The 116,438-nt window shown below is 52.8% G+C and overlaps 4 protein-coding genes across 7 annotated transcripts; 1 reads left to right on the top strand and 3 right to left on the bottom strand.

Annotated features, from left to right (window-relative positions):
• Positions 1 to 250: 250 nt before the first annotated feature.
• On the top strand, positions 251 to 8,719 carry C10H19orf44 (chromosome 10 C19orf44 homolog). 4 transcript variants are annotated; one of them, XR_004031997.1, is made up of 4 exons: positions 251 to 480; positions 1,854 to 2,020; positions 4,466 to 4,693; positions 7,451 to 8,719. XR_004031997.1 is itself a non-coding variant. In XM_030820520.1 (4 exons), exons 1-3 carry the CDS (start codon positions 393 to 395, stop codon positions 4,652 to 4,654), a joined length of 327 nt encoding a protein of 108 aa, XP_030676380.1. In that variant the 5' UTR covers positions 251 to 392; the 3' UTR covers positions 4,655 to 4,693; positions 7,451 to 8,719. The 4 variants fall into 4 exon arrangements, 3 of the variants coding, with proteins under 3 accessions (XP_030676380.1, XP_030676382.1, XP_030676381.1); XM_030820520.1 differs by having other exon boundaries at positions 4,583 to 4,693; XM_030820522.1 differs by having other exon boundaries at positions 251 to 644; positions 4,583 to 4,693.
• Positions 5,245 to 29,170, bottom strand: CHERP (calcium homeostasis endoplasmic reticulum protein). Its single transcript, XM_003275790.3, has 17 exons — positions 28,994 to 29,170; positions 28,510 to 28,683; positions 22,741 to 22,925; positions 20,327 to 20,464; positions 19,911 to 20,062; positions 18,092 to 18,203; positions 17,909 to 17,998; positions 16,959 to 17,211; positions 15,419 to 15,594; positions 12,590 to 13,025; positions 10,394 to 10,632; positions 8,873 to 9,006; positions 8,179 to 8,265; positions 7,724 to 7,867; positions 7,506 to 7,622; positions 6,983 to 7,077; positions 5,245 to 6,715 (listed from the first exon to the last, which is right to left on the bottom strand). The coding sequence occupies exons 1-17, from the start codon at positions 29,016 to 29,018 to the stop codon at positions 6,522 to 6,524; spliced, it is 2,751 nt and encodes a 916-aa protein (XP_003275838.1). The 5' UTR covers positions 29,019 to 29,170; the 3' UTR covers positions 5,245 to 6,521.
• An 8,261-nt stretch (positions 29,171 to 37,431) lies between these two features.
• Positions 37,432 to 59,103, bottom strand: SLC35E1 (solute carrier family 35 member E1). The gene is made up of 6 exons (XM_030820519.1): positions 58,671 to 59,103; positions 58,238 to 58,308; positions 54,748 to 54,885; positions 53,241 to 53,366; positions 41,714 to 41,959; positions 37,432 to 40,483 (listed from the first exon to the last, which is right to left on the bottom strand). Exons 1-6 carry the CDS (start codon positions 59,089 to 59,091, stop codon positions 40,253 to 40,255), a joined length of 1,233 nt encoding a protein of 410 aa, XP_030676379.1. The 5' UTR covers positions 59,092 to 59,103; the 3' UTR covers positions 37,432 to 40,252.
• A 2,519-nt stretch (positions 59,104 to 61,622) lies between these two features.
• Positions 61,623 to 115,862, bottom strand: MED26 (mediator complex subunit 26). The gene is made up of 3 exons (XM_003275793.4): positions 115,528 to 115,862; positions 65,035 to 65,109; positions 61,623 to 64,383 (listed from the first exon to the last, which is right to left on the bottom strand). The coding sequence occupies exons 1-3, from the start codon at positions 115,597 to 115,599 to the stop codon at positions 62,728 to 62,730; spliced, it is 1,803 nt and encodes a 600-aa protein (XP_003275841.2). The 5' UTR covers positions 115,600 to 115,862; the 3' UTR covers positions 61,623 to 62,727.
• Positions 115,863 to 116,438: the final 576 nt, after the last annotated feature.

Raw genomic sequence — 116,438 nt, 5'->3', positions numbered from 1 at the left:
GGCTGAGGCAGGAGGATTGCTTGAGCCCAAGAGTTCAAGACCAGCCTGGGCAACATAGGGAGACGCTGTCTCTACAAAAAATTTTAAAAATTAGCCAGGCGTGGTGGCGCACCTGTAGTCCCAGCTACTTAGGAGACAGATGGGAGGATTACATGAGCCCAGGAAGCTGTAGTGTGAGCTGTGATCATGCTGCTGCACTCCAGACTGGGCAATAGAGCAAGACCCTGTCTCAAACCCCCCCCCCAAAAAAATGCAAGAGTGGCGATCACCTTCAGAAAGAGGAAAGAACAAGGTCATGTAGTTTATTCCAGGGTCGTATCTGTGGACCCGAAAGTCATTTCTCTGTGTCCTGCCTGCTTACCCCTCTCTTCGTCCCTGAGATAGTGGCCGGCATGGCAGCCATGGGGCCTGCCCTGGGAGGCGCCTACGTGGACCCGACACCCATCGCCAATCGTGTTATCAGCGCGGATGCAATAGAAGGTAACAGCCCGGCTCGGGATCCTTCCTGTCACATTTTTCAGGACTCATTTCACTTGCAGATTCACACCCACTCTGGAGGTGTGGCCCCCCTTGCATGCTGCTTCCAGGGGTCCATTGGACGGGGATTACTGCAGCCACGGGCACCTGCCATGAGGAGAGAAAAGGTGTGGATGCCCTTGAACCTTCTGTCTCTTGCAAAGGGACAGCAATGTTACACAAAACAAGAAGGTGAAGAGTGATGCTTATGTGCCCTGCACCCCAACAAGGCCACTTTTTTTGTTTGTTTGTTTTGAGACAGAGTCTCGCTCTGTTCCCAGGCTGGAGTGCAGTGGCGTGATCTCCACTCACTGTGACCTCTGCCTCCTGGGTTCAAGCGATTCTCCTGCCTCAGCCTCCCGAGTAGCTGGGATTACAGGCATGTGCCACCATGCCCGGCTAATTTTTGTATTTTTAGTAGAGACAGGGTTTCTCCATGTTGGCCAGGCTGGTCTCGAACTCCTGACTTCAAATGATCTGCCCACCTCGGTCTCCCAAAGTTCTGGGATCACAGGCATGAGCCACCCTGCCTGGCACAAGGCCACTTTTGTTTTGTATGTTCCCCTTGGTGGCATTACATCAATAAGCCATAGTTTATTTCCCCTGAAGACATTTATTTGACTGATCTGAGTTGCACAGCCTGGGTAGACATGCCCCTTGCCTCCTGGGCTGAGTCTCTGTGGCCCTCAGAAAGGCTCCAGTCCAGCCTGAGGCATGAGGAAGGGGCCCCAACAGCCATCTTAGAGAGTTTAGTCTTTGCTGAGTCCAGCGGAGCCACTAAAGGCTTGTGATACGCGTAGGGGTCCATCTGGTACTTACTATTTTTTTCCCTTTTCAATTTTTTAATTTTTTTTTTTTTTTGAGACGGAGTCTTGCTGTGTCACCCAGGCTGGAGTGCAGTGGCGTGATCTTGGCTCACTGCAACGTCTGCCTCCCGGGTTCAAGCAATTCTCCTGCCTCAGCCTCCCAAGTAGCTGGGACTACAGGTGTCTGCCACTACACCTGGCTAATTTTTTTTTGTATTTTTAGTAGAGACGGGGTTTCACTATGTTGGCCAGGCTGGTCTCGAACTCCTGATCTCGTGATCCGCCTGTCTCGGCCTTTTAAAGTGCTAGGATTACAGGCGTGAGCCACTGTTGCTTAAACGCAGGAGTTCGAGGCTGCAGTGCGCTGTGATGGCACCATTGTACTCCAGCCTGGGTGGCAGAATCAGACCCTGTCTCTAGAAAAAAAAAAAAAAAAGATTTCAGAGAGCAGCCTGGCACCTGAGCGGTGGGGGGGGCTGCAGAATTTGTGGGGCCCCAGCAAAGCCACCAAGTAACGCGGAGCTGGGGCAGCCCTGACCGCCTACAGCCCGGCCGTGCTGGCGCTCCATGATGTGCTGAAGCAGCAGCTGAGCCTGACGCAGCAGTTCATCCAGGCCAGCCGGCACCTGCACGCCTCCCTCCTGCGCTCCCTGGACACGGACTCCTTCCACTACCACACCCTGGAGGAAGCCAAAGAGGTGAGCACAGCTCCCCACGGGCAGGGGCAGGGCAGTAGGGGAGCGGCAGCTCCCAGATGCCGGGCCGAGGGGATGTGGGCCGGGGTCCAGGCTCCAGTGCCCAGCCCAGGGCTGCAGGGATGCAGTGGGGCCATCACCTTCTGTCCCTGTGGAGGGAGCCTCATTTCCTGCCACCCTGTGGCAAGAGCTGGTACAGGGTGGGGTGCTGAGCTCCTGCACCTTGTAGCCAGCCCCACCTGGGCTGTGTGACCTACTGTTCGTGGCACTGTTTTCTCCCATGGGAGGGGTCCTGTCCCTTTCCCTGAGCCTCCTGAGACATCCCCGAGATGGGGCCAGAGGCGGCCCAGCTGTTCTCCTCAGCAATCACCCTCACCTCTTTTTTTACCCTCTAAGAATTTTTATCTGATTACCAGCCGGGTGCGGTGGCTCATGCCTGGTACTTTGGGAGGCTGTGATGGGCGGGATCACTTGAGGTCAGGTGTTTGAGACTAGCTTGGCCAACGTGGTGAAGCCCTGTCTCTACTAAAAATACAAAAATTAGCCAGGTGTGGTGACGGGTGCCTGTAGTCCCAGCTACTCAGGAGGCTGAGGCAGGAGAGTCGCTTGAACCTGGGAGGTGGAGGTTGTAGTGAGCCGAGATCGTGCCACTGCACTCCAGCTCGGGTGACAGAGCAAGACTCCGTCTCAAAAAAACTATCTGATTACCAAAAATTACGTGGCTGTTTTTGAAAATCTTGTTACAGAGATGTGTAACCTGCAAGCTCTCCTTAATTTCAGAGGTAACTATTACCAGGTTGATAATAATATACTCGTTCAGACTTTTGTATGAATCATAGTATGCGTATTTCTTTTTCTTTTTTTATTTTTTTGACGGAGTTTTGCTCTTGTTGCCCAGGCTGGAATGCAGTGGTGTGATCTCGGCTCACTGCAACCTTTGCCTCCCGGGATCAAGCGATTCTCCTGCCTCAGCCTCTCAAGTAGCTGGGATTACAGGCGCCTGCCACCATGCCCAGCTAATTTTTGGGATTACAGGTGCGAGCCACCATGCCTGGCCATGTATTTCTATATAGAAATGGCATTATGCTATATGCAGTCCTTTATGGTGATCTATTTATAAACTTTTTTTTTTTTTTTGAGACTGAGTTTCGCTCTTGTTGCCCAGGCTGGAATGCAATGGTGCGATCTCAGCTCACCGCAACCTCCACCTCCCAGGTTCAAGTGATTCTCCTACCTCACCTTCCCGAGTAGCTGGGATTACAGGTGCGCACCACCACACACACCCAGCTAATTTTTCATATTTTTAGTAGAGACGGGGTTTCTCCATTTCGGTCAGGCTGGTCTTGAACTCCCGACCACAGGTGATCCACCCACCTCGGCCTCCCAAAGTGCTGGGATTATAGGCGTGAGCCACCGCCCCCTGCTTTAAACATTTTACATAACAAATTTTTCAATGTTTATTTCTAAAAAGTGATGTTAAAGGCCAGGTGTGGTGGCTCACTCCTGTAATCCCAGCACTTTGGGAAGCTGAGGCAGGGTGGGTCGCTTGAGCCCAGGAGTTCATGACCAGCCTGGGCAACATAGCAAGACTCCATCTCTACAAAAAATACAAAAAAACTAGCCTAGCATAGTGGTGTGTGCCTGTAGTCCCAGCTCTCTGGGAGGCTGAGGTAGGAGGATCACTTGAGCTGGGGAGGTTGAGGCTGTAGTGAGGGACAAAGCGGGACTTTGTCTCAAACAAACAACCATAATAGGATAATACACAAACCAAATTTACTAAGTATCAAGGAATATCCAGTGTTGAGATTTCTGCTTGTCTGATTTAAAGTTGTGTTTTGTTCCGATTTTGTAATCTGGATCCAAAGTCCATACTCCCCGATGTGTCCTTTGAGCCTCTTAATCTAGAGCAGCAACCGGTTCTCAACGCTGAGCGGTTGGGGATCCCCTGGAAGCCCCATGAAAGCGATGCTAGGCCCGCAAGCAGGCGGGACAGGTCTGGGGCTGGGCGTTTCTCCCACATGCCCCGGGACGCTGCTTTGGAACTGTGCCCTCTGAGTCCCCTGCACGCCAGGCCTCGTTTCCTTGTGGTTTATCTGCTGAAGAGGGCAGGTTGTGAGTCCCACGGGTCTGTACAATCTCAACTTTGCTCATTGCACCGCTCTGGGGGCTTTGAACTCGTGCCTCTGTTGGGCGTCCATCAGCCCATCCGATGCAGGCAGAAGCCATCTGACTGTGCCACCTGGCTGCAGCCCACCATAGCTCCCAGCTGTCTGCTCCAGGCGCTTCTCCCTGATCTCAGCCACTCCAAGGGCACTCACAGGCACCCCTCCCTTTCTCTGTCAGGGCTCACCCCTCGCAGGGCTGACCTGGGTGTCCCTCTACCCTCAGTGTTCCCACAGCCCCGTGTGCCAACCTGTCACACACATCCTGTGGTTTTACGCTTGTCAGTCACCCTGACAGGAGCCTGCTGGGGACAGGTGCCGGCTCCACTCCCTCCTCCAGCACCGTCTCAAGAGTGTACTGAGGTGACGATGGTGATGGTGTGGTCTGTCCTCTGCCTGACAGTACATTAGGTGCCACAGACCTGCCCCACTGACCATGGAGGATGCCCTGGAGGAGGTGAACAAGGAGCTGTGAGCACCAGCAGGTGGAGCTTGACGTGACATCTAACAAAAGGTATCCCGTCCTGTGTACTCAATGTGCACACACAGGCACACAAACACAGAGCTCATCAGTGTCCAAGTGTGACGTTCCATGGTGGGGGCAGGTGGTGCTGGGGTGATGGACACACACACACACACACACGTCAGCATCCAGGTGTGACATTCCATGGTGGGCCAGGTGGTGCTGCGGTGAGGGCCCCAGACTCCTCTGAGCCAAATCCCAGCTCAGTGACAGCTCTCCCAGCAGCATGCCCAGCTCCGTGACACCACAGGCCAGTGGAAAGTTTCAGTGGAGCTGTCCCCACTCACAGCAGGACAGGGGCCACCAGCCTCTGCAGAGCAGCTCCACCCAGGCAGGTCCTGGCATCCCGGTGAGCCAGAGGGAGGCAGGGTGGATGGCAGAAGCCCTGCTCGAGGATAAGGATATGGGACCAGGTCAGCATGCTGGGGACGCCATGTGAGCCCCTGGACACAGCCTCTGACCCCAGGCTGCACAGCTCAAACCAGGACACGTGTCTCCTCACTCAGTCCGTGCACACTTCTGACTTACACATGTGCGGGAGAAAGGTCTTTAAAAAAATGCTTTATTTGAAGGCAAAACAATGAAATCCACAAGAAATTACTAACAGCACGTGTTTACGTTTCATCCTGAATCATACATTTTAACAATTCACAGCTACAGGAAATCTAGAACAAAATCAAATATTCATCACGTGGGTTGAAAAGTTGGAAGATTTTGCATCTTATTGAAAAGAATTTTTCAAAAATGTTTCTGTACAAGTGAATGGCATTGCACCAGACTGCCCATGGACACCAGGTATGGCCGATTCCCAACGGTCACCCACCAGCTTCTGGCAGGAGCAGCTCCCCTCCTGGCCTCCCCTCCCTTCGGGGGTGTGAAATGAAATGATGGAGCGGAAGGCGCTGGCTGGGGTCGGGCTCCATGCTCTGGATGGGACTGGGCCGTCGCACACGCCAGCTGGTGCAGGGTTCTTCCAAGTGCGAAACTCAAGCAGGGGACGCGACGGGCACAGACTCCGAGGGAGCGCTCGACCTGAAGTGTCTTAGGCTGGTTTCCTGTTAGAATATTGTTTCCCAGATAACAGCAAATGGCTACATTCCAGAAAAAAAAATATCAACTTAAACAACTAAAATAACTGAACTAAGGGCCACTACGCCTTCGAAGAATTGGGTTTCAGACTCTCACTGGGATTCCTCTCAGGTCAATATTCTTTCTAGAACTAAACCAAGGAGAGTAAAAATGAAAACCCTGCTTCACTTTGCAAGTCAAGTCAAAGTTTTGTGTTTCTGGTTTTCAATCTGTGGGTAGTCATGGCACTGGGCCTCAGCTTTGTCCCTACATAGCCGAGGGGAAGCCGGGTCAGGGCCGGTGGGTGCCAGGAGCTGGAGGAGGGAGCTGGAGGAAGGAGCTGGGGTGCCGGCTCTGGCCCAGGCCAATCCCTTTTGCACATGCTCCTGGAGCCTGAGAGGAGGCTTCAGTCTGACTTAGGGCAGATGCACATCCATCCCTTCATGGGTGAAGAATTTACTCGGGGTAGAGGGTCTTGTGTTTCTTGCTTCACTATAAAGGAAAACGAGCCTGGGGCCCTGGTGGCTGCAGCGCCTCCTGGTGTGGTTTGTGGGTGGCACCCGTGCCCTCCACGCCATGGAGCACGGCGTTCCCACTGGGCATGCGCTGGTCTTCCTTCTCTTCCTGTGGCTCTCCACAAGTGGAGACAGTGTAAGAACTGAGCTGTCACTGCGATCTTCCACTGCCAGTCAGCCAGGAAGGTCCCACAGCTGGCACCGCTGGCCACTGGCGCAGCTCCCTGCATGGGCGCCTACTTACACTCGTCCCTGGCCTTCATGCGGGCGATGAAGGAGTAGCTCTTGTTCCTGCGGTAGTTCTCATAGGGGTCGTCCAGGGCCACGCCCACACCTTTATACTGGTCCCACTTATCCCGGACGTCCCCGCCCTTGATGGGGTCCTGGATCCCTTGCTCCTTTGCACCGAGGCCACCAGAGCCACTCCAGCCTGGAGACAGAGATGCAGTCACAACCACAACAAGACGGAGGCAGATGGGGGTGCACATGGGGGGCTGAATGTCCAGACAGGCAGTGTAGACATGGGAAATGGGTAGAGAGAACCCGCAGGCCGGCCCTGTCTAGAGGGTCTGGGCAGAGTCAGAACCGGCCTGACTCCATCCATCCCACATGCATTGAGGAAGAGAAAGCACTGGTGACTCCCCGGCCCAGCACGTGTGAGGACCCTTCCCGTGCCCTCCCCATTCCCTCGCCTTACCCATCTTCACCAGCATCTGATGGCCTTTGTTCTCTTCTCCGAGCCTTGAGTCAGGGATAGGAGGTGCCGAATTAGAACCCAGACCAGCAGAGGAACTAAAATCGAGACAAATTATTCGTTTAAGAAGTAACTGAGACATTTATTGGAATGACAGTGATGAGGGCCTCACAGCCACAGCTTGCGTGCATGCTGTCGCCAGGTGACATTATATGCAGATTTTGCGTCTCTATCCGTTTATCCTGTCTCAGCTAGATAAGGGGGCTCCAGACGCTGGCCCCCACCCCACGCTCAGCACTGAGGGCAGGACACCTCGAACCCCGATGGTGGTTAGAAAGCAGACCCCAGCTACCGCCTCAGGCTTCGCCAAGTGACTACTGTGGTGAAGGGTGAGGGGTGCCACTGTCCCTGGGCTAATGCTGGCGGCCTCCTAACACAGTCTCCTAACCACCAATGTTTCCACATTCACAGCAAAGCACCGCAGCTTCCCAGCGTTACCAGCGCAGCACTTAAGACAGGATCTTACGGCGGGGTGGGGCTCCTGGATCGTGACCGGCGTCTTCTTCCTGGGGAGTATGACTTGGACCGGGACCGCGACTGGGACCGGGAGCGGCTTCTGGAGGAGCGCGACCTGCTCCGACTTCTGCAGGGAAGGGTGCCCAAGGGTCAGCAGCAGCCAGGCGTCGTGGGGAGGCCACAGGAAGAGGCCTCAGGCACTGCCCTCCTGAGGCAGCCTCTGCCTACCTAGATCTGGAGCGGGAGTAGGAACGGGAGCAGGAGCGCGACCTTGACCTTGAGTACGAGCCTGAAGACTTGGAGGATCTTGAGTTGGAGCGGGAGGAAGAACGCCCTCGACTCTTCGATCTGCTCCGAGACCTCGAGGGTCCGCTGCGGGGAGAGGCCTGATGATCGGGTGCCCCAGTGGGTGGGCGCCCACCCTGGCCCTCAGGTTCCTGGATGACCCCAGATGCAGGGGCTCTGGCTGTGGATGTGGCGCCATAGCCACAGCAATGGTATCAAGTTCCTAAATAGTGTGGCCAAGCCTGCTGCTGTGTGAATTCAGGCCTTGTGGAAAACACCGCCCCATAGGCACAGGCTGTGTGAGGGCGGACGTGATGAGCGTTATCTGGGGTCTGCTCCCACCCATCACAAGCTGTGGGGCCTGGCCGCCCGGCCACTGCAGACGTCTGCGCTTTTACCTGTTCCTCTTCTCCTGGCCTTTCCTCCGCCGGGCCCGCATTTTTGCTCGGAAGAACTCATAGAGGCCGTTCTGCTCCCAGCCTTCACTGTAAGACACGGCATTCCCTGTGTGACCACGTGACACCCACCCACAAGGAACTTGTGAAAAAGTCATCAGGAGTTAATCCACAGGACCTTGGAGAGTACATGGCCCTGTGGCTGTGGACTCCGAGCATGGGCGCAGTAGAGCTTGGTTCAGCATTCCCACAGGGCTGTCCTCCTGTAGCCCAGTGGCTCTAGTGTCCACGCCCTTGCCACCCTGCTGTTCCACTGAGGTGGTGGGGACCCATGGTCTGTGGAACTGGGGAACAGGAACACTGACTCATGGGTGCACAGGCCTGCAGCCCAGCATAGGAAGGAGGGGTGACCACTGGAAAGGGTAAGCTGAGGGCCCTGTGGCAGCCGGCTGCTTGAGACGTGCCGCCATGCCACACCTTCCCTAAGTTCTTCTGATGTGTCTCCATTAAAATGCTCTTCATTGAGGGCCACGTGTGTGCTGTGCCTGTGACACACACTTGTCACTCAGGGGCGGGGGGAGGGCAGTTCCTCCTGAGGGACAGCCACATTTTCTAGCCTGGGCAGAAGGTGTGGTTGCAGAGAGCCGGGAGAGGGGACAGAGGCCTCCTGCCCGCCCCACCAACCTGGGCCCCTTACCTGTTCCTGGGCCTGTCATGGGACGGGGGGCTGTAGAAGGCCTCCACTGCAGCCAGCAGCCTCTCGCTGGGCGGCATGGGGGGCGGGAGGCGGATGTCTTTAGGGTCCAAAGGCTTGTACTCGTGATCTTCCAGCTGCAGCAGAGAACCCAGCTGTCACCTTGCCTGGGCAGAACCCTCTCAGGCCCACCCAGGGTCTGCAGGGAGTGGGGTCAGGGCAGGGCCCAGGTTCAGTGTCAAGGGTACCCTGGGCACCAGAGCTCCTCATGCTTCCCTCTTGGGGAACCCACTCTCTTGCAGGACCTCAGCCACACCAACCATGGTGGGTCACAGCTGCTCTAAGGCTGATGACAATCACAGGGTTCTCTCTTCAGAAAATCACCCACAGGGGACATGGTCTCCAAACTCGGGTGACATGAACACCCCCTGGTTTATTCACAGACATGCAGCGGGCCCCTCACGTCACCCTTTGCTCGCAATGCCTACCCTGGGCCCCTCCCTCAGAACAGCCTCAGCCTCAGCCCCAGCCCCGGAGCCCGCTGGCCTGTCTCCTCCTTCTGCTCTGTCTCTGTCCTCCTGTTGAGGCCCTGCCCTGCCCTGCCTGGCTTGCTGGGGCCCCTGCCCGCAGCTCTCCCTGCTGCCCATGGCTCCATGAAGTCTGCCTGGACTTCAGGTGGATGTGTCTGAGGGGGGATGGGAAGTGGCAGTGGTCAGCATGCCCTTGGAGCCCCCCAGCACCCCCCTTTTTTTTGAGACGGAGTCTCGCTCTCGCCCAGGCTGGAGCGCAGTGGCGTGATCTCGGCTCAGTGCAAGCTCCGTCTCCCAGATTCACGCCATTCTCCTGCCTCAGCCTCCCGAGTAGCTGGGACTACAGGTGCCCATCACCACGCCGGGCTAATTTTTTGTATTTTTTAGTAGAGATGGGGTTTCACCGTGTTAGCCAGGATGGTCTTGATCTCCTGACCTCGTGATCCACCCGCCTCGGCCTCCCAAAGTGCTGGGATTACAGGCGTGAGCCACCGCGCCCGGCCAGACCTGGCCCCTTCTTGCCTCACCTCTTGTCCTATGCTCCGGCCACCCCACAGTGGTATCAGCTGCTGCCAGCCCTGCCCGGCTCCTCCAGGGCCACCCCCCTCCCTCTGTGCTTGGCAGGCACAGCTCACAGGTGCTCCTTCTAAGACATTCCCTCCATCAGCAGCCCTGGGACAAGGTGCTTCTGAGGGCCTGGACCAAAAAGGACGAAGGGAGGACTCGAGCCTCATAGCCCAGCTGGCCCCACATGGCTGAAGCTCCCTGCGGCGGGAGGGATAGGAGGGGCAGAGCAGACATGGCGTCGCTTACGGCCACACCGTGCAACTCCGGTTTGGACACCTCCCACTGACAGATCAGGGTCCCTAGGGAATGGGAGATGAGGAAGGGGAGCCCCGGGAGGCACCCGGTCCCGTGTGTTCACTTTTCACGAGGAGAAACGGGGGCCAGTGTGGTAAGCATGCTCAGCTTGGAGCCCGCCGTGGGGCATTACCTTCACAAGGGGCGCCATCAGCCCAGCAGGGAGATCGAAGTAGGGCACGTTGGGGACCAGGCTGGGGTCATCGTGGTTGATGTGGGGCGGGCCCTGTCGCCGCATGTGTGGGGGCTGCCCGTTGAAGCCGTGGGGGGGAGGGCCGAAGTCGGGGTGCTGGGGTCCAGCCCAGGGCGGGTGCTCGTTGATGCCAGGATGAGGCATGCGGTGGCCAGGGTGGTGGTGAGGAGGCCCCATTTCTGCAAAACAGAGACTTGCCTCAGGACCACAGGCCAGTCAGGATCTCCCAGGTGACAAGTGCTGGAGGGAAGGGGCTCAGTGAAGGGCCAGGAGGCCAACCCCTCCTGGGAGCCTGCCCAACACCTTCTCTCACTGCTTAAGACCAGGCAGCGAAGCACAGAGGAGCCAGGCTCCGAGGGGCCTGTCCCGCATCCATAGGCACAGCCGAGGGAGCTTGAGGCTGAGAGAAGAAAACCACAAAACCCCAAAACTGCAATGTGAGGGCTAAGTTGTGACCCTCCGAATCCATACGCTGAAGTCCCAGCCCCCAGTAGCTCAGGATGGAACTGTATTTGGAGACAGGGCCTTTAAAGACACAAATGAGTTAAAATAAAGCCATGGTGGCCCTAATCCAATGTGACTGTTGCCGTTACAATAAGAGATTAGGACACAGACACGTAGAGAGAAGACGGTCACCTGTGAGCCAAGGAGACAGGCCTCCGAGACACTAACCCGAACCCGCCACACTTCCACCTTGGACCTCCAGCCCCCAGATGCTTAAGACAATACATTCCAGCTGTTGAAGCCGTCCAGGCTGCAAGACTTTTATCATGTCAGCCCAAGCCAAAAAGTAAAAGCAATAAATGTGCCAAGCGGTCTCCAAGATGCATTTATAATCAGAAATGTATTTAAAGAGAGAAGGCCGGGCATGGTGGCTCATGCCTGTAATCTCAGCACTTTGGGAGGCCAAGATGGGTGGATCACTTGAGGCCCAGAGTTTGAGACCAGCCTGGCCAACATGGCGAAACCCCATCTACTAAAAATACAAAAATTAGCTGGGCATAGTGACTGGTGCCTGTAATCCCAGCTACTGAGGAGGCCAAGGTGGGAGAATCACTTGAACCCAAGAGGAGGCTGCAGTGAGCCGAGACTGTGCCACTGCACTCCAGCCTGGGCGACAGTGAGGCTCAGTCTCAAAAAAACAAACAACAACAACAAAAAGCCAAGTGAGGTGGCTCACACCTGTAATCCCAGCACTTTGAGAGGCCGAGGCGGGCGGATCACCTGAGGTCAGGAGTTCGAGACCAGCCTGGGCAACATGGTGAAACCCTGTCTCTACTAAAGATACAAAAAATTAGCCAGGCGTGGTGGCGCACACCTGTAATCCCAGCTACTCGGGAGGCTGAGGCAGGAGAATCACCTGATTCCGGGAGGCGGAGGTTGCAGTGAGCTGAGATTGCGCCATTGCACTCCAGCCTGGGCAACAGGGTGAGACTTTGTCTCAAAAAAAAAAAAAAAGTACTAAAAGATTAGAAATAATAAAATCAATAACAAAGATACTGGGCATGGTGGCTCACATCTGTAGACCCAGCTACTCTAGAGGCTGAGGGGGGATGATTGCTTGAGCCCAGGAGTTTGAGAGTAGCCTGGCCAACATAGCAAGACCCCATCTCTATTTAAAATAAAATAACAAAATTTTTTTAAAAAAGAAAACTAGTTTTTTGGTTTTTTTTTGAGACAGAGTCTGTCGCCCAGGGTGGAGTACAGTGATGTGATCACAGCTTACCACAACCTCAGCCTTCTGAGCAGCTAAGACCATAGGTGCCCAACACCACACCAAGTATTGATTTTTTTAAACGAACTAATACAACGGGAAAACTGATGCAAAAAGCAAGCAGCAGCAGTAAAAAAAAAACGAGGCCCCGCCCTGCCCTCGCCACGCCCACCCACGGCAGGAACCTTTCCCTACTGGATCTGTCTCATCTGCGGCCAACCGGGCCTAATCAGGGCGGCAAAGCTGAGTCTGTGCCCCCACTTCCTGAGAACCCAGGCTGGGCTCCTCGGACGTCCCATGACCCTGTGCCTGTCACTGTGCACTCGGGAGCACGCCAGGACCACAAGCAGCGCCACCAGCCTGCTCGGCAGGCGAGCCATGGGTGCCTCCCCCAGGCCCTACCCAGGCGCCCGTACACTCACCGGCAGGGAAGTCCCCCTGGGGGTAGTCGAAGCGGTGGGGATAGGGCGGCCGCTCGAAGGGGTGCCGTGGCGGGAAGTCGTCCTGCATGAAGCGGGGCGGGAAGCGGTTGAAGTTGTGGGGGTGCGGAGGCTGGTTGAACTGCGGGTGCTGCTGGTGGGGCGGGAAGGGCCCCCGGAAGTGTGGGGGCCGCTGCATGCGGAAGGGCGGCTCGCGCTGGCCCCCGCCCCAGGGCGGCTGCTCGTGTTGGCTGTTCCAGGGGCCCTCGAACTGGTTGTTCCAGGCGGGGTCGGGCTGGTTGTTCCAGGGTGCGTCGCGCTGGCCGTTCCAGCCGGGGTCACCGCGCTGCTCGCCCCACATGCCCTCGTGGCTGTTGTTCCAGGGGGGGCAGTGGGGTGGGCCGCCCTGGTGGTGCGGGTAGGGCGGCTGCTCTGGAGGCTGCAAGGGAAGGGACAGGCGTGAGCCCTGCGCGGTCTGGGCCCCAGCACTTGGCAGCATCACAGCGCTGGCTCAGACCATGGAGGCGCTGCCCTGGCCACATTGGGGCGCCTCCTACGCTGACGCCTACGGGGATGCTGGGCACCTGCTCTCAGCCTCGACCACATGCTGCTGCAAAATGACCAGACCCCCAACCGCTGCACCCGCATCTCAGTCCCGGGGCTGTTTCTCCCACTGGGGCGCGCTGCACCCGCACACAGGCTGCACAGGCCACGAGGTGCTCCCCGCTACCACTGCCAGACAAATGCCAGCTCCCTTGTCCCTCAGGGGCATGGTGCAGAGGCACAGACGGTATCGCTTTTCAGAGCACCCCAGTCACCCACGGGGCAGGGCTCACTCTGACACCCCCTGCCCTGCCTCACTCCCCCTCTCCCCAGAAGCCGTCTGCTGGGCAGATACACTGCGGCACACACATCCTTGTCTTGGGGTCTGCTTCTGGGGACCCTCAAACCAAGCCAGCATCTTCCTGCAGACTGAAGATGGGAGGTTCTTCCCTCACCAGCTTCTGTTCTGGAGACTTAAAGCCAGGAGGGCAAACTCCAGCTTGGGCAGGAGACAGGAGGAGCACAGAGGCCAATGAGAAGGCCGGTGTCTAGGGTCACGGCTGGGTAACTGCGCTGACCCCTACTAAGGGGAGGCTGGCCCAGGCCGCCACATTCTCCAGGCTTCCAAGAGAAGCCGGAGAGCCAGATATTAAATATCAGGAACTACTTGTTTTTCTTTTTCTTAATTTGAGACAGTCTCGCTCTGTTGCCCAGGCTGGAGTACAGTGGCACGATCTTGGCTCACTGCAACTTCCACATCCCGCGTTCAGGTGATTCTCCTGCCTCAGCTTCTCGAGTAGCTGGGATTATAGGTGCCTGGCACCATGCCCGGCTATTTTTTTATCTTTAATAGAGGTGAGGTTTCACCATGTTGGCCAGGCTGGTCTCAAACTCCTGACCTCAAATGATCTGTCCACCTCAGCCTCCCAAACTGCTGGATTACAGGCGTGAGCCACCACGCCCAGCCTTTTCTTTTTTAGAGACAAGGTCTCACTCTGTCACCCAGGCTAGAATGCAGTGGCATGACCATAGCTCAATGAAGCCTGAAGTCCTGGCTGAACCAATCCTCCTGCCTCAGACAGCTGTGTACCTGGGACGACAGGTGTGCACCACCATGCCAGCTTATTTTTACTCTTTGTAGAGATGGAGTCTTGCTTTGTTGCCCAGGCTGGTCCCAAACTCCTGGCCTCAGGCAATCTTCCTGCCTCGAGAAATTACTTCTAGTGTTAAGACCACACATGGCCAAGTCAAGCAGGCCAGGCTGCTGTTTCTCAGTGTGGACTGCAGGATGCACTGCTGGCCTAGCGGGCACCCTCAGTGAGGGGCGTGCCCATTGTCCTGAGCCCAACCCTCGGGTCTGCGAAAAGACTGAGCCTAGAGACACTAAGGGCCTGTTTCCATACCCACAGAACAGGGACAAGAACTGCTCCCCCAGCAGAGGGTACCTGCAAAACAGCCACCACCATCTGGCTCCCGGCCAGCACTCGGAGGTGGCAGCTGTCTTTATGGGGGTGTCCAATCTTTTGTGAGGTTCAAAAGATTTGAACCTAAATCAGCTTTGTGTGCTGAAGCTGGGGGTGGGAGGCTCAAAGCCACAACCACCAAGTCTCAGTCCAGAGCCAGTCTCCTTGCCATTCTTACACCTGTCCCTGCAGACAGGGAGTCACCTGGAAAGGCCACGCTGCAAAGCCAACCAGGCCCCACGGTCAAGGGGGAAAGTCGCGCCCGGGAAGGCCTGGGGCTGTGCCTCAGTGCTCTAAGTGGACCCAGCACGCTCCAGGGCACTTCACAGCCATGCTGTGCCAGATGAAGTGGCCCCTGCCTTGGCCCAGGGGTATGTGACCCATAGCAAAGCTGCATGTGAGGCCTCCCAGGGGCAACAAGCCTGACATTTCTGACATCCCCCTTTCCTTACAAAAGCACCTTCTTCTTTCCAGGATGACAAAACACTGACACTCAACTAGCTGAACCTGTTTAAGGACAGGAAACAGAACACCCTGCCGTGCCTTGTGGCGTTAAACTTCCCTGCACTCGCAGGAAAATGGGGATCTAGACTACAGAGAAGCCCAAATCATCAAAGCTCGGGGAATGGACGTGAAGACCTGTCACTCGACCTGTCCCGGAGCCACAGGAAGACAGGGCTGTCACTAACCCAGCATAAGCTCTGTCACAGAATATCCCTCATTGTTCCCCAGTAAGCCACTCAATGCCCACCAACTGGCATAGGGGAGGCTACCCCATCAGGCCAAGTGTGCCCCATCTGCTTCCACCCCAGGTTCCAATCAATACCTGCTGCTGGCCCCAAGGAGCCACGGGGTGAGGCTGGTCAAACCAAGGGGGCTTGTTCGGTGGGATCTGGTCGTGTGGCCCGGGGCCCCGGGGGCCAGCGGCTGCAGGATCCTGGACCCCTCCTGAGGCTTCGTACTCTGAAGAGCCAGGCATCTGGATGGGAGGCTTGCTGTCATCTAAATCCAAGTGACAGGCAGTTAGAGCAGGCCTGGCAGCAGGAGGCGCTGTCTCCTCTCCACACTACCCCAGAGCAAACCAGGCTACAGCCTTTAGTGCCCAATGGATCGCTTCAGGACCTACTAAAACCATGACTATCACTGGCCTCCAGGAAGGGGACAGGGTGAGGGGAGGTTTCGACCTTGAACATGACACACATCTGTCCTTTTCAAAGCTTTACAAGACACATGCCTCACTCCTGCCTTCTTGGTTTGCTGAAGAATTTCTATCCACACAATTTGATTAGACACCTTTCCTGTATCTAATTAAAAGGTCATTTCTCCACAATCTGTTTTCTATCCTATACAATCCTCATATTCCTGAAACAAATCTTCTTTGATCAGAATGTAATTTTAAAATCCTTTGCTAGGCCGGGCGCAGTGGCTCATGCCTATAATCCCAGCACTTTGGGAGGCCGAGGCTGGCGGATCATGAGGTCAGGAGATTGAGATCATCCTGGCTAACACAGTGGAACCCCGTCGCTACTAAAAATACAAAAAATTAGCTGGGCGTGGTGGCGGGCGCCTGTAGTCCCAGCTACTCGGGAGGCTGAGGTAGGAGAATGGCATGAACCCGGGAGGCGGAGGTTGCAGTGAGCCGAGATCACGGCACTGTAGCCCAACCTGGGCGATAAGAGCGAGACTTCGTCTCAAAAAAAAAACAAAAACCAAAATCCTTTGCTAGATTCTGCTAAGATTTCCTTCAGTATTTCTGTGTCTTTTTCAGAAGGGACACTAGATTGCATTTTCTGAGACAGGGTCTTGTTTTGTTACCCAGGCTGGAGTGCAGTGGTGTAAATATGGCTCAATTTCATGGGCTCAAGTGATCCTCCCACCTCAGTCCCCAAGTAGCTGGGACAACAGGTGAGCACCATTTTTCTATTTTTAGTAGAGACGGGGTTTCACCATGTTGCCCAGGCTAATCTCAAACTCCTGGGCTCAAGCGATCTGCCCGCCTTGGCCTCCCAAAGTGCTGGGATTACAAGCGTAAGCCACCACACCTGGCCAATTATATTTTCAGTCCGTGCATTGTCCTTCCTGCCTGATGTAATAGTTACCCTAGTCTTGGGGAATGATCTGGGTATTCTCTTCTCTGGGAACAGGAAACAGATCTTCTGCTGTTCAGGAATGGGATGGTTGGAGTTTTACTCTAAGGTCACCTGGCTTGTGCTTGTAAATGGATGAAAACCTGGGCCTAGGAGCAGGCCCGGGACAAGGGAACCAGAACTGTGTCGGAGGGTGGCAGACTGCTTTCTGACTACACTCAGTGCCCAGCCTCTGGGGGCTGTTTCCTGGGGGCAGGCTGGGCTGAGGGAGCCCCGTACCAGGCTGGGTGGTGGGTGGGATGGCAGGGGCAGGTGCTGGGGCCGGGGGTGGGGCAGGTGGCGGAGGCGTGGCCTTGACTTCAGCTTCCATCTGCGGCATCTGGAGCTGCTGCTGCTGCTGTTGCTGCTGCTGCTGCTGCTGGGCCAGGCTGGTGACGAACTCCTCATGCTGTGTCTTGAGGGTCTGGATCTGCTGCTGGAAGGCCAGCTGCACCGGCTGGACCACCGAGGAGTACTCATTGATGAGGGTGGCCTGGGAGAGAGAAGAGCACCCGCTGCTTAGTACGCGGCTTTGGGGCTCGCTGCCTGGCGCCAGAGGACAAACGCCTGGAAAGCAGCAGAGCCTGGGGGACCTGGGGCAGGCGGACAGGGAACCGTCACGTGAAACAGCCAACACAGTCTGGGCAACCAGAGTGTGCGTTGGGATTTGGCCACAGATTTGGGGATGAGGATGTTCGTTGCAGCGTGGTTTACGATTCCCTGTTAACAGGAACGAGCAATGACAGCCGTGTCCTGGCCACTGCGTGGCTGCTCAGCGAACATTGCCCACCAGCATTCTGGGACACGCTCATGGGCTCTGCCTCCCACTCGCCATGTGGCTCTCAGCAGGAGGGGCTGCCACAGCCTAAGCCACGTCTGGGCTTCCTCACGCTTCCATCACGCTGGAACATGCCTGACCACCAGAGCAAATGGGCCATGTGCAGTGACTCCGAAAGGCCGCCTGGTTCTAGTGTGCCAGGAAAGTCAGGGAGACACACCTAAGGCCTCGGAAATGTCACCTGGGACTCTCTGGTGAACACCCACTGGCTACTCCTAGCACAGGCAGGGGACATGGGCTCTCTGGCTTCTGGGACCTGCTGGGGTGGCAGCTGCTGTCCTCACATTCCCAAACCCTCCTGGGGCACCCGCCCTAGCTCTAGGGTGAGGTGTGGGTGGACAGGGACACTCACCTGGTACTGACCAAGCCCCAGGGCCGGGCTCTGTAGCTGCTGAATGATGGAGTCATCAAAGTAGCCGTTTTTCTCCCAAAGCTGCAGGAGCTGGGGGTGGGAGGGGAGAGAGGCCGGGTCAGTGGGGAGGGGAAGGCCTGCATGTCCCGGTCTCGCCCAATCCCCGGCCCGGGGCCAACGCACCCGGGCGATCTTCTGCTGCTTGTCTTCCTCCACGGCCAGGAAGCTGGTGCAGTAGATGGGCACCACGACCTTCTGCAGGGCGGCCAGCAGCTCCCGGGCCTGCTTGCGCTGGCTGTGAGGGAGAGACTTTCCGCGCGTCAGGGCCCTGGGGCGGGACCCGGCCACGCGCCCGTTACCATCGCGGCTCCAGCCTCAGCGCCCTCTGCCTTCTCGGGAATCGGGTCCCCAACCCGGTCAGGGAGATGGATGGGCTCCCACGAGACCTGTGCTGGTGCCTGGGCTCGAGGAAGGGACGGATGGAAAAACAGCAAGCAGGGGAAGGAGAGAACGTGCCTGGGGCCGTTCTGAGCAAGGCCTTTTGGTCCAGTCCCCTAGATAGGAAATAACCTTCCCTCCTTCCCTCTTGGGTGGCACTGAGGATGAAGGGACATGGGCCCGCGGGAGCCCCTGCCTGTGTGCGATGGGCGGGATGGGACTGCTGCGGAGTGGGGGTCTTGTCTTTGTCACTCGCTAGGCACAAGGAAACCTCGGCCCAGGCCAGGCCTCTTGGGAGGAGGAGGAAGGGTGCCCAGTCCCTCAGGCACCTAAGATGCTTTAGAAGAGTGACTGGATGCCCAGCAGGGGGAGGCGCTGGGCCCATATCCTCTCAGGGCCGCTGTGCAGTGCTGCACAGGACACTGTGCATACCTGGCCTGGGAGGCCCCTGCAGCTGAGCAGGGAGATGGCTGCCCCCGGGGAGGGATGCGGGACAGGAGGGGAGCAGCTGGAAGCCCCTCAGCCCCCAGCTTGCCGCAGGGAGCTCAGGGGAGCAAGGGCCTGGGCCGGGTGAGCAGCACTTGGCTTCGGACAGAGTGGAGCTAGAGAGGCACGTGGCTGGAGAATGCGGGAAAGTATGCATCCGTGCAAGGTGCCCCTGACTCAGAGGCAGGGAGAAGAGGAGGCACGAGGAGGAGCAGAAGGGCAGAGGTGGTGCCGAGCCGTAGCTCACTTCCCAGCAGGAGAGAAACAGGGACTGAGGTGGGGAGGGAAGAGGGACTCAGGCAGTGCTGCATGTGGTAGATGGGGCAAGATGGGTGCTGGCAGACTGGCCCAGTATAGAGGCACACAAGGCACCCGGCCAGGACTGCTGCCCGCTAGGCTCAGTAGCAATGCCTGTCTCCTCCTCCAAGTGTGGGCCTTTGGCCTGGGGTTCTATTGTTTTGTTCTTTTTCTAATTTTTGTGAGAAGAGCCCCGGTGACCCTGTAGAAGGAAATACCCGCCCAACCTTGGGGAGGGTGGAGACAGCAACAGTGGGAAGGGTGAGGGCTGGGTGGGGATAGAGGGTGGGCAGAGGTGGCTCTGTTGAAGCCTGAGAGACGGGTCAGGGCTGGAGAAGGGGACCCCAAAGGAGGGTCCTGATGGCTGAGCAAAGTCAGGTGACTGTGTGTGTGTGTGTGCGTGCAAATCAGTGACGAGGGCAAGAGAAAGACACAGAAGCCAAGGAGGCTGTGGCCGAGAAGGCAACAAGGAAACGCCAAGAGAGCAAGGGGCACAGGGAACAGTGGCCCCCAGAAGACAGCAATGTGACAGGTGCGGCTGGGGTCTAGGGGAGAGGACAGGGCATGCAGTGAAGGTGCATGGGACACCTAGACCCCGCAGTCCTGCAGACAGAAGCCTGATGGCTCACAGAGACCCCCCGACCCGGGCTCCCTGGACAAGTGCCCCCTAGTCTCAGGACAGGCCAAGCCAAGCTGATTGGAGCAAGCGGCCGCCCAAGGAGGGGTTGAGGAGGAGGAGCGTGAGGAAGTGGCGCTCTGGGCACGGGGCGGTGGCGCTCACCAGTGGTGCAGCACGTCGTTGATCAGGTAGATGAGGTGCAGCCGCAGCTCGAAGTGCGCCCCGTCAGCTGTGATGCGGTTCCGGAGGTGGCCGGCCATCAGCTCACAGTGCGGCGGGGACTTGGCATTGCTGAACATCCAGTTCTTCCCGGCCTGCAACAACCGAGCCGATGATGAGTGAGCAGGGCCGTGGCTCCCCCAGGCACCCACTGCATCCCTGAGAGCGTGTCACCATCAGCCCGGGGAAGGACACACCATAAGGGTGGGGGGCACAGGGTCCCACAGCCTCAGGAGGGTGCTCAAGGTGGGAGGGAAAGGCACCCATCGTAACAGCCCTTAGCCCAGACTGGCTGCGGCAGGCCCTGCCTCAGGGCGGGACTGGGGGAAGCTGGGCTCTGGGAAGCGCCGGCCCCTCACCGAGATGGCGTCCTTGGTGCACGTGTCGATAATGGGCTGCAGCAGGTTGTCAAACTCGTTCATGTCTAGCTGGGTCTCCTCCAGAAGCTTCTGCATCTGCTGCTCCACCGCGTGGGCCACGGCCGCTGTCACTTGCTCCTGCGGGGGGGTCAGTGGGGCCGAGAGCACATGAGGAAGGACCTGCAGCCCGAGCCCTCTGGCCTGGCTCAGCAGGGGCGGGGTGGGGACATGGTGGCGATGCCCGGACTCTGGGCTGCTCTGGCCATCAGCTCCCTTGCTTGTCCCCAGCACAAGGAGATTCTGTCTGTCATGCCTGCCGTGAATCTGTGACAGTCCCTCCCGGAGTGGGCAGGGCACTGACAGCACATACCAGGAGACAACACCTGCCCTCCAGGTAACCAAGGAAAACACTGCAGCCCAGAGGAACAAACAACCTCTGCAAACCAACTCAACAAAAAGCAAAGGCAGGGCACGGTGGCTCATGCCTGTAATCCCAGCATTTTGGGAGGCTGAGGCGGGAGGATCGCTTGAGCAGAGGAGCTCCAGACCACCTGGGCAACGTAGCGAGACCTCATCTCTACAAAAAATAAAATACAAATCAGTTGAGCATGGTAGTGTGTGCCTGTGTTCCCAACTACTTGGAAGGCTGAGGCGGAAGGATCGCTGGAACCCAGGAGTTCAAAGTTACAGTAAGCTGTGACTGTACCACTGCACTCCAGCCTGAGTGACAGAGCAAGACCTTGTCTCTAACAACAACAACAAAACAACAAAAAAGAAAAAAAAAAGAAAAATGAGGGATGGTGTGAACAGGCAGTAGAGGAAGAGGACACACCCATGGCCTCTAGTGAAGCAAGAAGGGGACAATCTCATTCCTCAAGAGGAAACGCAGGTTAAAGTGCGACTGGTAAAAACAGAGCTGCCATGGGGACCAGCGGTCAGTTACGGCTGGTCGAGGCAAGCCTCCCACTCCATGATGAACAGAAGCAAGCTGAGGTTGAGCATTCTGGAACTTTCCTTTTTTTTTTTTGAGATGGAATCTCGCTCTGTTGCCCAGGCTGGAGTGCAATGGCATGATCTCGGCTCACTGCAAACTCTGCTTCCCAGGTTCAAGCAATTTTCCTGCCTCAGTCTCCCAAGTACCTGGGACTACAGACACCTGTCACCGCACCCAATTAATTTTTGTATTTTTTATTAGAGACGGGGTTTCACCATATTGGCCAGGCTGGTCTCAAACTCATGACCCTGTGATCCGCCTGCCTTGGCCTCCCAGAGTGCTGGAATTACAGGCTGAGCCCACTGCTCCCAGCTGGAACTTTCTGAGAGCAATATGACAGTGTGATTTTATGCCCTGAACCTAGTACTAAGCATAGGGCTGGCGTTTTGGAGGTTTGCTATTCTATTCCTCTTGTTTTTCTGGCAATGCACCTGTAGTCTTTTATTTATTTATTTTTTCCTAGACTGAGTCTTGCTCTGTCACCCAGGCTGGAGTGCAGTGGTGTGATCTCGGCTCATGCAACCTTTTCCTCCCGGGTTCAAGCAATTCTCCTGCCTCAGCCTTCCAAGTAGCTGGGATTACAGGCGTGCACCACCACGCCCAGCTAATTTTTGTATTTTTCGTAGAGACAGGGTTTCATCATGTTGGCCATGCTAGCCTCGAGCTCCTGACCTCATGATCCGCCGTCTCAGCCTCCCAAAGTGCTGGGATTACAGGTGTGAGCCACCACGCCCAGTCAATGCACCTGTATTCCATTTGGCAAACGTTATCAAACTGTTGGACCAGGAAGGACAAAAGGGTCCTTCTGGCCAAGTGGATCACCTGAGATCAGGAGTTTGAGACCAGCCTGGCCAACCTGGTGAAACCCCATCTCTACTAAAAATACAAAAATTAGCTGGGTGTGGTGATGCATGCCTGTAATCCCAGCTACTCCAGAGGCTGAGGCAGGAGAATCGTTTGAACTTGGGAGGCGGGGGCTGCAGTGAGCCGAGATCGCGCCACTGCACTCCAACCTGGGTGACAGAACAAGACTCAAAAAAAAAAAAGGGGGGGGGGTCCTTCCCCAACCAACAGCTCCAGGTGACCTAGCTACTGTGTGGTGGGGCCAATGGTAGGCACCAGAGGCTGTCTGGCCACAGCCGTTAGGGAGCTTCAAGGTTCACACATGCCCCAGTCCCACTAGGGGGGTCCACCCCAGGGTGATGGGTACACACATGTCCAGTGGCTTCACTGAGATGAGAAGCAGCCTCCGTGTCTGGCATCAGGGCTGGGGGTGACAGTGGCTGACATGCACCAAGCCCTGGGTGGCAGGGCAGGCCCTGTCCTCACTGACACCTGTTATTCATTCTGATGAGCAGACGCAAAAACAGAGGCACAGGGGAGCTGCTGGTGTCTGGCTGAGGAGGGGGCGGGCCCGTACCTGTCTGAGTGCCAGCAAGTGCTGCTCCTGCTGCTGGAGGTTCCATTGGCTCTGCTGGATGAGCTCGTCCATGGACGGCGCACCCTGGGCCGGCGGGATGGGCGCGGCGGGGGCCAGCGGGGGCTGTGGAAGGGGCGGCATGGCAGCGGCTGGCTCCAGCTCCGGGGTCTGCTGCTTGCAGATGACTGGAGGGAGAGAAGGAGGGGTGCCCCGTGAGAATGCAGATGGGGATCTAGGTGTCCCCTTGGCCACCTCTCAGCCACAGGGGCCTCCCCTTCCCCAGGGACTCACCATCCACGAGGGCCTGTTCACAGCCTCGTGCCCACACAGACCAGCTCCTCCTACTCTCGGGCCCTGCCCTCCCTCTCACAGGATCCCAGCTTCATCCTTCCATGTTCGGGCTGTCCCCTCCTCAGAGAACCTAGGAAGTCCCCTGGCCACTCTCTTGCCAGCACCATCCAGTCCTTGCAGTGTCTTTCCGGTGCAAGCTAAGCTTAAGCCTGCCCACCTCCTCACCCACCTAGGCCCCACCTGATGCAGAACCCAGGCCTCGGCACCTCTCATCCCCCGACCTCCTCAGCCACTCGCTGACCTCTGCCACTTAAGCTACCCATTGACTGTTAAGATGTCACAGCCACCGGGCCTCTGCACATCTGGCCAGAAAGGCACGAAGCCGCACCCCTGAGCACACACTGTGGCCTCCCCTACACTTGCCTTGTCCTTCTACTGACTCTCCTTGCTTCTTCAGCCCTTGGGGACAGAGACCCCTCTGCATTCAGGGGTGCATACGGTTTGAGGCAGCAGTGAGACACCCATTCTGCCGGCAGAAGACTGGGTCAGGGTGGGCGCAGGTCCCAACTCTGGCCAGATGGGGCGGGTGGTGAGGTCTCTGAGGAAGGGACCCTGCTCATAAGGAGGCCCTGGACAAGATGACCCACCTCTCTCTCTGTCTTGGGGTCACCTGGTCTAAATGGAACCATGTACCCCTGGAGCCCTCCAGAGCCCCACTCCAAGGGGACCAGGACAAAGCCAAAGATAAGGGGTGTGGGGTGTTGGGTGGAAGGTGTCGCCCCTCACTGAGCGCTCAAGTCAAGTCTTGGGCCTGACTGTGCCTTCCAGTTTGTGCACCCAAAGACACCCTATAGGATGACCCCTAACTTCTGCACCAAATCCCACCCCTCCTACCGTCCGAGGGACACTGCTTATTGATACTTCTTCTCTCTCTTATTTCTCCAACTCCTCCCTCTTCACCCACCCCTCCCCAGCAGTATCTAAACACATCGGGCTGGGCATGATGGCTCACGCCTATAATCCCAGCACTTTGAGAGGATCCACCTCAGGGTGGATCACCTGAGGTCAGGAGTTCGAGACCAGCCTGGCCAACATGGCCCTGCCTCTACTGAAAATGCAAAAAATCAGTCGGGTGTCGTGACGGGCACCTGTAATCTCAGCTACTTGAGAGGCTGAGGCAGGAGAATTGCTTGAGCCCGCAAGGTGGAGGTTGCAGTGAGCCGAGATGGTGCCACTGCACTCCAGCGTGGGTGACAGAGTGAGACTCTGTCTCAAAAAAAAAAAAAAAAAAAAAAAAAAAAAAAAAAAGTACATAAACACATCAGAATATTCTGGGTTGCAAACCTCTCCCTTCACCCCATGATCCCTCTCTAAACGATTTCTCAGCCAAGACTCACTCCAGATCTTCACCTCCCCTTTATCTCAGCCTGGTGCCTGCATGCCACTCCCTGCGGCCACCCCTTCCCCTAGGCAGCTGAGGCACCCTCACTCAACTCAGCCCCAAGGGCCTGTCGCAGGTGCTTGCCTCCCTTGGCCTCCATGTGTCTGCCCCCTCAGTCCCTTTCTCCCCCTTTACCAACCCCTCTCCCATCGGACCCTCAGATGCCGGGGTGCACAGCCTGTGTTCTGAGCCCTGTCCTCCGCTCTGTGCAACCCCCGGGGAACATGAGCTATCCATTCTTGCGGCTGCGATTGTCAGCTGCACAGTGTGATTCCTAAATCCATCATCTCCATTCTGGATTCCCTGAGCTTTGGCCCTGACCACCAACTGCATGGCCCTCCGAGTTTCCAAGGGGCCTGTGTTTCCTCTCACCCCCTACACTGATATCCCCTCCTGTGCTCCCCGCACCATGGCTGGCACCACCATCTGCCCAGAAACCCAGGCCAGAAGGCGCATGTGCCTCCCACTGATGAGCCACATAGTGTCAAGGCAGCCTCCTAGACATCACTTCAATCAGTCTATGCCTATGTCCCCACTGTCACCACCATGGATCCACTGTCACCTGTGTCACCCCAGAACCGGTCTTCCTGCATCAGGTCCCACCCCTCTACCTCTTTTCGACATGGCAGTCATGGTATTGCCACTTAAGGAGTGGGCTACCCAGGGGTGACAGACAGTTATGGAACCAGAAAGTGAGCATTTCAAAACCTTTCTAGCCACGTGATGGTTCACGGTCCACATTGTTACTGTGCTCTGCAAAAGTTTTGCAAAGCAAAACAGGTTAGAAACTTAAACAAAAACCAAAATGGTTCTTCACCAGAGTTCGCGAAGCTCCATTCTAGAACAGTTGAGGCCCAGGCTTTAAGGAGTGGGGTGCAGAACTGGCTGTACTGTGGCTAACCCAGCTTCAGAACACAGACCAAAACCTTCCACGAGTCTCTCCCACGCTTCCAGGATACACTCCTCACTCCTCCCCAAGCCAGGCCCCCGACTCCTCCCCAAGCCAGGCCCCCAACTCTGCATCCCCACCTCTGGCCACTCCAAGAACCCCTCCTACTCTGGGCTTCAGCCACCCTAAGCTCCAGGTCCCCCATTCCCTCCAAGCGCTCCTTCCTCTGCCTGGAACACTTTTCTCCCCTTGTTTTCACCTGGCCAACCCCAACACATCCTTTAGATCTAGCCAATATATCATCACCCACAGAAAGCACTTCTTTTTTTTTTTTTGAGACGGAGTCTCGCTCTGTCGCCCAGGCTGGAGTGCAGTGGCGCAATCTCGGCTCACTGCAAGCTCCGCCTCCCGGGTTCACGCCATTCTCCTGCCTCAGCCTCTCCGAGTAGCTGGGACTACAGGCGCCCACCACCACGCCCGGCTAATTTTTTTTTTGTATTTTTAGTAGAGACGGGGTTTCATCATGGTCTCGATCTCCTGACCTCGTGATCCGCCCGCCTCGGCCTCCCAAAGTGCTGGGATTACAAGCGTGAGCCACCGTGCCCGGCCAGAAAGCACTTCTTGGCTTCAATCTTCCTGGGCTATAAGCATAAGCACCCTCTCCTTCCCTATAATGGCACCAGCTTCCAAGTGGCCCCCCCCAGAAAGGGAAAGCAGCCCTCAGCTCAGTCACCCAAGTCAAAGTACTGTCTAAGGTGTCTTCCTCCCCTGCTCACTACACCATCAGGTCGTCAATATCCAACTGGTGCCCAAGTTCATGGATTCTACCTTCACCCCACCTGCCCCCCACACTCCCTCCCTCAGGCTCAACCCACTGACTTAATTCAGACCCCACCATCTCTCACCTGAGCAACTGCCCTGTTCGCTCCCCTGCAGGCCTCACTGCTCCCCAAGGCGGGTCCCTCTACCTTGTCCTACACCACCGGCCACACACCCCAAGCCACTCTCTCCCTTGTTTAAAACTCTTGTGGCTTCTCGCTGCCTTTAGAAACGGTTTTAAACTTGGTGTGCTGGGGCTAAGGAAGGATCGCTCTAGAAACACATAAGCACATACAATATTTTGCTTACGATTTCAGGCAGCTGATCTCTCCCTGCCCACCCTGCCCCCGCATCTCGAACCTAAATAGGCATCAGAAAAACCCGTGGATTGAGTGAGAAAACCCAAACTTTTCCCCTGGCAGTTAACACTCCAGATCAAACTCCTCCCTCATACAAGCACATTCTTTTCTTTAATAGATTCTCCACTATGTTGCCCAGGCTGGAGTGCAGTGGCTATGTACAGGCGCAAGGCCACTACTCATCAGCACGGGAGTTTCGACCTGCTCCATTTCTGACCTGGACCAGTTCACCACCCCTTAGACAGTCTAGTGGTCCCCAGCTCCCAGGGGGTCACCATATTGACGTTGAACTTAGTGCAACCACTCAATCGACACAGCGCACTACAGCCCTGAACTCCCAGGCTCAAGCAACCCTCCAGCCTTAGCCTCCTGAGTAGCTGGGGGTACGGTGTGTGCCACTGTGCCTGGCAATACACACATCAACTCTCTCTTTCTCTGTCTCTTGTTCAAAAAACTGCACCTTTGCAATGTTCTACTCTCTCAGCCTTTCAAGTTTTTTTTTTTGTTTTTTGTTAGATGGAGTCTCGCTCTGTCTCCCAGGCTGGAGTGCAGTGGCATGATCTTGGCTCACTGCAACCTCCACCTCCCAGGTTCAAGCGATTCTCCTGCCTCAGCCTCCTGAGTAGCTGGGACTACAGGTGCCCACCACCATGCCTGGCTAATTTTTTTGTATTTTTAGTAGAGATGGGGTTTCACCATGTTGGCCAGGCTGGTCTCGAACTCCTGACCTCAAGTGATCCACTCGACTCAGCCTCCTAAAGTTCTGGGATTACAGGCACAAGCCACTGGGCCTGGCGTCCTTTCAAGCTTTTTTTTGTTTTTTTTTTAGATGGAGTCTCATTCTGTCACCCAGGCTGGAGTGCAATGGCGTGGTCTCGGCTGAACGCAACCTCCACCTCCCAGGTTCAAGCGATTCTTCTGCCTCAGCCTCTCCAGTAGCTGGGACTACAGGCGTGTGCCACCACACCTAATTTTTGTAACTTTAGTAGTGATAGGCTTTCACTATGTTAGCCAGGCTGTTCTCAGACTCCTAACCTCAAGTGATCTGCCTGCCTTGGGCTCCCAAAGTGCTGGGATTACAGTATGAGCCACTGCAACAGGCCTCCTTTCAAGCTGTTTAATCGAACACCAACTGTGTGTTATGTATTAAGGTACAATACATAATACAAGGCGAGCATGTAGTCCCCTGAACTACACGCTCGCCAAGGCCAAACAGACCTTGTTTGGGTCACCTTACCTTAATACATAACACACAGTTGGTGTTCGATTAAACAGGGGACAACCACCTCTCAATGTCCATCTACCTGGCAAACTCCTAGTTATTCATTTAAACAATCTAGAGACGGGGTTGGGTACTGAACGTGACAGATGTGATACCTGCCCTGAGCAGCCGCACCACCTGGTGACTATCCATTATTCAAAGGCCACCTCTGCTTCCTAACCTTAAACTTCTTGAGAGCAGGACTGGAATCCTGTTGCCCCACTGAACAAACACTGATAAACACTTGCCAATAACTAAAACTCAGAGGGATAATTCTTTTTGATTTGTGCTGCAGGCATCTGAAATGCACAAAACCTTGCTAGACCCACAGGGAGACGGCAAAGGGGGCTGGACAGTGCCTGTCCCATGGGCTCCCATCCGGCCTCTATCACTTCCTCCCTAGAAAACACTAAAACAATCACGCTACTCCTATTAAAACAATCCGTCATCAGTCTGCAAAACAACAGCAAGATCCCTGATCCAGAGCCCAGGAGGAGGATCGAAAACCTCGTTGTTCTCCATTACAGTGGCACCCAGCAGCCGCTCTGTGCAGGGCCGTGGGAACAGCGGAAGAGGGATCGTGTGGACCGAGCTGCTCCACTTCCGAGAGTAAAAGACCCGAAAAAAAGGGGTTTGTGGCAGAGCCCGGACTGGAATCCGAGAAAGGAAGCGCTCGATGGGGCGGCCTGAGTGCCGGAGGGGGACTCACGCTGCTGCTGCTCCAGTGCCAGCTTGCACTTGTAGTAACTGTAGAATTCGCCTCCGAAAAGAAACGAGAATTTGGGGTTGTCCTTCTGCTTCTCCATAGTCATCTTCTCAAACTCGGGCCCATTGCGAGCCACGAACTGGGCGAGCTTGTCGATGACATTTCGAAGCTCCTGGTCTGGAGAACGGAGAAAAGGCCATGCGGGGCGTCAACGAGGACCGCCCAAAGCCGGGGGACTCGGCGCCCCAGCCCCTGTCCGCCTTGCCGGGGACCCCAAGGGGGTGGGCCCCGAAGAGGCTGCCCTTGTACGGGTCCCGATAGGGGCCACACGCTCGCCGGGAGTGCGGGGACCCACGGGAGAGGCCGCGGGCGAACCCGCGAGGCCGAGCCCCGCCCCCTCCCAGGCCCGGGGACTCTGGGAGGCGGGGCCGGCCAACAAGAGGTTCCGGGGAGAGAGAAACGGTCTCTCGGCCGGTTTGGGTCTCACCATCGGGGGGCAGCGGCATCTCCATGGCTCCGGCCGCGGGGAACGTCCTCCGGCGCCACACGATCGACCACCAGCGCCGTCTGCAGAAGCCGGCCGGAAGTGGCGCGAGGGAGCCGTTTACGGCGGGCTTCTAGGGCCGCTTCCGCCCGCCACTTACGGCCGTCGCTGGGAAACTCCGGAAGTGAGAGCGGGAGGCAGGCGGGAAGAAGCCGCGCGATGCCTGGCGCGCGGGAGGGGCTAGCGAGGCGCACGCGCAGAAGTTTACTGACACTTGCGCAGTGGGTCTCAGTCGCGCGGCGCCGCGGGAAGGCTGGAACGGCGCAGGTGGCTGGTAGTCGAGACCGGGGGGAGGGGGGCGAGCCCCTTGGTCGGCGTCGCAGCCCGACGGGCTGGCTGGTTGCTACCTCCGGGCGGCAAGGGGCCTGGGGACGTCGTGCCTGGGCCAGGGTCTCTGTTTCCTTTCGCGGGCACAGTGAGGAGACTACGAGGTGAGGTGCGTCCGGGCGGATCCCGGGCTGCGGCGACTGTCACATTCTCCCCGGCCGTACCGGAGGTGGAGCAGAACTGGGGGCGACGAGCTTGACAGGGATTGCAGCTGGACGTATCTAGGTTCAAAACATCCTCCTGCTCGCTTTCTTCCGCTCCACTCTTTGGTCAGGAAGACTTTGGGACGGGGTACCCCCCAACCCATACCCTCAAATTGCTGGCCTAGAGGGCACAGCACCTTTCTAAAAGATGCAGTTGGGTTGCCTCTAAAATAATAAAGCTAACCCTTGCTAATTGTGGGGAAAAGATAGCCAGAAGCAGCAAATTTCTGCTGTGGACGTCCAATATAAACTGATCCTCTTGAGATGGTTAATGCTTAGTTGGCTATACCTGCCCCCCCCCCGCCCCCGCTTTTTTTTCCTTTATCCGTTTTTTTTTTTCTTTTTCTTTTTTCTTGAGACAAGGTCTTGCTCTGTGGCCCACGCTGGAGTGCAGTGTCATGATCATAGCTCACTAGCCCTGAACTCCTGTGCTCAAGTAATCCTCCCGCCTCGGCCTCCCAAAGTTCTAGGATTATAGGCATGAGCTATTTTACCCAGCCTGTTTTTTTCTGTGCAAATAAATGCACATGTATTTTAGATTAGTTTCATTTTTTATTGTTACAGCATTTTTCCACCAGACGCTTATGGATTGACAACTCTACATCAAGTGTTGCTGTAGGCTAGGAATCAACAAACTTTTTGTATAAAAGGGACAGAAAGCAAATATTTTAGACTCTGCAGGTCAGAAGGCAAGATCAAGGATTTTTTTTTTTCTATATGTCCTCTAGTTCATATTTTCTCATGAAGATCGAGGATCTTATTTGTTTGGGTTTTTTTTTTTTTTTTTTTTTTTGAGACACAGTCTTGCTCTCTCTCCCAAGCTGGAGTGCAGTGGTGTGATCTCAGCTCACTGCAACCTCTGCCTCCCGTGCTCAAGCAATTCTTCTGCCTCAGCCTCCAGGGGAGCTGGGACTACAGGTGCGCACCACCACGCCCGGCTAATTTTTGCATTTTTAGTAGAGATGGGGTTTCACCAGGTTGGCCAGGCTGCTCTTGAACTCCTGACCTCACATGATCTGCCTGCCTTGGCCTCCCAAAGTGCTGGGATTACAGGTGTGAGCAACCCTACCCAGCCTTATTTAGGTATTTCTATAACCAGAAAGAAAAGTTCATAAAATTTTTGTTGGTGAAAATCAAAATATGATAACTGAGTAGTTTCTTAAATAACAAGTTGCTACAGTTTGAATGTTTGTTCCTAATCCCCAGTGAAACGGCATTAAGAGGTGGGGCCTTTAAGAGGTGATTGGGTTATGAGGTCCTGCCATTCATGTGTTAATGGATAAATAGGTTATCCTGGGAGTGGGCTTTCAGTGAGCCAAGATCGCACCACTGCACTCCAGCCTGGGCAACAGAGCAGGACTCCGTTCCAAAAAAAAAAAAAGGAAAAGAGACCTGAGCTTGCACACAGCCTGCTAGCCATGTGATGCCCTGTGCTACCTCAAGACTCTGCAGAGTCCTCACCAGCAAGAAGGCCCTCGACTTTGGATATAGCAGCCTCCAGAACTGTAAGAAATAAATTTCTGTTCTTTAAAAATTGCCCAGTCTCAGGTGTTGTTTTATAGCGATGCAAAATGGACTAAGACCCAAGTCTATTCATAAGAGTGGAATTCTTTTGGGGGATAACATTTCACTTAATTGGGGCTCCCAGTTGTATTTCCTGTCGTCTGTTGATGGCACATGTTCACCTTTGAAAAACCTTCCTCGCTCACAAAAACAGGCGGCCAGTTGGATGTGGCTTATAGATACAGTCATGCACAACTCAGATCTCAGCTCTGCTCTCAGGGGACTCAGTCTATGGCGGGAAATAGTCCCAAAGTCAGTAAACAAATATATCATCTCAAAGGTGTTATTAAGGAGAAGAGGATGCTGAGACTATGATACAAGGGAGGGTGGGGCCCAGGCTGATGGGGTTGTCAGGAAAGGCTCTCGAGGTGAGGTCTGCACTATGATCTGAACAAGGGGCCAGCTCTAAACACCCTAAATAGGCAGATAGAACAGTGTGGGATCATACTGTTTAATTTTTTTTTTTTTTTTTTTTTTTTGAGACGGAGTCTCGCTCTGTCGCCCAGGCTGGAGTGCAGTGGTGCAATCTCGGCTCACTGCAAGCTCCGCCTCCCGGGTTCACGCCATTCTCCTGCCTCAGCCTCTCCGAGTAGCTGGGACTACACACGCCCGCCACCACGCCCGGCTAATTTTTTGTATTTTTAGTAGAGACGGGGTTTCACCGTGGTCTCGATCTCCTGACCTCGTGATCCGCCCGCCTCGGCCTCCCAAAGTGCTGGGATTACAAGCGTGAGCCACCGCGCCCGGCCTATTTTAAATTTTTTTATTATTTATTATTATTATTTTTTGAGATGGAGTTTCGCTCTTGTTGCCCAGGCCGGAGTGCAAAGGCACGATCTCGGCTCACCGCAACCTCCACCTCCCGGGTTCAAGCAATTCTCCTGCCTCAGCCTCTCGACTAGCTGGGATTACAGGCATGTGCCACCACACCCAGCTAATTTTTTAGTTTTAGTAGAGACGGGATTTCTCCCTGTTCGTCAGGCTGGCCTCAAACTCCCAACCTCAGGTGGATCCACCCGCCTCAGCCTCCCAAAGTGCTGGGATTATAGGCGTGAGCCACCACGCCCGGCCCTAAATTTTTTTTTTTTTTTTTTGAGACAGCGTCCTGTCTGTTGCCCAGCCTAGAGTGCTGTGGTTCAATCTCCGCTCACTGCACCTTCCGCCTGCCAGGTTCAAGTGATTCTCCTGCCTCAGCCTTCCAAGTAGATGGGATGACAGGCGCCTGCCATCATACCCAGTTAATCTTTGTATTTTTAGTAAAAACGGGGTTTCACCATGTTGGCTAGGCTGGTCTGGAACTCCTGACCTCAACTGATTTGCCTGCCCTGGCTTCCTAAAGTGCAGGGATTACAGGCGTGAGCCACTGTGCCCGGCCCATACTGTTTAAAGAACAGTCAGTAATCCAGAGTGTGGGCACTTTTCATGCCAGGTAAAATCTACATTTTTTTTTTTTTTTTTTTTTTTTTGAGACAGAGTCTTGCTCTGTCACCCAGCTGGCGTGCAGTGGTGTGATCTCTGCTCACTGCAACTTCTGCCTCCTGGGTTCAAGCAATTCTTCTGCCTCAGCCTCCCGAGTAGCTGGGACTACAGGTGCACACCACCACACCCAGCTAATTTTTATATTTTTAGTAGAGACAGGGTTTCACCATGTTGGCCAGGCTGGTCTCAAACTCCTGACCTCAGGTGATCCATCTGCCTCGGCCTCCCAAAGTGCTGGGATTACAGGTGTGAGCCACCGTGCCCGGCTACATCAAGGAGTTTTAACTGGGGATCTCCAATGGAGAGATTTCAGAGAACCATGAACTAACAAGATTGAGAGCAAAATAAATGCCTTTTCAAGGGTTGAAGATACACAGCATTTACAGGATTCTTAACAGGCTCCTCAATCAGAACAGGTTAATGAATCTGTATTGTCATTTTTTTTTTTTTTTAGACAGAGTCTCACTCTGTTGCCCAGGCTGGAGGGCAGTAGCATGATCTCGGCTCACTGCAACCTCCGCCTCCCAAGTTCAAGGGATTCTCCTGCCTCAGCCTCCTGAGTAGCTGGGATTACAGGCATGTGCGTGACACCTAGCTAATTTTTGTATTTTTAGTAGAGACAGGAGTTCACCATGCTGGCCAGGCTGGTCTTGAACTCCTGACCTCGTGATCCACCCGCCTCGGCCTCCCAAAGTGTTGGCATGACAGATGTGAGCTGCTGCGCCCTGGCGGTGTTGTGATTTTTGAGGCTGCATAGGATGCCATGGTGTGGACTCACCACAACTTATTGAAGTGAGACTCTGTAGTCTCCTGGCTTGGTTCCATTTTTAGGCCACTGTTAAGTGTCTTAGTGTATATAGGATTGGGCATGGAGGTTCACACCTGTAATCCCAGCACTTTCGGAGGCCAAGGCGGGCAGATCACTTGAGGCCAGGAGTTCGAGACCAGCCTGGCCAACATGGAGAAACCCTGTTTCTACTAAAAAATAATTAGCCGGGCATGGTGGCACGTGCCTGTAATCCCAGCTACTCGGGAGGCTGAGGCAGGAGACTCGCTTGAGTCTGGAGGTGGAGGTTGTAGTGAGCCGAGATTGCACCACTGTACTCTAGCCTGGGCAACAGAGTGACTCTGTCTCAAAAAAAAAAAGTGTCTTAGTAGATATAAACCTTGTGTTGAGTCAAAGGGTGTGCAAATTCAATACTGATATTGCTCAGCTACCTTCTAGAAAGGTAGTACACCGACAGTCACTACTTTCATACATTTGTTTCAGATAGTTTAAAATGCTGCTGGGCGTGGTGGCTCATGCCTGTAATCCCAGCACTTTGGGAGGCTGAGGCAGGTGGATCACTCAAGTCAGGATTTTGAGACCAGCCTGGCCAACATGGTGAAACCCCGTCTCTACTAAAAATACAAAAATTAGCTGGGCGTGGGGGCAGGTGCCTTTAATTCCAGCTAATCAGGAGGCTGAGGCAGGATAATCACTTGAACCTGGGAGGGGGAGGTTGCAGCAAACCGAGATTGCACCACTGCCCTCTAGCCTGGGCGACAAAGCGAGACTCTGTCTCAAAACAAAAACAGAAACAAAAAAGCCATGTTATCTGAGACTGAAAATATAAGCCTCAGAGGGGCCTCTACCAAGCTCATTTCAAAGGGTCAAATCAGAATCCACTGGTCAGAAGAAAGCAGTAGAAAGCTAGTAGACTGGCTGCTGCAGATACTCTCCAGCAAGTAAAGTGGACACCCCGAGTGAGATGAGCCTTGTGAAGGGACTCACCTAAGAAGCAACGTGGAGGGCCAGGTGCACTGAGGAGGTTCTGTGGCCCACGTCTGCTAGTTGTGATTTCTTGACTCTGGACCCCTTAATCGGAATGGTCTCATTGTGGTCAGGGTCAGATGGTAACTAAAGTTTTGTGGGGTTTTATTGAAGACAGGGTCTCGCTCTGTCACCCAGGCTGGAGTGTGGCAGCGTGATCTCGGCTCACTGCAACCTCTGCCTCCCACGTTCAAGCGATTCTCCGGCCTCAGCCTCCTAAGTAGCTGGGATTACAGGAGTGCGCCATCATGCCTGGCTAGTTTTTGTATTTTTAGTCGAGATGGGCTTTCGCTATGTTGGCCAGGCTGATTTCGCACTCCTGACCTCAGGTGATCCACCCACCTTGGCCTCCCAAAATGTTAGGATTACAGGCGTAAGCCCTGCCGCCTCCCCCCAGTCCCCCATCCCCTGGGTCTTAGCATTTCTAAGTAGCTCCCATGTGCTACTTAGTTACATACCTGTCATTTAGGCTGAGTGCTTTGAAGGTAGGAGGCTTACATATCTGTTTCCTGCTGCTTGACACAGTCAGTGCTTAGTAAATCACTAAACAAAAAGATTATGAATGAAAAGGACATGGGCAATAGTTTCAGCAGAAACTCAAACCCTTTCTGTTTGAAAGAAATCCTTTGCTGGGGATGGTTTAAGTAATGGGGAAAAATGGGTTCTGGAGCCCGATTTAAGCAGCTATGTAATCCCAGATGAGTGACTTGTCCCTGTTGGGCCTCATTTTCACCTGAAAAACAAGGCTAATAAAGCTCACCACTGAGCTGGGCATGTAGCAGGTACACAGTCTCAGCTGTCAATACTCAAAAATGGCTTCAGGCCGGGTGCGGTGACTCACACCTGTAATCCCAGCACTTTGGGAGGCCAAGGCAGGTGGATCACTTGAGCCCAGGAGTTTCAGACCAGCCCGGGCAACATAGAGCCCCATCTCTAAAGATATTTTTCAAATTAGCTGGGTGTGGTAGTGTGCACCCGTCTCAGCTACTTGGGAGGCTGAGGCAGGGGACTGGAGTTTAGGGGTTTGATGCTGCAGTAAGCTATGGTTCTGCCACTGCAGTCCAGCTTGGGCAATAAAGTGAGATCCTATCTCTTAAACCAAAAACATAACAGGCCAGATTGCTTGAGCCCAAAAGTTTGAGACTAGCCTGGGCAACAAGGTGAAACTCCATCTTTACAAAAAATACAAAAATTAGCCAGGTTTGGTGGCACGTGCCTGTATCCCAGCTACTTGGGACGCTGAGGCGGAAGGATCCCTTGAGTCTGGGAGGCTGTCGCTGCTGAGAGCTGGGATTGCACCACTGCACTCCAGCCTGGGTGACAGAATGAGATCCTGTGTCAAAAAACATGAAACATTTCAAAAAAAAAAAAGTTTCATAAGCACAGCTGCCACAATGTTCCTGGACTTCCCGTGTTATTCTGTTCAATAAAGTCACATCATTAATTTAGCTGTGATCCTATTTTCATTGTATCATCTAATCAATTCACAAATCGCACGTCCTTATTTTTGGCTCAGAAGAAAAACAAAGGTTGCAGTAAATCCAGACGTTGACGACCAAGTTGGCTTGCTCTTTCTCTTCCTTCCACATTTTGTTGCTGGGCACACTGAAGACAGGGTCACTCAAAAAGAGACCCTCGCTGACAAATTGGGACCAATTTTGATTCCCTGGAAACCATCATTTATTTTTGGTAAATGCCAGTGAGGAATATACACGTCATTCCTGCAGAAAAGTCTATAGCATTTAAGTCTTGAAAACAGGTGACAATTGAAAAAAAATTGTAAGATTTTCAGGTCTTTTAATAATTTAATGTTCTGTGTCCTTCAGGCTGTGAGACCTTAAGGTATTGGGGTCTGGTAATGTCCCAGCTATAGCATAGGGCCTGTTGGGTGACGTAGGACAAATACACAGCAAAATTCAGAAACTGCAAGTGCTTCGTCACTTGAACGGATCTGGCTTGTCCCCTTTGTGATAGGGGCTTGACTGTTCCTAGAATGAATGACTTAAAATAAGGTGGTTAAAAATTCTGCAGTGAGGGCCGGGCGCGGTGGCTCAAGCCTTTAATCCCAGCACTTTGGGAGGCCTAGGCGGGCGGATCACGAGGTCAGGAGATCGAGACCATCCTGGCTAACACGGTGAAACCCCGCCTCTACTAAAAATACAAAAAATTAGCCGGGCGTGGTGGCGGGCGGCTGTAGTCCCAGCTACTCGGGAGGCTGAGGCAGGAGAATGGCGTGAACCCGGGAGGCGGAGCTTGCAGTGAGCCAAGATCACGCCACTGCACTCCAGCCTGGGAGACAGAGCGAGACTCCATCTCAAAAAAAAAAAAAAAAAAAAAAAAATTCTGCAGTGAGTCTCGCCATGGTGAACAAACATGATTCAGAAATGCCTCCTTCTATAAAATGAAGGAGCTGGGTTGGAGTCAGTGTCACCAGCCAGACCATACTCTGGATGGGTAAAGGAAATTCTCTACCACAGAGCCCAGCAGTGAGGAGACTGAGAGGAAGGCAGGCCTGCAGATGAAAGCATGGGAGTGGGGCATGTGGGGCGGGCACTGTCCAGCTGGGAAAAACCAGCCTTCAAGAGGCCATTGTCAATCAGGCTGGGCCTGGTGGCTCATGCCTGTCATCCTAGCACTTTGGGAGGCCAAGGCGGGTGTTGAGGCCAGGAGTTCGAGACCAGCCTGGCCAACATGGTGAAACTCTGTCTCTACTAAAAACACAAAAAATTAGCCAGGTGTGGTGGTGCATGCCTGTAATGCCAGCTACTAGGGAGGCTGAGGCACGAGAATCACTTGAACCTGGGGGGGGGTGGAGGTTGTAGTGAGCTGAGATTGCGCCACTGCACTCCAGCCTGGGCAACAAAGCAAGACTCTGTCTCGGCGGGGGGCGGGGGATGTGGACCTCCAAGTCTCAGAAATGTGTGTTTGTCTTTTGATCTGCTGATTTGGTGTAACGTGATTGCCTCATTCATTCCAGTGTACGTACTTGCTGTAAATTTATATACAGAATTAAATAGCCCATTTATTAATTTATAAACCATAATAAAACCAGACAGTCATTTCCCCTCACCAGCAGATCTTGCATTGGAAAAGGAAAATAATATACAAATTTCAGCAACTTCAGAGATTTCATGAAGCCTGAATGGAGGTTGAATTCATTTTGGAGTTCAATGATATATTCAAAGAATCAGGTACTATAATCATATAGACAACTCCCGTAATATCTCCGCAGTGCAAAATTATCCCTGTTTCTTGTCATTCACCAGTGAGAAAAATCCAACTGCAGACTTGACTGCCTTCGGTGAAGGCACACGGCAAGTTCTTCTGACAAATAACACCCTTTGGGATTGACTCTTCACGTTTTACACAGCAATTGTCTCAGCTTGGGACCAAAGTATTTACAAAGCAAGTGAACAAGAGACGAAGCAAAAGGGACACTTCTGAGGCCGGTGGTGCGGAAACTCACTGCCAAACAGGGTGGGGGGCTGGTCACCTCTTCAGGAGTGTCCCATGTGTCAGCTGACATAACATCTTAAATACAGAATTCCAATTGAAAGAAAAACAAACAACAACAACAACAAAACACGAGTCAAGCATAAGCGATGTTACTTCCTCTCTGAACAGGGAAACATCTCGCTCGCTGGGAGATAAAAGGTAAACCTCTCATTTCCTGCTCTCTTCCCCTAAGTGCCAGCAAGAAGCTGGGTGTGGTGATGAAGAAAGAAGGCAGCCATCACCTAAGACCCCACAAGCCAAGCCGTGGTCCCCTCCATGAGGGCACGGTCCTTTCATGAAGCCATAAAAGAGACCACAGCTCAGACCTGAGCACTCAGGTTACCTACTGGGGTCCTGTCATATTCCTTACGTTGATTTCTGCCAAGACCCAAATTGATTCCCTTTTTTTTTTTAGACAGAGTCTCACTCTGTCACCAGGGCTGGAGTGCAGTGGTGTGATCTCAGCTCACTGAAACCTCCACCACCTGGGCTCAAGTGATTCTCCTGCCTCAGCCTCCCAAGTAGCTGGGATTACAGGCAGGTGCCACCATGCCTGGCTAATTTTTGTATTTTTAGTAGAGATGGGGTTTCACCATGTTGGCCAGGGTGGTCTCAAACTCTAGTGATCCGCCCACCTCAGCCTCCCAAAGTGCTGAGATTACAGGCGTGAGCCACCACGCCTGGCCCCAAACTGACTCGACCAAAGAATCTGATTTGGCAAACCAAATCTTAGTGCAGTGTTTGCTCCTCGTCCCCTTACCCAGAACATGATTCAGATCCTAACATAAACACAAAAACAGGTCAGGGAACCAAAACACTGTGGTCTTGTCTATTATACAAAATATCGAGATAATGTTCACGATTAATTCTGTTTTCAGCAATTGTGACAATTTTGAAGCTTCTCTCGAAGCTTCAAAACACTTCATTATTTCCTACTAAATACCCAAATGTGTCACACAGGCATCACCAGTGGGAACTTGGTTTTTTTTTTTTTTTTTTTTTGAGATGGAGTCTCGCTCTGTTACCCAGGCTGGAGTGCACAATCTCGGCTCACCACAACTTCTGCCTCCCAGGTTCGAGTGATTCGCCTGCCTCAGCAGCCTGAGTAGCTGGGACTACAGGCGCGCGACACCACGCCTGACTAATTTCTGTATTTTTAGTAGAGGTGGGGTTTCACTATGTTGGCCAGGCTGGTCTCGAACTCCTGACCTCGTGATCCGCCCATCTTGGCCTCCCAAAGTGCTGGGATTACAGGTGTGAGCCACCGTGCCTGGCCGGGGAACTTAGTTTTTAAATGTTTAGAAACAAAAAGATTTTCGATGCATAGGCCAGTCCTAATGCATCCCATAGTGGGGACCAAGGCAAAAACACACATAAACTACAAAATATTCCCTAGAAAAATGCAAGATCCTCCGAAAATCAAGATCTCTCTACCAAACAACCTACCAAGTCATCACAGAAGAGGTGACGACGCCTCTCAAAAGACACGTGCCACAGAAATAGAGCTTAAAATACTGAACACGATTTCTCGAAGATCCTTCTCACCACCCCAAGAGAAGCGCCCTGCTCTGGTGAGGGAAGAGGAGGCAAAGGAGAAGAGAGCAGTTTCCCTTCCATCTGGATCTGGGTGGATGCCAACCCTGACGTGCAGGGCAGAGCACCAGGCTGCAGGAACTGGATGCTAATTGCAATCGCTTTTTGCTTTGGAACATTTTCCAGGAACTTGTGAACTGCTAAGGGGATGACCAGGAAACTGGATCCATCTCTGTGGCTGGGGATGTTTTGAATGGATTCTCGCGGGCTCCCTGTCTGCTCGGTGACCCTGTTGGTCCCATGCATATCTGCGCCAGGGAATTAAAGTAGCCAGTCTGACGTTCTCAAGTACCGCCCTGGACACCCCCACTGCTAGCTCATGGTCTACAGCCACAGTGACCCCAGCTTTTCACACAGGGTCCTGAATGTTATCTGGAATGCAGACACAAGTGCTCTGAGCTACACTGCTTGGGGAATAATTCCACATGGAAAGGTACAACGTGGCCAAGATCTCCGCAGGGACATGGCCCTCAGATGACAGACTCCAGGAAGAAAGAGCATGAGACACCGGTCTCTGTTTAGGTTTGCCCAGAGCTCACAGCTGTCTGCACTGCAGGCAATGCATCCTCCTGAGGCTCACGGGGGGCCAGGAACCCCAGGGCTTCTGAAGGAGAGTTGTGCACCATCCCCTCGGCTGGGTTGTACATTCACTGATTGTCAGAAGTTTCTGATACTGCTGTGGGGGCCAGGGAAGGAGTTACAGAACAGTCTGGTCCTGTCCTCTGGACTCTACACATCATAGCGGTTCAAACTGTACGAGTTTGGGTAGCTCTGCCGGCTGTACTGGAAGTGGTCTGTTAAGATATTGTTGCGGCCGTACTGATAGTCCCCGTGCTGGGGGAAGAGGAGGCCGTTGTGGGGCTTCTCCAGTGGGGTCCGGTGACGTTCCTTGCTGCTCAGGTCCGCTGAGGTGACGGGGAGGAGGTGCTTCCTGGCTTGCTGGTTTGCATCGTACTTGGTCTGTGCCAGAAAGAGAGCAATGAGACAGGACATGCCGGGGCATAAGGAAGAGCTCATAATTCAAAGTCAATCAACTGGCTGGCTTCGGTGGCTCACATCTGTAATCTCAGCACTTTGGGAGCTTGAGGCGGGAGGATCACCTGAGCTCAGGAGTTTGAGACCAGCCTGGGCAACATGGCAAAACCCCGTCTCTACTAAAAATACAAAAAATTAACCAGGAGTGGTGGCGCATGCTGTAGTCCCAGCTACTCAGGAGTTCTGAGGCACAAGAATCGCTTGAATCCAGGAGGCGGAGGTTGCAGTGAGCTGGGATCATACCACTGCACTCCAGCCTGGGAGACAGAGCAAGATGCTGTCTCAAAAAAAAGTCAGTTAACCTCTGGGGCTGGCATAAGTCATAGGGCTTGAGCAAGGAAAGCAGACATGAATGGACCAGACCACAGTGCACGGACAGACTCAGAAGACAAGTTCTTGGCCAGGTGCAGTAGCTTATGCCTGTAATCCAAGTGCTTTGGGAGGCCCAGGCGGGAGCACCACTTGAGGTTAGGAGTTGGAGACCAGACTGGGCAAAATAGAGAGACCCCATATCTACACGTGTTAAGAAACAAATGAAGAGGCCAGGTGTGGTGGCTCACGCCTGTAATCCCAACACTTTGGGAGGCCGAGGCAGGTGGATCACCTGAGGTCAGGAGTTGGAGGCTGGCCTGGCCAACATGGTGAAACCCCATCTCTACTAAAAATACAAAAATTAGCTGGTGTGGTGGTAGGCGCCTATAGTGCCAGCTGCTCAGGAGGCTGAGGCAGGAGAATCGCTTGAACCCGGGAGGCAGAGGTTGCAGTAAGCTGGGATGGAGCGCCACTGCAATCCAGCCTGGGTGACAGAGCGAGACTCCATCTCGAAAAAAAAAAAAAAAAAAAAAAAAAGGAAAGGAAGGCAAGCCCTCCCTGTTGGCCATCCTATGTGCTTACACCGCACTAAACAGAGCCTTTGAGAGGAGGGAGGGAAAACCCCAGCTGAGACACAGCCGGAATGATTTGAGGACCTGAGGTTGCCTATGCAGGAAAAAGGAAGCCAGAGTGGGATGGGGCTGCGCCAAGATCATAAACCAGTCAGTGGCAAAGCTTCGATGTACAGCCCTAGCCTCGAGCGCTCGGGAGGCCTTTCCTTTTCTGACTTCCTGGGTGTTGGGGGGCCGGCTTCCTTCCCTGCCCAGCCTCCCCCACTCTCACCTTGTTATAGAGGAAGACCCCCAGGATGGCGGTCATCATGCCCAGGACGTTGGTGCTGGTGACTGGGTTGCGCAGCATGATCAGGGACACCGTGATGACCATGATTCTCTTGGTGGCATTGGCGACTGAGTAGCTCAAGGGGCTAACGAGGTTGAGGATGCTGAAGGCGATAACATTCTGGGCAAAGTTACAGAAGCCGCTGACAGCCAGGAGCAGGAGCGTCCAGGGCCACTGGTAGACGTAGGTCTGCAGAGACCGGAAGGTAAAGACAGCACTTCAGTGGGCGGCGGTGACCCTGCCTCCCTGTATCCACCTGGCAGGGTTAGGGGAAGGGATGCGGAGGGGCTTGTCTGGAGCGTCATGGTCCACAGGCAGCCAGCCCAGGTGTGTCACCAACAGACACTAGGTGCTTTAGGTCCATGACCTCGGAACCTCACGACACCACACAGCACGGGAATCACCCGCCGTCTCCTGCCAAGGAAACAGGTGAAACCAGGTCCCCAAAGGGCACCAAGCAAGACGTAAGCCAAGGCCTTCCCCGGCAGTGAACAGCCAGGAACTCTGGGTTTGGCAAAGCAGCGGTCTGCTTGTTGGACACAATGCATTCTACAGGGTTGGAGGTCCTGGGAAGGTGGCTCTGAGCCTGCGAAGTATCTGGTAATATGAAAGCCACGGGTCTGAACCTATTGCTGCGAGGATGGAACAGAATCATGGCTTTTGAAGTGCTTTACAACAATCTCAAGCCAAACAAACACAAGAGGTGATGTTACCATCAACAGCTGAGGCCAGGTGCAGTGGCTCACGCCTGTAATCCCAGCACTTTGGGAGGCCGATGCAGCTAGATCACCTGAGGTCAGGAGTTCAAGACCAGCCTGACCAACATGGTAAAACTGTGTCTCTACTAAAAACACAAAATTAGTCAGGTGTGGTGTGGTGGCGCATGCCTGTAATCCCAGCTGAGGCAGGAGAATCTCTTGAACCTGGGAGGTGGAGGTTGCAGTGAGCTGAGATTGCACCATTGCACTCCAGCTTGGACAACAAGAATAAAACTCCGTCTCAAAAAAACAAACAAAAAAACCAGTTTAGGTTGGGCGTGGTGGCTCATGTCTGTAATCCCAGCAATCTGGGAGGCTAAGGAAGAAAAATCATTCGAGGGCAGCCTGGGCAACACAGTGAGACCCTGTCTCTAAAAAAAAAAAAAAAAAAAAAAATAGCCAGGCATGGTGGTGCACACCTGTGGTCCCAGCTACCTGGGAGGCTGAGGTGGGAGGATCGCTTGAGCCCAGGAGTTCAAGGCTGCAGTGAGCTACGATGGCGCCATAGCACTCCAGCCTGGGCAACAGTGTAAGACACTGTTTCAAAAAAACCCCACAAAACTTTACCATCTGACCCTGACCAGAATGAGGCCATTCTGATTAAGGGATCCAGAAATCAAGAAATCACAACTAGCAGACATCAGGGCCATGGAATCCCCCAAAGAGCCTAGGCTGGTCCCAGGACAGGCAGACAGGTGAGAACCAGGTAGGCATCGCCCTGTAGGTCAATTTCCAGGCCACGCTGACCTTGGCCACAGGAGGACAGAGTTGGCTCAGCCCAGGGCGACTGTGATTGGTGGCCCTGCTGGAGCTGCAGGATGTCTACCTGACTCCATCTCCACTGCACTCCAAGAGAGAAGGATCACACGGTCCTCTCAAACGCAAGGAAGACATGCTTAGGCGACCAGCTCAGTGTCAACCAACTCAAGACTTGAACTTCCAAATGCAAATCCATTTACCTGTGCCATACACCCTGCAGCTTCTGCGGGCAACCTCACTGGAGGAATAGCCCCTGTAATATATACGAGCCCACCAGGATGCCTTCATGTTGGGCCAGCCTGTTCTCCCAGGGGTCGCTCCCTAAGGTGATGGGTTAGGACTTCCATGCTATTTTCTTCCTGCTTGCATAGATATCTATCTTCCGGGAAAGGAACCCAACCAATCTGGCTTAAAACAAAAAAAGATACATAATAAAATGGACTGATTTGTTCGCACGGTGCACAATTCCAGGCATTTTTTTTTTTTTTTTTTTTGAGACAGAGTTTTGCTCTGTCGCCCAGGCTGGAGTGCAGTGGTGTGATCTCTGCTCACCACAAGCTCCGCCTCCCAGGTTCACGCCATTCTCCTGCCTCAGCCTCCCAAGTAGCCGGGACTACAGGTGCCCGCCACCGTGCCCGGCTAATTTTTTGTATTTTTAGTAGAGACGGGGTTTCACCATGTAGCCAGGATGGTCTCGATCACCTGACCTGGTGATCCACCCACCTCAGCCTCCCAAAGTGCTGGGATTATAGGCATGAGCCACTGCGCCCGTCCAATTCCAGGCATTTTAACAAATGCATCAATTCATGGAACCAACACGACTATCGGGCATTAGGACACTCCTGGGGGGCTTCTCTTTTGTCCTAACCCCCTCCTCCTAAACCTGGCAACCATCCATATTTTCTGTCATGATCCGTGTGTCCTTCCTTGGGAGACTGTCATGGAAGAGGAATCACATGGCTCGGAACCTTCAGAGACAGGCTGCTTTCACTCAGTGTAGCAACTCTGCCATTCATCCAGGTTGTGAGGAACAAGAGTTGGTACCTTTTCATTGCTGAGTAATGCTCCACTGTGTGTAACATTCCACGTACTGAAGTTTTTTGTTTTGTTTTGTTTTGAGACGGAGTCTCGCTCTGTCACCGAGGCTGCAGTGCAGTGGCGGGATCTCTGCTTACAGCAAGCTCCGCCTCCTGGGTTCGCGTCATTCTCCTCCCTCAGCCTCCAGCGCACGTAGCGGGGACTACAGGCGCCCGCCACCATGCTCAGCTAATTTTTGTATTTTTAGTAGAGACGGGGTTTCATCGTGTTAGCCAGGATGGTGAAGTTTTTTTTTTTTAGAGATGGAGTTTTGCTCTTGTCACCCTGGCTGGAGTGCGATGGTGCGATCTCAGCTCACTGCAACCTCTGCCTCCCGGGTTCAAACGATTCTCCTGCCTCAGCCTCCTGAGTAGCTGGGATTACAGGTGCGAGCCACCATGCCTGGCTAATTTTTGTATTTTTAGTAGAGATGGGGTTTCACCATGTTGGCCAGGCTGGTCTCGAACTCCTGACCTCAGGTAATCCACCCACCTCGGCCTCCCAAAGTGCTGGGACTACAGGTGTGAGCCACCGTGCCCGGCCTATTTTTTCTTGAGACGGAGTCTCACTCTGTCACCCAGGCTGGAGTGCAGTGGCACAATCTCGGCTCACTGCAACCTCTGCCTCCCGGGTTCAAGCAATTCTCCTGCCTCAGCCTCCCGAGTAGCTGGGACTACAGGTGTGCCCCACCACACCTGGCTAATTTTTGTATTTTTAGTAGAGAAGGAGTTTCACTATACTGGGCAGGCTGGTCTCGAATTTCTGACCTCAAGTGATCTGCCTGGCTCGGCCTTCCAAAGTGCTGGGATTGGATTATATGCATGAGCCACTGCCCCTGGCCATCTGTCCATTGTCTTCTGATCTAATTTATCTCTGTTGTTTAACCTGGATAATGTAGACTGATTTATCTTCAAGTTATTAGCTCCTTCCTCTGTTACCTCCATTCCCCTTTTGAGTCCATCCCTTGAGTTTTTTTTTTTTTTTTTTGAGATGGACTCTCGCTCTGTCGTCCAGACTGGAGTACAGTGGCATGATCTTGGCTCACTGCAACCTCCACCTCCCACGTTCAAGCAGTTCTCCTGCCTCAGCCTCCAGAGTAGCTGGGATTACAGGCACGTGCCACCACGCCCAGCTAATTTTTGTATTTTTAGTAGAGACGGGGTTTCTCCATGTTGGTCAGGCTGGTCTTGAACTCCTGACCTTGTGATCCACCTGCCTTGGCCTCCCAAAGTGCTGGGATTACAGGCGTGAGCCACCACGCCCAGCCAATCCCATGAGTTTTTAAGTTACTGTCTTCCATTTAAAAATTTCTGGCCTCCAGCCTGGCCAACATGGTGAAACCCCATCTCTACTAAAAATATAAAAATTAGCCAGGGGTGGTGGCGGGCGCCTGTAATCCCAGTTGCTCGGGAGGCTGAGGTAGGAGAATCACTTGAGCCTGGGAGGCAGAGGTTGCAGTGAGCCGAGATCACGCCATTGCACTCCAGCCTGGGTGACAGAGCAAGACTCTGTCTAAGGTAAAAAAAAAGAAAATTTCTAGCCAAGTTTGGTGGCTCATGCCTATAGTCCCAGCACTTTGGGAGGCCGAGGCGGGTGGATCGCTTAAGCCCAGAAGTTTGAGACCAGACCGGGCAATATGGCAAAACCTTCTTTCTACAAAAAATACACACACACACACACACACACACACACACACACACACACACACACACAGTTAACCAGGTATGCTGGTGTGAACCTGTAGTCCCAGCTACTCAAGAGGCTGAGGTGGGAGTATCAATGAGCCCAGAAAGGTTGAGGCGGCAGTGAGCTGTGATTGCACCACTGCACTCCAGCCTGAGCACAGAATGAGACCCTGTCTCAAAGGAATTTAAAAAATTTCCATTTGGTTCTTCACTCTACCTTCTATCTGTTCACATTTGTTTCCAGAGTCTTTACTTTGCTCCTTGGAGCACGATGGTAATCACTGCTTTAAAGTCTTTGTCTGATAATCCCAACATCCATGTCATTGCACTGTTGGCCCTTGTTGGTTGTCTTTTCCCAACCATCTGGAATTTCCTGGTTCTTCGTAAACTATGTAATTTGGGCTGGCATCCCGGGCATTTAGCATATTATAAAAGTCTGGGTCTTAGTTAAATCCTATGAAGAATGTTGATGTTTTGTTTTAGCAGGCAATTGATGATGCTGGGTTCAGGCTGCAGGCTTGACCAGCCTTCTGTGGGTTGTGGTTCCAATGTCAGTTATGTTTTCAAAGCTTTTCCAGTGGTATTTGGCTCTGTCCTGAGTCTGTGCTGCCCGTGGTCAGTCTGAAAGCTGAGTGGTGGTCTCTCCCACAGTTCTGTTCTCAGTCTTTGGTATGCTGTTTAAGATCTGATCCTCATATGTGTGATGCTCAGGTTCGAGCCTGGGATTCCATGGGCGACTTTATGAGGTCGCTGTCCTCAGCTCCTCCCTCCACACAATCTCTTGAGTACTTTCCAGTTTCCTAGTCCCTCCCTTTCATGGCCCTCCAGTCAGAAAGCTGAGGTTTAATCACCGCACTCCGCTGTTCACTTCCTGTGATTACACCCCCATTTGAGGGTCAAGCAGTGACAATACAGAGAGAGAACAAGCTGCAGAAGGGCTCATCCCATCCTCCGAGGACTATATTTCCTCAAACTGCAGAGGAAGAATCCCCTCTCTCTGGGTTTTAGGTGGCTGTGGAACCTGCTGCTGCTGCTGCCACCAACATAGGATTGTCAGGGGCCTGGGAAGCAAGAGATGAAGGCAAAAAAGAAAATAGAAAAAAACCTAACAGACAGCTGGGCGTGCCGGCTGGCGCCTGTAATCCCAGCACTTTGGGAGGCTGAGGCAGGGAGATGATCTGAGGTCAGGAGTTCGAGACCAGCCTGGCCAACATGGTGAAACCCCGTCTCTACTAAAAACACAAAAATTAGCCGGGAGTGGTGGTGCGCGCCTACAATTCCAGCTACTCAGGAAGCTGAGGTGGGAGAATCGCTTGAACCTGGGAGGCGGAGGTTACAGTAAGCTAAGATCATGCCACTGCACTCCAGTCTGGGTGACAGAGCGAGACTCCATCTCAAAAAAAACCAAACAAACAACAACAAAAAACAACAAAAAAGAGAAAAAGCCTAAGAGGCATCCAGGTGTGGTGGCTCACGCCTGTAATCCTATCTCTTTGGGAGATCGAGGCGGGCAGATCACCTGAGGTCGGGGGTTCAAGACCAGCCTGGCCAACATGGTGAAACCCATCGCTACTAAAAAAAAAAAAAAAAAATACATAAAAATTAGCTGGGCATGATGGAACATGCCTGTAATCCCAGCTATATGGGAGGCTGGGGCAGGACAATCTCTTGAACTCTGGAGGCAGAGGTTGCAGTGAGCTGAGATCACGCCACTGCACTCCAGCCTGGGCAACAGATCAAGACTCCATCTCAAAAAAAAAAAAAAAAGAAAGGAAAAGAAAAAGCAAGCCTAACCGGGGATTTCCTCCATTCTCTCTGAGGGTTAGGAGTCTCCTTTCCCATTCTCTAGACTCCAAGCAGAGAACATCTCTGTTCTCATTCAGTGCCCGCATCTACCTTCTGAGCTGCCTCATGTCCAGGCTGAAGACGCAGAAGGAAGAAGAATGACAAACTCACCGCTGGCTCCAAGACACTCTGAGTTCTGGTCTTTCCCCCGGCCATCTGTCTGTTACCATTCACTTCTCAGTTCTCAAGTAGCTGTTTCGTGCATTCTGTCCAAGTTTTGAAACCAGGCCACCTGCTCCAGAGTCTAGGAATCCCCGCCTGTCTTTTGCCAAGCCACTTGGCAACTGGGCCAGGCGTCTCTGGGAACTGCCCGCTCCAGCCTTTGATTCTTGGTAGACTGGAGAACAGCAGACAACAGCTGACACTCTCCCATCTCATCCTCTTCCCGCCTGTTCTGGAGAACAGGACTGCAACGGTGCTAACTAACCTGCTGTCTGTGTAGTCTATGTGGCAGACACAAGACAAAGAGGGGGAACCCAGACATGTGGGAACCCCATCTTCAGACTGCAACATTAGTGAATACGGTGTGTGCCTAGGGCTGCTATTAAATATACAAAGTCATGCTCATGTTAAAAAACATATGGGCCAAGTGTGGTGGCTCACAGCTGTAATCCCAGCACTTTGAGAGGCCAAGGCGGGAGGATGGCTTAAGGCCAGGAGTTCAAGACCAACCTAGGCAACAGTGGGAGACAGTCTCTACGAAAAAAAAAAACCAAACAAACAAAACACCACCAAACATAACATACATAGCCTCAACTAAAAAAAAAGGTTACTTAAGGTATTACAACAACAACAAAAAAGATAATGACTAGAACAACAATAACAACACAAAATGTCCTAAGTGCAAGAAAAGCAAAGACAAAAGACCACAGCAAAAGCCTACATGTTCCTGTCCATGTGTGGACACACACATACTCTAATGAGCTGCAACACAGAACAGCAGAGGAACTGACAGGAGACCCACTGACACTATTACACAGCTGTACAAGAAATGAGAAAGGCCTTCTATGTCGTTATGAAGAGCTCTCTAGGACGATGAGATGAAATGAACAAGGTGCAGAATAGTTCAGCTCCCCTTCAGTATCCACAGAGGACTGGTTCTGGGGACCCCTGCGGATGCCAAAATCTACAGATGTTCAAGTCCCTTTTATAAAATGGTTTAGTATTTGCATGTAATCCATGCATATCCTCCCATATACTTGAAATCATTGCTAGATTACTTATAATCCCTAATACAATAAAAATGCTATACAAATAATTGTTATACTGTATTATTTTAAAATGTCTTATTCTTTATTGTAGTATTTTGTTTGTTTTTCTACCATACATTTTCAATTCGCAGTTGGTTGAATCCACTAGTGTAAAATCCACAGATATGGAAGGATGACTGTATATTTATATTTACTTTTGAGACAGGGTCTTGCTCTGTCATGCTGGCTGGGGTGCAGTGGCTCAAGCATGGCTCACTGCAGCTTTGACCTTCCCAGGCTCAAGTGATCTTCCCACCTCAGGCTCCCAAGTAGCTGGGACTACAGGCATGTGCTACCATGCCGGGTTAATTTTTGGTTTTGTTTTATGTAGAGATGGGGTTTCGCCATGTTGACCAGGCTGGTCTCAAACTCCTAAGGCTAAAGCAGTCTGCCTGTCTCTGCCTTCCAAAATACTGGGATTACAGGTGTGAGGCACTGTGCCTGACCTATATATTTAAAAAGCTACTTTTTGGGCTGGGCGTGGTCGATCACGCCTATAATTCTAGCACTTTGGGAGGCCGAAGTGGGTGGATCATCTAACGTCAGGAGTTTGAGACTAGCCTGGCCAACATGGTGAAACCCCGTCTCTACTAAAAACACACAAAAAATTAGCTGGGTGCGGTGGTGGGTGTCTGTAGTCTCAGCGACTCGGGAGGATGAGGCAGGAGAACTGCTTGAATCCGGGAGGCGGAGGTTGCAGTGAGCCGAGAACATGCCATTGCATTCTAGCCTAGGAGACAGAGCGAAACTCCATCTCAAAAAATAACACAGAATAACATAAAATAAAATAAAATAAATAAAATAAAAAAAAAATAAAATAACATAAAATAACATAACATAAAATAATAACAAAATAATAACATAAAATAAATAAAATAAAATAAAATAAAAATATAAAAAGCTACTCTTGTGTGTAAGAAGGACAGAGGGTGATTACATATGCAAATTTGCTTATATTTGCAAAAATATGGAACGGGTGAACTAGGAGCCTAAGAAATGTTATCCATGGTTGGGGAGGGGACAGGTTGGAGGGTAGAGGAATCATAGCCAGACTTCTTTTTTTTTATTTTTATGAGACACAGTCTTGCTGTGTCACCCAGGTTGGAGTGTAGTGTCGTGATCTTGGCTCACTGCAACCTCCGTGTACCTAGTACCTAGGATTATAAGCGTATGCCACCACACCAGCTAATTTTTATATTTTTTCTGGAGATGGGGTTTCTCCATGTTGGCCAGGCTGGTTTCGAACTCCTGGCCTCAAAGGATCCACCCACCTCGGTCTCCTAAAGTGCTGGGATTCCAGGTGTGAGCCACCGCACCCAGCCTGCAAAGAAATACTAACCTTCTCTCAGCACTCTAGTTGCAATTGTGCTGTGGGAATGCTCACTCTGAAGCGATTATATGAGTGAGTGTACAGTAGAATAACATCAGTGAATAACTGGGGTAGAATAAGCGACTAAGAAACGAGGAGCGGAACCAAGCATACCAGTAACGAGATCCAAGTACAAAATTCAAAACAGCAAAGATCTGGACTGTTCAACTGAAAGTGACACTAATTGCTAGGAACTCTTTGCTGCTGCCCCAAGTGTGTACTTCCTAATTTTTTCACAGTAAAGGCCTACCAACAATGACGACCCAGCAGCAAAAAGCACCCACGGCACCTGGATTGTGTCTCTAAACACTGCTCCCCACTAACGGCACCTGGAGTCCTGAAGGAGGGGCTGACTGCAGCTCTGGGATGGGAAGTACACAAGGTGAAGGCAGGCATCCCGCTGGGCGAAACGCTGACCCACAGTGCTATAAGGGCAGGGAGCCAATCAGAAGGGCTCCAATGGCTAAGACAGGACAATTGTTTTTTCTTTTTCTTCTTTTTTTTTAAGATGGAGTCTCGCTCTGTCGCCCAGGCTGGAGTGCAGTGGTGCGATCTCGGCTCACCGCAACCTCTGCCTCCCAGGTTCAAGCGATTCTCCTGCCTCGGCCTCCTGAGTAGCTGGGATTACAGGCGTGCGCCACCATGCCTGGCAAATTTTTGTATATTCTGTAGAGATGGGGTTTCACCATGTTGGCCAGGCTGGTCTTGAACTTCTGACCTCAAGTGATCTGCCCACCTCGGCCTCCCAAAGTGCTGGGATTACAGGCTCGAGTAATCCCACTGCGCCTGGCCAAGACAGGACAATTTGACTAGGAAAACGAATAATTCATGCAACTGACAAACACATAAAAGTTCACAATGATGCTGGAGAAAAAAAGAGAACCCCTTCCCTACCCCCAAACAAACCCTCAACTCTGGTCAACATTTGGAGTAAGCTCCAACTCTCTATCCTGAAAATTAGTCATCAAAAGGAACAGTTAAGCATTAAACTGCCTTTCTCGTACCATACTTCAAGGTAACAAACTAGTCCTGGAAGATGCAAAGTTCTTCATAGAAGAATTACAGCTTATCAATGTGAAAGGAAAGTTAGAAAAGTGAGCCATGGTTTACTGATTGGGAAAAGAGAGGTAATATCCACTACTTCAGCAGGTGGAGCCAAGGATTAAAGATAAGAAATGTCACAAATCCAGCTAGGCCACATTAAGACCTCAATAAATATTTACTTTTCCTTTCTAACTCGAGTCTGGAAGAATTGCACTGGCCTCCTCCTCACTGCAGGCACTTGCATTCATTTATAACACATTCTCCGAAGGCAGACCCTGCAGGTGGCAGAAAGATTCGATGTGGAGTAAATGGAAATAGAGACCAGGGAGGAACTGAGCTGCACACAGTTTTCTTTTTTTTTTTTTTGAGACGGAGCTTCACTCTTGTTGCCCAGGCTGGAGTGCAGTGGTGCGATCTCAGCTCACTGCAACCTCTGCCTCCCGGGTTCAAGCGATTCTCCCACCTCAGCCTCCCAAGTGGCTGGGATTACAGGCATGCACCACCACGCCTGGCTGATTTTGTATTTTTAGTAGAGACAGGGTTTCACCATATTGGTCAGGCTGGTCTCGAACTCCTGACCTCAAATGATTCACCTACCTTGGCCTCCCAAAGTGCTGGGATTATAGGCGTGAGCCACTGCACCCAGGCAGCGCACGTTTTTCTTTTTTTTTTTTTTTGAGACGGAGTCTCGCTCTGTCACCCAAGCTGGAGTGCAGTGGCACCATCTCGGCTCACTGCAACCGCCACATCCTGGGTTCAAGCGATTCTTCTGCCTCAGCCTCCCGAGTAGCTGGGACTACAGGTACGAGCCACCATGCCTGGCTAATTTTTATATTTTTGGGAGAGACGGGGTGTCACCATATTGGCCAGGCTGGTCTCAAACTCCTGACCTCGTGATCTGCCTGCCTTGGCCTCCCAAAGTGCTGGGATTATAGGCATGAGCCACTGTGCCCAGCCTTTTTTTTTTTTTTTTTTTTTTTTTTTTGGTCAGCGCATAGTTTTCAAAGTTCCAGGGCTGGCAAGGCACAGTGGCTCACATCTGTAATCCCAGCACTTTGGGAGGCCAAGGCAGATCTTTTAAGGCCAGGAGTTCAGGACCAGCCTGGGCAACATAGTGAGACCCTGTCTCTCCAAAAAACAGTAAAAAAACAAAACAAAACAAAAAAACAAAAAAAATTAGCCAGCCATGGTGGTACTCGCCTGCAGTCCCAGCTACTCGGGAGGCTGTGGGAGGATCGCTTGAGCCCCGGATTGAGGTCAAGGCTGCAGTGAGCCATGATTGTGCCACTGCACTCCAGCCCTGGCAACAGAGTGAGGTTCTGTCTCTAAAAAATAAACATTTAAAATAAAAAATGAGTAAAAATAAAAAGTCAATGTGCGATCTGGACTCTGCTGTCAGGACGTGAAGAGTCACCTTCTTTTCCTTGACGCTACTGGCGCACACACAGCAGCTATCAGCACCTGGGATCAAGCACACCAGAGAAGGAAAGGCACAGGAAACCCACTTCCTTGATGGCGTGCACCGTCACCGTGAGTCATTATGGAGGGCTGACTGCTGAAAGGGCTGGCTGTCAGGTGCCCAAAAAACACCCCAATGTTAACATGCAGCTACAGCTCCTCAACAAAGCACCTATTCTGGAACTAGCCAAGAAAACGACGTGTTCTTGGTGCTGTCCAACTCACCAAGTCGCTGCTGACCAGGAAAGCCGAGAGGTCCACCAGAACCCAGGTGGGGATCATAAAGAAGACGGCATGGCAGCCCAGGATGTTGAGCAGCCGGAGATGGTGGATCCGTGAATCTCGCAAGACCTGGAAAGGGAAAGCCTCTTTAGAGGGTGATTAAAACTGTATGTGGCAAAAAGGGCTCTAGTGACTCAGGCCCCAAACACAGTGACTGGACATTAACCCCGACATCTGAGCTTGAACACCAAACCTGCAAGTGCATTTGTGAGGACATACACAGCACAGGCCTGAAACAAGCACCATGCTCCACGCATAAACGACTGAGAAAAGAAAACAAAAATAAAACAGTAACACTCAGTGCTGGTGAGGATGAAGTGAAGTAGGCACTCTGAAATTCCACTGGTTTGAGGCTAAATTGGTATAACCTTTCTAAAATACGACCAGACAAACTATATTAAGAGTGATAAACGTTTCATACCCTCTAACCTGAGAACTGTAAGCCTATCATAATGAAATAACTGAGACAGGAAAACATCACACACATGATTGTTTCTACATTACAATGAAAAGTTGGAAATAACTGGTATTTCCAATAGAGAAACTGCATTAACCGTGGTACCTGAAAAGTGTGTGATTACCACAGGAGTTAAGAGCAATAATTTTTTTTTTTTTGAGACGGGGTCTCACTCTATTCCTATTGCCTAGGCTGGTCTCAAATTCCTAGCCTCAAGTGATCCTCCTGCCTTGGCCTCCCAAAGTGCTGGGATTATAGATGTGAGCCACTGCACCAAGCTTCAACAAGTTTTAAAATCTTGTTTTAAATTGAAGTTTTTAGCTAGGCCTGGTGGCTAATGCCTGTAATCCCAGTGCTTTGCGAGGCTGAGGTGTGAGGATCACTTGAGCCTCGAAGACTGAGACTGCAGTAAGCTATGATCGTGCCACTGCACTCCAGCCTGGGCGACAGTGAGCCTTGGTCCCAATAAAAGAGCTTTTCTTTATTTTTTTCTTATTGAGCACATTAACTTTATAATAGAAAAACTTTTTTTTTTTTTTTTTTGAGATGGAGACTCACTCTTGCCCAGGTTGGAGTGCAGTGGTGCAATCTCAGCTCACTGCAACCCCCGCTTCCTGGGTTCAAGCAATTCTTGTGCCTCAGTGACTGGAGTAGCTGGGACTACAGATGCGTGCCTGGCTAACTTTTGTGTTTTTAGTAGAGATGGGGTTTTGCCATATTGGTCAGGCTGGTGTTGAACTCCTGGCCTCAAGTGAACCGCCCGCCTTGGCCTCCCAAAGTGCTGCGATTATAGGCATGAGCCACTGTGCCCGGCCAGAAAAACAAACAATTTAAAAAGCAAAATGACAAACAGAAAATCAGCAGAATGGCAATCAAGATTTTTCTGCTCCAATAGCAAAGACATTTCTACTCTGCCTGTTTTCCCAATGCCACCAGCTTGCTGCCCACACACCCCTGAAACCCCATGCATGTCTGCTCATGGTGACCAAATACCTTTTTGGAGAAAATGTTCTGAAGCGAGAAGCACAGCGTGGCAGCGAGGGCGCTGACGAGTCCCCACATGTCAAAAGACAACTCGGTGACGGTGGCCAGCAGGACACCGCTGATGATGGGGATGAGTGACAAGTATACCTGCAGGAAGAGGTCATCAAGAAGGGCTCAGAGGCCAGACTAGAGCTGGGCCGCATGCCACAGATGCCCAGGGAAGAGCCCCTCTCCTCCTCAGCAAAGGGATACAACCTAACACTTTGAAAATGGTGTTTGCTGTGCCAGTGATGCTCCGGGGGGTGGCTGGGGGCAGGTGGTTATCAGAGCGCCAGGGGCAGGGCTTATTTGTGGGTAGCCCCATCCCCATACTATCACCCCCATTAAGAGCCTCTGCTCAGGGCCACAGCCCAGGGCTGGTCCTAACTCCACAGATCTACTCAGCTGCCACTGATGCACCAGGGTTTGAAGCTCTGATCCTCTATAAGGCTCCCCTGTTCCCTCTTTTTTAAAAATAGTTTTTTTGAGACCAAGTCTCGCTCTGTTGCCCAGGCTGGAGTGTAGTGGCACAATCGTGGCTCACTGTAACCTCCGCTTCCCGGGTTCAAGCGATTCTCCTGCCTCAGACTCTCCAGTAGCTGGGATTACAGGCATGTGCCACCATGCCCAGCCAATTTTTTTTTGTACTTTTAGTAGAGACAGGATTTCGCCATGTTAGCCAGGCTAGTCTTGAACTCCTGACCCATGTCATCCATCCACCTCGGCCTCCCAAAGTACTGGGATTACAGGTGTGAGCCACCGCGCCCAGCCCCCATTCCCCCTTACTTCAGGCTCTTCCAGTATGGTTACTCCTGGCTGGGACACTCCACTGATGCCTTCTCCTGCCAGTGACCTCCTGCCTTCACAAGGAGAGCTTTCTCCAAACCACCTCCACCTGGGGAGGCTCCTGTGCTGTGTTCCCAGGGCCACTGCCTGGGCTTCCCCAGCAGAGAGCTCTCCACTCACTCTTTTTTGAGATGGAGTCTCACTCTGTCACCAGGATGGAATGCAGTGGCATGATCTTGGCTCACTGCAACCTCTGCCTCCCAGGTTCAACCGATTCTCCTGCCTCAGCTTTCCGAGTAGCTTGGGACTACAGGTGCCTACCACCACGCCCAACTAATTTTTGTATTTTTAGTAGAGATGGGGTTTTGCCATGTTGGCCAGGATGGTCTCGATCTCTTGACCTCGTGATCTGCCCACCTTGGCCTCCCAAAGTGCTGGGATTACAGGCACGGGCCACCGTGCCCGGCCTCTCCACCCACTCTGTCTGTTACATCATCCAGTCCCGTTAGTGTACAACCTTAGAGCAGGTCCTTGTTTGCTGCTTTATCCTGGTGCCTAGCACACAGAGGCACTCAATAGCCACTAGCTGAATGAACGAGTACCAAACATAGTGACAGAGAGCCTTCTAGAAGGTCTGGCATGCGGGGCTAAACAACTCCCAACTTCCAGGATCCACCAGGATCCATTCCCGCATGTCCAGCTCTTCTGACTCTCGGCTCAATCCTGTCCTACAAAGAACAGTCTTCACTTTGGGAGGCTGAGGAGGGCAGATCACTTGAAGTCAGGAGTTCGAGATCAGCCTGGCCAACATGGTGAAACCCTGTCTCTACTGAAAATACAAAAATTAGCCAGGAGTGATGGAACGTGCCTGCAATCCCGGCTACTCAGGAGGCTGAGGCAAGAGTCGCTTGAACCCAGGAGGCGGAGCTTGCAGTAAGCTGAGATTGCACCAGGGCACTCCAACCTGGGCAACAGAGTGAGACTCTGTCTCAGAAAAACAAACAAACAAACACTCTTAAGGACAGGTAGAGAGGTGGAGATTTTAGGAGGGAGTGGTCATGCCACAGGGAGGGCAGACTGAGGGCTATGGACCTGAATTCCAGCTTCCCCAATACCGGGCTGTGGCCCTCAGGCACATGATTCTCCCCTCTCAGTACATCTCAGGAAAACCTGAGATCAGGAATGATGACTACCGGCCTTATCTGCCTTGCAGGGCAGGTTCCTAGAAGTTATGATGTCATTATAATTAGTCTGGCTGCCTAACCGGGCCAATTCCCAGTCTTTCCTCACTGTGTGAAGTTCCGGCTCCTTGCCCAAGCTGGATACAATGTCCTGTACAACAGGGAAACCTGATAAACACGATGATATCTGGTGATGCAGCTAAACACCTCCGGGACAACTCTGACTTCCCAGGAGCCAAGTCACAGCCTGACATCACCCTGGGGGAGCAGGGCTACAGAGCACACACAGGTCTTGCTGGGACAAAGACAGGCGGGAATAAAAAATAATCAGCCATAGGTGGCCCAATTTCTATAAGCCGATCCAGGGCACTGCCTCTCTGAGTTACATAAAATACAACATGCCAGAAACCAACCACTTGGAAAAGAGGCACGGTGTCCAGCATCAGCATGAAATGGATTCCAGCTGGGACAACAGGCGCCCAACTTCCACTTAAGGATACGGGATAAAGCTGTCTCTGGCTAAAGCCATGGCTATTCTTGCCCCAAACCAGGAAATACCCTGGCTTGGCATCTTGAACAGAATTTGGACTGTGCCCAAAGCATCCTCCTTATGCAGCCCTGAGTCCGGTGTGCCACTTTTGCTTCCGTTCCCAGACCATCACAACTTCTGGCTGTTTTAATTTCTAAGACTTTGCTGGATTTTGCCAAGATCGAACTCCTTTGATCGCGTCTGGCTTCTGATCCCAGAGGTCCCCTGACAGATCTCTCTTGTAAAGAAGTGAAAACCTAGCCAAGTGCAGTGGCTGACGCCTGTAATCTCAACACTTTGGGAGGCTGACGCAGACGGATCACTTGAGGTCAGGAGTTTGAGACCAGCCTGGCAACATGGTGAAACCCTGTCTCTATTAAAAATACAAAAAAATTAGCCAGGTGTGGTGGTGCACGTCTGTAGTCCCAGCTACTCGAGAGGCTGAGGCAGGAGAATTGCTTGAACCTGGGAGGCGGAGGTTGCAGCGAGCTGAGATTGTCACTGGACTCCAGGCTGGGCAACAGAGTAAAACTCCGTCTCAAAAATAATAATAATAATAAAAAAAAGTGAAAACCTATCCAACAGCGTTCGGATCCATCCATCCCTAGTCCCACTGGAAAGGCCACACATGGGGTGTATGGCCAAGATGTGACCAACCCATCACCTACCAGCAAACCCAGGTAGGGAATCACAACGGGGAGGAAAATTGGATCTGAAAGGGACAACAGTGTTCCTAAGACCACACAGCAGAGATCACAGAGGGACACATACTCCACACACCATTGCTCACAGGGTGATTCTAGAACTCGAGTAGTAAAAGGCCACTGGAGACCTCTACACTGACTTCCCTATTTGACAGGAAGCCAGGCAGCCTGCAGACCAGGATCCTGACCACGTCACCAGTTGGCAACAGGGAGGAACCCCCTGGAGCTCCCATCTGCCCAGAGTCCCTGCCCGGGGTTACCTTGGTGCTCTGCTTCTCCTTCATAATGATCCGGGACAGGAGGACCACCCAGATGGGCATGGTGGCCTTGACTGCAAAGAGAGGGAAGGGCACTCAGGGGGCTGCCTGAGTTCCAGGGCCCAACCTGTTCCACCTCCACGGCAGGATGGGAGGGCTTGGCAGGCCCTCACACCTCTTCACCCCTTCTCTTTCGGTAGGGCTTCCTCCTACCACGGCTGTTGTGGTCTGTCCTGCTTACCTCTCAGCTCTCTTCTCAGCCCCTCTTCTCCCTGAGAACCCCATGCGTGTCCCTCCCCTACCAAAACCCTTGGCAGCCCCTCTGCTGACTTCTCAGTCCGGCGGGACGCGCCCCGGGCGGCGCACTCCTATCCATGCGCCCAAACCCGAAGCGGCGGGCCCGGCGGCCGCCCCCGAGGCCGGGCGCGGAACCTACCGGTATGTGCATAGGACACGGGCACCTTCCAGATGCTGACGTGCGCTGACACGGACGCGAAGTACTTGCCGAAGGCGAGCGGCAGCACGTAGCGCGGGTAGAAGCGCGGCGGCAGCAGCGGGCCGGACGACGGATGCGGACTGGGTCCGGGGCCCGAGACGGGCGGCGCGGGGGGCACGCGCCAGGCGCGCAGCAGCGGCGGGAGCCCAGCGCAAAGAGCCAGGATGTGGCACAGCGACACGGTCACCGGGAACGGGAAGGCGCTCAGGATCACCTTGTTGACCACGTTGCCGCCCGCGCTCAGCGCGTACCACAGCAGGCACAGCGCCGCCACCCGCGCGCCCTCGCGCGCGCCGCCACTGCTGCTCACTGCGCCCGGGCCCCCCGCGCCAGGGCCCGCGCCCACCGCAGCCGCCGCCATCCTGCCCGAACGGCCGCCCCTTCCAGCCCGTCCGACGGCCCGACGCCGGGCGGGGGCGGGGCTGGGCGGGGGCGGGGCTCCGGTCTACGCCGTTTCCCATTGGTCGCTGCCTCCGCGCGTCATCCCCCCGCGCCGGCCGACGCGCCAGCCACCACGTCTCGAGTGCAGGCCCAGTCCACTGTAGATGCGCTTCCGGCGGAGCCGAGGCCGGAAGCGGAAGAAAGGGACGCAGACCTGGATCCAAGCTGTGCCACCTGAGACGTGGGCCGTCCCAGTGACCGGGAGCCAGAGCTCGAACGGGACGGGCGAGCAGGAGCGCGGTGGGCTTCGCAGCGTCGGCGTCTGTGAGTGGGCCAAACATCAGGGCCTCGACCAGGGATACAAGGACACCCCCTAACTAGATTCCTAATTCCTGATGGCTGGCGGCGGCCGACACCGAAGGTAAAAGACCTTTTGGGGAAAGAAACCAGTTGTGAAAAGCTCTTGGGCTAAACTCACTCTGCAAACTGGAGGCGCACGCTCGTGGCCAAACTCTGGCAGTGGGACTATTCCGGAGCACCAGATCCCTGGAATCATGTTCTGGAAACCACCGCGACGTGCGCAGTTCTCGGGCCTGGCCCTGGTATCACCCCACTGAATCCTAGTAACACGGTGCGGTAGGTATCACTGTCCCCATTTCACAGACCGAAGTCCAGAATGGGGAAGCGACTTGTCTTGGGCTTCCTGGCCACTCTGGGGACCGTGGTCATGGCAGCGTCCTTGGACATCTGTCTCCAAGGCTCTGCAGAAGGGGGAGGTGCCGGGCCTTGACGGCTGATGTCCAAGGACCAGCCGGGGTGGACCAGCCCCAGGAGGCCCCAGTGGAGGAAAACAAGACGAGATTTTCAGTAAGATGATCTTATACTAATTCAAGGACTATAATTTGTTCCCCAAATCGTGTGCCTCCAACTTTTTCGGGGAAAGGGTGTTAAAATTCCGTTACAGTGTTTTTACTTGTCAAATTAGAAGCAGCAACCAGCTGGGTGCAGTGAGTCAAGCTTGGAATCCCAGCACTTTGGGAGGCCAAGGTGGGCGGATTGCTTGAGCTCAGGAGTTGGAGATCATGGCATGGACAACATGGCAAAACCTCATCTTTGCAAAAAATACAAAAATTAGCCAGGCGTGGTGGCGCACGCCTGTGGTCCCCACTACTAGGGAGGCTGAGGTGGGAGGATCGGCATGAGCCCAGGTCAAGGTTCCAGTGAGCTATGATGGCGCCACTGCACTCCAGCCTGGGTGACACAGCGAGACCCCGTCTCAAAGAAAAGTAGAAAGCAGCAACCCAACTTGGCTCCCCAAATATTGAAAGGTATCTTAGCTTATCCTTGCGTTCTCAAAGGCCCTAGGCCCTCCTGGATACACGGACACAGGCATGGTAGTCCCTGCAGGCAGGGGTAGGGGGGAGCTGCAGCCTGTCCCAAACTCTAGAGATGCTGATAGGAGGCCAAGCTCTGCACCCTAATATCCTCCAGCTGTACCTTCTGTGTGTCAGAGTAAAGTCACATCCTTGAGACACCACGTATCAGCAGAGCTGTTAAACACAGGCACAGTGAACTTAGGAAAGTGTAACTATAGGCACCCTACAGCACAGCTGAGTGTCAGATACTTCCACTGACACACTGACATGCTTTCTGTTTTAGTTCTCACAACTCTGGGGTATTTTCACCCCCCAAATTGGGACATGTGCACAGGAGTGAAGAGATGAACTCAGAACCACACAGCTGGTGGGTGGCAGGCCTGAGTTCAACCTCATCCTGCCCTCAAAGCCACTTTGCCCATGGCCTTTTGTTGGGGAGGGGAGTGTGTTCTGCACCAAGCTTTTGCCAGGAATCCCTGCTAGCTCTGAAACTGGCTCTGGACTGACTGTAGTCTTACAGGCTGGAAGGAATCCTTGGCTTGCCCTGTGAGACTGCATGTCTTAAGGTGTAGCTGTTTCTTCACTTGTGAAATTAAGCAGATATGGATAAGATGACCTATTCCAAAGTGAAAAACTAGAAAACCAAAGTCTTAGCCTACAGTTTCAGGGACGAGGGGGAACTAAAAGATGATTACTTTATAGTCAAGGGAGAAAAATTTTTTTGGAGTCAGCACCAACCAGCTAGTAAGGCAGCTGGGGGCCAGGGCCATGGGGTGGGCTTTCAGACACACACACAGCTCTAAGCCTCTGGGTCATACCTTGTAAGAACTAGGTATTTTATTGAGGTGGGGATAGTCACTTGAGACCTGTGCTATGGAGCCTCCTACGGAGGGCTGCTCTCTAGGCCAGGTAAAGTCTGGGTGAGACAAGGTAACATTCCTTAATGTGGCCCTGAATAAAATGTGGAGGTCCTCCCAAATGCAGCAGCAGGCTAACAGGTGGACTTCAAGGCTGTGCCCTGCCCTGTCTCCCTGCATTGCAGCTGTTGGGGTCTGGGTCTTCCTGGCTAATCCACAATCCAGGAAAGGGCTGATTTGGTTGTGAAGGTCCAAATGAGAAAAGATTCTCAGACTGGTTTGTGCAAATGGTTTTTTTTATTTCCACATTTATATCACAAGGTGTCCACTTACTGGACCAAATAGCAAAGTTGCTCCCTTCTGCGTCCTGAGAACACAGAAGTCTAGGTACTGTACATTCACTAAGGCTCCTTGTTTTTGCAAATCGCGTTTATGACAAATAACCATAAGGCAAACAAATCTAAAGGAATGGTTATGAGTGTTTCCAGCGTACAGACAGGTCTTCCCCCTCGCCCCACAGTACAGCGTAAAACCAGTAGCACCCACAGTAACTTTTGTGTTGTTTTGGGGGGACTCTAGAAAGGTGAAGTTTTCTAGATGTGTACAGGAAGGGAAAAAAGGAAAGGGAGGAAGAAAGGAAAGGTTTTTTTGTCTGGTGGTCTGATGGAAGAGGAGTTGTTAAAATAAACATGAGAAAACTTAAATTTTTGCAGCATTTCTTTAAAAACTAGGTTATAACTGAAACCAGATATAAACGGGTGGCTGGCCCATGGAGTGTGGGTCACACTGGCTGGCCAGCTGGCCCTGCCCAATGCTAGTGGCTCACCATAGCTGAGAAGCTTCTGGCACGTGATGGACAACACTGGCCTGACAGTGGCTGAGTAGGGAGCAAACAGGCAGTGGCATGGCCCACTGTCTCAGATACTCAGGGCCAAATTAAAGAACAGAAAATGCAAGAGAGATGAGATGCGTGCTTCTGTTGCTGTGTTAAAGGTAACCTCTCCCACAGGTTTTCTGTGCCTGCCTGCAACTGAGGCCCCAGCTTTCAGGTGCTGGAAAGTGTCCGCACCTCTTCGGGGGTGAGGGACTAACGCTTTTTATAGCTGGTTTGCTATAGAGTTCTGAACTCACTTTGCCGTCCTTCCTTCCACGCGGTCCTTCCTTCGCAATTTTGTTAGTAAACTGGTAGCAGCATTTCACAAAAGGAGTTTTGAGGGAAGAGCGCAGAGAGACCGCGTGACTCCCGCCCCCTCCCTCCCGCCCGGGCTGGACTCCCCGAGTTCCCAGCACAGGAGGCAGCTGGGCCCCGGCCACCTGCCCACCTGCCTGCCTGCCCACCCGGCTTCTGCAAGATGGGAATGCACTTCGTGGCTGACAGGCCGGTCAGTCCAAGCAGACATAAGGCAGAATGTTCAAGCGCCCGTCGTCGCCGTGCGGATCTAGCGATATGCACCGCGTCCAGTCATACCAGTTACCCTGTGTGTCCTGACACCCGTTCACCCCCGGCCACTGGCTGGCCTGGATTCTGTCAAGATCGTCCTGTGTGACCTCCCGGGTCAGACCGGGGAGGTCTGTGGGCGGGCTTTGAGGCACCAGCACGTGCAGCTGCCTGGCCCCTTGCCGGGTGCTCTCCTCCTGCTTCAGGTACTCAGACATGAAGTGGTGAGCCCCCGGGGTCTGCGCGCCCGATGATGAGAGCAGGCTGCTCTGCCGGCTCAGGTAGGACTGGATGATCTCGTTGCGTGACAGCTCCTTCCAGTTCGTCTGTTCGAAGGGGCTCTGGAGGCTGGCCTTGGCCTCCTGCTTGTCCAGCTCTGTCCTGGACTGCTGCTCCATGTGCACAGGGCTGTCTGCCCGCACTGGCTCTTTCTGGGTCAGAGGTTTGATCTGTCTCGTCATGGGGTCAAAGGTGAGCTTCCGCTCTTTTAACCGGACAGGCTTCACGCCCGCCTCGGCCACCTGCCCGTCCAAGTTAACCGTGTAGTCTCGAGGCCGGTACCTCTTCTTCTTTTTACTGTCCGAGCCCCCTGAGGAGGCAGCGTCACTGTCTGCCTTGGAGGAGTCTGGGGAAAAGCCTGCCCGGGACAGGAGGGGCTCGGCTGGGGACAGCCCTGCCTTGCAGCCCGGCCCTGCCAGCCGCTGGTGGCTCTCAGGCTGCTCAAGCCAGCGCACTGGGCTTTCCGCACTGGGCAGCAGCTCGAGCCGCCGCACAGGGGGTGTGGACGGCTGTGCCAGTGGAAGCGGTGACGGCACCTGTGTGGCATCGAGTGCCTGGGGCCGCGGTGAGGGGCTGGGCACGGAGCCCTTGGGTGCATACAAGCTCTGCTGCCGGGCAAAGGAGCCCTCATGCCGTGAGTTCCGAGGACTGAAAGAGCAGCGAGGGGGTCCCTTGGGATGGGGAGGCCCCGGAGTCTCGTCCACCCTGTCCAGCTGCTGCAGCACCGAAGCCTTTGGCTGCAAGCAGGGTCCAGGGGGCTTGCCCAGGCCCGGGGAGCTGGTGTGCGGCCGCACGGCGTTGACGGGGATCTTGCCACTGTGCTTGTCGTTCTCGCCACGCTCCAGGCGGCCGCCCTCTGGGCCTGCATGCCCACTGCCATCCAGGGAGCCGGCGAAGCTCTCTGGACTCCCACTGATCCCATTGGTGGGGAGAGGGGATGAGTTGGGGACCAGGGGGTCGTGGCTAGCTTTGGAGACCTTGGGTGGCGGCCCTGGGTGGCCGAGGTCACGCTGGTCACCCCGGCGCTTGCGGCTGCCCAGCCTGTCCAGCCGCTGCCCGGGCAGCCTCTGGAGGTCATTGCGGCTCTTCAGGTCATGGATGCTCCTGGGCGGGCCAGCCGCCCCCACCTCTGGCCGGCAGTTGTGTGCGCCCCCGTTGGCAGAGCCGGTGGCCCCCGCCAGCCCCCGCAGCGCCGCCTCATGCTGGTGCGCCGGCTCGATGAGCTTCTGCCAGCTCCGCAGCAGCTTCTTGGCCCGCTTGGCGAGCTCCTCGTTCTTGGTTTTCTTGCGGACGTCGTTGATGAGCTTCCCAAGTCGTGTTTCCTACAACCAGAGAGAGATGATGACATACTTTCGGGACAGGGACTTCTCCATGAGCTGAGCCAGAAATGGTGGGAAGTGGCCCTGACAATGAAATGACCCGATTCCCACTGAGCCCTCAACTGCCAGCTTCCCTGACACAAAACTTCTGGGGATTTCCGGTCCTTTGTGACAATATAAATTCTCAAACCTAGTTCCCAGACCTTCAGGGTCCCAAGTGGCTTCTCAGCAGTGCTGTCACCCAGGCTCCTGGTGCCAGGGGCTGTGGACCATCAAGGCCACTGTAAGGACACTGCCAGAGAGGCTTCCTGGGTGAGAGGGTGCCGTGGCCAAGGTGACAGCACAGAGGGTCGGCTTCAAGTGGAGGGTTGGGGATGGTGCCTCTCACTGGAGCCTCCCCCAAGCATACCTCTCCTGATGTCCCCATGTGCCCACGAAGTGTGCTGGGCATGTAGGATGGGATTAACACCACTTGGTCTCTGCAGTGCCCATGGGAGAGCAAGATTGCGAGGCACAAGCTGTGAGGGCACACCGCCTCTCTTGGTCCTCCCAAGCAAAGACACTGACGCTCCCAGAAGCTGGGGAAGGACCTGGTTGGTGCTGTCCCCTGCCCCCTGTTCTGCCCTCCCAAATGCTGGGGTCTGGGATACTCACCTCAAGTGCCTCTTTGGTAATGGGGTATTTCTCCAGGCTGGAGATGACTTCCAGCACCGCCACCATGTTCCGGATCTGTGGAAATAAAGAAAAAGCCATTTGTCAGGTCCCTGTCCTTCTCCCCTGGGAGGCTGGAACACCCTGCCCCAGCCTGCTCCAGTCTCTCCCCAACCCCAGAGCAAGAGGAGCCGGCAGCCCTGAAGCCCCCACTCCATGTAGTCTCCTACCTGCTCCCTGGGCCAACCTGGCACCCAGTGCTCATCCTCACCCACTGTCTGACCTCCTCCAGTGTGTGGTGTGAGGGCTGCCCCAAGCCCTCCAGTGTACATGGTACATACCCACCCACCTGCTGAAACCCAGGATGCCTGTGAAACAAGAGCTGCTCCTCATACTTAAGATGACCTCTACTCTGCCATCTGATGGGAGTGGGAGAGGAGACAGTGAAGAATTCATCGAATAAAATCCACAAAGCTTAAAAGATCAATACATAGGCTGGGCGCGGTGGCTGATGCCTGTAATCCCAGCACTTTGGGAGGCCGACGAGGGCGGATCACAAGGTCAGGAATTTGAGACCAGGCTGGCCAACATAGTGAAACCCCATCTCTACTAAAAATACAAAAATTAGTTGGGTGTGCTGGCATGCGCCTGTAGTTCCAGTTACTTGGGAGGCTGAGGCTGCAGTGAGCTGAGACCACGCCACTGCACTCCAGCCTGGGTGACAGAGCAAGACTCCGTGTAAAAAAACAAACAAACAAACAAAAAGCATAATAAACTTAGTCCATCTGAATCCAAAGACACCATAAAGAGAGCAGAAAGTCACAAAGTAGGAGAAGGCATAGGCCACAGGCCCCAAGGAGCTGTATCTGGAGCACACAGAGAATTGCCTGTGCGGCAAGTACAGCTGACCAGGAGGCCGGGGTAGAGCGACAAGACAGGAACAGGCACAGGCACAGGCACAGGGCAGTGAAATGTCAGTGCTGATGCTCAGCTTCTCAGCTTTATCAATAATCAGGAAAACTCAAACTGAACCCACAAACGGATACATGATACACGTGCCCCACTGACAACACTAGGTACTTCTGGGGATACAGCCGACTTTGGGGACTGCTGGGCTTTGTCTGGCAGAGTGAAACATGAACACATCCCATGACCAAGTAATCCCTCCCTTTTAGGATCTTGCTAGGAGCCACACCTTGTTCTAAGCACTTCCCACACATTACTAACTCCCTTAATTGTTACAACAAGAATTCCTACCGCTCAACCGCCACCTCCAGCAGCTACAGGTTTCTGGTGCGCTGGCTGGTGGGTGGGAGCCCAGGGGAGGAAACCACAGTGAGTAGATTACACAACTCCCCCCCACCCCAACATGATAAAGGAGTTAAGCGGGCACATGATACAAATTAAAACAGCATAAAAGGGCACACAAGGAAATGGGCATCTCTGACCCAGCCACTGTAGCATTTCCTTAAATTTTTTCCCAAAAATCTCCCTTGTATATATAGGCGTATACATCTACACTTATCACATATTTCAAAACCAAACTGATGGTGGTTCTTGCCTTTTCTGACTTAACATCAGCAATGTCCAGCCTCAAACAGAGCCCCTCATTTGGCTCACCATCCCTTCCAGAGTGGGGAAGGCCCGACTTGAATGTTGTGGGACACTTAGGCACTTTCCGTTCGCCATTACAAAATAAGGCTGCAACCGACGGCAGTGACAGACCTGACTCTGGGCTAGTGCACAGACAGCCACGGAGGAGCCGGGGCTCTACATCCATGCAGGGTGGTCACCTCACCCCCGGGGAGGCTGCTCCATTCCATTCCCACCAGGCCACATCCTTGCCAAAACTGCGTAGCATGAGTTTCCATAACATGATTGTAAACTTAGCATCTTACGCAGCACACATTTATCATCTTAGGCTCTAGGGCTCAGAAATCAGGTCTGGGTCTCACTGGGCTGGGATCCTCTCTAGAGGATCCATTTCCTGCTCCTTCAGGTGCAGGTGTTAACAGAGTTCAGCTCTTTTTTTTTCTGAGATGAAGTTTTACTCTTGTCACCCAGGCTGGAGTGCAATGGCGCAATCTCGGCTCACTGCAACCTCCATCTCCCGGGTTCAAGCAATTATCCTGCCTCAGCCTCCCCAGTTGCTGGGATTATAGGCGCCCGCCACCATGCCCAGCTAATTTTTGTATTTTTTTAGTAGGGAAGGGGTTTCACCATGTTGAAGGCTGGTCTTGAAATGACCTCAGGTGATCCGCCCTCCTCGGCCTCCCAAAGTGCTGGGATTACAAGCATGAGCCACTGCACCCGGCCCAGAGTTCAGCTCTTTACACTGCAGGAATGAGGCCCATTTTCTTTCTGGTTGTCATCTGAAGCCATTCCCAGCTTCTGGAGGGCACTGTATCCAGCTCACACCCCCTCCCCTTATGCTCAAAGCCAGCTACAGGCTGAGTCCTCACCCTGCATCTCTCTGACCCAGCCAGGATAGGTGCCATCTCTAAGGACTCCCTGACTAGGCAGGGCCCGCCCAGATGATCTCGGATCACCTCCCCATCTCCAGGCTGTTCCCTAAGTCACATCTGTCATGTACGGGACCATGTGCCCACGCTCCAGGACTAGAATGTGGACGTCCTTGAGGGCTGTTAATTCTGCTGGCCTCATGGATTCTGGCTTTTCTACTCTTCTGCCCCACTTCCAGCGGGAGGCAGCCACTGCCACTCCCTCCCTTCCCCTGTGTTGTCTCCTCTGGGTGTAAAGGTGCAAAGCCACGACAGCAGTCCCCGCAGAACTCCCACAAAGCTGCCCTTCTGCCAAGGGGCCCATTTGCTCCTTGGCAACAACGGCCTTGCAATGTTCTCATTCAGGGCTCCAAATGACCCTGAGAACCCTGCTTCGAGCTGCGTCATGGTGGGGGTGGACGGGTGATATGAGGGGAGATGCAGTCCTGTCAGCACTCCGTGCGCAATGGGCAGGGATCAGTGCAGGGGAAGACTGTGCCATGAGGAGGCCAGTCCTAGACAGACAGCAAGGCCAACCACTCCCTGCCCCAGGCACTCCAGCACCGACTCAGTCCCTGGGCTTGCCACATGGCTTCACCTCCATCCTGCTAACCTCACCCTGGTATATTTGGAGCCCTGGTTCCCCACATACTCCTGAAGCAGCAGTCCTTGCAGAGCAGAACACTGCCCAGGCCCCACTAGCCTGGTGGCACAAAGTGTCCTTATCCTTGGGCAGACACCATCCTGCTGCCAGACAGGAGGGAGGAGACAGAACACCTGGGCAACCCCAGGGTCTGGCACTGAGCTGGTGCCCCAGAAATCACCGCTGAACTAACAGCCAGTCCCAAGAGTCTCCTGGAAGCTGTGTGGGAGCTGGGGACACCAGGCGAAGGTGTGAGGGCCCTGCGACTGGGTATCCTTACCCTTGGCCCCTCCCCTGCCTTATGAGCGATGCTTAAGCGTGTGCAGAGAGGCCTTCAGCCTCTAGGAGCCCCAAGGGAAATGCTACAGCCTTGGCAGTCCCCTTTCTGTCCCCACTGTGTGAGCTGCTCACCTGAGGAGTAGAGGAGCCCGTCTGCTGTACCTGTAAGGTGCTAGAAACCCACAGTCCTATGCCGTAAACAGATGAACTCTGCCAACACCTGAAGGGGCAGAAAACGGCCTCCAGAGAGGAGCGCAGCTCGCTGCTTCCTGGATCCCAGCCTGGTGAGACTGGAGCTGACTTCTGAGCCCTAGAGCCTGAGATGATAAATGTGTGTTGTGTAAGACACAGAGAGAGGGTGAGTGTCCAGTGTGGCCACTCCCTGGAGCCAGCAGAAGGCAGTCAGTGATGTCAGCAGAGATAAAGATGGGGGCAAGGTGAGACTGCCCTGCCCTGCGACCTCTGGGGCCTTGATGTCAAGCAGTCTGAGCACTGTGTGGAGAGCACCACCTGGACATTCCAGACACAGGCCTCCCAGGCCCAGGAGGCAGACACTGAGCAATGCAGCGAGGAATCCCTGCAAAGGGCCTGGTCCCGACTCCAGGCACACTGAGCCAGAAGGCTCCACTGAGCATCTTTATAGAAGGCCACAGTCTGTCCCAAAGAACACTTAGCACCCAATTGGTGCTAGTCCCATAGGAGCAAAATATGAGCTGGCTTCTGACCCTGGTCCTAGGGACACTGCCTTAACAACCAACTCACCCCCACCCAGGAGCGGCAGGTCTCCCACCCTCACGGAGGTGGCCCTCTGTGACTGACAGACACCAGGACTCGTATCTGGCTGACGGGAGGCTCCCGCTCTGACTCCAGGCCTGCTAAGTCCAGCATGAACCCTCAGGGCAGGGAGGCAGGCCACAGGGGGAGGGCAGCACCTAAGGTGGCCTCCCAGGGAGGTCAAAAAAGGATGTGGCAGAACGAGCTGTGTCCACCTGGGCTGGAGACTGACTTCCACGCTGGAAAGCAGAAAAGAGCTGGAGAAGGATGGGCAGGGAGCTAGCCAGACAGCACCAAAGCCCTGCGGCGGGGGAGGGGCCGGGGTAAGGACACTGGGAGGAAAAACAGACCCAAAAGACCCAAGGTGGCTCCTTCACAACCTGTCTTCTATCCCCCTTAGCCACTGTCCCCACAGACCACCTGCCCTTGCCCTGTTTCTGGGATGCCCCTGGCACCTGTCCGTCTATCTGGGGAAGTACACTAGATCCTAATCTCAGCACAGACACAGTTTGACTCCACATGGGGAGCTGCTCCAGGCGATGGCCTCAAAGGATGGCTTTAGGGCAGCTCTTCGGGCTTGCCAGGGCCACGTCTGTGGCCTGATGGCCAATTGCAGCCTCTTGCTGTCAGGAATAGCCTGGCACATCTGAGGCCCCCTCCTCCTTTGGATTCTCCCTTGGGATTTGTTCCCAGTCCAAAAAAACCTCAAAACACCTGCCAAGTGGCTTTCCCAAAGGGGCAGGAATCCCATCAGGAACTGCAGCCTCTCACTTCTCCACTAGGGACCCCTCAATAGATGCAGATGGGTCTGAACTTCCTTAACCATCAACGAAGACAGGTGTTGCCTCCCCTTTCTACCAACACTGACTGCCCCTGCCCACTTAATTTGCTTCAGTTTGGCCTCTTCATTGCTGTGGGAAGTGCCTGTGAAGGGCAAGGGTGTTGGGTGGGGGTCAGGGGTGTCGACAGCAGAACCTCCATGCAGCTACTAGGAGAAGGGCAGGGGTAAATGCAGCAGGGAGCACTCTGGAAGCAGGTGGGACCTCCCTGAGGTGCCTGCTCCAAAGGCAGGCAGGGCAGGAAGTTAGCAGGTGGGACCAGGTGTGACACAGGTATACATGCAGGTCCAGCCCAGCCGCCTGGGACATGAATGTTGATGGAACTGACTCTATTGTCACACCGAACACTTTCAGGTCTTAGAATGGAAATCCATGAGGCATGATCAGGTACACATGGGCCAACAGGAATGTGAATGTTAATCTCGTCCTTCTGGAATCTCAGAGAAACCAAGCGGGGAGGCCTGGTCTCAGGTCATAGGCATCACAGATACCGAGATACATAGATATGAGGAAACGGTTTTCATCCAGGCAGAGGGTGAACCGGGGCCACCAGCACAACCCTCAGCACACAGGTGCCCCACACTTCAGGGATGCCCCAGGAACACACGCATGGGGGCACGGAGGGGACAACTTCTCACCCAAGACCACAGGAGGTCTGGCTGTCCCAGGGCTCTTTTGTGGTCATCCTTCCACATGAGAACTTAGAAAGGCTTCCACGGGCGTGGTGGTGTGCGCCTGTAATCCCAGCTACTCAGGAGGCTAAGGCAGGAGAATCGCTCAAACTTGGGAGGTGGAGGTTGCAACGAGCTGAGATCACGCCACTGCACTCCAGCCTCGGCGACAGAGCAAGACTCCGTCTCAAACAACAACAACAACAACAACAAAAACCCAAACACTGCCCCCCCCCCCAAAAAAAAAAAAAAGGCTTCTGGAAAGGCTGGCACCTTTGTCCCCGGAGAGCCCCATAGCCTGTGCTAAGCCACAATTCTAGCCAGCCTAACTGGTGGCATGTGCTGTCAGCTCACAAGAAATGTGAGGAAGGAGGCGGGGCTGGACACGCACAGAGACAGCCTGAGGGAGGGGCCGGCACCCCTCAGAAGCAGCCTGGGTCAGGCGCCTGGAGCTGTGTGAGACACCTCATTCTCCCACACCCTGGGAGCAGTGGGGAACCCTGTGTGCGACTTCACAGCACACCACGCTCCGTGTGAGCTATTAAAGACCCACCACGCATCCTCGTCTTTCAGTGACACTTTCCTGAAGAAATAATACAATCTGGAATTTGCTACAGAATCATCCCCTAGGGTGAGTGACAGGAGGGGGACGGTGAAACAAAGTCACATGGCTGTAAGCAGCTATCTACTGAAGCAGGATGGTTACCTTTCTCTACTTTTATGCTTGAAATTTGTCACAAATAAAGATGAGAAAATACATCTATTTCCTAGCATTTGTTTGGGAGAGTTCACTGATCTAGAAGGACTGGCAGCCATCTAAAGGGGAAGTGAGCAAAGAGCTGTTTCCAACTCCTCATAGTGGCTTCACTGTCCACCATCTGGCCCCTGAGTGAGGCAGCAAGGGCTGAGGGCTGGGTAGGATGCCACCTCCCTCCACGTGAGCCTGCCTCAAGTCTCAAACCTCCTAACTGATTTGAACTGCACAACACCATCTATCTGGTGAGACCCCAGGAGCCCCTCACCAAGCTCCACTACCCTGGTACTGGGCTGCTGCTTAACAGACCTGGTGCAGAAACAGCAGGCACCCCTGGGGCTGGAGAGGGGAGCTCTGAGTACCCATGCCAGCTGTCCATCCCGGTCCGACTCTCAGGTGTCCTCACGCCTCTCTTCTAAAGGAAACCACAGAGAGCCCGAACCAGGGGCACACGCTAGGTCGACAGTTGCTGCAGGGAGAGGCCAGGACAGCCACCACCACAGACAGGACAGGCCCTCAAATGGCCCAGACCAGGAGGGAGGACTCTGCAAGAAGGGGCGGGGGCTAGGTCACTCTCCCAGAAGGGGAGAAACATAACAATGAGCCAGCAGTAACCCAGGGAAGGGACAGCGGTCACTCCAGGACCTGCCCAGCCCCAGTCAGCACTGCCTCCCTCCCATCTGCAATCCACATCCTATGGCTCTGGGCACAGCTGAGCCACAGGACATGGCCACTCAGAACTTTCTTTCCAGGTTTCCCCCAAAGGCCAGCCAGCAGCACTCCTCTGTGGCCCTGTGAAATCCAGTGACACCTCTGACCCCTCCAGAGTCCAGAACACTGGACTCTTCTGAAAACCTACCTACGACAGGGTGCGTGGAGTCACCTTTCAAACCAAACTCCTGTCAGCAAATATTTTAATTGGGCCACGGCATGTGTCTGAGTTTTTCTTCTGTGAATAGGATCACTGGGTCTGAGTGCAAAGCTGGGGCCTGCTCAGTGGAGTGGACCCGCTACTGGCCAGCCTCTTCCTCGCTTTATTACAGGCGTGTGTAGGTAAAACCCCCAGGCCCTGAGTAATTACTGCTGGGGATTTCCAGCGCTGGTCTGAAACAAGGAACTGAGACTGAGTTTTGAGTCCCAGCAGCCCCTTGGCTTGCCTCTCCATTTTCTCCACATCTGAACTGTTCCCACCCCGCCTGAGATCCCCAGCCTCTTGGGAATACAGCTGTGGTGGCAAACAGGAAACCCTGTGCTGCCCAAGGTCTGACCAACCAATAGACCCAAGGGTGCCGAGCCTGGGCAGGCCCAACCGGGCACAACTCGCACAGGACCATCACTGGTGGGTTGCCCTTGGGCCAAGTTCTTTCACTTCATCCTCACAAGCGCACTCTACAGATAAGGTAACTGAGGGCCAGGAAGATAATGGAGGTCCCGGGTAAACCACACAGCTAGAAGACGGTGAGGCCTGGCCTTCCACTAGCCTGACATGGCTACCAAACACACAGGGCCCATCTGGTGCTTTGAGTAGGTGGGGTGAAGGGTACCAGGTGCCATCAGCCTGTGGTGATGTCGGCACTCTGTAAAGACTCTCCTGACGTGATCCTGCAGTGAAATGCACAGGTTACAAACAGTTCCTTGAACCCACACAGGGCCACCTCCACAGTCTCCGTGCTGTCTATGCCTTGTCCCCAGGATGCCTGAGAGGCAGGACCAGGGTGACCCAGGCATGCACGGGCCACCACAGCAGGGCTTCAGCTGGCACTGGAGCCCACTCCCCACTGGACTGGCCCTGGGAACAGTGCACATGGAGCACAGACTGCAGTTCTGCACTCCCCCACCTCGGGGTCCGGCCAGCCTTCCTGACCACCCTGGACGGTGGGCGGCACTGCCCTGGCAGCCTGTGGGCCCACACCCGTGCCCCACAGCCCACATAACCTGCTCCTTGGGCTCAAAACAGCCCCTGCTGAGGCCTCAGTGGCAAAGCACCTGTAAAAACCGGTTCACTTTAAAAACCAACAATGGGGAAGTTGTTGGGTTTTTTTTTTTTTTTTTTTTAAATGCAGAATGGTCTAGACTAATTTACAAAAACTACTTAGCTCAAAAGACTGTGGAAGTGTTCATCAGCAAGCAAGCTGTCCTTCCAAACCCAAACACGCCACAGATGGCACCCAGAAACAGACAGTCTGCCTTCAATGTGCTAAGCATTCTAATGCCGTCCGCGGCTGAGTCACCTCGCCCACCCCCCAACCCCCAACACAGTCGTGTCTGCTGAGGACACACGGGTGAATCAAACGGGGCTTTGCTGGTAGAGTGTGTGTCTATGATTTGGTTCCCGCCACACCAAATCTTCCTGCTTCTGACAAACTCCACACGTGTTCCCAGGCAGCTAGGAGCCAAACTGCCTCTGGTGCAAGTCAGTACAAGAGGTGGCACCTGTATCCCCACCCCACCTCCACCCCAAGACCCCAGCTCTGCTCTCCCTCTCAGCTCTGGAAAGCGCAGCCCTGAGGGGTGCTGCTGTGCTCACCCTCAAGTGGGTGCCACCCTGAACTCTCCGCTCAGCCTCATGGGGCTGGTGCAGGTCTACCAGGCTCTGCCCAGTGAAGGCACCTTCCTCTGAGGGGACCTCATGGGAGCCTCAAACTCCAGGGGCAAAGCCTCAAGTTCACAGCTTCTCAGAGGAAGAATGACACTGGGAGGAACAATGACGGGAGGGTGCATGTCTCAGCCACAGCCACCAACCTCACCACTTGAAAAGCACTTCCCGCTGGGGCCCTCCTTGTACTCCCAGGAGCATCCGGCCACCTGAGTGGTCTGTCATGTCCATGTGGCCCTCCCTGTCCTGCAGCCACAGCTCCTGTAATGCTTGGGCAAGTACGCAATTGCACGCTACAACTGGGCCCAGGGACGGGAAATGCCACCTGAGCGCAGGCAGCACGTGGAGCCCTGACTGAACCCCATGAGCAACTCAGAAAGAGGAAGCCCAGGGCTTGGGGCAGAAGTAGGAGCTCCATCAGTAGGCATGCCTGACCTCTGCAGCAAGAGAAACTTGCAGATGAAGCCAGGAGGCAGGCAGCGCTGCTCTCCACAGCCACTGCCCCCACAGCGTCCTTCCCTCCCACTTTCTGTTTCAGCAGCTCTTCCCAACCAAACTACCAATCTAGACTCTCCTGACCTCTGCGCTTCAGGTCTGCAGAACTTACAATTCTTTTTTTTTTTTTTTTCTTTTTAGAACTTACAATTCTTACTGCCATTTGGCCCTTTGTGAAGGCACAAGAGCTCTCAAAGCTCATCTGTAAATTGCCTCGTTGCTACGTGGATAGAACTGGGGCAGTGGGAAGCCAAGCAGAGTCCTGGTGATAGCACGCTGGGTAGGGGCTTCTCCCTCCCAGCCTCTCTTTTCTAGGAGCAGCCGGTAAGAATGCCAACTGCAGAAGACTGGAAATGACCCAACATCCTCGGGGGAAATACACACACAGTGCTCGGCCCATATATGTTCCGCCAAAGACAGAGCCCAAATAAGAACGAGCCAGCTTTTCAGGAATCAACAGGGAACAACCTTCAAGAGACTGCCAAGCACAGAGATGCACACGACAGCGCACCCTGTGCCGCCGCCTGGAAGATCCTAGCTGAGGCTGGGCAGACAAGGACCTGATGGTGGAGCCGTGCATAGCTGTGGCAGGGGACTGCACCTGGCCTCCAGCGCTGATGCAAGCAGACCTATCACTGACTGGAGCCCAGTTCCTCCTCTGAGAGCATGAGAAAACCACAAGATGGTGTCTGTAGAGCATGAATGGTGTGCTGGAGACCACGCCCCCAGGGGCCAGGCCACGAGGACCCGCACACTGCATTTTCTGCTGGGCTGCTCTCTGGTCTGTAAGATCCATTCAGGCAGGGCAGTGCCCAGCACGGCGCCTGGAGGCAGCCTCAGAGGCCCATTGAGAGAGGAAGCCGAAGGAGAGCAGCCCCCCGCCTGCCTGTCCAATTGGGCTGCTGTAAGATCCTGAGAACTAGCGACCTTCTAGAATTCCCCAAGACAAGTCATCAAATGCTCTCTGAGCACCGACTGCCCACAGGTGCTCTACCAAACTCCAGGCCCGCTGGATGTTGGGAGGGAGCGTTAGGATCCCTGCGTACTGACCTGGAGAAGTAGACAGAGACAGCCAAGGTCAAGAACAGAAGCAACAGATAAAATGCCACCACTGAGGCTCTCACCCAGGCTGCCAGGAAACCCCAGGGGAGGACTACACTTGGCTCAGGTCCAGGGCCACCCCTTCCCCCACAGCTCCTGGGCTCTGTGTGGAGCTGGAGGGACAGGAGTGGGCACAGGGGCCTTCTCAGTGGGCGTTCCTGCAACAAGGGCCACCATGGAGAGAACCAAGGACACTGTCACCCAAGGAAGAGTCTGGTGACTCTGTGGATCCCATGGTAACCACCATTTAAGGATGGACACTCACGCTATAATCCAGCAATTCCACTCCAGGCAGCACCAACAGAAATGCACTCAGAGCAGCTGTATTCAGAACAGCCCCAACTGAAAACAGCCCACGCGGCCACCAACAGAACACCGAATAAATAAATCACCGTCTGTCCATTCAATGTCGGATGAACAAACTGCTGCTACACATAACCTCAAAGACAAATCTCAAAACAATGTCGAGTCAAAGAGCCAAACACAAAAAAACACATTTTTTTTTTTGTCCTGGATTAAAAGGTCAAAAGCAGGCAAGACTTCTAGATGGTGAGAGCAGTCAGGGTAGTGGCAGGCAGAGAGTGACTAGGAGAGGACGTTGAAGATGGCTTCAGGGGAAAGGCTCTGTTCCTTGACCTCAGTAGACTGGGGTTCTCAGGTGTGTTCATAAATGTTCATTCAGCTGTAAAACTTGGGACTTGTACACTTTTCTAGATGTACATTTTCTAGACTATATTTATAAAGGTTAAAAATAACCTACTGTGTGTGAATTCCATGATCTTAGAGGCCACCTCATCCTACAGAAACAGATGGTGAAGCTGTCAGGGTTGTGGAGGAGAGAGAGGTGTTGGCAAAGCAGCCCCTCGTTCCCCACGGCCCAGACCCTCTGAGAGCCCCACAGAACAAGGTCTGAAAACAGCTTCAACACAAGCCCTGGCCACCTCTACAACACACAGTGATGCATGTGCACTGCACTTCACTGCTCACTGAGAAACATGTCTGCACTCTCCTGCCCTGGATGGGGCTGGGGAGGACAAGGGCACTCTGAAGCTTCCCCAGCAGGAGTACTCAACAGATGAGTGTCCCCAGGAAGAAGCGAGCACTAACGCTACTGGAAAGAGGCAGGCAGGCAGCACCCACTGGGCATGGTTCCAGCACCCTGCAGGGCACTGGGGTCTTGCCACACCATGGTCTCCCCTGAGACCACAGATACGCGCCCCCCCCCCCCCCCACACCAGGTATTAAGCCACTTTCCCATCCAAGAAGCCAGGGTGCCAGCTGGCCACAGATTCATTACTAACCTAACCTGCTACCCCATGCAGCCAGCACACACCTGCCTCCCTGCTCCACTGTGACACAGTACACTTTAGGATGAGGCAAATCTGCACATCTATACAGCGGAAAAGGACAGTGAAGAAATTCCTCTTCTACTCCTAGTTTGCTGAGAGGTTTTATCAGGAATAGACATCCGATTTTGTCACATGCTTTTCCTGCATGTACTGGGATGATTATAAGGCTTTTCATTTCTGGCCTTGTAATATGGTCAATTACACACATTTTCAAACGTTATCTGCCTCCCTTGCTTTAATTTCAACTCCCTTTCTTTGCTACCTTGATTGTGGTGATGGTGTTACTGACGTCCTTACAAGTTAAAATTTATCAAATTGTATACTTCTGATATGCAGTTTATTGTATGTCAATTATACCTCAATAAAGCTATTAATGTCAGGTGCAGCGGCTCACGCCTGTAATCCCAGCACTCTGGGAGGCAGAAGCAGGTGGATCACCTGAGGCCAGGAGTTTGAGATCAGCCTGGGCAACATGGCGAAACCGTGTCTCTACTAAAAATACAAAAAAATTAGCCAGGCGTGGCAGGCACCTGTAATCCCAGCTACTTGGGAGGCTGACGCATGAGAATCACTTGAACCCGGGAGGTGGAGGTTGCAGTGAGCTGAGATTGCACCACTGCACTCCAGCCTGGGCCACAGAGCAAGACTTTCTCAAAATAAAATAAATAAATAAATAAATAAAGCTATTAAAAAAAAAAAAACACCCATGGAGGCAGACAGATGCAACAGGTCCTGAGAAAAGTAGGAGGGATGGCAGGCAGAGAGAAGGACTGCTTCTTTGTTAGAGGGGAACCAAACGCCACCTGGGTTTGTCCTCCCTGGGGATGGAGGGTGGGCCCTTTGGGGAGGCTCCTTCTCTCCTCAGTAGAAGGAGAATGACTCTCACACCTAGGATCTTGGAGGGACTGTAAGGACTGAAAGATACACTTGAGAATGCACACAATGCACTCCCCATCTCAGACTAGACTCCTGCAGGCATCAGTAGGCACCTGCTTTTTCCTTCTGGGACACTCTGTATGCACCCACAAACACTTGTGCACTGCATTGATTAGGCATCCTAATTGTAGCTTTGGAAAAAAGCTGTAGCTGATGCTGGGTCACAGTGTCCTATGAGCTGTGAAATAAAATGCCAAACAGCCACCAAGCCACTTCCCAAGGCTGAACTTACACACACACACCCTTGTATGCCTACCTGTAGGGTTTGGTCATACTTCACTGGAGACCCAGGTGAAGGAACCAACTTCCTACACTCGAGAAAAGGCCAGCGGCTGCAGACATCTGCAAAGTCTTGGGCAAACGACAGTCTGCTCTCCCCAAAACACGGTGCAAGCAATGATGCTGGATCCATCCTGACCTGAAAGCAGCCACGATGCGTCTGACAGAGTCTTTTCCTTCCTAACTCCGCATGGTTTTCTCCTATGGGAATTAAGCTCCTAGAGTGAGAAATCTGTCTGAAATCCTGACTTTCCCGCTAGAGAGCTGATCTAGATCCTTCCTATTCAAGTGTGGCCTAGGGGTCAACAGCACAGGCATCACCAGGGAGCTGCTTCAAAACGCACAATCCCCATCCCCATCCCTCCTGGACCTCCTGCATCAGAAGCTGCATTCCAACAAACCCTCAAGGAGGCCCAGCCCCACAGGGATGATGGGCAGAGGCACCCAAGGCTGTGGGCTCTGCTTGGCACCACGTGCCCAGCTGCAGCCCTGACCCCTACTTCTGTGGCCAGCCAATCAGAGGCTCCCTGGTAACACTCCTGGCACCACCTGCACCCTGCTTTCCAGAGCCCCTCCCAGGTGTGACCCCATCCAATCCCTCTGATGACTGTAAACCCTGAGGGGGTGTGATGTGCCCAAGTTCCATCTGCAGGATGGGACTGCAGAGTCCATACCATGACCCCACAGAGCCCACCAGGCACAGCTGTGGGGCCCTGTCCCATCCCATGCCAATCTCAGAGAAAGCCTCTCCCAACGGTGGTGTGATAGGGTCCAGACAAACCACAACAGGATGAAAGGACAGGAAATATCCAGGCTGGTGGGGGACGTACCGCCACCAACCAGCAATGGCCACTGTCAGGGACAATGGCATCTGGCAGAGGCTGGGGAGCTCCCAGAGGATGTTAGCAAATCAGGCCACACATGTCCCTTCCAAATAGAAGTTCAGCAGCAGCAGGTCTCACCCGCTCGCCTAGGCATGACATGTGGAGCCTGTCACCAACTTCATAACCAGTGTCCCCACCTTCATCCACTTGGCTCCCAGAGCTCCTGGCCAAAACGGCACCCCCTTCTTCTAAACCCCAAAGCCGGTGTTTCTAAGATAATTCCACTTCAGCTCCAATAAGGACCTCAGTAGCTTCTGCGGGCTGGACCGATGACCAGTTATTGCACTGGGGACATTTTCTAAGGGCAGATGATGGCTGTCTTGGTTCCAATCAACTGCCTTACAAACCACTGCCCCGGAATGCAACTGTTCCAAAGGCGGCATCACTCAACCCTCTGTTTTGAAAACACAAGTCAACAAAAATAACAAGTCCCCCCCGCCCCCAACTCACAGCCGAACCTCCCACAGGACTGGCCGAATTCTGCCTTGCTTGGCTGGCGCCGACTCTGTAGGTGGGCCATGCAGGCAACTGATGCCCACCAATCTAGACACCAGCACCTGGTCCCCAGGAGGGCCACCAGCCCACGGCCTGCAAGGAGGAAAGAAGAAATCCTCCTATAGCCCTCAGGGACATCTCATAGACCCAACAACCTGATGCCGAGGTGCCTATCCGAAGTCACTGCATATTTCATGGGCACCCTCTGCCCCAGGCTGTGCAGAGGACAGGGCCAAATCACCATCTCACCATACACTAGGTCTGGAAAGCAAGCCCTTTCCAGCAAGGGAGAGGCAGGGAGGGATGAGGGAGCTCCTCCCCTGGTCATCTGGCTCACAGAGCTCTTCCTCCCACCTGCCCACACATCTGCTCAGACTTTCTTTAGCCCTCACTGCCTGCAACACACCCGCTTTCTCACATGTAGTCCAGCCTCCACCTGCAGGTCTGCTCCTCAGGTGCAGGGACCTTGGTTTTGTTCACTGTTGCCTCCTAAGTGCCCAGAACAGTGCCTGGCAACTAGCAGGGACTTGATACATGCCAAATGATGGGCGGATGAAGTCCCTCACCCACAGTTGCTGGCCACCATGTTTACTCCAGTATCACAAACATCTCAGGGGTCTGCTTCTGTGGCAAGTCAACACCTAGAGAGCAAACACGCTTCGTCCCGTTGTCAGCTGTCACCTGCACTGGCCATCCCAGAGGATCATGAGAACACAGTGACCCTTGGTGGTCCTCACAAAGCTTCATCAAAGTCCAGGTCAAGGGTGCCATCTCTGAGTGGGTCTTGGAGATGCTGCTAGACAGAAGGCCACCTCTCCTGTCCCTCCCAAGCTGTGGTCAATGGTGGCACTGGCTCTGCTACTCTCTCTCAGGCAAACATGTTTACTCAGCAAGGCTCAACGTGTTTTGAGAGAGCCTTCGTTTTCAATGCAGAGGTCCTGGAAGTTACTATGACCACAAAAATTTTCTCCAGTTTACCTTCTCAGCAACCCTAAAGCTATTCCAAATTGTTATATAAGGAGGGAGAAGGGAAGCCACATGAGATTTTTGCAAAGCCACGAATTAAAGCAATGTGGAAATTAAACATAACAATCCACTGTGGTAACTCAGTGACGGGATCATCCATACAGTGGCAGCACAGTGTGGCAAGGCAGGGAGAGTGGAAGCTTGCTGGTAGAAGCCTGTGTTATCTGCTGGCTACAGTGAGGGCACACTCAAGGGCCACCAGGGCTCCTGAGGCCACTTGCCGCCGAGAGCCAAATCAACCACTTCCTTCCTTTCCCACTAAGGGCTAGGCAGCCCCTGGTGGCTCTGAGGAAAGCCTGGCCACACAGCAGTGGCCCCAGTCAAACCCCAAGTGGGGTGGAGCGGATCTCACCAGTACTTCCTGCTGTGGACCTGAACCACACCACACACATCTCACAAGTGGGGAAGGGGCAGCGAAACCAACCTGAGAGGACATGATTTGGCCTGGGCTAAATGCCAGAGGACACCCTGCAGCGAGACTTGTCATGACATGTCCAAGGCAAGGTGGGGTCTGAGCTGGGTTCTAGGAGAGGCACTGAAGTGGCCTGGAGAGGTGGCAGACCACTGGACATTGAGAAGGTTCATTTTTCACCATGGTAAAGATCAAGAGGAGGGAAAAAACAAGAACTTTCTTCATTAGAAAACAGCACCTCTTCAATATTTTAAACCTTTTTTAACTTAAAAAAAAAAATTCTGGTTTCCCCCACCTTTGTCTTCACCACACAAGTGCTGACAGTCAACCACAGCCACAGAAAATGCAACAATGCAATTAAGGGCAGGAACGCATGTTTTTACTACACCCTACGGCAGCATTAAAAAGTGCTGGCTCTGGACCCTACCTGTCACCACACCAAAACGGCTCTGCCCAGGGACCCATCAGCCTGCGTCGGCCTCACCTCTCAGCGCAGTTCCTTGAATTCAGGGCTGCTCCTTCTTCCTGAACTCTGCTCCTGCCGGTGGCCCCTCTACAGTCTCAACTTCCTCCACTTAGGGCTCCTCAGGCCCCAACCCCAGATCCTTCCTCCCTCACTGCAGATTCACACTCCAGGAGCAGTGGCGGCACCCCCCGTGTAGGAAAGCCTGCAGTCCAGGAGTCACCTCCGGTAGGTGCCTCTGCGTTGGACCCCAGTTTCAAAGCCCTGAGATGGCTGACCCCAGCCCTCCTCAAACCCAACTTGTGACACGTGCGCACCCCTTTCCAGCTCTGTTACTGTCTAGACACTCTGACCACATTGGGCCTAATGCTGTGCTGACCGAGCACACCGAGGGAAGCAGGAAGGGACCTGGCAACTTGATTGTGCCCGTGCTCTCGCCCTTGATATCGGAGGTCTCACCCTGCCCCTGTGGTCTTCCTCTCCTCTGAGAGCATCTACTGAGCCACTGCTGTTGTCAGATGTGTGCTGTCTTGAACCCCAGCAGCCTCAGGAGGTGAGATGAACATTGTCATTGCACAAATGGACACCTGGACACTCAGGAAGGGATGACATCCTGTGGTGGCTTCAGGCTGAGAGTGCCCAGCAGACCCAAGAATGGAGACCAGTGCTCAGGTCTGACCTCAGAGGCCAAGCTCTGCACAGAACAAAGTGTGGAGCCAACTCACACCCTTCACTTCCCCAACAGCAATGCTTTCCTGGGTGACTTTCCCATCCTAGTCCAGTGCCAGTAACAATTATATAACTGCATCACAGATACTGCATTCTTTTTTCATTTAACACTTCTTGTTGCTACATAATCTTCAAGATCATGTCTAACAGCTAAATGTTCTATTAATGTATCATAATTCCCTTAACCTTCTCCGATTGCTGGGCAGTTCATTTCTTTCTATTCTCCTACTGCAACCAGTATTGGAATGAACATCTTCAAACATGCTTCCTTCTCTCATTTTTTCCTTAGGAATCAATTCCCAGGTGTTAAACTTTACTCCAAGAGAGTTCAAATACTGTCATGGCAACTGGTACTGCCTCAACTTTTTCTTTTTTGTTTTTCTTGAGACAGGGTCTCGCCCTGTAGCCCAGACTGGAGTGCAGTGGCACCATCGCGGCTCACTGCAGCTTCGACCTCCTGGGCTCAAGTGATTCTCCTGCCTCAGCCTCCCCAAGTGCTAAGATTACACGCAAGCCACTGTGCCCAGCCATGCTTCAACTGTTTTTAGCTCTTGGCTTCCACAGTGCAATGACCCCATCACAAAAGGGAGGGAGAAAGCAGTTAAATCTGCTGTGCCCTGCCAAGGGTCCCAGAAAGTAACCCCACGCTGCATCAGAGCTGTTATCCTGCCTTCCTTATGTTTCCCTTGACTCTGCACAGGTATGGCAGTGTGTCTCCAAACGTGAAGGCCAGTCGGACAAGAGAGAGGATCTGGCACAGACATTTATAAATAATTTCCTAGGACTGGCACTGAAGCCATACTGCCCACAACTGCTGACCACAGCCTCAGACATCGAGTGCACACGTGGGCCACCTCCTCGTGTGGAGAGATGCGGACAACTCGGCTGCATGCTGCCACACCCAGCTCTAACTCAGACAGGCATGTGTCAATGCCATTGTTGCTCTACCTGGAGTAGGTTACATTCCTTCAGGAACATGCTGGGACAGGGTGCGGATGTTCCTGGGATGCTGGGCAGGATGCGGGGTTGAAGTGGAAGAGGCAAGAGCAGATCTAGCTCCTCTTCCACGCTGCTCCCTTCCCCTCTTCACAAAGCAACATGGGTGACAGGACCTGGGGTAAGGTCTTCCAAGACTCCTCCACGTGTCTTGGGCAAAGTGAGGCCCTGGACGGGGTTCCACAGCCTAGCCGCTTCCCATCTGCTGGCTTCCCAGCCTGTGGCCCTTGCACGGCACACTGTGCCACAGCCCCAAAGTTGCAAACAAATGGCCAAGAATGCGGTGGGCCAACTTGCAGCAGTTCATATTCCAACCTCACAAGAAGACCACCACTCCATCACGAAGTCCTATATCTCACAGACCACGCCCACATGGTCAGAGGGTAACAGATGCCAGAGGGTAAAAGTGTCCCCAGGTTCATGAGAAGACCAAGCCTGAGCCCGAGCATGTCTACCAGACAGGGCCAAGATGGTGGCAGAGCCTAGATCCTTCTCTAGGAACTCTGGGTTCTTCTAGGACATGGGTACAGTACAAAAGCTGTAGCCTGAGATGACAATTTCAGCTACCAATCCCATGTCCCTGTGCCCAGCACTGCCAGCTGACAACAATCTCAATTCAGAACAGCCTCAAAAGCAAGTTAAGTTTCCCCCGCTTCACAGGCAGTGCAGGACCCATTCAGGGCCCTCCTGCTACTGTTATATACCAAATCCCAGTATGACACATTCTCCGACATTCCCACTTTCCTAGTTTATTTCAGCAGCACCTCTCAAGGCAAGAAGTTGACTTACCACTGTTGTTTCACATTGCACTTCCTAAACAGGTAACATTTAAGGTTAGACAACAGAAACAACACACCAAGACAATCATGCCTGGGTGAGCATCAGGTTAAGCTTGTTTGCAAAGTTTGCCATCAGAAAATATGAAAGGAGGCACATGCAAACGTGGTCCTGAGTTCACCCTGTCTCTCCTGGTTCCCAGCAGCACACAGAGGTGCGTCTGGCTCTGTGGGCTGCTTGGTGCAGCCTTTGTTTACCTTTTGTTCTCACCACATCAGAGCCGGCCACTTTCTAAGGCTGGTTTTTTGTTTGTTTGTTTTTGAGACAGGGTCTTACTCTGTCACCCGGTATGAAGCGCAGTGGCATGTGATCTCAGCTCACTGCAACCTCCACGTCCCGGGCTCAAGCCATCTTCCCACCTCAGCCTCACAAGCAGCTGGGATTACAGGGGTGCACCACCTCGCCCGGCTAATTTTTTTGTATTTTTAGCAGAGACAGGGTTTCACCATGTTGGCTTTGAACTCCTGACCTCAGGTGATTCGCTCAACTTGCCCTCCCAAAGTGCTGGGATTACAGGCGCAAGCCATTGTGCCCAGCCTCTAAGGCTGTTTTCAAATTACCTCCCTGGCCAGGTGCAGTGGCTCATGCCTGTAATCCCAGCACTTTGGGAGGCCAAGGCAGGTGGATCATCTGAGGTCAGGAGTTCGAGACCAGCCTGACCAACATGGTGAAACCCTGTCTACTAAAAATAAAAAAAAATTAGCCGGGCGAGGTGGTGCACATCTGTAATCCCAGTTACTCAGGAAGCTGATGCAGGAGAATGGGTTGAACCCGCGAGGCGCAGGCTGCAGTGAGCTGAGATCACGCCACTGCACTCCAGCCTGGGCGACAGAGTAAGATTCTATCTCAAAAAAACAAAAACAAAAACAAAAACAAAAAAAATTACCTCCCTAGAGCTTCCAGAGCCCAGGCTCGCCCCACCCCCAGAAGGTCGGAACACAAGACTACCCCTTGACTCAGGTCCCACTTGGGTTCTGGCAAGATGATGGTGATGCCCTGGCCTGCCTCCCAGATGCACCCCATCATTCTCCTTAACCCAGCAGCACTTGCTGGTGGCATGAACTGCCCCACTTGGCATCCAGTACTGTTCCCTCCCAGCAACACAGCAAAAAAATCCACTGCTTTTGCTACAGTTGAGAAGTCGTATCAACAACTGCTGTTCCCCTGCACACTCTCTGACAAGTTCCACCACCAGCACTGACAGTTCCAGTCCTGCCACCCCACAGGTCCACAGACCCCAGGCCACTGAAGACCTCACTTCTGACACTGGCACATCAGGCCTACTGTGCCGTACCCATCATCTGTAATAAGCTTTAGGACAAACTGTGAGGGAGAAAATGTGCTATGATGACATCAAATATAATGAGTTCACTGGCTGCTGAAAACCGAGAGAATGTTGCTGAAAAATTTAACGGCTACAATAAATAAAACAAAAGTAATAAAAAACACAGTACACATACTGCGGAAACAACTGAAATCAAGTACCAAGTCCCACCAGTCAAACTTCTTGAGCTTCCCTGCCCCTCCCCACTTGGGGACACATGTCCTTCACTGGACAGCTCCTGGAGGGCCTCATGTGTCCTGGCGCTGGTGCAGTAGGAAGCCTGGGGGAAGAGACTGCTGTCAGGCAGGGCTCCAGATGCCATCGAATCGTTTTGATTGCCCTTTCCATTTTTTTTCTACTTCACTCTTGTCTTAAGCAATTAATACCTGGACTTGGGTGATATTTCGTGGGTTATACTTTTCCCTAGTACCCATGAAAATAAATGCATAGCTATCAAAATAAAACATGCTCACCTACAAGCCCATAAAGTCCTTTTCCACGGCAGGAAACATGGATCCTCTAACCCATATGCTTTGCTTTATTTATCAGCAGCCCCTTCAAATCACATATAAGCTGCAGACTCTGGCCATCCTAAACAAATGCCACGCCTCTCACAAACACAGAGTAAATGTGATGTGTGATGTCTCCGGACCTGCAGGTAGCAGATGTGCAGGACCCAGGAACAGCTGCAGGGAAGAGTCCATCCAAGCTCCCTTAAATACTAGCTTTTGTTACCCAGAATCCCATATTAAAAGGGGGTGATACTTGGTGGGAGAGGCTAGGGAAGAAGCCCTAAGGCTCTGATGCATTCCGGCCCTCTGACACCTGATCACCCTCACTGCTGCGCCCCCTCCCCCCAGAAGCCCAGGCTCAGCAGATTCCCTCAGGAACCCCAGTTCCAGCCCCTGCCAAACCGCTCCCCTATCCTGCTGGCCTGGGGCTGGAACTGGGGTTCCTCTGTAGCACCCTGCAGCGCAGCTGGGCAAGCCACTTCTCTGTGCACCACAGAACACACCTGTAAAGGGGACTGCGCCACTGAGCCCACAGGTGCTCTGAGGACAGGAGAGAGGCTATGTGCAAAGCATCTGCCCTGGGGCCTGACGTAGAGGTCTCACCACCAAAGGGCACTAACCACTTGCCACAGAAGCCTCAAAAGTTAGACCTAGATGGATGCAAATTCTATCCTCTGCCCCTCTGGTGCCTGAGATGGGGTGAGGACACACTCTCCAAGCACCCACCCATGAGAGGGGGGACAGGTAGTCAGCAGGCAGCCAGCCCAGGCCCAGGCCCACCAGGAGCCCAGGAGCACCTCCCTGGCTGTGGTGCACCCTCCCTAGGTCCCCCCCTCCTCCCCCCAGGCCCTCCTGCCACAGGTCCCTGCAGCAGCCCCCTCCTGCTCCACACAGCCTTGCATGGGCTCTACTTCCACCTCCCCGTGGCACAGCCCTGGAATTGCGCCAGGCTGAGGAAAGGAAAGCAGATACCACCCCCTCTAGTGATGCATCAACACTGATCAATGACTGGCACCCCTGGCCCTGAAGCTGGATCTGGCCTCAAAATCCACTTTAACCTGGAGCTTCACTGATATTTAGGGTGCAGGGGGGCCTGCCCTCTCCTTTTCAGGTATGCCCAGCAATCCCCCCATCCAACTGCACATCTGCTAATACTGCCAGAATTTGACATCCCTGCCTCTCCCCACAGACCCCAGAGGCCCTGTGAGGAAGCCTCAGCCTCACTTTCTAAGCCCCTATCAGCTCCCTGGGTTCTCAGCCTCCTGCCGGTGGCCTCCAAGACTGCCTTGAACTGCACCTCCCCCACTGACCCCAAGCGTAAGATGAGGCCTCTGGGATTCTCCTCCCCAACCTGTTCCTCCCAAAGAGAATCCCACAGGCCCTCCTGCTTGCTGTAGGAGCTCTGCTGAAGATGGACTAGGAAGAGCTGGTTCTTCACAGCCTCAGTGAGGCCGATCAGGCACTATTTTATTTATTAAGAAATTCTTGGCCGGGAGCAGTGGCTGACACCTGTAATCCCAACACTTTGGGAGGCCAGGCGGGTGGATCACTTGAGACCAGGAGTTCAAGGCCCGCCTGGCCAACATGAGTTCAAGGCCAGCCTGGCCAACATGGCAAAACGCTGCCTCTACTAAAAACACAAAAATTAGCCAGCTGTGGTGGCGCACACCTGTAGACACAGCTACTGGGGAGGCTGAGGCACAAAAATTGTTTGAACCCAGGAGGTTGAGGCAGCAGTGAGCTGAGACTGCGCTATTGCACTCCAGCCCTTTTACAAGCAGCTAAGGCACAGAGAGGTCAGCTAATCTACCTGAGGTCACACAGCTGGGTTTGGGGCCCAGGCAGCCTGGTTACAAGCACTGACTTTTTTTTTTTTTTTTTTTTTTTTTGAGACGGAATTTCACTCGTTTCCCAGGCTGGAGTGCAATGACATGAACTCGGCTCACCACAACCTCTGCTTCCCGGATTCAAGCGATTCTCCTGCCTCAGCCTCCCGAGTAGCTGGGATTACAGGCATGCGCCACCATGCCCAGCTAATTTTGTATTTTTAGTAGAGACAGGGTTTTTCCATGTTGGTCAGGCTGGTCTCAAACTCCCAATCTCACGTTATCTGTCCGCCTCGGCCTCCCAAAGTGCCCGGCCTAAGTACTGGCTCTTTTACCACACTCTCAGCTGTCACTCACAGCAACACACAGATAAAGCACGCCTGTGGCCTTGAAGGTGCTCCTAGCCTGGCCAGGCGAGCAGACATGTGATGAGAGAGCTTCAAAGTGTGTTAACAGGCAGGGCTGTGACACTCAGGATGCTCTGGGGTCCCTACAAAGGTGACAGAGGGAGTCTGCAAGGACACCTGGAGAGTAAGCAGGAGTCCTCTGGACAAGCTGGGGAGGCAAGAACCCGGGAGCAGCACAAATAAAGGGCTGGGTACAGAGAAGCACAGCATGGGCAGAGTGCCAGACGAGGTGGGGACACCTCCCGGCAGGCCACCCTGGGCCATCCTCAGCTCAGGGAGTGACAGGGTCAGACTGTCGTTTTAAATAGCTTATTCTGCTATGCAGAAGCAAACACACAGCTGAAGCAGGGAGACAGCTCTGTGGGGGCTGGCCAGCCTCAGGGAGCGACATGGTGAGGGGCAGGAAGGGACGTGGCTGTGGGAAGGAGCGGGGCTGAGAGAGGGAGGACTCAAGGCAGGCCGGGAAGCCCACCACTCGGCTGGTGGGAGAGGAAGGCTGTGTGCCTGCAGGGGTGTCAGGGGATGGAAGGGGGGATACCTGTAGCCAGACACCAGGGAGCCGCCGTCAGCCTGTCCTACTGACGTGCACGTGCTGGTCCATTCATTCCCTATGGAAAGTTCTGAGCACAGACTTCCAGCAGATCACGCTGTACCCATTCTGGGACACCAGTACATCACTGACCATGAGGGAAAAAATGGTGCTGACTGGAAGACACAGCTTCTCCTCAAAGACACAGAAATGCGACTGAAATCGGCGTGTCGTTCCTTCTCCCAGCAACCCTGAGCACTTGGAGGTAGGTCCAGGCGGAAAGTCTTCCTCACACCCTGCACACAGCCTGGAACCATAAGCCATCCCCACTACCCTCTCCCCTCAACCATCATGAATGGGACCCTGAATGCCACATCCCTACCACCTTTCTAAATTTAACTCAGAAACAACCGCTATGGGCAATTCCACTTCTGGGTATGTACCCAAAAGAACCGAAAGCAGGGACGTGGACAGACATTTACACACCCATGTCCACAGCAGCATTATTTGCCATGGCTAAAACAGGTGGATACAACCCAAGTGTCCAGGAACAGATGAATGAATAAGTCAAGTGTGATATATCTAAACAACAGGACAGTATTTCAGCCTCAAAAAGGAAGGGAATCCTGACACATGTAACAACACAGATGAAGACTGAAGACAGTATGCTGAGGGAAAGAAGCCAGTCGCACAAACACTGCACAATTCCACTCATACTCAGCAGTCAAAATCAGAGAGGTGGAAAGTCGAACAGCAGGTGCGCCCAGGGCTCGGGAAGGGGAGGGAGGTGAGTGTTGAATGGGAACAGAGCTCGGTTTTGCAAGATGAAGAGTACTGGAGACAGATGGTGATCATGACCACACAACCATATGAGTGTGTAAGACCACTGAACTGTACAGTTAAAAACGGCTAAGATGGTTAAGTTTTATGGGATGTGTATTTTACAATTAAAAAAAACGAAAACACCGGCGGGATCCTGGCAGAGCCCCTGCTGCCTAAGTTCCTAAGAGGTCCTCCTGCCAGGACCACTCTCCCTCAGGCATCCTTTAGGTGGCTCCTGGGCCCTCTGCTCCTCCTGCACAGGCCACTGAGGCTAACGGGAGTCTCATGTGTAAATAAATGGACAGGGCAGCCAAAGAAGAGAGGGGCTGGGCTTGGAACTGAGACCAGGAAAACCTCCTGAGGCTGTGGAGCAAGTTGTATTTCCAAGATAAGCATGAACATTGCTCCCTTGTGGGACTGTGGGAGGGATCAGATGGCCATGTGGGAGAACTTGCAAGGCACAGAGTCAAGTGTCAGCCAGCTGGAGGTGGGTCTCGATCTGTGCAATGGGAAGCATGGGAACCATCACCTCTAGGGCCACTGTTAAGCCATGAGTGCTCATGAGTGCTTGAGGGCTTTTTTAATAAAAATTCTTCCCTTCTTTTCCTCTTAACTTCCCACACTATGCTGATGTATCAAGGGCCTTTCTGAATGCTAATACCACATCTGCAGGAGCTATGGGAAGATCCTGGGGAATGGACCTCAGCCCCTGAGCCGCAGTCTCCCCATCGGTCAATAGCAGGGCCCCAACACTGCCTATCTCGGTATGTAGGGGACAGATGTAAACAGGTACTCTCCCCAGGCTCAGTCTGGCAGGCCTCTTGGAGCCCACACACCCAACCTCAGCTGTTCAAGTAAAGCAGTGGGGGACTAGGGGAGCTAGGGCATCAGGGAAGGGTCTCTGACTCCGTAAGGCTCCAGGCAGTGGTGAGAGGACCCCGAGGTTGGAATGCACATCCTGTGAGTACAGGCTCTGGGCAGAGCCATGGAAGAGGTACCCATGGAAAGGTGCCTCTGCCTGCAAGGGGCACCCACAGAAGATTCCCCTCCATTATCTGCCACTGTGAAAACTACCACCCAGCACTTTCACTACCTGGCAGATGTAAGCACAAGTAGAGGCTCCCCTGGGTGCACAGGGAGACATTCACATGAATATCTGCAAAACACCATTTCATTAGCAAAACTCTAGAAGCCAGTTTCATGATCATGAAGCGGCTTCTAGCAGGGAATGCTATGCTGCAGTTAAAGGAGTGAGCTAGACCCACGTGTGACCAAGCACAGAAAGCTGGGACACACTGTGGAGGGAGGTGAGCCAGGTGTAGAGTGACTGCTCTGTGTGCCAGAACTGACTGAAAAGCCATATGCACAGTATGGCCCAGTGCTCTGGGCTGTGCCTGCACAGCGCAGGAAAATGGACTCTACACTAGTGACATGGGTCCTCTCCGGAGGGACAGAAGAACTGCAACAGGGACAGGGGTCAAAGGGGGCCTTTAGCTGTAACTCAAACATTTTACTTTTTGAGACACAGTCTGGCTCTGTCGCCCAGGCTGGAGTACAGTGGCGCAATCTCGGCTCACTGCAAGCTCCGCCCCCCGGGTTCATGCCATTCTCCTGCCTCAGCCTTCCGAGTAGCTGGGACTACAGGCGCCCGCCACCACGCCCGGCTAATTTTTTTGTATTTTTTAGTAGAGACGGGGTTTCACTGTGTTAGCCAGGATGGTCTCGATCTCCTGACCTCGTGATCCGCCCGCCTCCGCCTCCCAAAGTGCTGACATTACAGGCATGAGCCACCGCGCCCGGCCGCATTTTACTTTTTTAAAGGAAGATGTATTTATTGCTTGTGTACTGAAAAGTCAGTGAGAAAAAAGGGAAAAGAAACATATTAAGGAGAACGATTAAGCTCAGGAACGCCCTGGAGTGCAGGGCCATGCCTGGATGTGCAGGCTGAGGCTGGGTCCCAGGACGCTTCGAAGACCATGAGCCACCTAGATTCCATTCTGCACGGGGAAGGCTGGTTCTAAGGACTGTACATAAGGATATCAGAGACAACGGGTTGCAGAAGGCCACCTTAGGCCAGGTTTGCTGGGTGACACCTGTTACTGTCATTCTTAATAGCACCTCATTCATCTGAAAAGTGTCCTGGTCTGGATAAGATGCACAGTCAGCCTAGCTGCAGGGGGCAGGGAGTGGCTCACAGCGATTGTGCCACCCCTACCCCTGGGAGCCACAGTCAGTGCCACCGCTATAAAGATACAGCCCCACAGAGTCCTAGAGCTGGACTCGGGTGGAGGGAGGAGCATTTTACAGATGCAGATACTCAGAGAAATTGGATGCTGGCCCAAGGTGACACATGTCCACACAGCTAGGTTGGGGACCACAAAAATATGTGTCTGTCCCAAGCCTCTGTGAGCCTCATCTGTTCATATGGGTGCTGTTACCCCATTTTCCCACCACGGGTAAGAAAATCAGTACCTACCTGCAGTACTCGACGGCACCCACCAGCAGTGCCAATGTGGTGCCGATGGCGGGGTGAACTGGGGATTGGTGGTAGCCCCTCAGTGGGGGGAGGGAGAACTTTTTAAGTTACGGAAATATTCTACACCTCAACTGGAGTAGTTACACAGGTAAATGAATTTGTCAAAAATGCATCAAAATGTACCGTAGAGCTAAATAAAAAGACAAATGTGAAAGCAAGACTGACATAATTGTTTAATGAGGGACTTCCACTGCCAAATGTACACCTGAAATACGCACATTGTACTGTATGTAAATTAGACCTCACTAAAGGCAGTTTTTAAATAGTTGGAGGTAGAATCAGAAAGACAGCTGAGAGGAAAGTCCCTAAGTATGGTTTTTAATGCCTGGAGTTTGAGACACCAGTGTGGGCAGGACACTGATGAGGCCCAAGGGGGTCCTCAGACTGAGATGAGAACTGAAGGCCATGAGTGACCAGGTGAATGAACAATGCCCATGGAAAGGGGAAATGGATAGAACACAGAGACAGTGGCAGCAGCACCTGGGGCCACCATCCACCTGAGGCAGGTAGGGTTGGCCAGGCTGCCCCACTCACTGCACATACACAGTCAGAGAGCAGCAGGAAAGGGGACAGGCACAGGGCGCCCTGCCAGGAGCAGTGTTTCTGCATTGTCTCAGCCAGGCGGCACTAGAGGAAAGGACAGGAGAGGCTCGGGTGAACAGGGTGGGAGACATGGCTTGGTGAAGGCATAGGGGAACAAGGAGGCAGGCGGGAGATGCTGGGCAAGGAGGGGACTGTCAAGCAGACTCCATGGCACCGGGAGGAAGAGGCTTGAGCATTCATCCTGTAAATGGATGACCCTTGGAAATGAACAGCTGAGGCTGCACGGCACCCTGCCAGTCACAAAGTGCTTTTTCAGAGTTGTCTTCCTATCGAACTCCTGGTTACAAAGAGCCGAAGCTCTACATCACTGTGTGCGGATATTCGTGCAAGGCAAATCTGTCATCCAGACAGGCCAGTTTTCCCCTTCCTCCTTCACTCAAAACTCAGGCCTGGCAAGGGATAAAGCATCGGATCACTACCACACCAGACAGCCCGACAGAGCCAACCTGCAGCTCCACCTCGCCCTTAGCAGGTCATCTGGAATCCACATGCCTGGGCCCACGGCAGCAGGTGAGGTCAGGAGACAGGCCCTGTGGCCAGCAGGAGAGGCTGCGGTGACTCTTGAATCTCAGGAGACTGGCCCCATAAATGAGGCCAGCACAGTCAGCACAAAGCAACCTGAAGACACAATGGGGCCGGGTGTGGTGACTCACGCCTGTAATCCCAGCACTTTGGGAGGCTGAGGTGGGCGGATTACCTGAGGTCGGGAGTTCGAGACTAGCCTGGCCAACATAGTGAAACCCCCATCTCTACTAAAAGTACAAAAATAAGCTGGGTGTGGTGGCACATGCCTGTAATCCCAGCTACTCAGGAGGTTGAGGCAGAATTGCTTGAACCCGGGAGGCAGAGGTCGCCGTGAGCCAAGATCATGCCAATGCACTCCAGCCTGGGTGACAGAGCGAGACTCCGTCTCAAAAAAATAAAAATAAAATAAAAATAAAAACAAAACCAAAAGACACAATGAGGGAGGGTTTCCATTTTTTGGAGGGGAGCGGGGGATAAGAAGCAAATGTGGCATTAGGCATGCTGAAACCTAGAGAGATTTTTGACGGCCCAGTGATGAGGTCAGCAACAGTGACTGCCACCACCTGGGAGGGGAGCAGGCTGAGACAGGGCTGCTCCTTTCCCAGAGGAGGGGTGCCTGGCACACACCAAAAAGCAATGTTGGTGTCTGGCATCAGGAGCACCTTTGTAGGTTTGGTGGGAACCCAAACCCATCTGGGATGCACAATGGAACTGCTGCAGACACGAGAATTCATTCAGTCACCCTTTCACAGATAGGCTCTCCCTGTGTTGGTCAGTCTGGTCTCAAACTTCTGGGCTCAAATGATCCTCTTGTCTCAGACTCCCAAAGTGTCGGGATTACAGGTGTGAACCACTGTATCTGGTGTCAGCTGCTATTTATCTCCTGGAAAAATAAGAACGTTGGCCAGGCATGATGGCATACACCTGTAATCCCAGCTAATCAGGCAACTGAGGTGGAAGGATCGCTTGAAGCCAGGAGTTTAAGACCAGCCTGGGCAACATAGTGAGACCCTGTCTCTGATAAATAAAAATAAAAATTTAAAAATTAAAAAGTTAGCCGGGTGTGGTGGCATATACCTGTAGTCCCAGCTACTCAGGATGCTGAAGTGGGAGGATCACTTGAGCCCAGAAATCCGAGGCTACGATGAACTTGAACTCTGGCCATGCCATTGCACTCATGCCTGGGTGACAGAGACTGTCTCCTTTTATTTAAAAAAAAAAAAAGGAGCATGTCCATATTGTCTGCCTTGTGCCTTCTGAAGAGGAACTCAGGGAGCAGACAGAGGGCTCACATTCATGTTGGGGAAGGCAGGCAACAGACAAGACCATAGCCACACTAAAAGCCATGAAGAAAATAAACAGTGTGATTGACGTGAGTCGAAGCCTTCCCTCACAACCACTGGGCCAGACGAGGTGGTCACTTCAGCCCCGGAGCCCTGAGAGAACCCGGGGAGGTGATACATCTGGAGCAAGAAGCAGTGCAAACTTGTCCAACCCATGGCCCTCGGGCCACATGCAGCCCAACACAAATTTGTAAACTTTCTTAAAACATTATGAGATTTTTTTTTTTTTAAGCTGATCGGCTATCGTCAATGTCAGTGTATTTTATGTGCAGCCCAGGACAATTCTTCCAATGTGGCTCAGAGAAGCCAAAAGATTGGACACCCCGATCTAGAGCAAGTTGCATGATGACCCCGCCTCCCCATCAGGGCAGCTGGCTCCTAGTGAGCCAATGAGGGGTGCTAGACAGGACCAATGGGAAACACGATCACGAGAACTGTCCTAGCAGCCAGCTGCAAAGGCGCAGACACCATCTGGACAAGTAGCCTGTCTGTGGCCTGAAGCCCGGCAAGCAGGCCAAGGGGCACCAGGGCCCTGGTGGGCAAGGCTCCAGGCCCAGGCCAGATCTCCGTCTGCACACATTCCAATACATCTCCTCTTCTGGGGCCGCGAGCCTTCGGCATCCAAGCCAGCTAAGGGGCAGGGATTCTACCCAGGTGTGTGCTGGAGCCTGCTCACGCCAGCTTTACTGAGAGAGCAAGCCCGTGGTGACACTTTCAGGAATCAAAGGAGCCATTACTAACAATTACATTATATAAGCTTACAATAAGTTGTGATAAGAACAAAGGAGGAAGTTTTCAGTACTGTGTACTCAAAACTCATCACTTCCTACTTATTTTACCAAACTTAGTACTATCTAGGTTTCTGAGGTTATTCATGACTACTGTATGGGCATGGAGGACATGGTGTGCTACTGAGTCTCTTTCCCAACTTCACATTCAGTGACCTCATGTTAGTGGCTTGAAGCCAGCCATGGTGAGAGTATTTCCACCACGGAAATAAGTAAACACTATAAATCAGGGCTTGATTTTATGGGCTCCAAACTAGAAATCTGCAAACTCCTGGGCCATTCTACAACACTTTCTGCTTTTGTAAATAAAGGTTTTACTTTTTTCATTTTACACGTTGTTTATTGAGGTAAAATTCACATTGACGTAAATTAATCACATCAAGTTTTACTGGAACACAGTCAGGCTCATTCACTCACTGTCTCTGGCTGCTCTTGCGCTACAAAGATAGCAGTACAACAGAGACTCTATGGCCATATGGCCTGCAAAGATGAAAACATTTACTATCTGGCCCTTTACAAAAAGTTAGCCAACTCCTGGGGTTTAGACTTAAGAAAGTGATGGAGAAAATATTAATAATGCAATTAAACTTAAAAAGTGTGTCATGCCTGAAGTCATTACAATGGGAACAGGACAACTGAGAAAATATTCTTATAGTACAGGTATTTGAAAACTATTATCTAATTCAGCAAAGACATCACTTGACTTATTAACACAAAGATATCGACCAGGCTGGTGCAGTGGCTCACGCCTGTGATCACGCACTTTGGCAGGCTGAGGCGGGTGGGTCACTTGAGGCCAGGAGTTCAAGACCAGCCTGGCCAAAATGCAGAAACCCTGTCTCTACTAAAAATACGAAAATTAGCCGGGTATGGTGGTGCACACCTGTAGTCGCAGCTGCTTAGGGGGTGGCATGAGCATCACTTGAATGCGGGAGGTGGTGGTTGCAGCAAGCGGAGATTGCACCACCACACTCCAGTCTGGGTGACAGAGCGAGACTCCGTCTCAAAAAAAAAAAAAAAAAAAAGAATAAAGAATAAAGATATCAACCAAAGTCACGTCAAAACCAATCAGAAGCTGATACAAAAGCTCAGCAAAAATCAACGGATGCAGCTGGTGAGAAGCAATTGGCTACATGGAACTGACAATAGTGTTGTATATTTCATTATTATTTGCAAATTATATGCCACCCATCCTTTATACTAGTAAAACTCATAAACTTACATGCATATTTACATATGTATATATACGGATTTTTTTTCTTTTTCCTGAGAGCTGGCTGTCAAATTTTCACCAGCACACCACTGTCTATACCTTAGTATATGCCTTATGTAAATTAGAGCTTCATTATTTCGAAGTGCTTGAAAGAGAGTCTGAATGAAACTAAAGTCCATTTGCATTATTGTATTTCAACATTACATATAAAAAAAGATTAAAGAATCTGGATTTTTTTAGAAATGCCAACTCATAAATTTTTCAATGTTTACTAAAAAAAAAATGCTTCCAAGTTTTATCACCTTCTTGTGCAAACAAAATTTCTCCACAACAATTATCAAAGTCAAGCAAAACAGAAACAAAAACAAAACCCATACCCTAATATATAAAAGTTATGTTCTTGGACACAAGTACTCTTTAAAAAAAAAAAAAAGGCAATGTTATTTCAGTAATGTTATTCAAGCCAGGTGCGGTCGCTCACACACGTAATCCCAATCCTTTAGGAGGCCAAGGCGGAAAGATACTTGAGGCCAGGAGTTCAAGACCAGCCTGGGCAACACAGCGAGACCGTCTCTATAAAAAATACAAAAATTAGTGAGGTGTGGTGTCTAGCACTTGTAGTTCCAGCTACTTGGGAGGCTGAGGCAGGAGGATCCCTTGAGCCCAGTAGCTCAAGGCTGTAGTGAGCTATGATTGCGCTATTGCACTCCTGCCTGGACAACTAAAGTTTTTAGAGCAAGACTCTGTCTCTAAAAAATAATAATAATAAACAAGACATTGCCTCTAAAAATAATAATAATCATAATGTTATTCAACACAAGTTCAGCATTAACTATGTTCCCTAACACCTTGTATTTTATTTTCCTTATAATTTCTTTTTTTTTTTTTTTTCGAGACGGAGTTTTGCTCTTGTTGCCCAGGCTGGAGTGCAATGGTGTGATCCCCGCTCACTACAACCTCCACCTCCCGGGTTCAAGCGATTCTCCTGCCTCAGCCTCCTGGTAGCTGGGATTACAAGCCTGCGCCACCACATCCAGCTAATTTTGTATTTTTAGTAGAGATGGGGTTTCTCCATGTTGCTCAGGCTGGTCTCAAACTCCCGACCTCAGGTGATCCGCCCACCTCAGCCTCCCAAAGTGCTGGGATTACAGGTTACAGGCATGAGCCACCATCCTTATAATTTTTATGGTAGAAACAGCACGTGCACTTTCCCCTAGTCTTGCCTCCAAATTACCCACTGCACCCTGTGGATGCCATTGTTTCCTACGTGTGCCATGACATGGAAGGCTGAAAGCAGTGTGACAGCAGGAGGGCATGGGCTCTATATAATGGGTGGCCAAGAGAGGCCTGAAGAAGTCCGACTGTCACAAGAACTGGATGAGGGAGAAGCTTCTTCCACAAGAATGAGAGCAAGGGTTCAAGTTGCGCTGAGAAAGGAAAGAAGGGCCCAAGGCCTGTAGCATGTGTAGATCATGACAATAAGGAATGTGGGCGTCTATTCTAAGGGTGATGGAAAACCACTGAAGGATGTGAAGTGACAGTGGTGTCATCTGCTTATCGGTGTGGAAGGGGCAGGACCAAGAGGGAAATGGCCAGGGTTGGACTCGAGATGGAGGGCAGAGGAGGACTGGAGAACATGCATCCTGGCAGTAGCCCCCGGGCCTCACAGGTGGAGTACGTGACTAAGGTGAGAGGAAGGGCAGAGGCATGGACCACTCCAGGGTGTTTAGCAGAGCCATGGGGTGTGGCTTCACTGTGTGGAGAAAACCAGGTGTTGTCCAGTCATTCCTGGTGGGATGGACCTCTGGGAACATAAAGAACATGACTGGTGGCCTTGACTGGAGTGTCGTATTGCACACTAGTGTTCTGAACCTTTCGGAAACACGAGAGGGGAAATAATCCTCTCCACTGATTGCTGTACATAGAGGCCCGCAATCCACTCCACAGCCGATTGCTCTCAATAGTGCTCAAGTGCACTTCAGGCTAAAGCAGTCTACTTTTATTTTCATTTTTTTACAGTTTAATTGAAAAGACAATGGAGCATAGGGGAAAACAAACCAACCCATTCCCCCTGCCCCAACCAACACAAGTGCTTCCATTTTACCCCAAGTTCTAGTTCTTCAGGCATCCAGCCTATCCAGATGCCTGAGTCACAAAACCATTCCTTTCCCCCTCACGGTAAGGCCTGCCCATTTTTCTATAGAGCCTTCAGAATCATGCTGTTGGCTATAGGCTATTTGACTCTGTGGACGCACCACGATTCTGAAGCTTCTCCCATGCCGTTTAAAAATAAACTTCATTTAAAAAAAAAAAAAAAAGAATTAAATGCAGACAAAGTCTTGCTATGTTGGTCAGTCTGGTCTTGAACTCCTTGCCTCAAGTGATCCTCCCACCTTGGCCTCCCAAAGTGTTGGGATTACAGGCGTGAGCCACCAAGCTCAGCCTGTAAATAAACTTCCAAGAGTAAAATTACTGGGTCATAGGACATGAGCATGTCTATGCCTCTTGCTACATAAATAGTTTCCAGGAGGGTGACAGTGGCTCTGAGCTCCTGCCAGCAGGGTGATGCAGGTTGTTGGGGGTGGGGTAGGAGATACGCCGGGAGAGATAAAACAGCAACGGGCTGGCTTAACGTCCAGTCTTGATTACCCGCCAAGGCCATTCTGCCCACATGTTTTCGTGCAAGGTATATGTTCCAGGTATCAATTACATCAACATTTTTCTGTCCAGTAAAATCTTGGAGATCTTACGATTATGATTACTTTTTGATTGTTTGGTTTTTTTCTTGAGACAGGGTCTCGCTCTGTCGCCCGAGCTGGAGTGCAGTGGCGTGATCTTGGCTCACCCTAGCCTCAGCCTACACAGCTCAAACGATCCTCCCACCTCAGCCTCCCGAGTAGCTGGGACTACAGGCACATGCCACCACCCCCACCTAATGTTTGTGATTTCTAGTACAGACAAGGTCTCACTATGTTGCCAAGGTTGGTCTCAAACTCCTTGCCTCACACGATCCTCCCACCTCGGTCTCCCAAAGTGCTGGGATTACAGGCTGGAGCCATCGTGTGCCTAGCCACAATTGTTGATTCTAAAGTACGTCTCTACACAGGAAGAATATCGGCTATTGCTTCTGAAAGGCAGTTTCACGTGCACAAAGTTGTATTTTGATCATCCCCACCTGCAACTGCAGCACAGAGAGATTTGGAAAAGTATAGGCAGCTTTTAAACCTGCTTGTGAATTTCAGCCTAAGCACCTCTTCCAAGGAAGAGGCTCTGGACCCTGACATCTGGGATTTTGTTCTACAACCAATTTCTTCCTGTTTTCCCCCAAGGGAGCATTTAGAAATGTGTAAATTATGCAGCGTTGTCTTGTAACTGCTCGTTGCTGACACTAAAGGAAAGACTACCCTTGAAAAAGAACAGCATTTGTGAAAATCAAAGTTCAGTATCTACAAACTCATCTAGGGGAGTAATACCCCCTAGCTCCTGAAAAGTCGAGAAGGGGCTTATACATGTTTAGTACCTACTAGGTAGTAAATTTCCTTTCAGGCACTGTTTACCTTTAGTAGGATAGGGACGTCTTCACTTTATAGAGAGTATTAATAGCACTGATAAATATTTGATGTGATTTGTCCAAGGACATACAACTTGGAGACAGAGCTGTAGAGATTCAAATCCAGGTCTAATTCCCAAACTCTTACATATTAAATACTTTTCTTTCTTTCCATCTTTCTTTGGGAGGAGGGGAGAGGAGGCTTAGAGGATTTCTACTTGATTGTTAAACCTATTCATCAACCTACCCATAAGAAATGAAAAGGCTCCCTTCTCCACAAGAAAAGACCTCATGAACTGGAGCTGACATGGCTCAAAGGCTCTAGAGATGTCGGAGGCCATGTCTGGCTGGGGAAGGGACACGGGATCCTCTGTACTCCACGACAGCTCAGGCACAAACTCCCCCACTTCCGAGGTGGAAAAAGACAGCAGAGTCCCCAGCTCTCTACGCAAGGCGCTTGACGGGCACTGTCTAGGTGGCACTGGCTTCATGTGCATACCCCTTCCCTCTACAGTGGGCAGCAGTGTTATCTCTGGATGAAAGCAAAGGCTCTGAGGGCAGAAGGAGTCGGGCTCACAGCTGTGCAGTGCCAGCGGCCTAACCTCACTATGCTTCAGTTTCCTGAATTAGCCCATCTATAAAATTGGATAATCCTTAGCACAGAGTGAGCACACAGTAAGAGTTGATGCTGTTGTCCTTGCAACCATTTCTGTTATGGCCCCAGGATAAAGTCCTTATACTCCCTTATAAAGATTTACACCAAAGGATGTCAAGCCCTTGGTTTGTGAAGTGGGACTGGTAACTAGATTCAATGAGATCCATGCCCTGGGCTTGGTGACAGAATCAATGATGGAGTTAAAATCCTCACTTCCCCCCTTCCAACCGCATGGCCCCAGGAAGACAACATCCCAAACTCATCTGTCACAGGAAGACAGATCTTCCTGATCAGGGTGACTAAATGGAGGCTAGGCATTGTGCCAGGCTCTCAACATACCTCAAGCCCCACAGGACAGTATCACCAGGTGATGGCAACGCCAGCTCCATGTCACAAGTAAAAAGACTGAGGCTTGGAGACATTAAGTGATCTGCTCCAAGGTCACCGAAGTAGAGGCAGCTGAGAAGGACCCGAAGCCTTCCAGCTAAGGTCCAGAAGCTGTGCTAAGGGTAGTGTCTGGCCCGGCGCAGGGTCTCACACCTGTAATTCCAGCACTCTGGGAGGCCGAAGCTGGCAGATCGCTTGAGCTCAGGAATTTGTGACCAGCCTGGGCAACATGGTGAAACCCTATCTCTACAAAAATTACAAAAAATTAGCTGGGTGTGGTAGCACGTGCCTGTAGTCTCAGCTACTCAGAAGGCTGAGGTAGGAGGATCACTTGAGCCGGGGACGTGGAGGTTGCAGTGAGCCGATTGTGCCACTGCACTCCAGCCTGGGTGACAGAGTAAGATCCCATTTCAAAATAAAATAAAATAAAAAGGTGGGGGAGTGGGTGGTGAGTGTTTGCCCAGGCCTGGAGGAAGGAGGCATGTGCAGGCTCATGTGGGCCTGAGGGGTTCACCAGGCCACTGGGTCCTGTCGACGGCTTCTGGAATCCCCAGACCTAGCGGAGCTAAGCGATACACACAGAACAGGCTCAGCGCCTGGGTGCAGACCATGCCAGTATGGCTCCAACAGACCCTTCGAACCGTGGGAGGAATCCAAAGGGCTGAAGTTTGGAGAGAGCCAAGTAACCATCACAGGCAAGGGTCTTCCTCCGGGGGTCTGGCCAAGTCCAGCCGCAGCCACCTCAACCCCAATACTCATCAGCTAAATGACTAAGCCCCACTAAGCCTGAATTCTTACCCCCAAGCCCAACTGGGTCCTCCCAGGTTAGGCAATGCTACTTCTGTAATCTGAAGTCAGAAATGGACCCACATCCATTGTAAACTGGTCACTGGCCCTAACAGAATGAATGGCTCACTAAATACCAGCAAGAAAACAACCAACCAGTCTTTGCCTTCAAGGGGAATGGGGGTGGGGGAAATGACAGGCATGTCAGACCGGTTACAGGAGGCATTGCGGGAAAGATCAGACCAGGATGCCTGGAATAGTCAGAAGACAGGGCTGCTTATGGAGGCTCTGGACCCTGAGACCAGAGAGTCAAGGAGGGAGAGAGGGAAGGTCATCAGGTGGGGTGCACAAAAACTTGAGGAGCTGACTGATGAGCAGCTGAGCATGGCTGGAGCAGGAGAGGAATAAGAAGGGCTACCTGACCCAGAGCCTGGGGCACAATGTGCTCAGATGATTCTTTACTGACTCTCTCAGTTGCAAGTGAGGGAAAAGTCAGCTCAAATGGGTTTAATCAAGAAAGGGAACCATAGGCTCACTTAGCTTGAAAGCATGGGGCAGCCGGGTGTGGGGACTCACGCCTGTCATTCATCCCAGCACTTTGGGAGGCCAAGGTGGGTGGACCACCTGAGGTCAGGAGTTCGAGACCAGCCTGGCCAACATGACAAAACCCCGTTTCTACTAAAAATACAAAATTAGCTGGGCGTGGTGGCAGGCGCCTGTAATCCCAGCAACTTGGGAGGCTGAGGCAGGAGAACTGCTTGAAACCAGGAGGTGGAGGTTGCAGTGAACTGCGATTGCGCCATTGCACTCAAGCCTGGGAGACAGAGCAAGACTTGATCTCTGGGGGAAAAAAAAAAAGTTTAGGACAGGCTTCACCTCAGACCAGCCAAGCCACAAGGTCTTAGTCCTCTCCACTCCTCTGACCAGGTCTTAATCCTGGACAGGCTGCCTCCAGGCAGCAAACTCCAGCAGAAAACAGCTCACAACCTCTTCCATTCAAGTCTCCCCAATCTACTCCAGCAAAGTGCTACAACTTTCACAGGCTCTGATTGGGTCACAGGTCTGTCTCTGAACCAATCACTGCCCAGGAAGATGCAACCCCATGACTGGCCAGTCCTACCTATGTTACTAACCATCCAATGGGCATGGATGGAGAGAGGAAGGGGCAGCTCTCAGGAAAACGAGGATGCAGAGACCCAGAGGAAGGCAATGGGAGCTAGATGGGCTCTCTACCACCAAGCCTGTGTATTATTAGGTAGCATGCATGTGAGCACCCAGGATGCCTCAGGCACAGGGCCATGTTCCATTCTTAAAAGCCTTCCTATGCAGCATTTTTTACATCTTTCTGGAAAAACAAAGGCTGCAAATCTAACCTTGTCGAAGGTTGCAAGGTGAATGGCAGAGTCAATGGTTCCAACTCCTTTCTGCTTAAGTCCTCCAGCCAGGAGAAAGACTGTCTTCTCCACTATATGCCACCTAAAGAGCTGAGACTCCATCCAGCCAGCAACACGACACCACCAGAGAAGTCAAACATCCCAATCTGTTTTCAGACACACAGAGGCAGGAGACTGACTAGGACACTGCTGCACTAGACCCCCTAGAGGTCCAGCTTGCAGGAAGAAGGACTCCAGGATGGCCCTAAGGTGGTCTACAGAGCAGTAGATCATGGCACCACCAACAGACACGGCACAGCATGACAAGGGCAGAGGTGAAGAAGGTGTATCCACTTTGGAGTGGGCTGTCTAGACACCCAGGCACAGGAGAGAGCAAGTGTCCAGGTGCCAAGGAAGCCGTGGCTCTGAGACTACCTGGGGAAAGTCTTAAGGATCGAAGACCGTGAGCAGTGCTACACAAAGCCAAAACGCTTAGGGGGAGCAGGCACCACTGGAAAGGGTTGTGTAGAGAAAAAAGAGACCAATGCAGCAAGGGGCAAGGGAACCAGGGAGGCAGACATCCCCCACTGTTAGGCCTTGTCATTCATTCCAAGTGCCCATGGTGAGCACAGAGAACAGTGCCCTAAGGAGAAGACAACCTGGTGTGACCAACACAACAGGCATCCTTGTGCCCAAGGACAGCTCATCTTCCTAAACAGATGATGCCACTTCCTACTTCCCAACTTGAGGGAGCCCACCACCCGACCAGATAGGAAACCGTGTTCGCAGTGCTCTCAACACAGAAGAATCATCACCAGGGTGATGAGGAGATGCCCACTCGGTCACACCCCAAACTCCTCATTGGGCTGACAGCGTGTCCAGAGAGGCAATGCACAAGTCTTCCGCATACCGTCCAGCACAAATACCACCTGCCAACTACACCAGAACACCTAATGTGCTCCCTCCCCACTCCAGGCCAGGGTTTTCACCATTTTCCTTCAGGTACACAAGGCTGCAGCAGCCTGGGGGCACATGCTGTTTCTGTCTGCACAAAAGACCCTGCTCCTTCTGGAAACACCTCCCTGACTTCCTGTGGGCGCTGCCACTTTCTTACAAGGCCCTCCCATGGCACCCCAAGCCAAGCCAGAGTGTGTCTCCTGAAGTTTCCGGAACTGCAAACTAGAAAGTAACTCCTGTCCACAACAGGTCAAACTCAGGAGCTGCTGAGTTTGTTTCCCAACACATGAAGCAGCCCATCCACAAGACAGGCGGATGCACAGACACACACACAGAGACAGACACATATACACACACAGACATAGTGCCGAGGACCAGAAACAGAAAAGATTCCCCCTCCTTTATTTTATTTTTTTTTTTTTGAGACGGAGTCTCGCTGTGTCGCCTAGGCTGGAGTGCAGTGGCGCAATCTCGGCTCACTGCAAGCTGCGCCTCCCGGGTTCACGCCATTCTCCTGCCTCAGCCTCTCCGAGTAGCTGGGACTACAGGCGCCCACCACCACGCCCGGCTAATTTTTTGTATTTTTAGTAGAGACGGGGTTTCAGTGTGGTCTCGATCTCCTGACCTCGTGATCCGCCCGCCTCGGCCTCCCAAAGTGCTGGGATTACAAGCGTGAGCCACCGCGCCCGGCCTCCCCCTCCTTTCTCTCCACCCTAATTTCAATCCCAAACAGCACATATTTAAGCTCAGCTCAGTGTTTAGTGGAGGGAAAAAGCTGGGGAGCAAATGCAGGAGGAGCTCACAGGAGGGCAGTGCTGAAGCTCTCCTGGGAGAAGACAGGCTCCTCATTCAGGGGCCCACAAGTTCAGGCACTTGCTTGCCCAACAACCATCAAGGTGAGAAATGAAATGCTTGAGAAGCTCCCTTAAAGCAGAAGGGAAGGTGGAATACCCATTCACAAACCTTTCACTCACAGACGAGCTGAGACTTAACATGTAGCCCATTTCCGTCACTGCCAGGCAAAAGGGGGAGCAGACACCAACATCAGGTGCTTACTGAGAGCCCCCCCAGAAACACAAGGTGAGGTTGGGGAAATGGAGGCTGCAAAAGAAAGATCACTTGACTCTACCCCTCTCTATTAACCGAAGGGGAAGAAGCCAGGCCAGGAAACACAGGTATGAGTTTCCGGTTACCCAGGGGGGAGGAACAGAAGAGAGGAAACAGGCAGGACAATCAGACCCAACAGATCTCCCAGCCTCTGCCCAGGGTCCACAAATTCAGAGAAGCTACAGGAGGGGCCACAGCTCCTGCCTGGGTCACAGCACAGTCTCCTCATGACCACAGGAGGCCTGGCTGGGTTCAGGCCACCTGGACCGTGACACCTCCCGCAGCATGGGCTCCATTCCAGGCAGTGACTGAAGCACCAGGAGAGACTGTCAGGACAGGGAGGAAAAAACAGCACCATTCAAGACTCTCTCCAGCCCAGGACAGGATCTGAAGCTGCAGCTGGCCAGCACCTGCACTAGGACAGCATGACAGCGAGGTCCCCAAGGGTGACTACAGGCAAATGCAGAGTCTGCGGTTTAACCAGAACAGGCAGGTACTTACAACTCCACGTGGTGACCTCACACCAGCCAAACCACCCTGTTGCTACTCTGGACCTTACATTTCCCATTTTTTTTCCCCAAAAACTCTCATTTGCCTTCTGGAGCCAAGGCCCAACTATTTGACGGTCACATCAGGAGAGGTGATGACATCAGTGCACATCCACGGACACTGGATCCACTGCTCTTCTCCCATTAACAGGACCTTGATGTCTCCTGGGAACATCCCCTCTATTGTGGGACTGTTTGGGTGGAACCCACACCAGATTCAGGGATAAACCAATCAACTAATTCAATCAAACTGCTAATTCAGTCAAAGCTCAGAGAAGGCATAAGGAAATGTTTGGTGGGGCTTCCGGCAAAGAGTCGGGAGTTCGGTGAGGGAAAATCTTGAAACTGCTGGGACGGAGAGGAAGACACCCTACTGTGTAAAGGCAACACTGCAAAAGAGGGAGACAGAAAAACCAGGTCCTCACCTGACCGCAGACTTGCCTTTGGGCCTGGGTGACCATCAGCCCCTTTGTGTCTAAGCTCCTGCCACCAGCACAGTGCTAACCTCCCTCTAGGGCTGGACGGGCCACAGAATTAGTATAGGAAGTAAAGACAGGTGCTGTGCAGGCAACCAATTAATACAGAAGGAAACAATGTGAACCAATGACCACCCAAAAGGATAAAACTGTTCTTATTTTATATCCCTTCACATCAGTATCATGGGTCTCCCACTGACAGCGCTGAAAAGCCAGCTTGCTGAATGCTTGCCTAGGCAGCATGCAAGATGCACCTGGGAGGCAAATGGAGTTGGGCAGCATCTATAAAGGGTTCTGGAGGGCTGGCCTGCGGGGCCGTTAGCTACCATGGTAACTACCACTCACCCTGTGGGGAAAGAGGATGTGGCCACCTCTCCATGCCTAACTCAAGCTGGGCCAGGAACCTGATGACTAGAAGGGGGGACATCAAAACAAGTCATCAAGAGGATAAGAACTTAAACCCAGTGCGTGCAGGGGGCTGCCCAGAGAGCCAATGTGACCAGGAGTGTGGGTGGGAAACAGAAGAGTGCACTACCGTGCTGAAGGCACAAGCAGGCAGTGGGGCCGCCAGGGCCTGGGAGTGCTGCCAGTCCACTGGGCTATCGGTGTGGGCCACGGGTCACACGCACCTGAGTCCTCCCAGTAACTCACCCACTGCTGACGCCTGCACCACAGAACCCCCAACAGAGTCAAGGCCAGCCACAGCCAACGCCCTACAAAACCATGCTGTGCACCCAGCACACAAATACCCGAGTCTCCACAGCAGCCACGAGGCTGACCCACCGCAAGGTGTGGCCTGGACAAAGCAGCACCCCACTTTCTCACCATAGCAAATGAAAATCTGGGGGGATGTGTGTCCAGGAATGCCATATGTTTCGTCACATGACCAAAAAAGGCCGAAGGATCGCTGGGGACCCAGGCTTCACAGATGAAGTGACATTTGAACAGTGTCTAGGGACCATGGATAGGGAGAAATCTAAGATCAACTGCCGCCTTCTCTATTAGGGTGAAAAATACCAGATAAGAAAGAAAGAGGAAAACACACCTCACACCCCTTCCTCAGCCAGTTCCAGAGAAAGCACAGAGCATTTCAGGGACCACTGTCCTCCCAGTCTGGCATAAGAGCAGTGCACAGATGAATCCAGCACAAACAGCTGGACCCAGGCAAGAAAGGGGAGTGCCTGCGCAACACGTGCCCACTGGCCTCTCACACGACACGGGAGGCAGCAGGTGGGTGTGTTCCAACCCCAGCCTCAACCCACCTAGCCTCCTTCCAGCTATATCCGCTGAGCCTCAGTTTCCTCCCTAGCACCTGCCTCCTGTTTAATCTACACCTGCTATGAAGATTAAATGTGTTTTGAATGCAGGTGAAGTGCTGAAAACTGCTGGCACCTAGGACCTGCTCAGTAATGCTGACAGCCATTCCCAAAACTGGCCGTTTACAGTGAGAGCACCAAGCATTTGGGCACCCACATGCTGTGGCAGTTCTAGATACTAAGGGAGCAAATCCTGCTCTCCTACTTGGGCACTTCACAACCACATGGAAAATGTAACCAACAAGACCTGTTATCAGCAGGAATATATGGTGTTAAAATGATGAATGGTTCCTGAGGGAGACGGTCTTGGATTAAGCCAGGTAAGGTTTCAGAAAAGAGAGGCAGTAGGGATGACAGGAGGCTCTCAGCTGGAGGCAGCACAAAGGTCAAATTCCAGGTGTCACACACATACAGGTAAGGCCTGCTCTCAGAGTTACACTGATGCTGTTTTGATGACAAGACAGAACTTCATTTCGAAGCATGACTGGATTAGGAGTAGGTCCTGTCCTCGAATTTTCTTTAAAACAGTTACTCAAAGCACACCTGTTGTTATGTGAAGCTTCCAGAAGGTTTCTGATGATAAAAATGAACCCTTATACTCAAAAAGGTTTGGAGACACTAGGCTAGAGGAATTTAAAGGGGGAAAAGTTATAGGAACTGGGAAGAGGAATGGAATTCAAAATGTAACATGTGAAAACACTTCATGTTTGCAAGGGTACACCTTAGAAGACGCAATGGAGTTCAGCTTCCATGCCGGGCACCACTGATGTGGGAAGCGGAAGACTGTCATAGTTAAGCCCTCTGACATCAGAACCACCCAGTGATGGATTCAGACCCAAGGCTTCTGGTTCCCTTGTCTGCAATACCAGACAAATCGGTGAATCTCTCCTAGCCCCTAAAAAGAAGATGAAGTACCTACCCTAGAAGTAATTCAAAGAAGCAACAAGACGCTCCACACAGTAGCGTCTGGCACTGTGTAAGTGCTCAGTAAACAGCGGCTGTTCATCTTGCAGCCTCTGCTGCCCAACAGAGACTGCTGCTGGCACACAGGAGACCGAGCCTAATTCTGCATGCAGGGGAAACCTGATGAGCCCCCTGAGGCCTTCCAAGATTCATTTTCCTGCAGTGGATGAACCCAGGAAACTTTGCTGCAGCCCCAGTAACATCCAAAGGCCTTTAACCCCAATTGCCTGGCAATCCTTGGGATGTGAGTTCCCAGAGGGCTGCTGGTACTTCACCTGACATGACCCCTCTCCTTTTGAATAGGCTCCATAGAGAATCACAGAACCTCCCGGTACCTGGATGGTCACAGAATCCAAAGGCCTATACACAGAATCCAAGGGCCTGGGTATGTCCACATAGCCACCTCACAGTGCCCCCAGCCTGTGTTAAGCCAGCTCTGACAATAATCCACCACTTCCCTAAGCACATCACAGAACTCTCACCTTCCCCACCCTAGGCTTGCCTCCAAAAGCCACACAGAGCAAATCTAATCCAGAGGGTACAACACCACCACAAATACTGAAAACCAGTGCTATGTAATGCTACCCCAAGGCCCTTCCCATTTTCTCAAGCCCAGACACCCTGACGATACCCACAGACACAGCTCGACATCTGCCTGTGCCCCATCCCATGGCAGAGAGGGAAAACTGTGCAATAATTTGTCGACTATTCCTTCCAGCTCTGTTCCCCTCATGCCAGAGACAACGGAAGAAGAGCCTGCCTGCCTGACTACAGAACTTATTCTGAAAACCTGGATGACAGAATATACTTAAGAAAGCCATCTCATATTCTTTTTTTTTTTTTTTTTTTTTTTGAGACGGAGTCTTGTTCTGTCACCCAGGCTGGAGTGCAGTGGCCTGATCTCGGCTCACTGCAAGCTCCGCCTCCCGGGTTCACGCCATTCTCCTGCCTCAGCCTCTCCGAGTAGCTGGGACTACAGGCGCCCGCCACCACGCCCGGCTAATTTTTTTGTATTTTTAGTAGAGACGGGGTTTCACTGTGGTCTCGATCTCCTGACCTCGTGATCCGCCCGCCTCGGCCTCCCAAAGTGCTGGGATTACAAGCGTGAGCCACCGCGCCCGGCCCAAGCCATCTCATATTCTTAAGAATTCTCAACTGTTTTCAAATAAGGCACGGGGAGAACTGTTCCATTTGGACTTGAGACCTGCGGCACCATCAGGCCATCCTGACTGCCGAGCCCACGTGCCACAGCACCCCAGCCCAGCTCGTTCATGACCATGCTCTATCTGCCCTCCTCCCTGTGAGGCACCAGGGCCCTTGGGCACAGGGGCTGGGCATCTTCAGGTCTGTACCCTCCACACCCAGCACACGAGCACTTGCTAATCAGCTAGTGACTGAAATGTAACTGCAGTGCCTCCCAAGGCATGGAATGTATTCAGAGAAGACCTTTAAATACAGCATGCAGAATTATCGGTATGTCTTTCTTACTCAGGAAATGCTCCCCGGTTCAGGGAATCCCTGTGGCAAATCCACACCCTGCTCTGAGAGTGAAAAGCAGCTGTTTTGGAAGGTGCTCCAAGCATGGGTGCTAGCGAGACCACACTGGAATGAAATGTGCTGCTTCTCCTGTACTCACTGGGCCACAAACTCGGCCACCCATTCTGACAACCAGCTCCTGGTCCCCAAAGGGACCAGGCAGACGCGGAACAGTCTACCACTAGGAATACAAAGGAATGGCACAATGTGCAGTGACAAAGCACCCAGTTTCCAGAAAGAGATGATAGTGGGGGAGTGGCCAGGGGACCCCTGCCACTGGACTGGAGTCACCTGGAGTCAGTCTGGTTAAACTGGAGCTCCATTTGAGAAGATGCTCGCAGACCCCAAAATCAAGAAAAGGCAAGCCAGGTGTCCTCCTTCACCTAAGAGAGCTTGGCGCCCTTAAGGTACATGCCCTATCTTACACAGCTGCCCAGGGGCTGACGTGACCATGGTGCCTTTTTACATCTGTATCCAGAACAAAGCCCCTGACCACACGCTGGTCTTGGACAGTCCTCCAGGGCTCTGGGACCTCCAACCAGGACAACATATTCTGAGGACCACCCAGAAACCTCAGTGAGGACAGACTGTAAAGTCCACTTTCTCCTGAGGGACAGAATGAGTCAAAGACAAGGACATACACCTGTGTCACAGGTGACACTTGCTACCTTTCTATTTCCCGAAGTCAGAGAACACCACGCTGCTCCTCTCCTGTGTCCTGGCCACAATATACAGAGTAAAGACAGGAGAGTCCCTGGATCTGGGCAATTGTGGATCAGGTGGCATTTACATGTTTGGGTTTAGGATCCTCTACTATTTTGGATAGGTTCAGAATCAAGAGTCCTTCATTTTGCAATTTACACCATTCTGCTTTTCTGCAGAATAAATGGCATTTTAAGTTAATAACAAAAGTGCTGTAATGTTGAAGTAGAGAGCAAACTGGTCACACAGATTCATGAAAAGTTCCACATCGGTTGCTAGTTGCCACACCGTGGTCTGGCCCAGGTTTCTGTCTGTGACAGAGACCTTAAGATGTTCATGGGACAGGCTATCTCATATCACCACCCTGTTAGATCTAACATAGGTAAATCCAGCCCCAAGCTGTAATCTCACATACACTTGTAGGGGACATTACAGGATCCTCACAAGTTTTCTTACCAGCTCAAAAATACTGCCCCCTCGTGCCTCTTCTGGAGCCATCTCTCCAACTTTCAAGGCAGCGTGGTGGCGTTCAGAGTTGGAAGGACTCTAAGGACTGTCACTTAATGACTCTGCGTAAGTCCCTAACTTTGGTTCCACCACCTCCCATTAAGTCAGTAGGAAATAAAAGCATTTTGTCCTCTGCTTACCCCTGGAGACACCCACTGAGCAGCACCTATTACCTGATGCTGCTGGCTTCTGCACCTGCAAAAGGGGAGACTGGCTCCCCCACTCACAAGGCTTTTGGGAAGAAGCAGAACTCTCTGACAGGGTGCCACACAAACTAACAAAGCATGAACCTTGGTTTAGAATTTTGTTAGTTGAGAAACTTCACACAATGTACCTTGCAAAGATACATTAAAAAAAAAAAAAAAAAACCCTTCTAGAACAATTGACATTAGCCTCTGCTGTCCCTTCAAGGATCTGAACTTAGATCTGGAAGGAGCTTTATGGGGTGCACACACCAGTTCCCAATCCCACCTTGTGGACGAGAAATCTGCAGGCAAGCCAAGGTAAGCAACATCCAACCTTCCAATTCTTAGGTGGGAAAATGATCTTTCTTGCTGTGTCTCTCTGCAGAGTGCCTCGGTCACCTCTCCCTTGGTCTCTGTTGCCTGAAGAGCTATGAGAAAGAAAGCAGCTCCCAAGGACGTTTCCCGCTCAGAGCCTGGCAGCTGGAGACACTGACACACGCAGCCAGGGCTAGTTCAAGTCCCTCTTTGCTGCAGGACCTTCTCAGGCCTCTCCCTGGTCTGAACACAGGGCATTCACCTGCAGCTAGCAAGCCCTGCCCTGTGCTGTTATTTTACTTGCCATGAGGATGCAGTACACCGTCTACTATCCGTTGGACCCTTCCTCTAAAAGCTAAGTTTGTTAATCATCACTTAACATCTGTGTTCCTCACAGTTCTACTGAGTAGCGTCTCAAGCCACCTGTGATTCTTTCACTCTCCAAAGTTCTGCATTAGAATATTCCACAACTGAACTTTTGGGCATAAAGCGGTCACAAAGGCTTCTTGGTAAAATGGGGCTCGAATGTAGCTCCTCAGGCACAGGTCCAAGACAGATGCTAGGGTTCAGTCAGTTTAAGCAGCAGGTAGAAAGTGTGCCTAATGCTTCTACTCTAGAGGGAGAAGACAAGACATGAAACATCCCCAAGAAGCTTGCGTGCTGCACAGGAAGATAAAGCTCATACCTCCACAAAACGAGTGTCCCAGGCAGATGGGAACCGAATCACCTGCTGAGGAGACTGCTCACTACGACTGCTGTGCGAGAGTAAGACACAGTCCTTCACTTTACCCACAATGCAGCGAGAGTAAGCTGTAACAATCACGCACACACTGCGCTTCGGAGAGATTTTCAACACCCTGGGCTGAAAGGGTGCATGACGAAAAGAAAAGCTCCGACTGCTCTGAAAAACTGTTAGTAGCCTTTTCAAAAGGAGAGTAGAGGATTTACTTTATTACTGAATTGGCAGAAATTATTAACTCTGAGCCTGCTGCTATAGGAATTCAAATGCATACTCCAGGGGCTAAAAGTGAGAGCACAGAAACAACTTTCCTCCTAAGAATTCCTTTGTCAAGGAGATGGTTGGTAAACACGACTTCGTCACTTCCCTAACTTTCCAGATACTTGTGGATATTAGGTCAGTTCCTGACACTGATTTTGCAAGCAATAGCTAAGTTTGTTAACCATAATTGCATGCCCATAAAGGTAAGCATTACATGACACAATTCTCTGCTGCTTCTCTCAGAAGAGGTTTAATTTTAGTGTTGGCTCTTCAACACTGTCCCCGTTTTTTTTTTTTTTTCATGAGCATCTTAAATATGTGTCAACTAAATATCCAGTAGTGGAGTTCATCATTGGACAGGGCAGAGAGGAGAGAGCGGCACGCCGGCAGCACCTGTGCTGGAGCCACCTGCTCTCACCTGAGCCCACATTGATCTGAGAGAAACTGCAGACTCATTGACATGCCCGACTCTCATCACCACCTCCGCCAGCAACCCTGTCCACCGTGGCTCTGTGTTTCTGCATGGTGTTTGCTCAAAGCGAACGGTCCTGTCAAATGGCCCCTAACAGCGCTCAGAGGGTCAATCACAAAGGAGGCACTTTCCTCATTGCTCATAGTCAAGATGATAACTTCCCAAATCCATCCACCCCATGTTAGTAGGACTCTGCCCAAGATCATCACCAAAGTCCCCGAAAATAAGCGGTATGAAATGCAAATTCCATGCCAGGTAACATAACCAGGGACCTATATAGCATTTCCGCATGTGCTAAGACACACAAAACTAAGATTTGTTCCATCCTCCTTTTTTCTGCCTCAAGGAACCCTTTAGATTAGAGCCTTACACAATACTGGAAACCGTGAGGTCACTGGAGTGACCTAATCTACAACACTGTGATCGCCTGTCAAAGTGCCACCTGATCCCAAAGCTCTCTGAGGTGGCATTAAGGATCAGTGCTAATATCTCAGCAACCTCTCAGACTCTCCAGAAGGAAAGCGAGTGCGTGAAATTAAAAAAATTACCTTCTGGCTCCATAAAAGATGCACAAGTCACCAAGGCTATTTTTTTTCATGTCACTAGTTTTATCCTCTAATATTTCAGTCTTAAAATTGCAGTGGCACCAGTTACTGCAAAAAGGACATTCTAGAAGGTTTTATATAGCTTGTGCCCACTCCACCCCCAAAGTCGTAACAAAAATGTACAATATAACATTTGTTAAAGACAATTACCATCAAGTCAATGTTAATGGGACCTGAATACCAGGGATAAGAGAAGTACTTGTATCACAGCAACCAGAGCCTTCGAAAAAACTCATAACCCTTCAGTCTTAACCAAAAATTGTATAAGTCAATGTGAATTATTCCCAAAACATCATCAGAGTGAAGCATATTGCTAAGAGTAATCAGCCAAGCTCATGTAAAAATGAAAGCAAAAACCCCTACGGTGAGAGAAACCTGAGTTACCTGACCAAGCCAAAGATGACACTTTTCTTCCATTCACAGCATATTAAAAAGTGATCTCAATGGCCACTTCCTGGAAGGCAGGGCCTCCCCTCATACCTGGATGCTACTGCATTTTCCTACCACCCTGCTCCTGCCGCGGGAAGAATGACCCCTATTGCCAAGAAACTCTTGGAGAAAATATGAGAATAGATCAGTCTTCCTACCCACCCCCCACCCCCGCAACAACACACACACACACACACACACACACACACACACACACACACACACACACGGAAGGGGAGGGGGCGGTCCCTCCGCAAACAGCCTCAGCAAAGGGGCACCCGAGGAAACGACACCCTGGAGTTAACCCTGACAGTCTGGGTCAAAAACCACCAGGCTGAGACCCCCAGGTGAGGGAAAGAGCCTACTGAAACAGAACTCTTGGGTAAACGGAAGAAAAAAGTCCTCTTTAATTCACTACCTAAAAAATGGAGCTCTGGCTTGGTCAGAGACGCAACGGGTACTGAGGCCCAGAAAGGCAACAGGAAGGATCCCACCCTCCCCGAGATCATCTGTCGTCGGCAGCGACCCCAAGAGGGTTTTGGCAAAGGCGTGTCCAGTCACAGAAGGGAGACAGACTCTCCACGTACCCTGGGTACCCGGCCAGGAGCAAAACAGACTGGGGGTTCTCTCCGAAGCCAGGAAGGTGCTTCCAGCCGAGAGGAGGGGGAAAAAGGACTTCCCTGATCACTCAGAAGGCCAAAACATGGGAGACACAGGTTCCCCGAGTCATACCCCGGACACCAGTTGCTTCACAGCCCTTCTCCCTCCCCTCCCCGCTCCGGGAGGGCTTTCCGGGGGTCTCGGGTCCCGGAGGGAGGGCGAGGCAGGGAAGCTTCGTCCAGAGCAGTGAGAGTCGTAGAGCTGGAGCAGAAAGGGAGGAAAAACTCTAGCCTCAGCCCCCCGTCTGCTTCCTCCGCCCAGGCCGCACGGAAGCCTCGGCCTCACGTACCGAGCGCTGCCGGGCTGCCCGACCTGCCCCCGGCCCGGGCCCGAGAAGTGAGAGGCAGGGATGGCAGCGGCCCTCAAGGGGAGGTGGGCGCCAGACGGGTCCCCCGAAGCCCGGTGGGCGAGGGGTGCAGGAGAGGGGGAGGGTCCCGGGCCCATGCGGCCTCCGTCCCAGCTCGCGCGGCGGGTACTTACGTTGCTCTGGGGGTCGATGGCCTGCAGCAGCCGGTCCCTGATCTGCTGCGGAGACGCCGGAGCCGCTGTCATTGCCTGGGCGAGGCGGGGGGTTGCGGCCGGGCCAGCGGGCGGGCGGGCTGAGGCGGGGGACGGGGGTCACTCACTCGCCGGCCTCCGGGAGCCGGAGCCGCATGTTCCCCGCGGCGCCGGGGGGTTGGAGGCGCGCGGGGTGGCGGAGAGGGGAGCCGGGGCCGAGTCTCGGTCCCGGGCCGCCGCCGCCACCGAAGGAGGAGGAGGAGCCGCTGGAGCCGCCACCGCTCGCTGCCGCCGCCTCGAGAACCAAACTCCACTGAGCTGCCCCCGCGCGGAGTACTCTGGGTAGTCCGCGCCGCACGCAGCGTCGGCGCCACGCTGAGGAGGTTGGGAGATGGGGCGGGCGGAGACGCCAGGCCTGGGCGTGGCTGCCCGTGCGCCACGCCCCGCGCCTCCGCGCACGCGCGCGCAGGCGCACTCGCCCACCCGTGACGCCCCGCCCCGCCGCCCGGCCTAGGCAGCCGTTGGGAGGAGGTTGGGCGGGGCAACGGACCCCGCCCGGGTCACGGGGCGGGGCTTTCTGACGGAAGCGCGCGCGCAAAGAGTCCTTGAACCCGGACGCTCGCGGCTGCTACTTCAGAGCGGGGAGGGCGGCGGGAAAATCCTTCCTCTGGGAGAGCCTTCCCGGCGCGTGACTGGGGGACGGGAGTCGCAGGCTGACCAGCTGCCGAGTTTTTTGAGGGCGAGGGAACCAGACGTCCACGTTGTGATTCTGCGCGCAGAAGGGTCATCGGAGTCCGGGGGTGTCGCCGCGGCCGCCCCCGCCCCTCAGAGGGTGTGGGAATGGGTGTGGTGGCGGGGCGGGGGTCTGCACCGCCACGCGCGACCCCGATCGC

Source organism: Nomascus leucogenys, chromosome 10 (genome assembly GCF_006542625.1).
Source record: "Nomascus leucogenys isolate Asia chromosome 10, Asia_NLE_v1, whole genome shotgun sequence".
NCBI classification, from domain to species: domain Eukaryota; kingdom Metazoa; phylum Chordata; class Mammalia; order Primates; family Hylobatidae; genus Nomascus; species Nomascus leucogenys.
This window is presented reverse-complemented; position numbering and strand designations above follow the sequence as displayed.

Bases quoted from the DNA above. Each gene is read 5' to 3' on its own strand.
- C10H19orf44 (XM_030820520.1), top strand. From the start codon at position 393: ATGGCAGCCATGGGGCCTGCCCTGGGAGGCGCCTACGTGGACCCGACA. The intron at 481-1,853 runs GTAACAGCCCGG...GAGCTGGGGCAG, and splicing joins CAGCGCGGATGCAATAGAAG to CCCTGACCGCCTACAGCCCG. The intron at 2,021-4,582 runs GTGAGCACAGCT...TCTGCCTGACAG, and splicing joins CCCTGGAGGAAGCCAAAGAG to TACATTAGGTGCCACAGACC.
- CHERP (XM_003275790.3), bottom strand. From the start codon at position 29,018: ATGGAGATGCCGCTGCCCCCCGATG. The intron at 13,026-15,418 runs GTATTGATTGGA...CTTCCCTTGCAG, and splicing joins CTCCTTGGGGCCAGCAGCAG to CCTCCAGAGCAGCCGCCCTA. The intron at 7,078-7,505 runs GTAAGATCCTGT...TCTCGATTTTAG, and splicing joins TCCAGGAGCCCCACCCCGCC to TTCCTCTGCTGGTCTGGGTT.
- SLC35E1 (XM_030820519.1), bottom strand. From the start codon at position 59,091: ATGGCGGCGGCTGCGGTGGGCGCGGGCCCTGGCGCGGGGGGCCCGGGC. The intron at 53,367-54,747 runs GTATTTGGTCAC...TTCCCTTTCCAG, and splicing joins AGAACATTTTCTCCAAAAAG to GTCTTGCGAGATTCACGGAT. The intron at 41,960-53,240 runs GTGAGTTGGACA...CGGTCTCTGCAG, and splicing joins TCCTGGTCAGCAGCGACTTG to ACCTACGTCTACCAGTGGCC.
- MED26 (XM_003275793.4), bottom strand. From the start codon at position 115,599: ATGACAGCGGCTCCGGCGTCTCCGCAGCAGATCAGGGACCGGCTGCTG. The intron at 65,110-115,527 runs GTAAGTACCCGC...TTATTTCCACAG, and splicing joins CCATCGACCCCCAGAGCAAC to ATCCGGAACATGGTGGCGGT. The intron at 64,384-65,034 runs GTGAGTATCCCA...CTCTGGTTGTAG, and splicing joins TTACCAAAGAGGCACTTGAG to GAAACACGACTTGGGAAGCT.